The sequence below is a fragment of the Scardinius erythrophthalmus genome, assembly GCF_964197995.2.
Source record: "Scardinius erythrophthalmus genome assembly, chromosome: 5".
Lineage (NCBI taxonomy): Eukaryota > Metazoa > Chordata > Actinopteri > Cypriniformes > Leuciscidae > Scardinius > Scardinius erythrophthalmus.
In genome coordinates this window covers 50,374,509-50,518,687 of record NC_138225.1, presented here as the reverse complement: position 1 = coordinate 50,518,687, position 144,179 = coordinate 50,374,509, and the positions used below count along the sequence as shown (strand labels likewise).

Here is a 144,179-nt window from a genome sequence, read left to right as displayed (position 1 = left end):
GTATTTGACAATCGGAATATCAGATATTTCATGCCATAGCTAACACATTTGTGAATATTCTGAATAAAAAAGGGAAAAAATGGCATAAAAGCAGATCATCATTCATTCAGCTCTGTTGCTGCTGCGGTGTGTCACGTGACAAGCAATGACGCGTCACCATGGAAACCATAAAGTGACATTCTAAATAAGTCGCCTTGAACCCCAAGCACCCCCCCCCCAAGAATCCCGCCCCCCCTCTCACAATATAGTTCCCACGTCCCTGATTGCTTTCATACAACTCCCTGCTGTTTTATAACATTATCATTTGCTTATGTCATGTCAGTCAAAATTAACTATACTTGTGAATGCTGAGTAGTCATTCCATATAAAACTAATAGTCCTCATTTCATTGCTTGAGTCATTACATACAAAAATGTTGAACTAGTTGTCAAAATCTGTCAAGTAAATTGTACAAATTTTTTTAAATCTTTTTTTTTTCTGAAAATGTCTCCTAAATTGAACAATTTCTCTCAGGTGAATCTCAGCTTTCACTGATGAGGTACGTCTGGATGTGCATGAATGATTACAGTACTATGTATGCTGTATGTTCAGTTCCAATATGTACTGCAATATTGTTTACAGTTGTGCACAGCTCTACCCAAAGGGAGTTTATGTTTGTTGTAAATAAGGGTGTATTTTTTTCTGTTGCACAATGCTGTGAACAAATTAGAATTGCAAAGAGCATATGCAGTAAAAATGTGAAACATACATATTCAGTGTCTTGTACTCAGTTACATCACTAAATACAGTAATGTGTAACTTTACTGTATTTTTCAAAAGGCTGTGCAAATAGTATTTAGTGCTGTCTTGAGCATTTTCAGGTAGTGTCACCAAGATCTGACTTTTTTGCATTGGAAAACATTTACAGAGTAAACTGTCATAATGAAAACATGACAAAGCCATTTGACTATCTTGTTCATAAACAATGGTGTCAGGACTTTTCATCTTGATGACACTGACACTTTCATTGACATAAATACTTGCTTTTGAGGAATGGGCTATCCATTTTGAGCAAGTGACACGCTTTTGCAGGTTATCAACTAGGTTTTGCAGTTTGTGCTAATTGTTTTGAGAACTGCATTAACTGTTGTGCAAATGTAAATAGTGATGTGAGAAATGCACCAAAGCGACTGAGAAAAACTGTAATCTCACATACTGTTTAGGGTAAACAAACTGTGTGTGTGCGTGTGTCACTGGCGCTCCACGGCAGCAGGGAGCAGTGATGTGCGGTCGGGTCTCAGGCTCCTTCAGGACACTATTCAGACTGGATTCCTGTGTCTCCGCAGAGAGCGGGGCAGTATGGCGTCTACTGTGCTCAGAAATTGCTCAAATGTTCTTAAAATAAACGTCCGGAAATTCACTATTCTCCCGCACGTTTCTACGGGTAAGCAGAGTCCTTACGAAACGTAATTATGCAAGAGCTTCGATGTGTCGCGGCCAGGGGGCGTTCATGTTGGAGGTGTGGCCAGCATGTTCAGTAAAGCACAGTGTGTGATGTCTTGATGTAACTCACCGTTTTCGATTTCGTAATTGAAGTTTGAACTCTGCTAAAATGGAGAAAACATGCAAACCTGCGACTGAGATGGCAGCTGACACACCGGAGGAGAAGTCATTCGTGTTTGGTCTCCTATCCAAGCGCCACCAACTACAGTTATCAAGTTAAATCGTTTTGTTGTTGCTGTTGTAATAAAGAGAGAAAGCTTGCAAGGAAGAAAATGAATTGTGTTTTTGTAATATCTTATTTTAGGTATGCTTAGGCTTTAAATTGCATTTAAATAAAATAGCATTTTTGCTTTGTTTTAGGTGTTCGACACAAGAGCACAATCCAGTATGCCACACGACCCGATCTGCCAAAGCTGGCCTACAGGAAGCTGAAGGGGAAGAGTCCTGGAGTGGTTTTCTTGCCTGGTTTTGCCTCACACATGGGTGGACAGAAAGCAGAAGCATTAGAGGAGTTCTGCAAGTCTTTGGGTCACTCATACCTCAGGTGCCTCACTGTTTAGTAGAATTAGTTTGTAATCAAGTAAATCAAAAATCTGGGTGAAAAAATTACATGGATCCACGAAAACGACTAAAAATGATGTATTCTGTTGCCAGGCCAGTAGTTGGCGATGTCACTTTGCAAATAAACACTATATACATCTTTAGACTGAACACATGCGCGTGACGTCGCCATTTTTACAAATTTGCGTTTTTGTAGTTTACACGGAGACGATAACGGTATCGTTTTCAAGTGCTTGCATTTTCAGGCCCCCAAAACGCAGCTGTTGTATAAATGAATGGCCAGAACCCATAAAAACTTTTCAGTCTTTAGGCCCAGTTCACACCTGGTATCAAGATGCGTTTTGGTTGAACTACAGGTGTAAACGGGGTCTAAAATTTTTGAGCTTGTTCACTTTCAAACACTTCCAAAGGTAGTGGAAAACACATTCAACCGCATTGCTTTCGTAGTGTAAATGCTCATGTGGTCAAATGAATCTAACAGCCACTAAAAAAAGTTCTGTTTACCCTAAAGCCCAATTTATACTTCTGCGTCGAACTTACGCCGTAGCTACGTCGTAGGCTGTGTGTAGCGCGCGTACCCTGACGTGCACCTCTCCAAAAATGTAACAACGCGTCAACTCTACGCGGACACAAGCGCTGTGATTGGTCTGCAAGGACCGCTCCCTCGGGTTTCACATGCTCCCTCTGCGCGAGTGAACGCGGACAACGACGCAGAAGTATAAATGAAAACCAACGCGTTGCCTACAGCGTAGAGGCTCTGGCGTAGGTCCGACGCAGCGTTACATTTTTGGAGAGGTGCACGTCAGGGTACGCGCGCTACACACAGCCTACGACGTAGCTACGGCGTAAGTTCGACGCAGAAGTATAAATTGGGCTTAAGGGGGGTTATTGCTGCTCTCACTAGCCGCATTTCCATTACCCTTCAAATTGCGCGAATTGAAAATACGCCCAATGGAAACACGTCAATTTCGCAAAAAAGTTTTTACGCTCGCATGAGGTGGTTTTTCAGGCAAAAAAGGAATATTTCGCAAAACTGCAATGGAAACAGTTTTTGCGCATTCTAGGCATGTGCCGGTATCAAATTTTCATGCTGCGATTAATTGATTGAGCTTTTATCACGGTATACGGTATTATCACGATATTTGAATTGCTCAAGAGAAACGGATGGATTGGGGGGGGATGTAGAAAAAGAACAACTTGCATCACAATAGGTGTGATTGTCAAAACATTTGGTAACTAAAAAGAATTTTACACAATTTTCACGATTTCAATTCAATTCTTGGGATTTGATTTCAATCTTGATTCAATATTGACTCTTTGGATAAATATTAGGTAGGCTACAGTAGATAGCCTACATGTTAATTTTTCTTAAGAAAAAATATATCTCACATAATGCTGTAAACATACAGAGAGTCCTGTCAGCTATAACAAATTAAATTAAATATAATTTGTTTTTCATTATAATAACAATTATGACACAAGTAAAAATAGAATACAAATGTAATACAGTGCACATATTTAGCAAAATACTCTATAGCTATTTTTTTTCTAGTCAACTAACTCTTTTAAATGTTATTAAATGGCTTTCCTGAGGTAAATGTAACGTTCTGTGACATAATTGTTGTCCTGCAGTTTTATTGACCTCTTTCCGTGGCTGAAAAACACTGATTGATCGATATTATTTATGTAAGTTGTACTGTATCTTTAAATAAAAAGTAACATCGGTTTACTTGAACTGAGGCGCTACAACGATCTGTCACGTCACATTTACAAGCGCCAAAACGGTATTTATTGTCTGAATTTCGTAATAAAAATGGACAGAACCTGAGAGCTGAGAATTTTTTTTTCATATCAAAAGTAACCTGCTGTCTAGTAGTCTGTCAGTATCAGTGTCTTGCTCCGGGATTTTTCTCTGCGTGAGAAAATGGATGTTATGTGTGGCGCGAGAGCGTCTGAAAAGTGTCGATTGCGTGAGTCTCACACTGAATGCGTAGAGTTGGCATCCCTGCTTTTAGAAGGGGGATAAATCGTCGGCAGCGTTCCTCCTTCCGCCGTGCTTCTTCTCCTTGTGAGGATTGTTTACATTAGACTAGAGTGTGCACTGCGCCGCGTGCACGCAGCTTCTACATGTGGGGATTGTTTACATCAGAGTGCGCACGTGTTTCTCGCAGCATATACGCAGTGTTTGTTTAAGCGGTTGATGGAAAATAAGCTAATGCGCGTTCTATAAATATAAATTCTGATCTATTATTTTTCACGGTATTTTGAATTGTCCACGATAACAATATCGTGCATATTCATTACCGCGATTTATCGCATTACCGAATACCGGCACATGTCTAGCGCATTTACAGTCACCTGATGTAGATGACGTGGTGTGTTTGGACAGAATACGAGACAGAGTTCTTTATTAAATTCATAAAACTAAAGACAAAAGAATTGCAGAAATAATGGATTCTAAACCTCAAAGAAATGCCACAATCAAGACCTCGAACCAGAAATGAGGGAGAAACACCCAGAAACACCTCATATGAGCCGCTCTCAAGTATAAGTATAAGTATCCTTGCCATTAATGATTGGATAACACACATACGCCTCCTTTGATTAATAATAATGGCCAGTGCAGTGGCTGATATACATAAATCTACCAACATCCATTGCCATGATTTTTGGTATGACTTATCACAAGAGGAAAAAATGAAGTTTTAGTCGCATAACATCGGTTAATGGAAACGCCGTCATTTCGCAAAAAAACATGATTTTTTTCTCAATGCTGTTGCGCAAATCCCGCCCCATAGGCGATTCTAAAGAATTAATTGGTCATGTCAATACTTACCTCTAACCCTAACTTAAACCCTAAACTTAGTAAGTATACCTAAGTATAGCGTTGGTACTAGTACATCATGATAGATAGATAGCATTACTGTTTTTCGCGATTGGATCTTTGTGTTTGAACTTTTCTGCGTGATTGAAATTTTAATGTTGAACATTTACAATGTTATTGAGTAATTGATATTAACAAGAGTAAATGATATTAAATGAACAATAAAAATACAAAAATAAATAGTTTAAACTGAATTAACTAACTTAAATACATTTTAAACGATTAACTTATTGACTATGGGACAGATTTACTAAACAGGGCAAATTAGCATGAGAACTGAAGTTCTGCGTCTGATTTACTGACAATGCGCACATTAAAAAACACAGACGCTGCAGTTCATTTCTATTACGACCAACACAATCTACCAGGAGCTGCGCAAATTAGCGTATAGGGTCACAAACTAGCAGAGCCAATGATAATCAGGTGTGAGTAATCTACTATAACAGCACGGGCGCAGCAAATTAAAAATAACGTGACTTGCCCAACAATATGTTCGGTTAATATTTTCCCAACCCGGTCACATTAAATGCGTCTCTATAGCACGCATTGTGTTTATGGTGCAATTTATATGCGAAAATGAGTTTTTACGTGCATATGATACGCATGAGTAGGTCTAGTAGTGGTGTGGGGTATGTGTGTATTATACGTTTGGTTAGGATTAGTGGTGTGGGGTGCGTGTGTATTACACGCAATAAAGTGTGTATCAAATGCATGCGAAAACTGCGTATCATATGCACATTAAAAACGCATTTTCGCGTATAAATTGCACGATAAACACAATGCGTGCTATAGAGACGCATTTTCATGAGATCAGACTGATTTTCCTCTGGCATTCCAAAGTAATGTACACGAGTGGAGAAAATGTATGTATTGTACGCATGTATTCAACCCGCCCATAGGGGGATCTCACGATAAAACGCCGTCTTTTCAGTTTCGAGTCGACTAGTAGCCTAGTTGTATCATTTCTCCCGATACTGCCCTCTGTAACCGGTAGGCGTGGCTTGGGAGTGTCCTCGTAGAGCAGCGAAGCAAGTGCATTCTGGGAGTTGTTGTCTTTCATCCACATGAGACAAAAATACATTTTCTGGCTTTTCTCAGTCTAGAAGGCACCAACTTCTAATATAATTTCACATTTCTACTTCATAAATGACCAATTTAAATACACATTCATCTTTCCAGTGGTGTAATATCCCTTTAAACAGTCCAATACCGGTACAATGTCAGTTAGTTTTGTTTTAAGTGAACGTAAAACAGTTGAGAAAGAAAACGCATGTATAATGGATTTGTGCGTCTGGTCTTAAAGTGACAGCAGCCTAATATACCTACTGCCAAGTTATGATATAGTATTAAACATATCTATTTGGCAGTTTTTCCCCATGGTATTGATGTCAAAATTGTGGCCAGAGAAAATGCTGAGTGGTTAGTAACATTGGAAAACTGCTAGCCACAGTGGCCGGTGAGCAAAACGGTTAATATCAAGCCCTGAATGTCACTATTATCCGTGATGATACAGTGTTTTCTCTATCCATCTTTACATTTTAACTCTAATGCTATGCTATTGTGATACATTTTCTTCCTTTAGGTTTGACTATTCTGGCTGTGGGTCATCTGAAGGGGAAATGGGTAACTACAACATGGGTGCCTGGAAGAAGGACGTACTCTATGTACTGGATGAATTAGTAGAAGGGCCACAGGTGAGTGGATTAACAGCATTACCACACTGGAGAGTCTTGATCAATTCAATTTGACCAGGAATCATTTATTGACAAATATGCCTTCAGTTACTTGAATATGAATGAATCAAATTATGCACATAACCAAAGTGAAATCAGCCCTATTAAACTTTTTCTGTCATCAGTATCCCATGTTCACATTGTTTTTTCCCTATTAAAAGGTTCTGACAAGCAGTGTTGGGGAAGCTACTCTGAAACTGTAGTTTGACAAGCTACACATAAGTTAAAGTAGTTAAACTACAGTCAAGCTACTCTTCAGAAAAGTAGTTAGCCGAACTACAGGTTACTATTAAAAACTAGCTAACTACATTGAAACTACTTTGATTTTTTTTTTTTTTTTTTTACAAAGACATATATTACAAATAATTGATTAACTGTTTTCGACAGATGCTTTGCCAAAGCAATGGTGCAAAACACGTTAGTCATCTTTTAGGTTCTTTACAAAACTGTGGCAGAGTAAACTATGATGGGTCATCATAAAATCAGAAATAGAAATTTGATATAAAGCAGGACAGTTAATACATTTTGAAAAGGCTATTATTCACCTGTATGAGCTTGAAGTCTTCGACGCAGACTGCATTTTAATCTTTGGCTTGCATAAATTACATACATAAGTGTAACCTTTACTAATCGATTCATGTGAAATCTCCACTGTACGTCCTTTAGCACATAAAATACACCAACTTTGTTGCTAATTTATCAACTTTTCACACTCCTTTAGAGACTTTTCTTCGAAATACTAGCGACTAGCAACAAATCTAGTGAATTTTTGGACTGCTGGTTAACATGTAGTCCGTCACTATATCATACTTGTTCAGTTGTCTGGCAGAATATATCTAAATGAGAACAACTTTATTGGACATTCGGCTGTACGTTACATTAAAATACAGTATGTGAGCACGGATTACGAGAATAAAAAGATGTACTTTTACATAATCATGAGAATATGTCTTCTCAGTGAACTGTAAAGCCACAAGATGCGTGATAAAATAATAGATAGCGGTAATGCACAATTTTTGTGATCTAATAAGACGACGACGCTTCAATCAATGCATTGCAGGCTCTTCAAAAAACACTTTTGGTCACGCTACACTTTACTTGCTGGAAAAAGGAGTTAGCTACTGGAAAAGCTGCACTGTTGTAAAAGCAACTGAGCTACTTATGTTGTTAAGTTAGTAGCGTCGTAGTTAGCTTGCAGTTAGCTATTGCCCAACACTGCTGACAATTGTTTGGAACTTGACGTATTTTTTCCTCTTTTTCTCCCTTTTTACTCAAACTCGCACACAAATGGTCAATTTCTCTGTGGTGTCACTTGCTCAAGATCCTGGTTGGCTCCAGCATGGGTGGATGGCTGATGTTGCTAGCCGCTCTTGCGCGGCCAGAGAAGACGGCTGCTTTAGTCGGCATCTCAGCCGCTGCAGATCATTTTGTCATGGCCTTCAACGCCCTGCCAATAGAGGTACGAAAGACTTCTTTGAAACTTCAGAAAATATTGATAAATGATAATAATACAAGTAATTTGGTACAAGTTTCACAAATTATGTAATAGCATCACTATCACTATAGAGCGCTGCAGTGATGATGTTTTTTTTGTAGACCAACCGGGAAGTTAGCATCACCCTGGTTCCCTTGACCAAAAACCAGTATGATTTTCCATTGGCTTTTGGATTATTGCAGAAAATAAGCTGTTTGACATACAAAAGTGTATGCTTCTTACACATATTCTTTGTGCACCATGATCATTTTCACAAATGAACAACATTTATGAATTTTGGTAGAAGTAAAAAGCTAAACGTAGGCTATAAACGAATTACACATTGGTCACATGACTTCAATTAACCGTCACCATTAAGCTTTAGTCAACTCTTTCAGTCTTTATTTAAAAACATTCTCCCTTACTTTACACTTAACATCTTTTTTTTTTCTCGTAATCCGTACTCACATACTGTATTTTAATGTAACGTATAGCCGAATGTCCAATAAAGTTGTTCTCATTTAGATATATTCTGCCAGACAACTGAACAAGTAGTGAACATATATTCAAACGCACATAACTATAGAACCAATTCTTAATGCGCATGTGATATCAGCGTTTATCACAAGTTCGTGTTTAAAGTCTGTGTAGAGAGAATGGTGTCGTCTTAGCGGCCCCTAATTTAATAACAAATGATCGTTGCGACGGAAGCAAATCATTCAAAACTAACTTTAGCTGGAAAATAACTTTATTAAAGAACCGCTATAAAGCCAAAACAATCTCTGTTACCTTAAATTATACGTTTATCTCTGTAAAGCTGCTTTGAAACAATCTACATTGTTAAAAGCGCTATATAAATGAAGATGACTTGAACATAGTGACTGACTACATGTTAACCAGCAGACCAAAAATTCACTAGATTTGTTGGTATTCGCTAGTATTTCGAAGAAAAGTCTCTAAAGGAGTGTGAAAAGTTGATAAATTAGCGACACAGTTGGTGTTTTTTATGTCGTAGAATAATGTAGTGAATATTCTGCTCACTACAGACCTTATTTTGGACTTTTAATAAAAAACCCATTGATTTCAGGACGGTGGAAATGTAAGTGCGAAAATGCTAACTCGTTTTGGCCTACAAAAATACGTCATCCCTGCGCCACTCTATTGCTCATACTTATGCAACCCTCAGCAAGTAAATGAGTTTTAATATCTCCTTTTATACTATTAAGGATTTAACACAACAAAAAATATTTGTATCAGAGGTTTAAATATTCATTGTAATTTTTTTATTGTAAATATTGTTTATTTTCATCTTTATACATGGTTGTTTTTCAATTTTAAGTGAAATAAGAAACTAGAAAATTATCAATTTAAAAATATGATTTTTTTTCTCAAGTGTTTTTTGAGCCGACACTGGCACTGCACCTCCTTTGCCTCCTGATCCATATCTTCCCCTTTTTCAATAGACAAAGAAGGAGATAGAGGAACAGGGCTTTTGGAAATTCCCTACCAAGCACAATGAAGAGGGTTTCTACACTCTAAGCATGGACTTTCTGAAAGAGGCCGAGAACCACTGCATACTCCAGAGCCCCATCCCTGTGTCCTGCCCCGTCCGACTGATTCACGGCCTCAAGGACTCGGACGTACCCTGGCACGTCTCCATGCAGGTCGCAGAGCGGGTGCTCAGCAGTGACGTGGATGTCATTTTTCGCAAGCATGGGCTTCATCGCATGTCAGAGAAAGATGATATTAAGCTCATAGTGTACACTATTGACGACCTTATCGACAAATTAACCACTTTAGGGTGAAGAATGGGTGACGTGAACGTGAAGGATGGACCAGTTGGGATGGGAAAAGCCGTGTACACGGGTGTCAGGTTTCTGGAAAATCGAGGTAGATAGAAGTAATTGAAAGGGATGTCAACCAAAAGTGAAATTCTCATTTCCTTCCAGAGCAATAGGACTTTATTTGTTCCATCATGGAAGAGCATACAGCGACCAGCTGCTGCCATACTCGTGCGCTCTCTTCCTTCAAGACTCCTGAAGCCATACGATAGCTTTGTGTAGTATATAGGCCAACATTTCAATCATTATTCAATGAAAATCTTGCCTGTTCCTATAGCTCAACAGAAGCAAATTTGATAAAACCTTATAACCAAATGCAACGTTCCAAGTTTGAATATGCACTAATGAGATTTCAGAGCTTTGACGGGGCAAGAATTTCAGTGATTTATCACTTCTGTAACACTTTACAATAAGGTCTCATTTGTTAATATTAGTTAATGCATTAACTAACATTAAACTGACAAGGAGCAATATATTTTTTACAGCATTTATAAACATGTTAGTTCACAGTGCATTAACTAATGTAAACCGATACAGCTTTTGATCTATTACATTAGTAAATGTAATTTTCTTATAAAAGTATTAGGGCTGTCAAAAGATTAATCGCGATTAATCGCATCCAAAATAAAAGTTTGTGTTTAAATAATATATGTTTGTGTACTGTGTATAATTAAATTTGTGTATATAAATACACACACACATGCTTGTATACATTTAAGAAAAATGTGTAATTTATATAAAAAAAAATTATATTTATATATAATATAAATTATATATAAATATATACAGTATGTGTATGCAAATATTTCTTAAATATATACATGCATGTATGTGTATTTATATATACAAAATAATTATACACAGTACACACACACATATATTATGTAAACACAAACTTTTATTTTGGATGCGATTAATCGCGATTAATCTTTTGACAGCCCTTAAAAGTATATTAATAAAACATTAATATATGCTGTAGAAGTATTGTTCATTGTTAGTTCGTGTTGTTAACTAATGAAACCTTATTGTAAAGTGTTACCATTACTCCAGTTTCATCACAACACAAAATGCCAAACCTTTGTAGACAAAGTAAAAAGAACTCCACGTTTGTCTTGCCTTGATTTTTAGTATTGTTTCTCATTTTTGTAATGGTATAAACTATTGTTCAACTGTTATTTTGTTTTCAAAGTATTGCAAGTAGCATAACATCGTCTTTCACTTCATTTGGTGAGGGTTGGACAGGAGCTCACAGTGTCTGTGCCTTGCATATTAAGAGTGCATGTCTTTTCTTATCACTTCCCGTAGGACACACTTCTGAAGAACATTGTAATTTTTAAATGCAAAACAGAATGAGAAAAACGGAAAGGAATGGCTAGTACTTGCTTTTAATATAACAAGGTATTCAGTTAATGGGCCAGAATATTTAAGCATTTTGAATCACTTTGAGTTCTGTATTCTGTGCACAGACAATGAAAAATATAGAAGTAGAACACACTGTTGTGCTACACAGACTACACGATCAGACTAGATTGGTGAACAACACTGTATAAAGCCATTTATTTGCAATAAGAGTGTAAACGCTCGGAGGGTTTTGCTGATTTTGACTTCTTTGTTTGTTTCACCACCTGGTTTTTCTTCATGCACTAGTGCAGTGATGCAGCCACAGAACAATATCATCTCTTCAAATTGTTCTCTTGTTTAATATGAAGGATCCAAATTTAAGAATATGTTTAAGATCTGCTGATCTTACTTCCTTACATAACATCACATGAAAAACTAAGGTGAATTACACTGTATTGGGCATTCAAGGCGAACATGATGGCATCAATTTACTGATCAGAAGTCAGATTTAAGTCAGCTGTCTAAACATTGTAATAGTCAGGGGTTTTGTTTGTCTTTGATCTTCCAACTAAGAGTGGGACTGTGTGTGAATGTTCCCTAGTCTAAGGTCTCGTGACCATTTGTTGTTTATACCCTCTTTGATCTTCAAACTAAGAGTTGAACTGTGTGTGAATGTTACATAGTCTTCGGTCTCGTGACCATTTGTTGGTTTATACCCTTTGGGGGGGGTATCACTATCTCAGTTGGGGGTAATTGCCTCTATTGTCATCCCTAACTAAGGCTGTGTGCATGGTAAGGACAGCCCACTGAAATGCCTATAAGACACCATGTAAAGTTATGTGAGATTAGAATGATTTGGGAAGAACTGCAGCCGCGTACAGCGAAGTCCTCAATAAAGAATAACTTTGTTTGAACGTGATCCCCAACGTCTCCTGGTCTCTTGCTTCGACGAAGAAAAAGTTTTCAACAATTTGGTGCCGTGACCCGGATGGAGAAAAAAAGGAAACTCAAAGAATTGCATCTTGAAACTTCAAGCTCAAAGATCTCAACAAAGCTGACTGAGTTCCAGACTGAATTTTCTGAATCCAGATTGAAAAGATCTCAAAGACTGAATTTTTCCAGACGGAATCTTTCTCTACAAATGAAAGACTCGGTGAGTTTCACTCCATTAAAAGAACCAATGCAGACCAGTACAAATGTTTTCCTCTGCACCGTTCAGAGAAGTAGTTAACAAACAGCTGTAGAGTTTGGTTAACTAAAAAGATAAGCCTCTAAAAAAAGTTTTTCATTTAGAGATGAAAATTACCCTCTGTTGTTGGCAGGGAAGATTAACAGTTACATGTTAATATTGTGTGTATCCTCTTACTAAGAGAAGACCTATTCTCTGTAAGCTAGAGAAGAGTTAGCGTCATGTGCTAATAAGATTGTTACCCTCTGTTTGTAAGACAGTAGAGAGAAGCTTTTTAGTGTTTGTTTGTGGTAACAGAAAGTTACAAAATGGTTAGAAGGAATGCTAGGCTGATTTCCACAACGGAGAAAGGTGGATTAGCTAGCCCGTTATGGACAGACAATGAGTTCAAATCCTTGTTAACAGAGCACATGGACTCCATCGTGACTGAGCCAGTCAGATTGAATTTAACAAAGAAATTTTGCATTGATCCAGAAAAAGTGTGGTCAATTGAAGATTGTAAGAAGGTACTAGGAGCAAGTATTCGCAAGAACGATATGAAAGCCATTATCTGTTGTCACAGAGAATTCGGTTTAACACTAGCTACAGAACAGTCTAAGCGCAACTCAGAGCTAGAGAAACAGATCAAAGAGCTCCGTGCTAGATTATCTTCTGTGACGAAGAAAGTAAACCGCAACAAAGATACAGAAAAAACTGATGTGGAAGAAGTTAGTCAGCCTGATAACAATTATCCTGACTTAAAAGCTTTCGTTGAAACAAATGTAGCCATCCAATCAGTAACTGATCAGCCTGTAGATTCAGTGCAGGTTTGTGGGGCTAGGAGAAGATCTCAGGGAACTAAAAGTGTTACTCCGACCTCTTCTGTTGTCCAAATACAAACGGTTGCCAAAACATCTTTAGGTCCTAAGGATATAGATAGACTCTCCCAGAGTTTACCCTCAGCACGCACAAATTTTTCTGAATTTAGAGGAGCATTGTTCAGTAAAATGCATCTTTATGACATGTCGTTGCCGGAAGTCACACAGCTAATGTCACAAATTCTAACTGAATCTGAATTCAACAATTTTGAGTCTGCTGTTACTTCCGAACTGGAACATGTCAGTAAAGGCGATTTGAGAGAAGGTGTTTTGAAAATCCTAAAGAATATCTTAGGACCCAAAATCGATTGGTCGAAAATTACCAATTGTGTACAAAAGAAGGGTGAAACTGTTTGTGAGTACACAGAACGATTCTGTCAGGTAGCTGTAACGCACAGTGGAATAGTGGAGGATTCCGAAAGTGTGTTAGCTGACAAAGGAGCTCTAATCCGAATTTGGGCAGATGGTCTTGTAGCTGAGTACAGAACAGCCTTGCCATTCCTAGATATTACGTGGGCTAAAAGAACTCTCAGAAGTAACCTAGATAGTTTAACTATTTGGGAAAGAGATTCTGATGTCAAAGAGAGAGTAAGAATTGCAGCAGTTTCTGTTAAGGTTAACTCAGAGAAGCAAAAGAAACGCAAAAGCCCTAGAGAAGCCAGTTGTTCTTACTGTGGCAAGCACGGACATTTTGGAAATGAGTGTAGAAAAAACAAAAAGAATTTTAAAGATGTAAATAAGGTTACTCAGCTCCTGCTCAGCTTGCTTGCTACTCTGAAGCAACCCCTCCCCTCGTGGGGCAACCTGATACCGTGTTAACCATTTAGGCTGTGAGTGCTTAATTTCCCCAGTAACACACAACAAAGATGAAAGACTTATTTTTGTTTAATAGAACAAAAGGAAAGTGACTGTCTCAGCCTTTGTTTGAGGGACATTCAGTATACTCACAGCCTTAAAATGTTATACCACAGAAATATTCCAGTCAGACCCCCATGCTCTATATGATGTCTATTTAGACTGATGTTTCATTGGAGAATGGGAAGTGCTAATTTTTCTCACACACTGTACAGCTGTTTCCCCGTTCTACAGGAACAGGATAGGACACACGGTTCAGTGAGGGCCCTGGAAAGAACTGACGCAACAGGCGTCGGGGGCCAATCCAGGGTGAAGACAACCTCATAGGCCTTCCCCATTATTTAGTCCATCCTTACCTCACTGATCCATAGGTGTCAAATCAATTAAGAAATAGGGATAGAATGAAACAACCGCAGCAGACGCTACAGCCCTAGTGTTTAAACAAATACTGCTACAACCCTAGTGTTTGGACAAATACTGCTCTGTCGTCTTTTGTTTTCTTTCTTCCTCTGTGCAGATAAACACTTGATGGCTGTTCCAAAAATCCATATGCAACGACGTCTCACCTGCATATGAAGCCACAACCTCAAGAAGACAACCAGACCCACTGCTGAACGAACTATCACAAAAGAAAATGAAAAATACACAACGCAGAAAATTCACGACCCTAATCGCATGTTCGTTTCTGTGTCAACATGCAATTACAGAAAATCAACACAGAACATGTGCGACTTATGGAAGAAAGTCCATGCATGAATACAGCTGGTCTGCCGTTTCTTTGTTTTGTTGTGTTACAGGTATGTGTGTATGCCATGATGTCTTCACAAGCAGCATCATGGTATAAAACATCACCTCAGATTTCCATGAACAAACCTCATGAGGGACGAGTCATCAGAGCGACTCTACGTGACAAATGGACTCTACAGGAAACAGACTTCACAGCTATTCAGGCGCCATGGACTTTCAAGACTTCCACTCTTATGCTACATGGTTTTCTGTGTAATCATGTAGTTTATACGACATTTTACACCCTGCGTCGTATGTGTCAACAGTTATGGTTTTGAGAAGAACTATGACACTGATGTAAATCAAGGACACAACACAGAAAAAGTTATATGTGCCTGTGACGATCACAAGTTACAAGAATGAACTTGTAAGTGTCTAAATTTGTATTTTGTGAGAGTTTTTTTTTAAGAACTCTCAAACGGGGGACTGAAGGATCCAAATTTAAGAATATGTTTAAGATCTGCTGATCTTACTTCCTTACATAACATCACATGAAAAACTAAGGTGAATTACACTGTATTGGGCATTCAAGGCGAACATGATGGCATCAATTTACTGATCAGAAGTCAGATTTAAGTCAGCTGTCTAAACATTGTAATAGTCAGGGGTTTTGTTTGTCTTTGATCTTCCAACTAAGAGTGGGACTGTGTGTGAATGTTCCCTAGTCTAAGGTCTCGTGACCATTTGTTGTTTATACCCTCTTTGATCTTCAAACTAAGAGTTGAACTGTGTGTGAATGTTACATAGTCTTCGGTCTCGTGACCATTTGTTGGTTTATACCCTTTGGGGGGGGTATCACTATCTCAGTTGGGGGTAATTGCCTCTATTGTCATCCCTAACTAAGGCTGTGTGCATGGTAAGGACAGCCCACTGAAATGCCTATAAGACACCATGTAAAGTTATGTGAGATTAGAATGATTTGGGAAGAACTGCAGCCGCGTACAGCGAAGTCCTCAATAAAGAATAACTTTGTTTGAACGTGATCCCCAACGTCTCCTGGTCTCTTGCTTCGACGAAGAAAAAGTTTTCAACAAATATATATACTCAAAAATACTATATATTTTTATCTCTTTGAGTGTTTTTTTTTATTACCGCCAACTGTGGTATTATATGTGTTTGTTAGAGTATCCATTGATAGTGTGATGGTGATTCTTCTAGTGACAAAAGTTTTGTTGTCTTCCTTTTTCCTTTTCATTTTTTCACTAACATCGCCACAGGTTGATTACCACAAGTATTGTCACCCTTCTCTTCTGTTTGTCAGGTTTATGCTTGTTTTATTATTTATCTCATTTATTATATATATGTAGATTTCTGTTAGCTCATATTAAACATTTAAAGATGTTATAAAGTTTAAAGTGCAACATGTATGTCATGTTTTCAAATATGTATAAATCTATGCCATGTATAAAAATAGGTGTTTTCATTATTAAACTGGACCGTGAGAAACTGCAGGTTTTCTGTGTCATTTGTTTGTCTGTTTCTTGTCTGTGTGCCAGGCTTGTGCACAATTCAGAATTGAATTGAGAATGACTCCTTAATTCCAATTAAATTCTTGAATTTGAATTGAATTTGAATTGATGTCAAAAACAGGATCTAGAATTACAATTCGAATTTGAATTAAAGGAAGCAGAATTGCAATTCAATAAAAATTCAAAGAAATTCATATACATATTTTAGTGGCTCAGTGGTTCATGTAGGTTGTCTACAAACCGAAAGGTTGGTGGTTCAATCCCAGGTTGTCAAGGTCAATCCCAAAATGTCAAGGTTTTCCATGAGCAAGACACGTAACCCCAGCTGCTCCCGACGAGCTGATTGGCGCCTTGCATGGCTGACACCGCCGTTGGTGTATGAATGGGTGAATGTGAGGCTATGTAAAGCACTTTGGTGGCCATAGGTCTGTGAAAGCACTATATAAATGCAGTCCATTTACCATTTAGTCACAGAACAAATATTTAAGTTTGATTTATTGTAATTGTAATTTTGTAGAACATGATGGAACATGACTCCATTTCCCAGAATGCTTTACTTTAACCAAGTATTTAAAATGGTTGCTAAACAATTTGAGGTGGACATTTGTTTGAAAGCACAATTTGATGGGCAACACTGGACTTTTTAAGTTTCAGAAGTCCCTTACAACTTCACTCTGCACCTGTTGAGAGAATCTTTAGTGTTGCAGGAAAGATATTCAGACCAGAACGGTGCAGACTCAATGAAAAAACATTTGAGGAGCTATTGAGAATTAGATGCAACAGTGTTGCTCAGTAATTTTTTGCATTGGAATAAATGATAACTGCATTAAACAACTTTGTGTTTGTGTGATTACTTTGAAATGAAAATTACATTGGAACAAAACTAATTAAACAACATTGAGGGGGTAATTTATTTCAAGAATTTGATCAATATCTATTATAGAACAAAATGTATGCAGGGTTGAGGAGTAAATAGTTACGTGAAATGAAATTTCTGTTATTAAATTACAAAATTAAAGTAATTGTATTTAGTTGTATTACTGAGGTAAAATGTTTAATTCAACTAGTTACTCATCAACTTAAAACGAAATTGCTTTGCATTGATAAAGTTATCCAAATAAAGTAATCCAAACTACATTTATAATGGGTAACTAATAACAGTAAGCAATAACATTTACAAAGTAATCTTCCTAACACTGAATGCATGCGAGACTTAACACATTATTTCTGTTGTGTGACTGTGTGGAATTTCTTTGAATTGCCATGAATTTAATTCCACTTCCTGTCATTCCAATTCAAATTCAATTCAACGTCCTGTGAGGCAGAGTAAATTCAATTCAAATTCATGAATTGAATGGAGGCCAATTCTGAAATTCTGAATTTTGCACAAGCCTGCTGTGTGCTTGTTTTGATGTAAATTTGTCATATATCCTTGGTTTCTTACAAATATTATTAGTGTGTGTGTGTCAGGTAAACCATACATTATTTTCCCCTTTATGTCCTTGTTGGCATGTCTTGTTGCATGACATGTTTTTTTTATTGTTTTTTGGAAATGTAAAAATGCTGAAAGTTCACAAGATCTTACTCTCTTAGTCCCTTTCTGAAATCCTGACGTGAAGATGATGCTGAACTAGAAGTTTCTAAGGGCCCCCAAGCTTGTGCCAGGCTGCGGCCTTGTCTTTCCATTCACCAAAGATCCTCTGACTCCCACTGGTTCTCTCTCATCTAGACAACATCAGCAAAGATCAACATGGAGCCTCAACAAATTACATCAGGACAGTTTAATTCAAATGGGCGAGACATGCAAGTATCAAACTTAGTCTCATTATTTGATACATTAAGGATCCTTACCTCTTTTTAAGAAAGGTGTGTTAGAGCTAAACTGATGGTTTGCTCAAGGCTGTTGATCTGCTGAATTTCAAACAGTGCTATAACTTCTTGCTTTTCTGTATTATGCTTCAGCTCTCTTTCCCTTGGTAAACTATATGCATGTATGTGTGTGTATGTTAGAGTAGTTTAAATGTTTAGTCTAGTTAATAAAATCTTGTTCATGCCACACGTAAAGTTGTCCGTGTCAAAGATTTTGACTACAGGCTCTGAATAGTACTGTACAGTAAGAAACACATTTTGCCTGGGAAACGTACATTTCTTAGAATTAATAAAAAATTAACACTGAGTGTTCACGGCACGAACAGGTTAATTGATTGTAATATTCATTTTACTACATTAAGTTATGATTGATTATTAATATTTATTTAGAGCTAATTTGCTACCATCTGGTTGAAGATCGGAGTCACGCCGGTATGTAGATGGGTTTGTTGAGGATCAGTGCCGATGGCTGTCGTGTCCATGAGGCCTTCACAGGGGAGTCTAATTGACACAATCTCTGCTGACACTTCAGGGATGCGTTGTGGTCGTGTCTAGTCGCAGGTCCTCCATCTGGTCTGGATACGGCCCGGATCCAGCTGACTACATCATGCGTTGTGGTCGTGTCTAGGCGCAGGTCCTCCATCTGGTCTGGATATGGCCAGGATATGGCCAGGATCCGGCTGACTACATCATGCGTTGTGGTGGTGTCTAGGCGCAGGTCCCCCATTTGGTCTGGATCCGGCCAGGATCCGGCTGACTACATCATGTGTTGTGGTCGTGTCTAGGCCCAGGTCCATCATTTGGTCTGGATACGGCCCGGACCCGGCTGACTACATCATGCGTTGTGGTCGGGTCTAGGTGCAGGTCCTCCATCTGATCTGGATACGGCCCGGATCCGGTTGACTACATCATGCGTTGTGGTCGTGTCTAGGCGCAAGTCCACCATCTGGTCTGGATACGGCCCGGATCCGGTTGACTACATCATGCGTTGTGGTCGTGTCTAGGCGCAGGTCCTCCATCTGGTCTGGATACGGCCCGGATCCGGTTGACTACATCATGCGTTGTGGTCGTGTCTAGGCACAGGTCCACCATCTGATCTGGATACGGCCTGGATCCAGCTGATTACAGTAAACCTCGGAATAAGCAGAAAGACTAACATTAGCGTAGATGCCATTCTTTTTATGATGTAACGAGTACATCGGGTGTTAGGCCGAAGTATTCCCGGTTCCGGCTGACCTAATTTATGCAGCCTAATAATCATTTAACTGATTTGAATAATAGGAATGTATAATTTTCTATGTGTATGCCAGGTTAAAGAGATGTTTTTAGTCTAGATTTAAACTGAAAGAGTTTAAATAGAGTGCTTCCCGGACAATGTTAGGAAGACTAATTTTAGTTTAGGTGCTAAATAGGAAAAGGATCTACTGCCAGCAGTCGATTTTGATATTATAGGTATTATTAACTGGCCAGTTTTGAGTTTTGAGATCACAATAGACATAAGTCACAATAGACTTATATCACTGATATAAGGACTATAATGCATTAAGAGCTCACTCAAGTACTGGGGAGCTAAACCATGTAGTACTTTGCAAGTAATCAACAATATTTTAAAATTTATATGATGTTTAATAGGGAGCCAATGCAGTGTTGACAGAACAGGGTTAATATGGCCATACTTCCTGGTTCTAGTAAGAACTCGAGCTGCTGCGTTTTGAACCAGCTGTAGTTTGTTTATTAAGCGTGCAGGGCAACCACCCATAGAGCATTACAATAATCTAGCCTTGAGGTCATGAACGCATGAACTAACTGTTCCGCATTTTTCATTGAAAGCATATGGCGTAATTTAGATATATTTTTACGATGGAAGAATGCAGTTTTACAGATGTTAGAAACGTGGCTTTCAAATGAAAGATTGGTATCAAAGAGCACACCCAGGTTCCTAACCGACGACGAAGACTTGACAGAGCAGCCATCAATTGTTAGACAGTAGGCCTATTCTAGGTTAGTATGTGCAGAGGTTTTTGGTCCAATCATTAGAAACTCTGTTTTTTCAGAATTAAGTAATAGGAAATTACTAGTCATCCAAATTTTTATATCAGCTATGCATTCAGTTAATTTCTTGAATTGGCAAGTTTCGTCCGGCATAACAGTGAAAACTAATCCCATGTTTCCTAATGATATCTACTAATGGTAGCATGTACAGAGTGAACAGCAGCGGTCCTAGTACTGAGCCGTGTGGTACTCCATACTGAACTTGTGATCGATAAGACATTTCATCATTTACTGCTACAAACTGATAACAGTCAGATAAGTATGATTTAAACCATGTTAATGCAATTTCACTAATGCCAACATAATAATTTTTGAGTCTATTTAAAAGAATGTTGTGGTCGATAGTGTCAAATGCAGCACTAAGCTCAAGTACCACTAATAGAGAGATACAACCACGATCGGATGATAAGAGCATAATTTGTAACTCTTATGACAGCTGTCTCGGTACTATGGTATGGTCTAAATTCTGCCTGGAAATCCTAGCAGATACAATTTCTTTCTAAAAAGGAACATAGTTGTGAAGATACTGCTTTTTCTAGTATCTTTGACAAAAAGGGTAGATTTGAGATCGGCCTGTAATTGACAAATTCTCTAGGATCAAGTTGCGTTTTTTAATAAGAGATTTAATCATAGCCAGCTTAAAAGTTTTCGGTACATATCCTAGTGACAAAGATGAATTACTGATATTAAGAAGAGGATCTATGACCTCTGGGAGCATTTCTTTCAGTAGCTTAGTCGGTATAGGGTCTAACATACATGTTTTTGATTTAGATGATTTAACGAGTTTAGACAATTCTTCCTCTCCTATTGCAACGAATGACTGGAATTTTTCCTCAGGGACACTACAATGCACTGCCTGATACAATACTGTAGTAGACGGTTGCATAGTTATAATTTTCTCTCTAATATTATCAATCTGGTAAGTAAAGAAGTTCATAAAATCATCACTGCTGCGCTGCTTGGAAACTTCAGAAGTAGAAGCTTTATTTCTTTTTAATTTAGCCACACTGTGCCAAAAAAGGGTTGTGTTTGTTTTTGAATCGAAAAATAAGCAGATCTAGCAGTTTTTTAAGGCTTTTCTGTACGCAATCGTGCTCTCTCTCTCCACGAAATTTGAAAAACGTCTAGTTTTGTTTTCTTCCAGTTGCGCTCCATTTTTCTGGCTGCTCTCTTAGCACGGCGTTGGACTATTTTCTTTAATCTTCTTTAAGCGCAAAGGAGCAACTGTGTCTAAAGTGCTGGAAAAGAGAGTCAAAAGTTTCTGTCGCAATATCAAGTTCTTCTAAGCTATCTGGGATGCTGAGGAGATGAAACTGATCAGGAATATTATTAATAAAGCAATCTTTGGTGGCAGAAGTGATAGTTCTAACATATTTGTAACACGGAGTCGGCTTTGTCACATGATCCTGATTTATTAATATTTTCAATGTTGAAAACAGTTTTTGCTGCTTTGTATTTTTGAGGAAACCATGATACACTACCACACAGAAGTTTAGGCTCAGTAAGAATTTAAAAAAAAGAAAAAAATTCTACTTTTATTCAGGAAAGTTTGAAAAAGTGACCAATTTTTAAATTCTTTTGAACTTTCTATTTATCAAAGAATTCTGGGGGAAAATTACCACGTTTTCCACAGAAATATTAAGCAGCAAATAATGATCAACAATGATCAATATAAGAACCATTATTAATATCTGAGTGCTAATAATAAATGGTAAAATTTGAGCAGAAAATCAGCATATTTGAATGATTTCTGAAGGATCATGTGACACTAAAGACTGGAGTAATGATGCTGAAAATTCAGGTTTGCATTAACCTACATTTTAAAACGTATTCAAACAGAAAATGGTTATTTTAAATGCTTCACGATATTATTGTATTTTTCATCAAACAAATGCAGCATTGGCAAACACAAAAAACTTCTTTCAAAAACATTTTAAAAATCGTATTTATTCAAAACTTTTTAGTAGTGTATATTTGTATTAAGCTGATATATTTGCTTCTGTGAATGTTATTGCTGTTCTAGGTCAATATAGTTATTTGATTGGTCATGGTTCCCACAGAGCTGTGTGTTCAGATCTGTTGTGAAAGAGTCTCCTGTTCCCTCTCACACCACAGCTCCAAATTCTAGCAGCTGCGTCTCGTGATCCGCGCTCTGGAGACTTCTGTACAGGTAAAACTCACAGCAATACTCTAAACTTTTCACTCATTCAGGTTTCAGCAAACCTTGTGTAAAAAGTGATAGCATAGGTCATTTTGAGTTGCCTTAATACAGTTTGTGAGGCACATACTGTAAGAAATCTGGGCTGCGTTTCTCAGAAGCATCGTGAGCTTGGTGCCAATGGCTCTACAATCGACTTACTTTTGAGAAACGCAGCACAGGTCATTTTTTGACATTTTCATTTATTTAGCAGCTGAAAGCCACAAGGTTTATTTATTTAATTATTTATTTTTTGCATTAAGGTGCGACTTGTAATAGTTGAGGCCAAAGTTGCTTATGTTCTTGCCAGACTTTTTTGTTTGTTTGATGTTTACTTTACATTTGATAATTATTTTGTTTGAAAGCACTTTATTAGTATACAGCTAGTAGTGTATATAGTATAGCGTAGTGTTGAGCTAATTTAATATTTTAGACAAAATTAGGGGTAACACTTTACAAAAAGGTTTCATTTGTTAACATTAGTTAACTACCGTAGTGGTCAAGATGATCTCCGGTCTTCAATAACCCTACAAGTGTGATTACCAAAAGGAAAATGTTCCATTTAAAAATTGTTTTATTTAAATATGCGAGAATAACAAAACACTAAACTTGGTTAAGGTATTAAATGGACAAAATTATTTGGCAAACTGCAGCTACAGGTTTATTTTTACTATACAAAAAATATGAAAAGCAAAAAGCTCACAGGAAAAAGCATAGACTCACTACATAATCAGTTATTAATATTTCTTTGGCTCTCTCTTGTTTTTGCATGTGTTCATATAATTTCATCATTGTATGACTCCTTGCCATTGTGGCCAAGAATTATGTCCGCACAATCTGGCATGTTTCATTGCATTATTATAACAAATAAAACTGACTCAAAGCACAACTACGAATATGCTTACAAAATCGTTTTAATAATATTTGAATAAAGAGTGAAGATGTCAATTTTCCTATAGGCCAGACATCACTTTTGGCTACTACTGTATATTAGGTAACATGAACTAAAATACTTCAAAAGCATTTATAAATTTATAAATTATAAATTTAATGTTTCTGGGCTAATATGGACCAACAATGAACAGTGGTAATAAATAGTAAATTCTGTAACAAATGCAATACTCATTGTTAGTTAATACATTAATGTAACTTTATTGTAAATGTTACCAAATTAGGCTTATGGTTTTTTTTTGTTTGTTTTTTATTCAGAGTAGATATATTTATTATATTTTATATTTATATTTTTTTATTTAGAGAGCACAGAGACATTTTCCCTGCTTGTGGACAGATGAAAAGCATGAAGCATATAGTGATTCTGATGACTCTCATAAGTGGTGAGTTAATCAATGCACTTTAATTTTGCCTTTTTTAATGTGTATAGCAAAGAACTATTCATGAATTGTGTGCATGTAAATAGGAACTGTATTTGACTCGTAAAGTCAACAAATGAATAATGGAGTTTTACACATAGGTGTGTTCACCGCTCCGTTTGTGAAGGGGGAGCAGGCCACGAAATTTTTACGTGTAAAGAGACAGTCTGACTACTGGGATCCCAGTTATTCTCAGAACCAATGGGGTTACACCATACAAGAGCAGGTGAACACTATAGCGATCTATCCACAGCCTCACATTTGATTTGTTTAGTGAAAGCTGCAGACATTGTTCAGCTGATTATAATGTTTGAATGTAGAAGTGAAATTGAACCAAATCACTTGCTTCGTATTTGGAACCTCTAAGCTATAGCACCATTTACCTGCAAAACGGTTCTATATGTTCTATTTTGAGGTTATAAACCTTTTTGTTTTATATTTATCCTGGATGTTTGAATTAAGAATCTCTTTATACAGTCATTATTTAGTTAAATAAGGTGCAGTAAGCGATTTCTGAGAAACACTGTTGATTTTTGAACCCAAACAAACACACCCCTCCCTTCATTGCCTCCAAACTGCATTAAAGCTACACTGTGTAGGATTTTCTCCCATCTAGCGGTGAAATTGTTTATGACTACCAACTGAATATTACTTTCTAGCCCCTCCCATTCCGAGGGCGTTTTAACTAGGGGTGGGCGATACTGCAAATTTCGGTATCGATCCGATACCAAGTAAATATAGGGCCAGTATCGCCGATATCGATACCGATACCAATACTTTTTCATTTTAAAAGCATGCACTTGAACTTGTATGCACTTTTCTGTGCTAGAGCAGTGTGTCATGATTTATGAGGTGAATGCATCATTAATATGCTAAATCTGAATACGTTTTCATGACTACTAAATATTTTGTGATTTGTGCTCTCAACTCACCTGCAATTAGTCAGTGACTTATACAAAACTACCCTAATTATAGTACTAGCCTACTGTTCAAAAGGTTGGGGTCTGTAAGATTTTTAATTCTCTTCTGCATTTATTTGATCAAAAATACAGTAAAAACTGTAATATTACAATTTAACATAGGCTATCTATTTTCTATGCCATAGTAAACTGTAATTTATTCATGTGATCAAAGATGAATTTTCGGCATCATTACTCCAGTCATGATGATAATTCATTTTAATATGCTGATTTGCTGCTCAGGAAACATTTCTTATTATTATCAATGTTGAAAACAGTTATATTTTTTGTTGAAACCATGATACATTTTATGCAGAATTATTTGATGAACAAAGTTGAAAGAACAGCATTTATATGAAATAGATTTTTATTTTTTATTTTTTTTACATTGTAAAACACTTGACTGTCACTTTTGATTAATTTAATGCATCGATCCTTGTTGAATAAAAATATTAATTTCATTAAAAAAATCTTACTGACGTCAACATTTTGAACCGTTATGTGCACTTTTGGTTTGTTTATTGCAAAATAACTCCCGATTGTTTCTCTGTCATCTAAGCAAGGCTTCGTTTCCCAAACGCACTGGGCCTGTGTGAGTGTGAGTGATTGATTGGTTTCATCTTGTATCCAGATGACTAGGAGAAAAAGTTCTATCCTACACAATTATCAGCTAACATTCGCTTATTTTTCCACTTAGAAGCTTATTTTACGCACTGAATTGCGTGCTAAATTAATAAAAATTACTGGTAGAAAAACCCCACACATTTGGATTCATATTTTTATGTGAGTATCGATCATTTTCGATACCACGTCACTATCGATAGTATCGATACTTCAGGATCGATCCGCCCACCCCTAGTTTTAACTCCTACAGTGGCCGTATTATTTCAAATCTGCCGGCAGTCGCGAGTAATCTCCCCCTTGCATTCGTCACGGTGTCACTGAGTGTAAAAACGCGAGAGGCGAAGCTTGAATTTCCAGGTATGTCCCTCTGTGGCTAATGTATTTTCAAGATGGAGGTGCAACATGGCTGCCGCCATTCGAGAGACTCGCTCATATGTATTCTAAATGGCAGATTCTACGCTTACGAGAATACTTGATTAGGTGGTAGAAGTAATTACACATTAATGAGCACATATCATTTTGAAAGAACAAAGTGTTTTTTGCTAAGAATCAACTTAAAAAATTACACAGTGTAGCTTTAACATGCAATGCAAGAGTGGATGTCTGAAATCGCATACTTTCCTATATATAGTAGGCGAAAAACAGTATGTGACAAATGAAGTATGTCACAGTCCTCATAAAAGAGTAGGGAAAAAGTCCCTTGATGACCTAGTACTTCTGGCGAGATTTTGAATGTGCATGTGATGGACACTTCACTATCCCATGAGGCCACGGGAGAGGATTTATGAATGGCAGTGAGGCGACGCAACTGACGCTGGGAGGTCACATTATAATGACAAAATGGCGAATGTAGTAAGTTCAGATTGCATTCATACTACACACATTCATACTTTAATAACATACTTTTTTAGCAGCCGTGAAGTAATTACTAATTCGAAATAAGAGAGTATGCGATTTCGGACGCACCCTTGTCTCTTTATCAGTCTTGCTCACTCTCTCTCCTCCCCTATCACGATTGGACACGCCCCCTACTGCTGATTGGCTACAAGTGTGTTGTGCTGCTCGGTCCAAACCACTCTCTAAAGCAGAAATCGCTCACTGCACCTTTAAGACATCAGCAGTCAGAATGTTAGCCTGTATTTAAAATGACATAAGGAAAGTGATTAAAGCAAATTAAAGTATGGTGCAATAGATTGAATAGAATGAATAAAATGTTTCTAATGAAATTAAGTAGCCTAATTAGTGATATTATTTCTGGAACATGATGTCTATGTGGAATGCAGGCAAATGAATACTGGACTGATTTGAGAGCAAATGCTCAATACTATATGGACATGGGAAACCTGGTATTTGACCGTTCTCTGGCTGAGTGAGTATCCCAAGTACTCTATGATAAGACTGCGAAAACAAAAGTGCAATGCAATAACAAAGAAATGAAAGTCATTTTTTTCTCTCCATAGTGAGAACAATAGGCTCTACATGGATATGCTGAGGAATGTAAGAGCACAGCTGGATGCACACACGGGCCAACAGTGATTGATATGGACAAACCCATTGACTGATTAAGTCAATGGAGAGTGCTGAGGCTGCTTTGCTGATCTAAGGGATGTGGGCAGGACAGCAGCCAATATTTTTTGCATAGAGTTCTCTCAGAGATTACAATTAATTAGTTTGCAGCAAGGCTTTTTACCGTATGCAGAATGGAGGACTAGGAGAGCCACTTTAAAATAAAATTAAAATAAATCAATTATTGGTTTATTAAGTAATTATTAAATATTTTTGAGATAAAGAAAAGTCATTGGAAAACACATTTAAAAAAAGCAATTTTAATGTAAAAAGTTGAATAAAAATTATTTAGCAATTCATTATTTTATTAATTTTTTTCTCGAAAATAATATGTGAATAAATAAATGTTTTTTTTTCAATTTGAACATTTATTTATTTACATTTTTTTTAAAATTGGTCGTTTATTTCTTAATTTTGAAGTGAATTGTGGCACTTTTAGCCTTCCTTATAGCTATGTGGTGTAACATGCAAAAAATCAAAATGTAATAAAAACAAAACAAAAAAAAAACAACTAGAAATGGAGACCATGTCAGCAACTGACTATACTTTCCCTTTTTTTACTGTTTTAATGCAAAAAAAGTTTATCAAGATGTATTATTTGCCAACTTCATATTTAGATATATTCAATTGAATGTAAAGACAGAGCGCTTTTGCAGTTAATAACAATAAATTGTGCATTTTACACCTTTGTTGTATTCATTGAAAATTGCTTTAGAAATATTACCAATTCAGCATTTCAGAAGAGTAAAACATTTCTGCATTTGAGCATAGATTTTATTACAATAAAGTAAAGATGACATCATCTCACGCGTGCCCTTATTGCATCATGCCCGACTGCATATATGGCATAGAGACCGTGTTCTTCATGGCCTGCTTTTCATGTACACACACTGATGTGATGCTTTAATATGCACACAAGCCATTCTTCCATTCTTCATTCTTCTTGGCATGTCAAGCCAATGATGCGCGCAACCTTGAGTTTTACGTAACACTTACTGTCCAGCTCCTAGCCAACCCTCTCTCCATCAGCGAGCACGCGTGATGCTCTGGTTTGACGGATGCTGAGCTGGTTCCAGTCCCTCCCTCCCTCCCCCTCACTGGCCCTTCGAGTGCTCATCCATGGTGCCAACAGACGGACATTACACGGGCGAGGAAAACAACAAACAGCCTCCATCATAGTGAGTAGATGCACAATGTCTCACTGCATTGTCGGAAAATTAGACTGCATTACACAATCAGTTAGTGATGCGCAGTTGCATACTGTCATTTTTTTACTAGAGTGCGTCAGGCTCAAGTTGGCGTTTTGGTCAGTTTGTTGTTGATAATCTCGATCAAATTGGGATTGTAGTCGATTTAAAACAGCGCAAATAATATGATGATTTTGCTCGTTAATGTTTCGGAGTGACTCGACGTGTGTTGCATGGAAACCAATGGAAGATAAAAAAAAACAACATCCGTTTTTTTTGTATGGCGTTATCAAATTGATCAATTTAGACCATTTAGCTCCAGTTAAACACGGACAAAAATCTTTGTCAATAGGGTTATAGTCTCAGAGTAAGCAGTAGCCAATGCTCTAATCTATTTTACATAGTCTACAGGTATATAGTGTTTGAAAATAAAACCTAGTCTATTCAGACATATGTGTGTGTGTGTGTGTGTGTGTGTGTGTGTTTCAGATTATCACCACTGCAGGTCAGTGTTAATGCCATGGCAAACAGGGGACCAAGCTATGGGCTCAGCCGTGAGGTCCAAGAGAAGATTGACCAGAAGTATAATGTGGAGTTGGAGGCTCGGCTTGTGGAATGGATCCTGATCCAGTGTGGTGACGACTTGGAGCGACCTGAACCTGGCAAACAGAACTTCCAGAAATGGCTCACGAGTGGAACAGTATGTGCTGGAAATGGAATGGGGAAGGAACTTAAATTCTAGATCGAACATGCCAGTAACCTTGGTTATATTAATGCGACTCATTTTTAACAAGGGGAGCCTGAAACAACACAACATTTGTCATTACATACACACTTAAAAATAAAGGTTCCTTATTGGCGTCTGGTTCCATGAAGAACCTTTAACAACTAAAAGCACAAAACGTTCTATAGTGGAAAAAGATTATTTAGAATAGATTATTAAAATGTTCTTCACACTAAGAAAAAGGTTATTTTAAGAACGATGATTATGACACTACACAGAAAAACATTTGTGAAAAATTTGGTTTAGAAACAATATTCTCTCAAATTGCTAGTAAACTTCACAAATAATTACAAAGAAATGGCAAGTAACACATTGAATAAATGTAACATTTTCAAGTAGAAAGACTGAAATTGTATATTCTTATAAACATTCTCCAAAAATGTTTTTATTTTATTTTTTACGTTAAATTTTTTTTTACAGCGTTGTCGTGTGTTGATGAATTCAAGATTATTTTTGCACATTTGGCCCTGTTTACGATCGATCGGATCACGTGGACGACGCTAAATACAGGTGTAAACGGGGTCTAAAACGTCTTTTGTCCACTTTTGAACACTTCCAGAGGTAGTTGAAAATGCATTAGACCGGATTGCTTTCGTAGTGGAAACGCTCATGTGGTCGAATGTGTTCAAACAGACACAGAAGACCGTCTACTCTCCGTCTACTGAACTAATGCGTGAACATTATGGGAAGAGCTCTAGCCAGACGGGATTTAAACTTTGTCGGCTGGAGACTCAAGTTTGGGTTGAAGAGGAAAAATGTACCAAGCACAATGTTCTCTCAGCATTCCTGATTTCTAACACACACTCACAGCGTTCGGCGTGATCTTGTGGCTGTCAGAGCAGAAACTAAAGCTGATGCTCTCCGTATGTTCTTCAGTCTTCTCCGGTCGTGTTCATATGTAAATTGCGTGAGCTTATTTTGTCCATTAGATTGAATTATCTAAAAAAAACATACATTTACCCGCCCATAGACCCTCCCCTCGAAGAAATCAGGACAGAAGTGGTTGAAAGTGGACAAAAGAGACGGATTAAAACACCAGGTGTAAACGGGAATGTGTCTCCCTCGTCTACTTGTGATCCGATTGACCAAAACGCATCTTAATACCAGGTGTAAACAGGGCATTAGTTTAAATTTATGGTTGCATCCCACTTCAGATACTTTGCACTAAAAGCATTCACTTTGCTGATGATGGAAAAGTACACATTTTTGAATAAGTAATGAGACAGTGTACAAGTATTAGAACGTACTGTGTTGCCATGAAATTGTCTTGATACCACACAACTTACAATTGTTGAATTGGCATGTAAGCATTAACATCTAAAGGCATCATACACTTGTTGACTTTGTAAATTGTTACAGAGAAAAACGGGGAATCATATAGGAGACGCATGACAAATGAAAACAATACGTGTTCTAAAATCGGCTAAAAATATCAAACATGTCTGATATCCTCTGACTGGATGGAATTGAAGTCTGAAGCTAAAAAATCTCTGCCCATAATACACTGACTGTGCCATTTTCTGTGAAATCTGTCAACTCCGACTCCCCAGTTAAATTTGTTACGTATGGTATAAAGTAAATCCAGCAGATTGTTATCGCAGAATAAACCCTGACAGGGTGATCAGGACCGGACGCGAAGCTTTAGTCATCACTAGGACTAAGAATCTGACACAACCTAAATGATTATGTTCCTCCTTTCTCCCTTCCCTCTCTTAACCCCATCCCAGATTCTCTGCCGGCTCATCAACAGTCTATACCCCAGCGGTGAGGAACCAATTAAGAAAATTACAGAAACTAAAATGGTCTTTAAACAAATGGAGAAGATTTCTCAGTTCCTGCAGGCTGCTGAAGAATATGGTGTTAACAGGGGAGACATATTCCAAACTGTTGACCTTTGGGAAGGTAAAACAAACACACACACACACACACACACACACACACATGCACAAACACACACACACACACACACACATGCACAAACACACACACACACACACACATACACACACACTCGCACACAACAGTTTGTTTGAATATACACTTAAAATAAAAAAAAATTATTGGTATTGATGGTTCAATTAGTTTATATTTTAAATCATATTCAAATATGTTAGATTTTAAAGTGTAAAAATATTTCACAATATTAATGTTTTTGCTATATTTTTGATCAAATAAATGCAGCCTCTGTGAGAATGAGACCTTTTTCAAAAACACTTACTGCCCCAAATGTACTGTAGAAAGTCAGTAGAATAAAGTTACATTTACATTTAAAGGACTCATGAACTGAGAAATAAAATTTTCCTTGAGATTTTGACATATAAGACGTCATCATATTATAAAGAATATCCTGAGAAGTTTCAGGACTGAAAACTTCCTTGTTAGTCCAAAATCAGCTTTTATTGTTACCATGCCCAGCGAACGACTCGTCCTGGAATATGCCTCTTCGTGACGTAATAAGGCAGTGAAAGACCGCCTCTGCAGAGGAAGATCAGCTTAGGCCCCGCCCACTGGAGTTAGTGTCACACACTGGACTAATAATAACATTACCCTCCAAAGGATCCTTATGCTAGGAATGTGGATATTTATTTTCAACAATGTGAATGTCTCAGTCGAACATTATTTATTCGTATTCAGTACATTTCACTGGATTCTTTGGTAACCCTGTTCATTCTAATGCCTGTGACCAGACCAGAACTTCACATTGTTTCTCTTAGTATGGTGTAAATAATCAGTTATTTAAACTGATTGAATTATATACAGTATAGAAAGCGATTAAAGAACGCTCCGTTCACAATAGCTGGAACTCAAACAGTGCGTGTTTATCAGTGACTGAGTTCTGGACTTGCGCCAAAATAACCGTGCGAGTCCAGAATAATCAACAAATCTCTTATTTACTTTGTGTTTGCACTGTTAGTTATGTTGAAAGCATTCGTTAGTGTGCAGAAATCGAGTTGCAATGACGAGATCGCTGCCACGATCTAAATATAATGCCATAGATGTAATTGTAATGCTATAATTATCACATTTCACGAGTAGTTAACATTGAGAGCTGTAATAGTAAAAACGTGCTAAAAGTTTTCGAGAGAGTTCCACATGTAATACTAGCTATTTCATATGTAAAGCTGTTAGCCAATCACAGCAGTGGGCGTTTACACTGAAGTCTCACAGTCAATCACAGCAGTGGGCGTTTACACTGAAGTCTCACAGCCAATCACAGCAGTGGGCGTTTACACTGAAGTCTCACAGCCAATCACTGCAGTGGGCGTTTACACTGAAGTCTCACAGCCAATCACAGCAGTGGGCGTTTACACTGAAGTCTCACAGCCAATCACTGCAGTGGGCGTTTACACTGAAGTCTCACAGCCAATCACAGCAGTGGGCGTTTACACTGAAGTCTCACAGCCAATCACTGCAGTGGGCGTTTACACTGAAGTCTCACAGCCAATCACAGCAGTGGCCGTTTAAACTGAAGTCTCACAGCCAATCACAGCAGTGGGCATTTAAACTGAAGTCTCGCACAGACACACCCCTTCAAACAGAGCGTTCAATTCAGAGGCTAAAATCAGGCTAGGAAAAATGCCTTTTATTTCTAAATTATGAAGTAATTTTTGAAGTAAAAATCAATCTAACATTAAAAGTGTACCCCAGGAAACATTATGTAAGGGATAATTTACCTCCAGGCGGTGGTTCTCTCAAAATAACCCCTGACAGGATGATGAGGACGTGAAGCGGAGGTCTTGATCCGCCTGAAGGGTTATTTTGAGAGAACCACCGGCTGGATGTACATTATCCTGCTTATTACACGGCTACTTGCCACATAAGTAAATAATTAGACACGAAATATTGATCTGAGTTGAAATATTTGATTAGGTCTTTAAACGCAAAGCTTCCGCGGAGAGAGCAATTGCAGCGCGGAAAGTTCAAACTAGACGGACATTTAAGAGATACGGTATACAGTCATTCATATCACTTATTACACAGCATGTCGCCACATAAATAATTATGGGGATAAGATATATTGATTTCATCTCATAATCCAGCAGTGTATCTGTTTGTATCTCATAATCCAGCAGTGTACAAAACAATATTCACAAAATGGCGGCAGCTGCGTTTGTATGAAACAAGAGAGAACGAGTCCACGATACTGAATGGCATAACTGTACACAAAATATTGATTCGACTGAGATTTAATATTTTATTAGCTCACCAAATGCAAAACTTCCACAAAGAAAAACCGTTCCTAGCAGGCGTATAGCGCTGCTGACTTCAGTGACCCGGATGAGCCTGTGTTTCTGTTTTCAGCGATTGTTATCTGGGAATAACGTACCGCTGGATGGCACTATTGACCAATCAGAATCAAGTATTCCACAGAGCCGTGTAATAAAAAATAATAAAACAATGCAGTTCATGACCCCTTTAAATACATTTTCCACTATATCATCATGAATTATTTACATAACACCTCAGCTTTGCACTGGGATCAAGATCACCCTGTCAGGGTTTATTTTGTTGACTGTACATTAACCTTTATATTAAACATAACTTACATTAACTCTTAGGTATGGTACAAAAACTTACAGTAACTTGTTAAGTGCTAAGTTTGTTAACCTCCTCCTAGGTGATGTATACTGTTTTGAAGCATTTATGTTATCTGGAAATGAGCATAGGATTTAGCCGAGTTAAACACGTTCCTGGGTAAACATATTTTGCTTATCCTGGAACAACATTCCTGTCCGAAAATGTAGTCCATATCCCTACCCATAAACCATACCCATACCCATAAGTTACCTCTAAAATCAGAGTAAAATGATGGTGAATAACACTAATGTAGACGCACATAACGCTGGCTTTAAGCCTAAACTTGACATAACTCTAAACTTGTCCCTCAAATCTGTTGATTGGAAAGTTGGTCCAGGATCAACAAAGATGTCGATCTAGGAAATCAGGTTCTGCTGTCATTAACATGGTGTATAAAGGAAATTACAAGATGCCTCTGCCAGGCGTTGTCACCGAAATCTTGTTCATGAGCCTTTCGGTCTGTTTTAAAGGAAAGGACATGGCTGCGGTCCAGAGGACACTGACGGCTCTGGGAAGTGAAGCTCTCACAAAGGATGATGGACATTACCGCGGGGACAAAGACTGGTTTCACAGGTGAGCTGGACAGAGAAAGGGTGTTACTCATTTGCACTCTGCCCAGGGATGGACTGAGACCCGATCAGGGCCAGCAAAGCCTTCTCTGCTGGTGTAAAACGTTTTCATTCTCATTTATCTTTACTTGCCAGTGTATTTCTAATCACTTTCTTGATTCTGTCTTTTGAAGCTTTATCAGTGTACAAACCGAAAGTTGATCTAATCAGAATTTATCCAATCACTTAAAGGGATGGTTCGGAGTAAAATCAACCCAGGGTCCTTTGCACCATGACCTCGAGCCAAACACCCCCCAGAAGCCTTTTTCCCTTGATCGAACATTATTAAAGTTAGAGCTTATTTAGAGATACCAGCCGGATGGCTTAGTGCAGGCGCTAATGGATCCAAGGGTGTATCTCGTAAATTACCCCACTAATAATGCCCAGAATGCTACCAAACTTCTACAGTAGTACAAATAGCATTATTAGTGGGGTAATTTACAAGATACAAACTTGGATCCATTAGCGCCTGCATTAAGCCATCCGGCTGATTTCTCTAAATAAGCTCTAACTTTAATAATGTTCAACCAAGGGGAAAAAAGGCTTCTGGGGGGTGTTTGGCTCGAGGTCATGGTGCAAAGGACCCTGGGTTGATTTTACTCCGAACCATCCCTTTAAGAGCTTGCAGAATTGCCAACAGTGTGCAAACAAATCGAGTCTAAATTCAGATGAATCAGTCAGTCAACTAGTTTTATTTGTACCTGGTTTGTGTAGTCTGTGCAGAGGCTGTCTGGCTGGCCTTAAATCGATCGTGCATAAAGTAATGTAGCTAATTAGAGTGTAAACAGTGCGAGAGACGTTCTGTAAGAACTGCTGATGTGTTAAAAATGAAAGGAGGGCTTATTTTCAATTCAAATAATCACTGGTACCGTAAGTGCCAATTTATGATATACTAAGTTAAAATAAGCTTTTGTTTCAGAGCCATAGCCTTGTGGGCAGCACTATGACATATAAAAAAAAAACATTTGATCTCATAATTATAATATAGTATGTCATAATATTATATACATAATTAAAGAATTTTTATTTCATAATATCAACTTTTTATCTCATAGTGACTTTTTAATGGATCGGTGTGGACTTGTCCTACTTTTGACTTTTTCATAATTGACTTTTAGTCACTTCGACTTTTATCTCATAATAATGACTTTAATATCATAAGGTCAACTGTTATGTAATAATGACTTATTCTTTCATAATTTCAGGTTTTTATGTCATAGTTATGATTACCTAAAGCATGTTCTTTTATGTTGCGGCTAATTGGGCTTCCGTAGCCTTTTTATTACGTCTTTCATGAGCAGAAGATTTTATTAGATTGCAAAGACCTCTTTTCAATTACATAATAAGCAGTGGGACATTCACAGTGGTTTAATGCTTACATTCGTGACATTACAAAAGGCCAATGAGCACCTATGAAGGAGGAATAATTACTGGTGACGTTCATCATTTCGAAACATTCAGACATTTTCTTTTGCGTTTACAAAAGCACAGATGTTTCCCTGTAATTTCCTAGCCATCTTTGTCTGCAAACCGGACCAGACTTTATTCCAGTAGTCAAAAGTCTGGATTAATCAAATCAAACACAGCTACTGCATCTCATGCGTCCTCTAAGAACACACTTTTTTGCATCTAAATATTTTGAATTGTGTTTTAGGAAAACCAAGGGCCACAAGCGGGAGTTTTCAGAGGAGCAGCTGCGTCAAGGCCGGAGTCTTATCGGGATGCAGATGGGAAGCAATCGTGGAGCATCTCAAGCTGGCATGTCAGGGTACGGCACCCCGCGGCAAATCATGCGGTACGACTCTCCTCGACACAATGGAGATCAGAGCAATCCCTAAACACTAACCCGTCTGATATTTAAAATCTCGACTGGAGCCGAAACTAGCGCTCCAGTTGTAGGAGGAATGTGTACATGTGTATAGATATACAGTGAACTAAAGTTGCGCTTAAACCAGTCCTAGTATTACACACATTAGAGTGTTGTCCCTTCACCCACAATGCACCAGTGCCGTCTGTTATTGTTTCTCAGGCAAGCTCCAGATTTTAACTCCAATATGTGCAAAATAAATTGAATATTGGTATCAACTACATTAAATACTCAACTATTAAACGTGTAGCCCTTTACAAATTGTAAGCTGACAATCTGGTACCTCTTGAAGATCTAACGTCCATTTACAATTGCATATTTGGCCCAAAGCAACTCAAGGTATAGTGTCCTGGGAATCATGCATGCTGTGCAATAGGAACATTCAAAAGAAAAGTCTATTTTTAACTTAAAGCCATATGTACGTGTGTGTCAAGACATAAATGTATTTGGTCGAGGTGATGCTGTGCTATTGCTGTCAAATGTACACTATTATTGATGTATACCATCTAACTACAAAGGTTACTGTTCCTGCTACCAGAACACGGCCAAAATGTTATTGTCGTGCAAAATGTTTCTGATGTCACTGTAAAGAACTGATGCTATACATTCCAGAGATGTGAGAAAAGAAAAAGTGTTCTGAAGAGTCAATATCACGTCAAATTGATACAAAAATTGTGGTTTATGAAATCTGTTTTCAAATTTTATGCATTAACTAACGTGCATGTAAAGTAAATGTGCTTATGATGCTAAGATTGTATTGCTGATTACACCATAATTTTTTTGTGGAGCGTCATGTTTTATCTATATACAGAACCTTTGACAATCAAAAAACTTTCCAATTGTCATGATTGAAGATGTTTGGCTATTTAGGTCAATGTTTCTTATTTTTATTTTTGTGGTTTGATTTTAAATCCACTTCATTTATTTGTTAGAAAAAATTAATAGTCTTAAATTTAATTTACACTTATATCACACTTCTGACTATTTTTCATTATTTATTTGGTAAATGTATTAGTTTTAGGTGATTTAGTTTTAAATGTAATGGAATGTAGTCGTTTTTTCATTAGGTATGTTTACATGCACAAATTTTGTTAACCGTATGAATCCAATCCGATTTCAGCTTCTAAAAGTTATTTATGTGAACTTAAAACTTTGCAATCTGATTTACATATTAATTTACATGTGCATTACTTGTGTTCCAAAGTATAACAAACAATATAATAACTGTAATAATAATTATCAGATTGAGAAAATAGTAAGATTCAAGCATTTACATGCTTATCCCCCCCCCCCCCCCCCGATCGGATTACTTCAGGTCTGCATTACTCCTTTCAATCCGACCACATTTACAGTAACTATTTACTGAACTACAGTAATTTACAGACCAAAGTTTTCAGATTGAGCACAGTCGGATCAATTGTGGTGTTTATATGAATCCTTTTCAATCCGACTGAGCCATCAATCTCATTACTAACGGATCATTTGGTTGCATGTAAACGTAGCTATTTTGACTCAACAGGGTTTGATTGTATTGAAAAGAGAGGACTAGACAGAGGAGGAAAATAGTCGAAACTTTTAAACGTGTGCACAAATATCTATCAAAATGTTGCAACCGTATCTTGCCGTTCATTAGTAGTTATTTGTGTTGTCTGTGCAATAATTGTGATAACTCTATTCACAAATGTGCCACTATTTGTACAAATCATTGCACATTCATTTCATTTTGACCTTCACAGACAAAAGTTGCAAGGAATAATGTATTGGTTTGTGGTAAGATACATTTGTAACATTTTTTAAACTGATGGAAAATTGTACACACATTCATAAATGATGTCAAGACTAATTTCTTTACAAATTAATCAGAGCCAATGCTGTGAGGTTTATCTATTTTAGATGTTGATCAGTGTTATTGTGCGCACACACACACACATGCACTTGACCACACACACGCACACAGTATTACAGATCATGACCACCGGAGAGGCTTGCATAGCTAAAGGTAACCTGCTCTTATCAAGGTGGAAATGCACAAGCTTGCATACTACGATACAGGTGAGAGTAAACATACCTGACGGTAAACAAACTTGAGTTTATTTCAAGAGCTTAGTGTAACACTCTACGTCAGCTGATATACATGTTTCATTCTATTTACTAATGCACATCCAAATCATTACAATGACTTCACAATTTTATCCACACGCATTTCTCTCTCACACACAGTCACTCTTGAAGCGCTTTCAGAAACAAAACATTTGAACAAAGAATGTGGAAACGCACTGGAATGAAAACAAATTAAAAAAACAATGATGCAAAAGTACAATGTCTCTGTCTTTTCATGTCCACCCTTTTCTTCAACCATCTGGTTGTCCGTCTGCCGGCTCCACTGCGTCGGCATGTTTGAGCTGAAAATCAAAGCGAAAATGTGAGTTCATCCACACAACCAGCACAAGAGGTATAGCAACTTGAAACCCATCTTACCTCTATAATCTGATGTATTACAGAGTGAAAATGGAACAAAATGGCTATTAAAATGCGTTTCACTTGGGAAAGTAATGTCCGAGGTAGAGCAAACTATATTATTAGGGGTGTAATGGTTCAGATTAATCACGGTTTGGTTTTTATCACGATTTTAGGGTCACAAGTTTCAGTACGTTTTGGTATATGCTATGTAAAAAAAGACGACTGTCAAATAAAAATAAAGAAAATAAAGAACAAATAATCAAAACTACAAGCAACAGCACAAATTATTACAATAGAGCAAAGGTACTAATAAAATAAACAGTGCTTTTCAGGCATCTAACAGTAGTTTTCAGGTACAGAAACTGAATAAAGTGATCAAATGTAAAACAAGATTGCATATAATCTTCAATGTATAAAAGATTTATCATTATTAAAGTTACAAAAGCTATTCAGTCAAGAGCAGTGAGTGATTTCCCTGTTTTTTGTCATTTGATTAACATTAAAAACACAGACAGCCGGAATATTAGGCTGCAGTCACTTTAAGACATAATGCACTGATACCGTTCATATGCCTTGTCTTTCTCGACTGTTTACCTCCACTTGAGACATAACCGACTATGTCTGCTATAGGATACTCACCAAGACGCGCATATTGACAATTCATTTTTTTTGTGTGAATTTGTCCGTTTAAGCGCAAGACTTGAAAGAGAACTTATTTAAAACACAGATAGCAACGTGTGCTGTTCAGTCTCGCCTATCAACCCCCGGGAGATGACGGCGTAATGGACTGCTCATATTAAAGCAAACGGCACTTGCATTGAACAAAGTTTAGGGGAAGCCAGAATGTTTTACGAGTTATTTTCAACAAACCATATTAGGGCTGCAAAATATATCGAAATTATTGAAATATCGCAAATGTATATATCGCAACGGCTTGCAATAACTGGGGTCGTGAACAAAAGACAGAGGAAATCACTCGCTGCTCTTGGCTGAATAACTTTTGTAGCTTTAATAAGAATCAGTACATATTTCATTCATACAGTGAAAACTAAGCAGTGTTTTATTTTTACATTTGATTATTCAGTTTCTGTTGTTAAATAACCCTAATGTAGGATAACCTGAACCCTGAGGTTTACACTGATGTTAAAATAACACTTTTTACGCTAAAGTAAAACACTGATGTTCACTTCCAGAAGTTGTAGGGATGTTTTCTCGTCACAAAAAGAATGTGAAACATGTTGGTTCTATCATTTTAAATATATTTTTAAGATAATTTAATTTTTTTTTACACACTTAAAGCATTATCGTATCTTATTTTTCTTCAATATCGCGCAGCCCTAAACCATATTATAGATGCGTATGCGTCGTCAGTTTTGAGATGAATCACGGTGCAAGTGCGTGCCGAAGCGTGGGTGGAGAACGGTGCAGTTTGATTTTTTAGAGAACCGGTACACCCTTAATATATATACCCCATATTTATATACACACACGCATGCATGCATAATTATGTCAAGTCAATATTCTGATCATGAAAAACGCCTTATATTTAGAAGTGCATAATTATTAAGCAGATTTTCTTTTACAGGTAAAATGAGTCAAAAAGAGAGATTTAACTCGCACTGAAAAGTAAAAAAATTATTGAATGCCCATGAGGATGCAGCAAAACTATAGAAATTGCAAAAAAAAAAGGTGTGACTATTGGATAAGAAATGCTCATTGGAGCAGCAGAGTCACAAATAACAGGTGGAGAAGAAAAGACCTTTCACAGCCCGTTTTATAATCTCTATTGTAACTCTATTACAGGCACCTTGAAGTTGTTGTGATGCTCCAGGCTGCGGCAGTGCTCGGATTTTGCTTTGCTCTCATCGGTGTAGAATATGTTACACAGCTTGCAGAAGAAACCAGTCACTGGGATGACGTAGTTCACACCTAAAATAGGGCGGAGAAGTGTTCAGGATTTACAGTTTTCCCCTCAATTGCTTCCACACTAAATCGCAATCCGTTGGCATAAACATTTTAAACCATTAGAAAGACTAAACTATAAATACACTATGTTTTAAATGAAGATCCAGAGGTTATAATAAGGTGCTGATCAAGTCTATTACAAGCAAGTGTGTGATGGACTTACCCACAATGTGGTCAGGTTGATCAGGGCTCAAAGGGGTTTTGTCCTGTTGATCAACCTCTTCCGAACCTTTTCCTTCACAAACTGAATCCCCACCAGCACCTTCACAGTCCGGTAAAGAACTTTGCTGGTTCTGCAAACACGTAATTTCTCTTTTTAACCAGTATTGATAACATATAAGCCTGACACTTGGCTGCTTTTCCTTTCCTTTCAATTCGTTTCAAAATGTAAATCAAAAGTTTAGTTCTGCATGTATGCATGACACTTTAGATCAGAAATGTTATGAGAAGCCAAAGGGAAATGATCAAATGGGTGGACAATCAACCAATCAATCAATCAATCAATCAATCAAATCAATCCAAATGTTTCTAAGATCATGAGAATAGATTGTCAGATGTGTCCAACATGTGAGATGTTCACCTCCTTTGCGTCACTCTTGATTTCCTGGTCATTTCCTGTTTTTTCAGAGTTTGGTTTAATTAGTTTTTCCTCCTTTTTTAACTCCTCAGTTTCTTGCTCTAAAGTGTATCTCCTGTAATAATAGAGCAAACAAAATGAAGACACAGAAAATTATTTCTGTTACTTTCACAATGGTAGTCACAAGTTACATGAAACATTGTATATTTTCCCCAACTTATCTGACTGTTGCTGTTGTCTAACTACGGATGCCACTTTGTAAGTCACTTAATGTCAGTGCCTTTTATTAAAAAAAAAACAGCACAAGCAAACATTTCAAACTAAAGGGTGTGTTCACACTTGGCATGTTTGGTTGGATTAAAACGAACCCTGGTGCGATTGCTCTGTTAGTGCGCTTCATCTGAATAAGTGTGAACGCTGCCATCTGGACCCTGGTGCACCAAACAAGCGGACCGAGACACTGAAAAGATGAGTCTTGCTCCACTTTCAAACCAACTCTGGTGCGGTTCTAATGAAATATGAACACAAACACGGACCAAAGACATGTAAACGAACCAAAAACAGGACATGATGTCACAAGATGCGACCCTAAAAAGGACAGTTTTTTCTTGTGACAGTCGCGATGTTGCCGGAGGGATTCCTGCCGCTGTTTTGACTCCTTTACACATTTTATTAGCTCTTCACAAGTTCTCAGCTGGTTAAAATACCATCATAGTTTCGGCTACACACATACGAGCGCATTTACCCCAGAGCACAGCATTGTTTTGGATGTTCTGTAAGTTCCTCTCGAAATATACAAAATAAAAGCAGGTTGTGAACATATCCCTCCCTATGCCTTTAGATTCGGTGTTAAAATGCCAATATGAACGCTAAGTGGACCAGGACTTCATTTTTTTTTTTCAGTCCAGACCAAATGAACTAAGAAAACCGAACTACAGGTGTGAACACACCCTAAATGGAGCAAAAAAGTATTTTGTTAAAAAAAATAGATATATATCTGGACATGTAATGTGCTGAACTATAGAAAAGTGGTATTTATGAAGAAAGCATGATTTCTTTGCAGATTCCACTTGCTCTGATATTTTGATATCTATTGCAACAGTAACATTTTAAAGTGTGCTCAAATATTAAGGCCAACTGTACATTCCTGCTAATGCCTGTACTAGTCCATTCTACTGCAAATACAAGGATGAAAATGTATTGCGTCATTTGTGCATCCACTTTATTCAGCGACGGATTTCAGAGTTACATTGAAATGACTGAGACACATTCACCTACCAACGAATCAGAGAGTCTCCTTTCCTGCTCATGGCTATCTTCAGCACAGACCCCCAAAATTTGCAAGGCCGCCGACTGTACTGCGCAACCATTAGTTCAGCTGCCTTGACACTGTCCAATTGCATGTAACACTGAGAAGGAACAAGAAAGGGGCGGAAAAATAAATCGCAATGTCTTAAAAAAAAACTACTCTATGCTGATCATCATAGATTGTGATGAGGGGAAAATCTGTGTATACGTACCGTTGCTTGAGAGTAGGATAGAGAGTAGGCAGTCAGTTTTCCAAAGGGCTTAACCAGATTTAAAAGGGATTCCTTTGTGTATTTATGCTGAAATCTCTGGTTGGGAAGACCGCTGATGAAAATGGATCTCCCACTAGGGCTCTAAAAGGGGAATGAGGGATTAAGAAACCACAACAATCATTTTAGTTGAATTGAGTGCTGCAGGGATGACATTTTTGTTGGCCAAAACCTGGAAACGTGATTTCCAAGTCTCAAAGTCAATGAGTTTTTTTGGTTAAATGCCTGGATTAAGGTCAGTGGTGAACACAAGCTCAAGACACTTTCACATTTTATTCTACGGCATAATCAGTAAAACTCCCTTGAGACTTTTTTAAAGCTTTTACGTGTCTTGAAAAAGGCGGTTGCTAACAAGTGTCTAAATGGGACTCCAGAGGTTGTCGGGACATTAAACATCGTCGCACTGAACAGATAAACTCATCTACTCACTAGTCGCGTTCACAGCCTCGTTGTGTTTACAATCACGCTTTTGCAAACTAAATGCTGGTGACGTTGAAGTCATGTGACGTGTGGTGTAGTTTGTTTATAGCCTATATTTAGCTTTCGACTTCCGCCAATTATATTTACACTTCAAAATTAATGAACGTTGTGTTCAATTATAAAAATTATCATGATGGACAAAACGTGTAAGAATCATAAACTTTTGTTAGTCAAAGAACTGTTTATCGGTAATAATCCGAAAGCCAACGCAAAAAATCCTATTGGGTTTTTGTCGAGGACACCAGAGTGATGCAAAATTCTGGGTTGGCCAACAAAAAAAACACATCATCACTATTGAATGAAAACGTTGTCATTATTTACTCGCCCTCATGCCATTCCAAGTTCACAAAAAATACACGTGCATCAGATTTTAAGGGTAAAGGCCATTAAATAAAAAAGCAACAAGCAAAATTATGATGGTTCTCTTTTGTCAGATGCAAATTCAAAAATTAGGCTGTTATAAATTCAATAAATCTGCTGCTGTTTATATATTCTCTCCTCAGAAAGTTAACTTCCTTTTCAGCACTTTCTACTGTATATTCTGCACATACTTTGGATCAGTGCTGCATGTGGCAGATGAATAGAGCACTGCCCCCAGTTTCCTACAGCCAACATAGAGTGCATTCAGACCCCTTCCTTTTTTACATTTTGTAATGTTGCAGCCTAAAGGGACGGTCAAACTACACTTTTCGTTCCATTCCTACGCATACAAACTACGGAGCCCAGAAACGCAAGCAAATGCGAAGAAGTTTCGCATTTCACGCTTTCCAAAGTTCAAGTTTGGTGAACTGTGACCTTTTATTTTCTCCACCTCACTGATTAAAAGAGTGTCAGCCGTTGTGTAGCCATCTTGTTCTGAATGTATTTCACTGACCACCATGCTGTGTAGTGTATTTCACATACATTTTTTTTTAAAAAGAGTTATAATTTTGACCACATTAGTTATTTTTGCGACTCCTGGTACGTGTTTTGCTTCTCTTTGTTTTACCGGCGGGCTGCAGGTTGGATGCAGCAAGCGATTTCTGAGAAACGCTGCTCTGGACTGCATCTATACACTGACTGTTCTTATTTACATCTTTGTATTTATCATCCTGTTATCCTCCATTTTTCAGTTTTTCTTGTGAATGTGTATAACTGCAATCTTTAAGTCCCCCTGTAGTCAATAATTGTATCCCTTAAAACTCATCATTGATCACTTAAAATTACATATTTAAACGCCTTTTCCTTGAAAAAAAATATCTTCAAGCCTTAAAATAGTTGAATGCTACTCTACACCCTTTGAATTTAGTATATGAATATATACTATGAATATGCAAATTAGCCCCGCCTCCACTCACTCACACCAGCTCAGAGATTCACTTGTTGACCTGATTGGTTACAAGGTAGTTTGTGACGTCAGAAACACCAGCAATTTTAAACCGTGTTTTTTAGACTGTCTTTGGTTCACTGCAGATTTAAGGAGAAAATACTCAGCAATGGTGTTGACTTGAATTTGCACATGGTTTGTCTTAAAGCACATTAAAAACACCACACAGACATATAAACAACACTGAAAGCTAGATTTTCAGCACAGGGGAACTTTAACATTCTTGTGTTCTATGGAGAAAATAAATCATATAATTTTTAGAGCACATGAGGGAGAGTAAACAACATAATTTTTTTCTCTTTTATTGTAGTGAACCAAGTCTTAAAGGAAGCAGTGACATTACCACTATATTGACTGAAACAATGTGATCACTAATAAACTGGATGTTTTTCTGTCTAGTATGTTTTCATAACACCATACCTCTATTGTTTTCATGGTACGGCAAATGGAAATAGACACCGGTCTGCCACACATCCTTGCCTTGTGATCTTTGTAGAACTGCACCATTTCTTGGGCTTTTTCAACTGTTTCCAGTTCAATCATAGCCTACAAGAACACACACACACACACACACACACACACACACACACACACACACACACACACACACACACGACGTCTAAAGGCAAAACTTGAAAATTGGGTGATAACCGATTAGTAAAATGGAAATCATATGGTAAATAGACAATAACTATTGAGGAGTACTAACCACAGCTGTTGTGCAAATCACAAGGCCTCTGGCTTTAATTTTATTTCATGTTAGCATTTGCAATTCATTATTTTTTGTAGCTTTATTTCTAGCTCATTTCCTAATGCAAACTTATCCTTTGTTTTTAACTTGTAATGTTAAAAAGTGCTTTTTTTAAATGCAGTACATGTAGAAAGTAACATTTATAAAATAATTAATCAAGGTTAATAAACATAGAAAGGGAAACTAATGTTACAATTTTCAACCTTTCCTGAAGTGTTATACAAGTAAGAAAATTCACACACAAACGTTATGTTTAGTTATGTTTTCACACACTAAGAATAGAGTCCTGTGTACTACTGTCTTATTAAAAATAATGAAAAACAGTATTGTTCAACATATAATGGTTATTTAATATACTGTGATAATATTATACTTAACTGTAAATACAAAATGTTTCAACCATCCACTGAAAATATTCTGGAAAACGTCTGTGTTCCGTTCAAATAGAGATTGTATTTAAAGGAAAATTAATATTTGTACTCAACCAAACGCAAACACAAAACACTGACCTCTTGATTGAACATGGACAAATTATGTTTCACCATATTGCCAAAGGGTGCGGCCAGATTACAAAGATCCTTCATCAAGTCACGTGTTTTCTTTACGGGCCAAACCACCACTACTTTACCATCCTGTGAGCGTGTGCAGAAAAATACACATTGCTATTGCTCAAAACTGTTGAACTGGAAATATGTGACCCTGGATCACAAAACCAGTCACATGGGTCATTTTTTTGAAGTTGAGATTTATACATCATCTGAAAGCTGAATAAATAAGCTTTCCATTGGTGTATGGTTTGTTAAGATAGGACAAAAAAATCTAAACATTTCAGAAAATCGCCTTTAAAGTTGTGCATTTATGTTTGTGATTTATATATTTACGGTAAGAAAGTGACAAAATATCTTCATGGAACAAGATCTTTACTTAATATCCTAATGATTTTTGGCATAAAAGAAAAACGATAATTTTGACCCATACAATGTATTGTTGGCTATTGCCACAAATATACCGTGCGACTTAAGACCGGTTTTGTGATCCAGGGTCACATTTATACAGTATGTTTATGTTAAAAAACACCCAACAAGTATAGTTAGTAAAATGAGAGATGTGATGCTTACCTGTGACACAGAGGATTCTGCAATAAATGGGCAAAAGTGTTACTGTCATAGATAAAAAGCACATTGTGGGAGAACTCAAAATATTAAAGAGATCATATCATGAAGGATTTTCCATGATCATTTGAATTAAAAGTTGACATGAAATGAAGTCACTATTTGCTAAATGCATGTTAGTAATCTTGTTGTGAACATCCATGCATACGTTTAATTGTTTTAAATGTCCTAGTAATATTTAATCAAATGTTAAAACTTGGTCTTCCGGTGAAATGACAGACTTTCTGCTGACGTTTCCTGACTTCTCCAATTATTTAGTCTGTATAAATCCGGCCAATGCGAGAGTAGATCTTCCTCCATCCAAATAACAATCAATATATTAGTCCCTGCACCAAATCTTTTCTTTTTCAATAATCCATTTAACTCAGACGTTCATCACAATACAGAAGAAAAGATCTGTTGCTACTTTCATTTCATTACGACTTTACTGCTTTTGTGATGTTGAAAATAGCACATTTAATTCTAAGGGTCAAAGAGAGGGTAGAAAATGGCCATGAAAACAAATGATTGGAATTATTGTTTTTGGTGCAATAAACTAAAATTTTAACTCATGATTTGCCACCTTTGAGTAATTTAAATAGATATCAGGAGCTGTTTGAATTGTACTTACCTAAAGCTGAATCACCCCCTGCAGTGTTGTCCAGCTCATCCAATGTAACAAAATCCTCCATGTTCTCTGGAAATTCTGCATCATCCTGGAGAAATAAGACATATAAAAGCACACAAAGTGCTTTTAGTCACACTGCATCAAAATGCATGTTCATGTTGTTCTTGTTTAAGCATATTTTGTTTTTTTTCACGATTACTAAAATCTTTCACACCACACATGCATTTGATTTGACACCCATGTTACAGTCACGTCATTCACATCCCCTGTGTGAACAGATATCACAGCTCTCCATAGCAGAGGTGTAGCTGCAAGTAGAGTTTCATGCCAAACCCATTTAAGCTACACATACAGTGAAAATGTACTTTTTCAACATATTAATCAACACAATCTTTTATGAATCAATCAAAATACTGGAAATATTTGGCGGGAGAGGAATGTCAGGGTTGATGCAGGTATGCAATACGCAAACAGCACTTTTCTATTCAGTAAATCTGACCGAATCCAGATAAATTGAAGTAAATTGTAAAGTGTCAGTGTGAAAGTTCTACACCAAAAAACATAGGTGAAGAATTGTTGACACTTGTGAAGACACAAGTTACACATTATTTACAGTATTCCTCAGGTGCACACATTTTTTTATTTTCTTAAAGGTGCACTGTGCACTTTTTGTCCCATTAGTGCCAGTGCTTTAGTCTTTAAACTGACACATAGTGGTCTGTATGTAGTTTCTTAACTACTGCCGCTTAAAGGGTTAGTTCACCCAAAAATGAAAATTCTGTCAGTAATTACTCACCCTCATGTTGTTCCAACCCCGTAAGTTCATCTTCGGAACACAAATTAAGATATTTTTGATTAAATCTGAGAGTTGTCTCACTCCTCCATAGACTTTCAGAGGGACCGAAACTTGCTGGCCCAGAAAAGTTATTAAAGCGATCGTTAATATAGTCCAAGTGACTCCAGTGGCTCAATCTTAAGTTTATCAAGCGACGAGAATACTTTTTGTGCGCAAAAACAAACAAAAATAACGACTTTATTCCACTATTCATTTCCTTCTCTCTGGGCCTCGTAGTGTTTTTGCGTAGCGCGTCTGTGTTGCACATCATCACGCATCACACACATGACCCGCTTCGGCCAATTGTGAGCCTACGTGGTGACGTGTAACACAGACGCGCTACGCAAAAACACTACGTGAACCATACACTATGGAGTTAACTATGGAGGAGTGAGACAACTCTCAGATTTAATCAAAAATATCTTAATTTGTGTTCCGAAGATGAACGAAGGTCTTACGCGGTTGGAACAACATGAGGGTGAGTAATTACTGACAGAATTTTCATTTTTGGGTGAACTAACCCTTTAACGCCAAAGCTGTGTTTATTTTTTTGTTATGATCCTTTTTTTTATGGCTTTTGTATAAGCCAACTGAAAGGTCTAATTTGAGTTATTAATAGCAACCTGTTATTGTGCAACTTAAACAGCAAGATTTACTAACAGCTCACTCCAGCGCAAACCCTCTTTTGGCGTTAAAAAACTACTGTCAAAAAGGCGTGAACAATCTTTTTGCTGCTGAACTTATTGCATATGCATTTATAGGAGTTTCCTTTTCAGACACAACATTTATGGGAGGAGAGTTTTTAAAAGAAAAAACTCCAGTGGCTCAATCTTAAGTTAATAAAGCGACGAGAATACTTTTTGTGCGCAAAAACAAAAATAACGACTTTATTCCACTTTTCATTTCCTTCTCTCTGGACCTCGAGTCTTTTTACGTAGTGTTTAAGTGTAGCGCGTCTGTGTTTCACGTCACCACGTAGGCGACTCTGGTCATGTGTGATACGTGGTGACGTGAAACACAGACGCGCTACGCTATTACACTACGTAAAAAAAACTCGAGGTCCAGAGAGAAGGAAATGAAAAGTGGGATAAAGTCGTTATTTTTGTTTGTTTTTGCACACAAAAAGTATTCTCGTCGCTTTATAAACTTAAGATTGAGCCACTGGAGTCACTTGGACTATATTAACAATGTCTTTAATACATTTTCTGGGCCAGCAAGTTAAGGTGTCCATAAGCCTGCAGGAGGAGTGATCCAGCACTCAGATTTCATCAAAAATATCTTAATTTGTGTTCCGAAGATGAACGAAAGTCTTACGGGGTTGGAACAACATGAGGGTGAGTAATTACTGACAGAATTTTCATTTTTGGGGGAACTAACCCTTTAATAGCAACCTGTTATTGTGCAACTTTAACAGCCAGATTTACTAACAGCTCACTCCAGCGCAAACCCTCTTTTGGCGTTAAAAAATACTGTAAGGATTTACTAAAGACACGCAGTGAAAAATTGGCGTTGAAAAGGCGTGAACAATCTTTTTGTTGCTGAACTTATTGCAAATGCATTTATAGGAGTTTCCCTTTCAGACACAACATTTATGGGCGGAGAGTTTTTAAAAGAATCACGCAAGGTGATTTACTAAGGTTTGCAAAAGTCAATTTACTGGTATTTTCGCCATTATTTACGGGCCAAAAAAAGCATGTCTTAAAACAGACGCTAATTTGCACTGCTCTCGGGGGATTGCGTTGGTCATTATGGAAATGATCCGGCTGCGTCTGTGTTTTTAAATGTGTGTGTCATCAGTGGATCACGCGCAGAACACTCATCGGCGCTTTTTTGGAATTTCGTGTTGCATGTGTTACACATGCTAATTTGCCCTGTTTAGTAAATCTGGCCCTAAGAGAGCAAACATGCATTTTACAGTACCGTTCATGTTTGGGGCAAGGCTTCATTTATTGGATGACATACATTAAAACTAATAGTGTGAAATATTAATACATTTTTTTCGATCTGAATACATTTTTAAATCAAATTGCAAAGCTGAATTTTCAGCATCATTACTGATATCATCATTGGGGAACAGTGCTTATACTTACTTATTGTTATTTTAATAGCATATTTTTACATGCAAATGTCATGTGGTACAGTGTCAAACTAACCTGTTCGTCTTGATTCTGCTGTGAATCTCTCTCTCTGTTCTCCTCGTCAGCCGTCGTAGCCCCCTCCTCTTCCAACCTTTCCTCCTCTCCCTTTTTTTCCTCCTCCTCGGTGTTAACCGCAGTGTCATCTGTCCCCTCATCAAGCAGCCCAGATTCATCCTCCAGCTGAACTCCCTCCTCATTATCGAGCACCTTGTCTTCACTTTCAATTGACTGGTTTTCTTTCTCTGTGGCTTCCTGGTTAGAGCTGTCACTTTTGTCCTTGTTGCTAGACGTGGACTCGTCTCGTTGTCTGCTGTATTTGCTTGAGTCTAATTTTCTGGATGGAGGCTCAGTACTGTTTTCTCTGAGAGAGAGAGAAAAAAAAAGTTTTTCAATTAAGGACATTTTTAAATTAAGCTCTACAGACTTTGTGATTATCACAGCTGTGGAGGCATGATTCACTTATTTTCCTTAATTTCCCACAACATACATCACCTGAAATAAATCTACTAGGTCACCACATTTAGTTTCATGTGAAACTCATTTACAGGTTTAGGTATGAATATGAATCATGCATGAATAATTATTATTTTTTTTTATTCTTGTTTACAGTAAGGTACTTACAATGAGTCACTGCAACATAATTAAATGTTAAAATACAGTTTTAAAAGTGTGCCCACAGGACCTAAACATTAAACAGTCAAATATTTGCACAAACTGAATGCATGTTTATGAATGCATATAAAACCTTTTGCTCTGAAGGTTTATGCTTAGGTGCTTACACTATCTTTACAAAATATATTTTTTTATTTTAAGATTTGGTGAGTGATAACTAGCATACTATAAATAAAATTTATAAATAAAAAACAACCATAAAATGTTTTTTATTTTATTTTTGTATTTAATTAGGTATTTCATTATTTAACTGACTGAGAATTGTATTAAGAATTGTATTCATTTCTTTATTAAAAACACTGGTTAAATTTGAAAAGAATTTTGTTTCTGAAATGATTTAGGAGAGTATGTTAATTTTGAAATGTCATAATTTTTAATGCAACTACATTTAGTTTGTGGTTATAAATGCGTTAAGTTTGTGGTTATAAATGCGTTAAGTTTGTGGTTATAAATGCGTTATAGATTTAAAGTAACGTTTCTACTAAACAACTATGTATCACGATTTTAGTGTTGGTCAAAAAGCTAATTTCTATTTTGAATAAAAAAATGTGAAGAGTTGCTTTGTAGGAAGTAATGGACTTTAATCAGAGTAAAAGCTATGTTTGTTTGTTTATAGTTAAACGCCATGCCAGCTACCCCGTCTATGTTCATGACGTGAAATAAAAAGCTATATATAATTTGATGTGGATGAAATTGAGGCTGTGAAGGACAGACAGAGGTGCCGTTATGGGGGTGCAGAGTACGGCAAACATTAGGGCCCATAGGGATGCTCACGAGTTTGCAATTAGTTTTATTTATTTGTTTGTATCTTATATACACAAACACATTTAACTAGAGTGTAGTTAAAAAAAAATAATTCTGTAAATTATAGAAAGTGATAAATTAATGTGACCTCTCTCTCCTGTCACTTCAAAATACAGCACGCTTGATGTTATTGACGCAAATAAAAACATAATGGATGGAGAGAAAGACTTGTCAAAATTAAAAACATAAAGCCAAAAGGTAACAACGAAGACCATGTCCTTTTTTGCTCTCCCAGTCATGAGATTTGTCTAGATAAGGTCTAAATTGCAGCTGTGCAGAGAAGCTTGTTGTGGTGATCAGTCACTTTGATATATTTGATACTACTTTATTTTTCCTTTCTGGAATGTAATGTCCTCTTGAAATTAGGAAGGAAAATTCAGGCTCGGGATATCAGAAGTCTCTTACCGCAGGCTGGTGATGTGGGACATGGCCACTTTGACACTTTTGCCTTGAATCCTCAGTGGGTTACTGTAGTAATACTTCACCATGATGTCGGCATCACGCCAGTCAACCATCTCTATCAAAGCCTGAACACACAGAAGCACACAACAACAAAAAAGAACAACCGTGATGAGTTTGTATAAAGGCTGACAAAATGAGCACATGAAACCAATTAAACGTTTTTACCACTTTTGAAATTTAATTGACTCAATATGAGAGTATAATCTATCTGTGAAGGGTCAATATATGTCTCACAGAGATCTCAACGTTCATCACAGGTCAGTCTCTTAAGTTTCAATCTATCAGCTGACATTATCACAAGTTCTTCAGGATGGTAACCTTACCTTGCAGTCTGTGAACTTTGACTGCCACACCTCCCCAAACATGCCTGCAAGCTCCAGTACTTCATCCTCAATGCCCTCGCCAGGAGGCAAACGCGAAAAACAAACCACAGAAGGTGCATTCGAACGTTTTGTTCGTTTTTGTGAAGGCTCATCAAACTTGGGAGGTGACTGCAAATCAGAAATATGTATAGGAAATCCATGATAAATGGATAGACTTTTAAACATTGTGAAACTAAGCATATAGGATGTGATTTGTGGGCTTCCTACTCACATGAATGCCTTCCACTGTTGGTGACAAGTAGAGGATGACTCGGTTCTCCTTGATGAAGGCTGGTTTCAACTTGAAGTGACTGACCATATTCTGAGCTTCCTTGTGAGAACTAAACTCCAAAAAACCCTGTTAACCAGCAAACAATATTATTGCAGACCTGTATTCACATGTGCGTATGAGAGTGACTGATTTCTGGAACACAACATGCAGATTTGGAACAATCTAAATTTTGATAAACCTTTAAAAAGGTCTGAAACCCTACACTAAATTTTAACAGAGTTACGGGTGTTGAACATTATAGAGGACAATGTTACCATAATTAGTTTTAATTACAGTACATTTTCTTGTACTGTAGTACATCGATGACAATGAATTTGGTTTGTAAGAATTTCTTCGACACCAATGTGATTCATCAACACTGAGGGCCCTATCTTACACTCGGTGCAATGCAATTTTTTTTGTTATTTAAAGAGCGCGTTAGTAATGTGCGCCTATAGGCGGGTCCACAACGTGTGTACACTCTGCTTATTAAACACACAGGGACGCACAGCAGAACACAAACATGCCAAATATTAAAGGGGGGGGGGGGGGTGAAATGCTATTTCATGCATACTGAGTTTTTTACACTGTTAAAGAGTTGGATTCCCATGCTAAACGTGGACAAAGTTTCAAAAACTAAATTGTACGTTTGAAGGAGTATTTCTGTGCCAAAATTTGTCCTTCTGGTTTGTCACAAGTTTCGGAAAGTTTTTTTTCGAGTATGGCTCTGTGTGACGTAAGATGGGGCGGAATTTCCTTATATGGGTCCTAGTGCTGGGCGGTTTACCGGTTCATACCGAATACCGGTGTTTATTTTTGTTACGATATGAATTTTTAATATACCGCAAAACCGGTGTATGTCGCTTTAATCGGAACGCGGCGCTGCGCGACACAGTCTCACTCCTCATTTACAACACACGTCTGCGGCGCATTACAGCTGCGACAAGGTTTTATTCCGTCCTCCACGTGGTGCGTCAAAATAGACCAGGCGCCTATATTTAGCGAAGCGGCGCGGAGAGCCGCTTCTGGGAAGCTTCGATCTGAAACACAAGCATTGACTAGAGTGGGCACGAGACGTGTGGGGGTGAGAGTCTTTTTTCTTGCGGCGCGCGTGTTTTTATACTGTATTAACGTATCTGAAGTGAACTGACGGTCTTTAGAAAAGTTTCTTTGTTATTACGATTGAGTTCTTTATCTTTCCTGATAAAGCAGTGTTTATGAGCGTTGCTGCTTTGTGTACAGCCGTTACCGGGGAAACCACTGTTTCTGCCGCTCCTAAAGCGCGTCCTGCTGGCACCTCTTTGTAAACAGCCTTGCAAACCTGTATTATTAATATTAGTGTGGATTTTTTCTATAATATTCACTCATGACAATAAAATAGGGCATTATAAGTAAATCTACTGCACTATTTCCTCTCTCACTCAGTAGAAAATGTGGTAAACACCCATCATGCTTGAGAAAAAAAAAAACACAAAAAAAAAAAAACGGTAAAAACCGTGAAACCGGTATAATTTAGAAAAAAACCGTGATGTTGATTTTTGGTCAAACCGCCCAGCACTAATGGGTCCTAAGGGCACTTCTCCGCGGGCGCGCGCGCACTCGTAGACCAGACAGAGAGAGAAGAGAGCGAAAGCAGTTCGCCCATCAAAGCGCTCTGCTCGGCTTTTGGAAGTCAATGTCACCAAAGAAGTGGGTTTTTGGTTGCCAGGGCAAGACAACCCTGCACAGATTCCTAAAGAACCCAGCGCTAAGGGACCCGTGGATGGAGTTTGTTTTTTCAGAGACTGTTTGTTTTTGTGCAAGACAGTTTGTTCCCTGCATTTCGACGATGATTGTTTTATAAACAAAGCCCAGATCGACAGATTTGCAGATCGTCTAATGCTTAAGGATGGAGCAGTCACAATGATAAAGTTTCGCGGTCGCAGACGGTGAGTAAGAAACTGCTTCTGTGTGTTGTTAGCTCGGTTAGCACAGCTTTAGCACACCGCCCACACGGCCCGCCTCCAGACGCTCGTTTTTTTCCGGAAAGACTCGGTACAGCCTATCTTTCTTTTATAAATATAATAAAACTAAAGACTTTTTGGAGATATGAAGGATGCAATACTACTCTATAGGTACTCAAGATTAACAGGAGATTGAGTGAAAATGAGCATTTCACCCCCCTTTAAAAATAAAAGGATTACAATGTAAAAGATTATTATTGTGTACATAAAGATATGGTGGAATCCGGCTTGTCCCGTAGATGTTCTGCTTGCGCACTTTTACCTCGCGCACGAGCAGATCCGTTTGCGCTCTGGAGACGGCTTCGGTCTTTCCACTATCAAATTCCGTGAAGTAAATAGTGAATCTGCCATGGCACGAGCGCAACTAGCATTTAAAGGGAATGGTAGATGAGACTCTGATTGGTTTAAAACACGTAAATCCCAAAACACACCCATTACTCATTAAGAGAATAGGGACAACCCTTTTAGACCACCATTTTTCCCGTCGTTAAACTAGCAAGAGTGGATTCAGACACGCCCTAAGTTAACTTGCGCCCTGCGCTTTAGACCATGCACTTTAGATCATTAAAATAGGGCCCTGAGAGTTACCGGTCTTTAAGGCCCTATAACTGATGAAACGGCCTCAAAAGTCATTAAAGATGCAACAGCGTGTTCATATATACTTTGATGCAGAGTACAAATGCAAAAGGCTGTGCATTTATTTGTGCATTATCATATAGCATTCACGGGATATGCAAGAATGCATTTGTGTAATTTACGGTCAACTTACAAAACCATGTATAATATATGTATATTGTGTTGCGTGTAATAGTAAATTGCAGGGGAAGTTTGTGGGAAGCTTTGATGCTTTTAAATCACTGAGAGCCAAATTAAACTGTCTGAATACGAAGCCATATTGCTGTCTCCCCTCTTCCTGCTCCATTACGCAGCTAACCACACCCACTATTGTAGCATTTCTCAAAATTGTGGTGAGAACTGACAAGTGCTAAAAAAAAAATCACTAATAAAATTGTGTTAAAAAAATAAAGATTATAGAAAGAGTTAGAAAAAGACCTGTTCACACAAAGAACAATAAAATAATGTTGTTTATTCTAAACGCATGCTGCAGTTTTGTCGTCTTTCGCTTTAAATGCTCAGCTCTTTAAAGCAGGATGGATTCTGATTGGCTGTCAATGTTTTTATTGTTCATCAACAGGAAAAAATAGTTCTTAAAGTGATTCCAACGATATCGTTTCTCTGTGCTGTTATCATTATAGGTGTGGTGTGGATAATTTTTAGAACTTTATCGTTATAGTTATCATCCTTGGTGTGAATAGGCCTTCATAATATTACAGGACACAGTAAACATGTCTACTGCTTAATCACAATACGATAAAGCAATAGTGAGGCAAACACTGGCCCGGATCTGTCATACGGGCAATCTGGGCACGTGCCCAGGGGCCCTTGTGCAGAGAGGGGCCCTCCGTGATGGGAGTTTTTTTTTAAAATACCTTATATTTATAAAGGAATATCTTGAGAACCCCTCACTCAATATTCCCAAAACTCCAATCGATCGTAGTGCTGGACAAGGCCTTTTGAACGAGCCCACCCACGATGTCCAACTCACCCGGGTCCCCGAGTTATAGCCGTTCAAAGTCGGGGGTCCCAGCGAATGGCGATCCGGTAGGGGGTGTTCCCGAGGCCCGCCACGTTCGAGCAAGGGTCCCCGTGGGACCTCCTCACCCGAATTTGAGCTCTCTGGGTCTTCGCGTTGCCGAGATACAAGCGATTTTCTTCTGAGGTCGTGACATCACCGGCGGCCCACTGGCGGCCGACATTTTGAAGCGCGCCGGTGGTTTTCGGCTAATATCTCCGTGAAAACACCACAAAAAATTTTGAAATTCTGGTGCCTCCTTAAGAGGGTGTGGTTGTCAGGTAGGGTAGGGGAGGGGGGCCCATGAGCTTCAATGCCCAAGTGCCTTCGACACCAATTTATTAAGTTCGACACCAAATTATATGAAATTACTAAATGGTTAATCATTGTGTATGATCCTAAATATCTTTCTGGTGTGTTATTACCTTTGCTGGGAACACTAGGTGCTTCACAATTGTGCCGAATGGTTTGCCAAGCACTAAAAGCTCCTCCACTGTCACAGCGCCCATAGAAAACTTGGCAACGACCACTCTTGTATTGGGCTGAGGATAATATATAATCAAGACAAATATTGATTTGACTGCACAAATAATGGAAATTAACATAAAACAGTACCACATCAATAAAATTACCTTAGGAGGGTATAGACGGTCTGATGTGGTGGACATGAACTGATCCCCTTAAAGAGAAAAATCAATTTATCATCACATATTTGCTATTATAAATATTATACAGTACCTATGTAAGTATTAAACATATTTGCACATATTTGCTATTATAAATATTATACAGTAGTACCTATGTAAGTATTAAACAAATTTGCTATTATAAATATTATACAGTACCTATGTAAGTACTAAACATATTTGCTATTATAAATATTATACAGTAACTATGTAAGTATTAAACATTTGCACATATTTGCTATTATAAATATTATACAGTACCTATGTAAGTATTAAACAAATTTGCTATTATAAATATTATACAGTACCTATGTAAGTACTAAACATATTTGCTATTATAAATATTATACAGTACCTATGTAAGTATTAAACATTTGCACATATTTGCTATTATAAATATTATACAGTACCTATGTAAGTATTAAACATATTTGCTATTATAAATATTATACAGTACCTATGCAAGTCAAATTTGCTATTATAAATATTATACAGTACCTATGTAAGTACTAAACATATTTGCTATTATAAATATTATACAGTACCTATGTAAGTATTAAAGTGAATAACATGTCTTTCATTAAAATTTAAAGACCCCATGAAATGGCTTGATGAGCCTGTTTTCTTTCATGTGATGATGCATTTCCTATTGAAACAGGAAGTTGGGGAGCAAGATACTGAAAAGCTTGGCTTTAAATAAGCCAATCGGTTTTTAGCTTATGTCACAATCATGAGAGCATTTTAACAGATGTGAAGTAAAAGCCACAAAACCCTGGGGTCTTTAATTCGCTTTCATATTTTCCACTTTAAGTGATGAAACTAGTGCTGTCAATAGATAAAAAAAAATTAACTAGATTAATCACATTTTTTCTGTGATTAATCGCGCTTAAAAACACTAATGTTTTTATACGTTTTTTTCATATATTTTATAATGTAATAATTTCACAGTTAATCTCCAAATTAATGTAGAAACAACATTAAGACAGTATATTTTAATACTTGTTTAATGTTATCTTTTTATGAATGAAGGCCAGTATTACTGATACTAATACAGATACTGATGTCTCGATGAAAATGATTTTTCCCCTAATTTTAAACATTAATTCTAGCCATTCAACATTAGAGTAATTGAAAGCTATAATTTTTTTTACATTTATTAGGCAACTTTAACAACTTTTTATGTAAGTGAACTTAAAACAATCCTCACACAAACCCATAATAAATGTCATATTTACCTGTGGCCACACCTGTCTGGTACAGGTAGGAAATATACAGAAATTGAATAAAGTTATCAAACAGTCTTCACAGCGTAAATTATAAATTAAATTTAGATTATTCCTTATTAAAGCTACAAAGGTTATTCAGTCAAGAGCAGTGAGTAATTTTCCCTGTTGCCTTTGTTCTTTGATTAACATTAATGACAGACAGCATTAGTGGCTGCTGTGACTAAGATCTGCTGCACTTACGTGGATCTCACACGTGTCCCATTTTCTCACAACTCTTCACGTTCATTTAAGACTTTATGTAAGGGTGCTCTTATGAGAATACTCGAGAAAACGGGCATTTTAGCATTATTGTGTGTTACTGTTTGTTCAAGCGTGAAAGATAACGAATCTTGTGCACGTCTTTCTGTGCACACGCGTCACAGGCAGTGCGTTCTCTTTTGTCTTTTCGCTTGAATTGTTTAAAAGCATTTGCATGAATAAGAGCGGGATCATATAATGTAACACTATCCAAAGGATGACAGAAAAAACAAAAGCTGTGTTAATTGTGTTAAATATATTTTACGCGTTAAACTGGAAAAAATGAATCGCATCTGCTAACGTGTTAACGTTGACAGCACTAGATGTAACAATTACTAATTCACTTATTAATTATTTTAAACATGACAATGATTTAGACACACAAAAAAAACATTATTTTTCTTTGTGGAAGCAACATTATCAAATATAGATACAACACTCCTTACACATGACCGGGTCAGTGCTGTAGGGTCTTTTAGAGGGAAATGAGCGGGAAGTTCGTGGAGAGGACTGCGATTCATGCGATTTGTGGCGGAATCCTACTAGATGTTCATTCCATGTCTGAAAGTAAAAAAAAAAAAACAGAGCACTTGAAATGATTATGATAATATGACGGATTATGATCATTTCAAATCTGTTGTAAAACACATTGTTGTCAAAAAATAAATACAAATATCAAATCAAACACAAGCTTATATTATAACGGTTGACTTTGCAAGAGGTGAACAGAATGACCAAAATTGTACATAATGGTAAAAGTATCTTTATCCATCTGGTAATGCCTATTTTACATATTTCAATTATTAATCAATTACTTTAGTATAATAAGATTGATCTCATTTGATTATTTTCTCTTCTTATTTGAACTTGTTGGATGCAAACTCAAAGCTGGAGCTAAAAAATAAAACTTTCTTGAAATTCTGAACAGATAAGTCACATCTGAAGCCTTAAAATAGCCATAAACAATAAATCTCAGGAGTGTGAATCGGCAGAGGCCCCCAATACAATATTATTGAGTTTTTAAACATTTTGCAATATGCTGAGTATTGTGATAACATATTATGATATAGTGAAATGTATAACTTTTCAACTGCAAATGTCTGTGAAATGAAAGTCTGTTCATATTTATCTTCCTCTGTCAATATTTTCCTTCCTCATATTTTAGACATTTTTTAATAGAAATTACAGTTGTCATATAAAAATGTTTTCACACTCAATTCAATGTATTAGTTTTTACAATAAATATTGTTTTAAGCAGTTTTACAAAGAACATCCTTACTAACACCCTAATGAACAAGTCGAAGGTGACAGTATTCAGTTATGAAATGTAATTATGTGCTGAATCATATTTATATTGTTGCTATAATTGAAAATACATAATTTTGCCATTAACATCATATAACTTAGTCGCTAGACGGCGTTATAGAGTTTCGCCACGATACTCGTAATCACGAGCAGAAATTCACTCCCTGAAAATATCGATACAATATCCCCATGCAAAATAGTATGGAGTGTAGTATGAAAATCTGTATGGATTTTTAATAATTCTATGAGGGCACAGTAAATAAACTCCACTTTATGTTGTGCCTTAATAGCTTCATTCTTGTCTTGTCTTGACTTGTCTGGGACACTTTCAGTATTTTCACATTCCTCCACTTCCCAATATATTAATGTCAGAGTATTTTTATTCAATATATATAATAAACAACAGGAGCAGCAGTATTATGAAGCTGTGAGAAGCGTCTGAGAAAGTCTTGTGGCGCACTGAGCAGTGACTGTAAAGTCAGGGGATTTCCATCAAACAACAGACGGCTGTGAAAGGCCAAAGAAGATATCAAACCATTATTAAGAGGTGTGAAATGCACATGTCTCTTGGAGGCGTCTTGCCTCTGGGAAAGGGCTAACTGTCCTTGGAAAAGATATAAAACTGGCAGGATTCCACAATTAAACAGAAAGATGAGAGGAGTAAGATCTAATTGTGGGAAACAGGTGGGGTGAATCTTACAAAATAAATGGGCTAAATTCCTTATGGAGGACACCGTGTAGAGTGTTTTTACAATATTTTCTAATCTATTCTGGGTGTTTTTGATGTTTTTATTTATTTTGTTTCATCATGACACTCACATATGTTAATGAGCACATCACTTACCTTTATGGAATTCAGCTTACAATTGCAAAGAGTGCAGTTGTGTGGGAAAACCGTTGGGGTGTCGCCAAACTCTGTCTCGCCAGCCACGTGATCCCCACTTTGACTTTCTCGGGATGACTTCCTGTATCTTCCCGTGTCCTCCTTTCTTCCTCCCGCGTACCTCTCGCCCTTCCTCTGACCCTCCCCTTTGCCGTGATGCTCATGCTCATGGCTCCCGTGGCTCCCAGAGCGCCTCGCTGAGATGGAAGACAAGGGGCTTTTGCGTCGGTCACTGCTGCATCTCTCGGGTGTATTCAGCTTGTCCTGTGACTTGCCTCTGTGGTCAGTGTCTGTGGTAGATGATGTTTTATGGGCTCTTTTCGCTTTGAGCTGCATAATCAGATAAGGGAGGGTCTCAACGCTGATTTCACTCTCTGGAATCTGAGCAAGCGCATCCACATCTTCTGACGACAGGCCGAGTGCCGCGTACAGGCTCGACGCGCCTACAGTCTCGGCTCCACTTGTGTTTTCACTGGCACCACCATCTAACACATCCATCGTGTCAAGCCTTTACAGACAGTAGAGGGAGTCAAGCAGTCATCTGAGAATTCACAGTCAGAAATGAAAAGGGAAATTAATGAAGTTTGATTATTTTATCTGCTTTTTTGACAATAATAGCTAAAAAAAAAATCATTATACTTCAACAATATATGACATGGCTGATATTATTATTATATAACATTGAGATTATTCTTAACAACATGGCGAAATAACTTTTACAGCAGCAGCAGATTTTAAACAAATAATGGACAATTAAGAAACTCAAATTCAAGTGTTGGTGATCAACACAGTCCCCATGTGAAAAAGAAGTGCACTTAGTTTTATTCAATCTGCACTTGAAGTGTACTCAAAATCTTGAGCGTATAACCTTTAAAGAAAAAGAAATTACTTGCAGATATGACAGTTTTATTTTAAATAATTGTTTTAATAATCTGTTGTCGTGCTTTAAAGAAGTACACTTATTTTGATCTGTTGACTAAAGCACATGTAAAGTACTTTAAAATACATTTGAATGTACTAAATTGCAACTTAATCATTACACGTGTAATTACAATTATATTTAAATACATGAAATTCAAGTTTAAATAAAAATAACTTTGAAGTATACTTTAGTTTGCCATAAATGCTTGTCAGTACACTTATAGTAACCATATTGCAAAGACAATAGAAGTAATTATTATGAATGATTACATATAAAGATGGACTTGAGTGGGTCAAAAAAAAAAATTCTTGAGTGCAATTAATATAAATTTAAACTATAATACAATTACTTTTAATTGCAATTAACATGCAATTAAGTGTCTGAAATTGTGACAATTAGTTGGCACTTAAATACATATATTTTAAATGTCTAAATGTATGAGGTAACTCTTCCACCAGAACTCGACTCGTGTACAGCCGTTTCCGGAAGCAAGTGATTATATTTTAAATAGCTATAATTATGAATATTTTTCTTACAAAATCCCACCGCTTTGCTTCAGAAGGCCTTTGTTAACCCACTGGAGTCGTATGGAATACTTTTATGATGAATGGATGCACTTTTTTGGGGCTTCAAAAAATAAAAGGTACCATTGACTCCCATTGTAAAGCCTGGAAGAGCCAGGATATTTTGTTTTAATATAACTCCGATTGTGTTTGGCTGAAAGAAGAAAGTCATAGGCTATACATTTAGGATGGCCTGAGGGTGAGTCAATTATGAGATCATTTTATTTGATTTTTTAAGTGAACTTACCCTTTAAATTATAGCACTGTACACATATGCTAACATACAATATTTACACATTCACACAAATATTTGAAACCAAAGTACCTTCTATAATAAACGATTCACGTGATGGTGGTTAAGAAACTGACACAAGATCGAGACAATGCTTATGTTAACTACTAGACAACGGTTATAAGTCAATAAAGATAAAATCACGGTTAAATTTAACAGTTCTAGCTGACTCGACATATCTCTTGTCTTATGTTTCAATGTAGTTTTTTTACATGACAAAAAAAATCAAAACATGACCGTACCCACCCTCCTCCTGACAACAGTTAGCCCCATAGCTAACCCAAAGCTAAACATGAAGTTTAGCAAAAGCTTCTTCACAGAAACTAAAAGAGCATCTTCACAACATGATAACGTTTGTCAGGTATTCTCGTTTAGACGTAAACACGAGCATTAAAGGTGTCGCACGCTGATAAATAACTAACGTTACCGGTGGTAACTTCGCGAAATGGCTTGGTTAACTTTGGCACTGTTGGTTTTATCAACACCTATAACTAATAAACCCACCATAACAGGACATTCTGGAATTGCTCTAACACGAGAAAAGAAAACAAATAGTTTTAATAATTACCAAAATGTCCGTCAAGGAGCGCTCCTTGTTCAATTTGTAAATACTGATAGGATCCTTAGATTTCTTCTTCTGAAATGGTTTGGTCGCAATTGACGCAAAAGGTGCAAATAGCGCCACCTATCGCTCTGAAGCAAGAAGCGCGTGCACGGCAAAACTATGGGCACCAGTCACCAAAACACGATAGCGATGGAGTTTATGGAGTAAGTTAAGCTTTATTTTAAAAGCATTTTCACCTTTATTTCACCTAGTAGTGTTGTTTTTACACTATATGCTTCTTGAAATAAAGGCTTCATGGAACCAAAAGGTGTTTTATAGATATCAATATAGGACCCCATCAGTACAACTGATGCTTCCTCGTGCAAAGAGGACAGAGGGAGCATGAGTTTGACCATATACATACACAGGTGCATCATGCAAGGACATGTTCCTATCCAAATTCAGCGACAACTGAATTGTCTCTAGCAATAATTTTGATCAAATAATTATATATAGTATATATTGTGTATTATTTTAACCTTTATTTTACTGAAAAAAGTCTCATTGAGATTAAAGGGTTAGTACACCTAAAAATGATTCTGTCATTATTTACTCACCCTCATGTCGTTCCAAACTCGTAAGACTTTCGTTCATCTTCAGGGGCCGGTTGCACCAGCTGTGCGTAATAACTTAGCCTAGTTTTGACGTAAATGGACACTAAGTAACGACTTGCGCACTTCTAAATATTTTTGCGTTGCACCATTAAACTTAGTTGAAGCGTAACTCTACGTATAAACTAAATATTTACGGCAGCCTCCGATCAGGAGTAACGGATGGAATAAAATATCAGACAGACTGAACTGCATCAATAAGCTCTTCTTTTACCTGACAGACTTCAATTCTTTAAACATATATGATTATTTATGCTGACATTTACACTCACTTACATTTTAAGAGAGAGAACATTATGTGAAAAGATTACTTTGTTAGCGGCTATCTTTAACACAAACCCATCCTAAACAGCACATCGCTGTGTGCATCGGTCCATGTTGTGCATGTCAAATATCAGTCATAAATCAATAAACGTAATTTCTTATGTTTTTTGTATCAATATTTATTTATTGATCCTTATTCATTTCATTTCAAATACAGTTTCTGAATGTTATTTACATATAAAAACACTTATGCTATTCATGATCAAGTATTTAATGGAAACGTATTTTTACCGTTAGTAACGTGAGGCAAAAGAATGAAGGATAAACTGAAATTCACAGCATTTCAACACAACATCTGCTCACGTATTTGAAGGATGCTATTGGATCATCGAGGCTAAACGTCATATTATGCGACTACGCATTACTTTATGGAGAGCTTACGACCTACTAGCTACGTTCTGCCTTACGAACAAATGGTGCAACGGAATAAAGTTCAGAGTTAGTTACAAAATAGCTAGTAGTTACTAAGCCTCTAGTGTGGACTTTACGTTCCAATTTAAGAAAGAACTTACGAACGGCTGGTGCAACCCTACCCAGAACACAAATGAAGTTTTTTAATGAAATCTGAGAGCTTTCTGTCCCTCCATTGACAGCTACGCAACTACCACTTTGATGCTTCAAAAGAGTTCATAAAGAGATTGTAAAACTAATCCATATGAATTGTGCAGTTTAGTACAAATTTTCTGAAGCGACACAATTGATTTATATGATGAACTGATTTAATTTAGGCTTTTATTCACATATAAATTCTTATGTTACACAGCACGTTTGAGCGTCGAAGCAAGTGCCGTTTATGTTCGCTGAACAATGTTTATAACATTTTATAACTTTTTGAAGTGTCAAAGTGTCGACAGAGGGACAGAAAGCACTCAGATTTAATCAAAAAGATCTTAATTTGTGTTTCGAAGATGAACGAAAGTCTTGCGAGTTTGGAACGACATGAGTAATTAATGACAGAAATTAGATTTTGGGGTGAACTATCCCTTTAACATTGGATAGCATTTTGAAAAGTGTTTATTTAAAAAAAAAAATCATTGTGCTATTCAATGGTTAGAAGTGCACTCAGATGAAAAATAAAGTCCAGTCATAACAGAGGTCTGGAAAAAGTTTTTTATGCTTCATAGGGCAGGTCACAACCACAGCAGAGCCACATAAAGACATCTCTCTTACAGTCTTTTCAGTATTTCATTGTGTTTACACTTACACAACTTTAAGCTCAATAGTTCAACTGGAAGAACACACTAAAAAAAATCATAGTAATAATTTTTTACAAGAAAATATATTGCTCATGTCACAAAGCACAATAACAATAAACTATAATAATGTGGTGTGGACGGTGCAATGATATTTGTTAGCTAATGGCAAAATATTGAACGTAACAGCGGTGACAAAGAAAGAGAAATGTCATGGGTTGATGCATAGTGCTTCCAGATGTTCTGTTATCTATAGGCTTTACGATTAGTAACAATAACAATAAATATGGGGCAGTACCCTCAGAGGTACTAATACGAATATATAATATAGGTTCAGACTTTTATCACAAAGAGTGTACTCAGTCTCAATCATCATCTGTGTACAACATTTTGTTTTATAATTTGTGATACAAATTCATCCTCATATTAATAAAAATTTCAGTACAAAAAAATCTAATATACAATTTCCCTGTCCCAGGTGCAAAGCACGAGACTAATGTTGGCTTTACAACTTGGTTTGGTTCAATGTAATGGATCCATTTCTTTCCTTGTCCTCCAGTTTAGCAGCAATTGTGTCAACAGGGATGGGTTGTTTGGGAGACTGATTTCGTTTCTTCTCTACATTTCGTTTCTTCTGTTCACTGAAGTGCATTCCATAACAGAAGTAGATGAGCAAGCCTATGTTTCATTAGGAAAGACAATTATACTTCAGCAAGTATACACATCCACATCAATTTATACTATATTTGCAGTTTTAGCAGATTTGTAAACACACATGCAGCACATGCACACACATACTGTACAGTGTATGTGTATATATATATATATATATATGAAGAGTTCAGATGCAAAAGCCTGTAAGTGCCATCATTTTTATCAAGCACGTATATTTAAGTTCAGTAATTTCACTTAAATGACAATTAATAGGTAATTTTCATTGCCATTTAAGTGAAATTACTGAATTTAAAAATATGAGCTTGATAAAAATGAACATTCTATAAGAAATTTTCAGATGGCACTTAGAGGCTTTTGCATCTGAACTCTTCATATATATATATATATATATATATATATATATATATACACACATATATACATACACATATATATATATACACACACACACACACACACACACACACACACACACACACACACACACACACACACACACACACACACACACACACACACACACACACACACACACACACACACACACACACACACACACACACACACACACACACACACACACACATATATATATATATATATATATATATATATATATATATATATATATATATATATATATATATATATATATATATATATATATATATGAAGAGTTCAGATGCAAAAGCCTCTAAGTGCCATCTGAAATTTTCCTCTAAAATGAGTATTTTTTATCAAGCTTGTATATTTAGGTTAAGTAATTTCACTTTAATGACAATTAATAGTCATTAAAGTGAAATAACTGAACATAAACATACAAGCTTGATAAAAATGATCATTCTAGAAGAAAATTTCTGACGGCACTTAGAGGCTTTTGCATCTCAACACTTCATATATGCAGAGAGAGAGAGAGAGAGAGAGAGAGAGAGAGAGAGAGAGAGAGAGAGAGAGAGAGAATAAATATGGACTAGCCTATACAATGTATTATATTATGCATAAGCCAATTGTGTTCAAACTTTTAACTGGCAGTGTATGAATGTCTCTATGTTGTCTTACCCACTGCCATCCACACTGCATAGCGAATCCATGTATCATTTCCCAGCTGGACCATTAAGTAGACATTGATGAATGCACTGAAAATAGGAAGTATTGGCAGGAGTGGAACCTACAGAAAAATGTGAAAATGTTTCTGAGGACTAATTCAAAACAGAAAATTTCCATAGCAACTGTTCTTAACAACAGTAGTTCTCAAAATTTCTTTTGTCAACCGTGTGAATAAAAGTTCACTTTAGCATACTTTTAAAAAGACTTATTACAGAAATAAAATACTTAAAAAGAATATACTGAAGTGCATACTGGATGTAATGTTTTTGGACACTTAAATGCATGTTAAATGCAATTAATTATAATTTAAATGTATATTAAATGCAATTATAATTTAACTTTTGACCCACTTAGTAGGACTTAAGGACATCTTTATATGTAATTTCGTTCTGTTGTCTTTGAAAGTCTACTGCCGAATGTTCTGATAAGCAGGTATGGTCAAATTATAAATTATACTTTAATGTAATTTCTATTGAAACATGTAGGGTTATGTCTTGAGTATATTTGTGATTACACATTTATAAGAATGAAGTTGCAATTTAGTGGACTTAAAATATATTAAATTTAAGGTAATATTGAATAAAATGCTACAGTTAAAATTATAATCAAATACATTACACGTGTTTAAGTATATTAGTCAACTTGTTAAGTAACAGTAACGAATGTAAAATCTAGATCTGAAGCAAAACCAGTTGATAACCACTGCAACAACATCCAGGCACATTTTGTTTATGCATTACATAAAAAGTCATATGTTGTTGCCTTTTACACCCAGTGAAAACTTACCATAAATGCAGCCTTGGTTCCATTCTGCGGCTGCCGCCAAATAATAATGATAATCACGACAAAACCCACCAAAACCAAAGTGATTATCAGAATCATCCACCACTCCTCAATCAGACCAGCTGGTAGACCTTTTGTGATGATCACACTCAGGATAACCGCAAGCACAACTAGAAAGGACATTAAAAGTTAATAAGAAGTTGAAACATTGAAATACCCATTGAGTAACCACAACTATTAAAGACCCGTTCACACCAAGAACGGTAACTATAAATATAACTAAAACGAAAACTATATTAGCGTCCACACCAGTGGACGGTATCGTTCTGTTTATTGTAAGCGTGTGCTGCAGTTCCCTTTCGAGGTGGAACTTCGACACTGCGTCTTGGTATTGACGCTATGGGGAACGCCAACACCGTGACTGGTGTCTGTGTAAACAAACACATATGTGACCCTGGATCACAAAACCAGTCACGAGTCGCACGGGTATATTTGTGGCAATAGCCAACGATACATTGTACGGGTCAAAATTATCGATTTTTCTTTTATGCCAAAAATCATTAGGATATTAAGTAAAGATCATGTTCCATGAAGATATTTTGTAAATTTCTTACCGTAAATATATAAAACATTTATTTTTGTGAGTGAATGCAGCACAATCGCCAACATAAATGGGCAACTTTAAAGGTGATTTTCTCAATGTTTAGATTTTTTTGCACCCTCAGATTCCAGATTTTCTAATAGTTGTATCTCTGCCAAATATTGTCCTATCATAACAAACCATACATCAATGCTTTCAGGTGATGTATAAAGCTCAATTTCCCAAAAATGACCCATGTGACTGGTTTTGTGTTCCAGGGTCACATATAATCATTGGCAGACGGCGGTCCATGACGTCATACGTGGAGTACTATTGTCTAGTACTAAATGAAAAAGCGCTAGCTATAGCGGGTAGCGAGTAGCTATTACTCAACATAATTGTATACTTCTCATCACTGCACACATTTAAGCATGAAAAGATGAAAGCCGAAACTCACCGGTTAGGACGGTCAGTAGAGACACAGCTTTAGAACTTGAAGCAGAAGCATATTCAGGGGGGCGAAAAGGATTCCACTTCTGGACTTCTGGTGGTTTGTTACTGATCTCAGATTGCTCTGGTTGGTACCTGCATGGACAAAAATACTTTTATTGCACAACTGTTACTGTTGCCAGTAATTTACATCAAACTTTGCTGTCTGAATATGAATATTTGTGTTCGATCTGGATATAATATGCAATTTTTTTTACTGAGCACTGCCAGTACTTTGTCAGTACTACCAAAGCCAAAATGTTTTTGAGGAAAATACTTTGTCGGTAATTGTTAACATTATTTGTGGAATTTAGACTGAATTCTAGTTCTAGTGTTCTTGGTGTTGTCTCATCACCAGACTGTTACAATAGCCTACTGTTATAAAGATCTCATGAGCACCCATTTCTTTTATCGGAGTAAGGTCATAAGCTTAATATAGAAGCTTGTTTCCACTGAATAAAAAAATAAAAAAAGATAATTGCGACTTTTTATCTCACTACTCTGACTCTTTCTTTCTAGCAAAGTAAGACTCTTTCATGATCCAAAAATTATAAAAATGTGTGTTCTTTCTAATCTCGTGCAGAAGTGCGTATCTAAGTAGAAGTGGTACAGTGACAATTCTGCATCTGTAACTGCATGAGAGGAAAATATAGAAGTCTGTGTTTCCCACTGACATGTTTGCTTTATTTAACATCACAACTGCACCAAATAGTATATTTTTTGTTCAGTTTTGGCCTCTGAATAAAACTGAAATTAAAAGTGTCTTTTTCCTCCTCATGAGTTAACACTATATGAGCTATAAAAGCCTGATGTACTGTATCATATGGTACAAAAAAAACACATGCAGATTTTTTTATGTCTAAAGTTTCAATAAAGTAAAAAAAAATATATAATAATTTTAACAGTTAAATGACAATAAATGTCAGGATTTACAGAGTTACAGTGGCATTACATATTTCAGTGTGAATGTATTTTCTGTGTGCTTTGTAAAACCTGTATGGGTACTTGGAAAAAAAAAATTGTAAAATCTATGATATAGATAATTCTTTCTATTATATGTATCTTTATCTGTATCTTACCGAAGAATTAAGATGCAGATGGCGACGAGGGTGTAGGCAAAGAGCGTTCCAATAGACATCATGTCTACTAGAGCCTTCAGGTCAAACACCAGGGCCATTATTGCTAAAATCACAAATAGTTCACTCTTAGAATTTCAAGACAACCAAATTTGCATGTTCTATAGTTAATAAAATAATATTTCTTTGATGTTCTAATAATTCAACTTCAATGAGCTTTGGGACAGCCCTTCATGCCTTTTTAGCAACAAGGCCCTAAATATGTTTATGGTATGAGACTAAGGTACGCCACTTAGATTAGTTACTATCATGGTGCATTACTTTGATGTGTTCTCAAACTGAATTACCTGCTATTACTCCAGAAACAAGTGTGGCGATGACAGGGCTCTGTCTGGCACTCATCTTACTCAGTGGTTTGAAGAGCAGCCCATCTCTGGCCATAGCAAATAGCACACGGGGCATAGGGAACATGGATCCCAGTAGACTGTTGAATTGTAAAGAAAAGTGCATTACACTGATGTTACAGTCGTTTAATCAGGTATTTCCTTTTATGATTTTGTACATTTCAGCAAATAACAACTACAAGAGTGATGCATGTGTTAAGCTGCTATTTTCTCATAGCTGCTCTATGGTGATCATTGACTGTCAAGTTAGGCTTTAAGTTTGCTTAAAGAGGACCTATTATGCATTTTAGTTTACATTTCCAACTTTCTTTATTGGGTAATGTTTGCCGCATGAAAAAGTTCTGCAAAGTAATTTCAAAGGGAGTTATTCTCTCTAAATCAGTGCACACTGTTTCTGAACTCAGAACAGGCTGCAAAAGAGAGTCAATCCCATAGATCCCCATGTTAAAATCCCAAACTTTACAGTAGAAAAAAATATGTTTACAGCCTGGTGCAAAAAGTGATTTTGGTCAATATAGTTGTTGCCCTTCATGACAACTGTGAGGGGAGTGAATTTTTTTTTAATAACTTTTCCGTTTAAATTATATTAAGCCTTAAAGTTTTGCATAATTAAGGGCGTGGCCACTTGAGTGACAGGTGGATTGTCTCTGCTGTCACTACTAGCCATTTGTCTGCTGTCTGTTAGCGTCACGTCACCTCAGCTAATCCCGCCTCTTTGCCTATTTTCGGTTATTCGGGAATGACGCGCTGCCAAGATGGCGACGGTCGGCTCCGCCCACTTTGGGCTTCAAAAATGCTCTTCAGAAACCTACGGGTGACGTCACGGACACTACGTCCATATTTTTTTTACAGTCTATGGTTGAAACTCACGGTTGTGGAAAGGGGCGTGACAATCACAACACAGTGGTTCAGCCAACCAATGAGAGCACATGGCGCTTTTTGGAAGGAGGAGCTTCATAGTGATAGGAACTATCATCGCAATTTCCATTGAAGTCTATTAGTAATGACAGAACTTGCGACCATAGTCGGCTTTGGGAAACGCACCTCAGAGTGTTACTGATAGACTGGAAAGAAAGGAAATGTCAAGTATGTGAAAAACTATGTATTTTTTGAACATTCAAATATGAAAACCTATTCTAGTTGACCCCAAAAACAAATCAAAATTTTGTAAAGGGGCATAAAGTCACCATGAAATCAAAATAGACTATTCTTGTTTTTTTAAATGTAATATTGCAGTAATTATTATGAATTCATCATAATTTATTTTTTAAATTCACATGTCCTCGTAATCTTTAATCAAAATAACTTTCCCATCTCTTCTCTGTTTACTGGCGTGAGGGCGGAGCAACCTGTCACTCACATGAGATCCACCAATAGCAAACCACCACCATCCAATCAGTTCCCTATGGAAAAAATCAAGTCCCGTCCTACTTTTTTTTTTTGTTCAATAAGCTGTTTCACTCGTATATAAGTGGACTATAGCAACTTCTGTTTCATGAACTTTTATTTATATATACATTTAACGAACTAAGTTGTTAAAAAGGTATAGAGAACCTGATGAACCTGGATATCCAACACAGGCATTAAATAATTAACTTCTGTTCTGATTCAACATCCATTCTTGACAACTGTGTTTGACAGTCATAGAGTCCTGCATTATCCATACTACATTTGACTTTATGATGCTAATTTTACCAAACCGATGGACACACTTTCCTTTTTAGTTCATGAGCATCTACTGTAGTATCTTCTTACTAATCATGCAATGCTGTGTTTTATAGTCCTAATAGTATGAGTCTAGTGTAGTAAGAGCTTTATAGCCTATATGTGATGCTTTACCTTGTTGAGAGAGCACACAAAGATCCAACAGCCACGGCATACTTTGCAGGATCCCAGCCCACATAAGTGAAGGCTGCGGGTAAGGGACTCTGAACATTTAGTTGGTAGTAAGGCATCATGAGGGTGAGAGCAGCCGAAACTCCAAAATAAGCCAAGAAGCAGATGAGAAGAGAAGCCACAATTCCTATCGGGATAGACTTCTGAGGGTTTCGAACCTCCTCGCCTAGATGACAGGAGTACAAAATATAATTTAGACTAGTGAATTAGACCTTCTTGTAATGTTTCCTGCTATATGCTTATATATATATATATATATATATATATATATATATATATATATATATATATATATATATATATATATGTATGTGTGTGTGTGTGTGTGTGTGTGTGTGTGTGTAATTTATATGCTATATTCCAAGACTTCTGAAGATTTGCGTGAAGAACAGACCAAATTATCAATAATAAGTTAATCATACAAAAATTTATTCTAGGGATTCTACAAATTGCCATACCTTCCTCTCCACAATAAAGCTTCTGTGGAGAGGAAGCATATCAGTAAATAATGCCTTGAATGTTGGTCTGTTCCTCACACTACAGTATGAAATCAGAAGATACTGTGGAATTACAAAAAACTGTGAAAAGATTATTAAAAAATATTATGTTTGTGTTCCACAGAAAAAAATAAAAGCATTTGGTTTTGGAGCATGTTGGTGAGTACAACAGAATTTTATATATTCAGTTTCTTATAAATTATAAATATCGCTATAGAGCGCATTAGTGCTTTTTTCAGCGGCGGTGGTTCCGGAAGTATTTGTTTCACTCATATTTCCCATAGGGTTTTTAAAAAGTCTTCGTTAAAGCATTTTAAGGCATGAACCAAATCAACCAGCTACTATGAGGAGAATCACAACATTACAAACTTTAATTTGAAGCAAAAACGTATTTGAAAATAGGACATAAAGATACAAAACTGTGTACTTTACGGCTTTTGTGAAAGAACTACAATCCCATAAAGCATCGGTACATAATCTAAATTAAAAACAAAGAAGAAAAATAAAACTATTAATTTAAAGTTGTTGATTATATCTAAAGAAATTATATCTATATTTTAAGTTTATTGCAAAATATGCATATATATACAAATATTTAAGTATTGCAAATTTCTTTAAAGCATCATGGGTAATGTACTTTTTTTTTTACCACAAATTCAACTGTTGAACACGATCATTTTGAAATAATATGACCTGATGGCTTCAGCAAAAGCATAAAGCATCGATTAACAACCTCAGTTCTCACATTAGGGCTGTCTTTAAAGGTTTTGTTAAAAATCAGTTTCCCTATGGAGAAAGTGAATGGAGGTTTTGCTTCCAGAACCAGACCATTGCACTCTATTGATGAAGTACCTGTGGTTGCAATGCAGTCAAAACCCACAAAGGCATAGAAACAGGTCGCAGCTCCGGCAAACGTTCCCTCAAAACCAAAGGGAAAGAATCCTCCAGCTCCAAAACTGGACAAAGTTTCATTTGAAACTGAAAGATTTCTAAACAACAAAAAAAGCACTGTTAAAAACTATTTCAGCATAGCAGATAGTGGTAATTAAAAACAAGCAAACACATTCTCAAAGAGGCTCTAAATTTTTCAATACATTTTTTTTTGCAGAGTCACAGATCTAAGGGTACGTTTACATGACAACGGTGTACCAAAAGCGCAAAAGTTTTTCCTTTGTATTTTTCGCGTACAGACGACACCATCGTCAAAACGATCCTCGCTCACATGGATCTGCGAAAATGATTAAAAATGCTGTATTCTGCTGCCAGGCCAGTTGGTGGCGATGTCATTGTAAAGAAACACTACGCATCTGTGACTAAACACATAATACCAGAGAGCCTGGCCACTTCCTATACGCTGATTTCACGCAGCCGCCATTTTGAAATCGAAAGTGAGGCTCCGGTGGGAAAAACCCCGGAAGTAAAGATAAACAACAATGGCTTTGGACTACCAACCTGAAGCTGCTGCCGTGATTTACACTTTTGGATGTTAATATCCAATATAGGATATTTATATAGTTCATTCCTGCTTCTTTTTTTATTTTCTGAATAATATAAAAAAAATATTTTATTTATAAATGAATTTCACTGTATATAGTCTAAAGTATGAAAGAAATGTATGTACAGTTTTAGAATTGACAAAACATCATTAAACACAACAATACGCCATCGCATTCACGACTCTCCTGTGATTAAAGGCGACACTTCCGGTTTTCTTCCCACCGGAGCCTCGCTTTCGATTTCAAAATAACGGCTGCATGGCCACTCCCTATTAAGTCCCGAATTTTGGTTGTAGTTCCACCAGAGTTCCACTGGGGGCGATCGCCCATGAGTGCAAAATGAATGGGAGTCTATGGGGCTAGACGGCTAAATTTGTCTCTTTCACCCGATTGCCGTTGAGAAATCTCAGATTTGATTGTAGGTTTTGCAAGTTCAACATGGGTTATAGGTCGAAAGTTGAATGAACGAGTACTTATGTCCTTTCGATTTCTTACAGGTTGAGTTGTTGTTGCCCATAACACGCTAGCATTCTGCTAATGAACGCTGATTGGTCAGTGAAGGACTGATTACGTCCAGAGATACCGCTTGATTGGATCGTGTGTGTGTGTGTGTGTGTATTTTCGGCGTGGTCTTTTAAAACAACAAAGCATAAACTCTTCTAGCACATGTATTTACCTGTGTCCGCTGTGTTGTCGATGCCTCGAGAGAAAAGAAAGTGCAGAGCGCAAAAGCACCAGAGTGACTGAAGGATTGCCGTAAAGCAGTATCTCTGGTCGTATGACGTCATTGACATTTTAAAAGACTTTTTAAAGCAAATAAATGACTCTGTGTAATTTCTTTGCACCTCCTTTCGAAAACAACATTCAAATTACTAGACCTCCATTCTCCATGCACTCGTCCTGTGAGCGCCCTCATATGGAGCCAGAGTGGAACTGCAACCAGTTCAGAAGCCGGAAGTTTACTGAGAGTGGTAGTTCTCCCCTTATTAGACATTCTCTGATAATACACATACGCATGACGTCAGCCTTTTCACAAATTCGCATTTTTGTAGTTTACACTACACTTTTTTACACTTTTTTTTTATTTTCAAAAACTTGAAACCCGTTTTCAAAAGTTTCCGTTTTCAGGCCCCTCAAAATTGTTGTGTAAATGAACGGCCAAAACACATAAAATGTTTTTAGTTTTTAGTTGGAAACGGTGTCGTGTGAAGTAAAATGGCCCCTAAAACATGCAGTTTTAAGTTTTACCATAACCCCAAATGCTCTGTAAATTTCATAAAGCAACATACGCGGTTACTGTGTAGTTCAAAATGTCCTCCTCTGTTATCTGCCAATTTCCAAGGTCTCCCTTGATGAACCCAGCAATGATGACAAAAACCAGAACTACCATATTTACAGCTGTGAAGATCTTATTGACAATGGCAGACTCCTTCACACCAAACGCAAGGATACCTGAGAAATGACAACAAATAACACAAATCTTCTCATTTTGAATTGTATTACTGTGTTTTACCATAGCCCTTTTATTGACACTACAATAAATGTACTGTAAATCTTACTTGCCTGCCAAAACCATTATAAGGCCAGCAGCAAAGAAGTCTGGATACGAAGCGAGGCCAGGTAAATTCATTGGTATATTTGCACTCAAATAACCGGCGATCTTATTTCCAATCAAGTCATCGAAAGTGCCGCTCCATGCTCTGGCAACACTGGATGTGCCTGTCATAAAGTCATTCAGATCAAGCAATTCATTTATACATTACAGACATTTGATAAGCAAGTTTATAAGCCATAAAACTATTTAGTGAGCCATGAAATAAATAAATAAATCTTGTCAGATTAATATCCCTATAAATGTCAATGTTTACGATTCTTTTGGGAAATGCAGCCTTGGTTGATTCTGCAATATTATGTCTATACATTTTGTGATTATACTCAAAATACATTAAAGCTACATTATGTAACATCATGCGTCTTGCGGAAGACCATTGGTTTGGTTGTGTGTTTCAAGGCACCGGTGGAAACGTGTATACAGCATATCTTATCAAAGCGGAAGAACACAGCAATAAAAACATTTTTATTGCAACCAATGATTCCTGGAATTTTGAACAATCCATGGTCAATGAATGTCGGGCATAATAATGTTTGTTCTTGCCTATGATGTAGGACAGCAGTAAGTTCCAGCCGGTGATGAAGGCCCACACTTCTCCGACGGTGACGTAGCTGTACAGATAGGCAGAGCCGGTCTTGGGAACCCGGGCGCCAAACTCTGCATAGCACAACCCCGCAAACACAGACGCCACTGCCGCAATGAAGAATGACACAATGATGCTGGGCCCAGACACTGTTCTGGCAACCTCTCCAGAAAGGACATAGACCCCGGCCCCAAGTGTACTTCCCACCCCAAGGGCCACTAGGTCGAGTGTGGTTAAGCAACGCTTAAAGTTGGACTCTTCGCCATCGGGCTCCACTGGCTTTCGCCTCGATAGGCTCTTCAGAAACGACAGCACCTTGTTACAGGACATCCTGAGACAAATATAGGTGATTATGTAATAACACATATATGCAGCATGTCTAGCATTCTTTAGTATTATGTTAATAATGGATATATTTAAAGGGGTGATGAACTAAGAAATCAAATTTTCCTTGAGCTTTTGACATATTAGAGGTCATCATACTATAAGAATATCCTGTAAGTTTCAGAACTGAAAACTTCCTTGTTAGTCCAGTAAAAGCTTTTATTGACACCACTGGGGCCGGTTTCACAAAGATAGACTTTGACTATGGCTTAGATATAGTAGATAGTCAGACATCAGATAGACATCTAAATCAGACCGTTGCACAAAGCACTTAAGACTCTGACTATCTTAAGTAGGACTACACTGCAATGCATTCTGGGTAAAATAAGACACTTTTCAAAACAAAAAACATGGCGGATCAAGTAAGCGCATTCAACCGCTCGGTGCAGTTTACCCGAGCGGAAAATATGTGTTTGTTGGAGGAGTATAAATGACGGAGTATGTTTTTATGTTTCCACTGTTCGATCGCGCCCGTGCCTCTCTCTCTCTGACACACACACACATTCCAGCATTGCAATCTTGACATCGCAGCCTGTTATTATGCAGCGTTCACACCAAACGCGAATAGAGCGTCAAATTCGTGTCTAGTTCGACGCTTGAACATTTTAAATCCATTCGCGCATCCAAGGCGAATAGGACGCGCGTATAAAGCGAGCGTTTGAAGCGAAATAGACGGGCATTCAGAGCTATGACTCCACTATGACTCTACTACCCCCTGTTTGAGCAGTCACGGTGTATTGCATTTCACGCATCGCCAGTGACGCTTGCGTATGAAAGGGAGCGCGTCGATCGTTGCTCGCGTTGACTATGTAACGGCCCTAACAGTTACAAGGACATTTTACTTGGGAATGTAACGTTAGTAACAAGAAGAAATGTTTAAATTATGAGCCATTTTCCCTTTTCTTTTGGCAGTTTGTAATGTAACTGATTGTTACTGCTGGTTGCCAAGGTAATATAGAGTCTTAGACCTAAGTTAGCCTGGGGGTAAGGTGTCTAATTTTTTTGGTCTAAATTAAGTCAGTCTTTATTTTTGTGAAACAGTCTAACTTGCATTAGACTAGTCTATGAGCAAATTTTAGACTTGTCTAACACTATAGACCGGTCTAAAATAGCTTTGTGAAACCGGCCCCTGGCGCAGCGAACGACAGGTTTCTATGAAAGTGGGGATCTATGACGTCAAAGGGTATCAAACCCCGCCTCCGCAGAAGAAGATCAACGCCTACTTCAACACTGCCTGTTTAGCCCCGCCCACCGATTCGCGTATTACACGAAACTCATTATAATATGCAAAACTGTTATCCAATCATAGCAGTGGGCGTTTACTTCCAAGTCTTCAATGCGGCACGCCCATAAAAACCGAGCGTTTCAGGAGCGAGGCTCAAAACCAGGGTGGAAAATATCCTATTACTTATTCATTTTGATGTTTTTGAATGTAAAAACCAAGCGAACGTCATAAGTGTACCTCAGACAACAATATAAAAAAATTAAAAAAGCCAGTTCATGACCGCTTTAAGAGAAACAGATGTGCATGCTCTAATTAAGCACTGTGTTGCTCTTTAACTCTTCTATCCTTCTTTAAGCTATATTCATTCTTTTAAACCCGTTCATTTTCCTTAGTCCATTTTAAATAATAAAATTACAAATAATGTTTAATCACCATAAATTTTATTTGCCTTGCCTTAAGACTTAACACTTTCAGTACTTCTGTTATCAGGAGATAACAATAATACATTTTATTCACACATAAATTGCAGCTCAAAGTACTTATTGGTCAGGCCATAAACACTTAGAAAAAGCACAGCATAAAGACATAAATGATTGCATGTTAAAAATGATGGCTGTGATTGTTTATCACAACTTAAAATTCTACATTAGAATAAGAGATAATGTGTTGTTTCAACTTAAAATATGTGTTCCTGCTTGACCTAAAATATTAAGTTTAGTTAACTTAAGTTTAGTTTAGTTTAGTTGGACATTTAAGTTCAATCGTGGGGACTCATTCGTGTGTTTTATTCATATTTTATCTTTTTCATTCTTTTGAACCCATTTTAGTTCAATTTCCGTCAGTTAATTTTCCTTATTCCAAATTAAATGTTGAAACGTGACGAGTTGTCTTCATTATGCCTATTTAAAGCACTCAGATTTATAGGTCCTATAAATGAAAGCAAAAACGTTATATAACTTTAAATTGACTGTAAAACAAATGTACTGAACTAAACGTTTTACATTTATACAATATATGTATTTCACTAAATAATTTGGACACTAAAATTGCTAGAAAATCAAAGCCATATGTCTAAACAAGTTGTGTTCTGAATTTGAAGTTGATATCACAAAAATTGAGCCGCTAAAAGGTTTTAAAGTACAATGTCCAGTTGGATGAATTTTGAGGGTTTAAGCTTTCAAATTTATGCTGATTACTAAAATATGTGACGGGGGAAAAGACAATAAAAAAGCATGCCAAGTGCCCTGCTACTTGGACACTGCAGTGAAAGTTAATTTTCAATCGTTCATTTTTCTTATTTCTTTCATTTGTGGAAGACTTACAGTGCTTCCGTTAACAGGAGATAATAATGATAATTAAAAAAAAGTATACCATCATTCATAAAATGCAAATCAAAGTACTTTATAAGTCAGAGCATAAACCACTTAGAAAAAAAAGGGGGGGGGGATACAATGACAATACAGGTATTTAAAATATATTAATTAAAGACTATGGAACAAATGCTTAGAGCCTATATAATTTCATTTGGAAAGAGGTTGACTATTTTTGGGCCTAATGTCTAAAAACTGGTTCACCTGATCTTTTATAGTTTACATTACAATCCTCTGATTTTCAATGTTCAGAAGTCATATTCCTTATCTCAAACCTTCCATTATAAGCACGTTATGGTAAATACTCTTATCTTGCTTTTATGATGTTCGCTTAAAATGACTAATTGACAAAATGTGCTCCTATAAAATGGGCATTTGTAAACTCAGTAAAACCAACAAAACATGTCTATCTTAAAATCTCTCTAACTTTTTTTAAAGGCTCTTTTTCAAAAATCATTTTAGTTGAGGAATTTTACTGAAATTATGCCAGTTATGAAACTGAAACTGTTAATTCAGATGTTTTTGTGTTCTCTCTTATCTTAAACAAAAACACAAAGTGTCTCCTTAAACTATCTTGACTTTGACTGTGAGGCATATAAAACTGAATAATATCCGAACAGAACTAACTGAATCTTCACGTTATTCACAGCATCAGTAATGAAGTATCTTACCTGCATGTGAAGATCCCAAGCGGTGCGTGAAGGTGTGAGTGTTGCCTCACAGCGCAGAGTTTCTGAGCACAGTCCATATCAGAGCCCCTCCTGTCCAATCTCACGTGTCTAAAACCTTCACGTGTAATTTTTGACAGACTCTGTTACATTTAGAAGAAATGTGTGATTTCTGAAGAGGAGATGTACACTTGAAAAATAGAATTTTGCACTTGTAAGCCTGACACAAGGTATTTAACAAAATAACTCTAAAAGTGTGGAGCGTAGGGATATGATTTTATGAAAGTTGTCAAATCAAAAACAACAACCGTTATTATGTTGCTGAATGTTAAACTTGTGTATACTCAGAAGAACTAAGGTGCTTACTGAGTATTTTCAGAAATAACTTGTGATGCCAAAAGGTTACCCTTCCAAAAAAAAAAAAAAAAAAAACTATACAGCAAAAAGAAAACCGTACATGCAAACTTATAAACAGCACATATTATGCAACAATTACACTCTAAAAAATGCTGGGTAGTTTCAACCCATGTTTGGGTCAAACACAAACAAACCCAACCGTTGGGTTTCAAAATGTAAACCAATTGTTTGGTTGGTCCATATTTGACCCAAACATGGGTTGTAACAAACCAGCATTTTTTAGCGTGTACCTATTAATTCACACAATCTAGTAATTTAGCAGAAAAATTACAGTATTATACTGGCAAATGCATCTGCTAAATTGCTGTATAATTCACAAAATACACTTTTTCCTGTATTCTGTAGCTAATTAAATTTACAGTAGAAGGTCACTGTAAATAAGTAAGTAATGGCAACTTTAACTCATCAAAATAATTTAAGAAACTTTTTTATGTTATAGAGTATTGGGGAAGGTTACAATATTGCGTTACTTCCTAAAAAAAAACTATCTAATGGCGTTATTTGTATACTTTTTTTCTGGAAAGTACTTAATAACGTTACTTAATAAATAACGTACTAAATAAATAAGTTCAGAATTAGAATCAGAATGAGCTTTATTTGCCAAGTATGTTTACATACACTAGGAATCTGTCTTGGTGTAAACTCTCACGTGTCCAAACCTTATAGTTATGTGATAAAGTTATGTAATAAATGACTTTAGCATTACCTTATCTCACATGGGCTGGGCTTTTTTTTTTTTTTTTTTTTATAACATTCTATTAATAACCAGTTCTATTTTGGCAACTGTAACGGTCCTTTCACACCAAAAGTGAAATGAAAAAGCCTCAGGCTGAAGGAAATGCAAATTGACGTCTGTACAGTAGAGGGCGCAGCTCAAACAAACCTTTCCGCTGCTGCCATTCTAGATTAAAGAAGAATAGGACGCAAGATAAGAAACTTCAGCAATAAAAAAAAACAAAAAAACATAAACATAAATGTGATGATTATCTAAAGCATTTTTGCTTATCGGAAAGGTTGAACTGGATCATCAAATGTCAGCAGAAAAGTAATTATTGACAAAATAATTATTGCAGGTTTGCATACTGAGTTTGCATTTCACTGTTTTTATTAATTTTAAGGAATACTGAATCTGTCACACAATGCCTCTACACTTACTCGCGATTCCTCTCAACATGAGGACAGGAGAGCTGTCAGTACAAAAATGGGAAAACAAAGTAACTTGTGTTATGTGAAAAAGTAACTTTTCTAAAAAAAAAATTCAAGTAATGCGTTACTTTAGTTACTTGAGAAAAGTAATCTAATTACATAATTCAGGTTACTTGTAATGTGTCACTTTTTTAAGCCAGTTTAACATAATTTAAGTTGAAATGAATTTGTACAACCAAGTTGATTCTACTTATTTATTACAGTGTAAGAGAAAACGGCACAACCGAATGTTTAATGTTCACCTCATCTTCTAACATCCCAGACATCGATCTCATTTCTGATTGCAAAGTAAATGCACAGTCCTTGACAATGACAAAGACCCATAAATATTTAACATTGAAGACATAACCAGAAAGTAATTCCACGCTGAAATGAATGCAATGACAATATTTTTTTAAAATACTGTAATATACTACTGTTCTCTAACATATGTCTAAGTATATAGTATAATAAATAAATTAAACAGGGAATGTTTCAGGAAATAAAGATGACTGGCTGATGAATCATGGAAATACTGAGGTTCACTGCACTGTTAAATCTGATACAGTTAGAAAGATAAGGGGCAAAATCTGTTACTTCTTGCTGACTCTTATTATCAGTGGCTGAAGTCCATGACTATATCCTGAATAGCATATTACCGTCATGCTACGAAGCTTTTACACATTAGTCCTAAACAAGTACTTACAATTGAGCAGCTTACATTTTAGACAATAATTGGCCAAGCAAGGCATGGTAAGGCTATATACAGTATATAAGACTACAGTATGCTAATATAATATACAGTATGCATGGTAAGATTTTGTTCCAAGCATAGGTAGATTCTATTTATGCTATATACTAAATGTGGCAACACCAATCTATCACAACAAAATGAACTAAAGCCACTATAGTGGTTCTGTGGTGCCACATTAAAAACACATTAGGAATCAGTACGTGTGTATTGTTATTCAGGGTCAGCAAAGCAAAGGTACAAGGACATCAATTATTACAATTTACAACTTAACAACCCAATAACCACAGGTGTGTTGAAGCTGACTTAAAATGTTTGACTGTTGAGTAGTTTTTTCTTTTAAGTAAATGTGCTTAGGTTTATAGATTTTGTATTTTGTTGGTAGAAAGTTGGAGTGACTTTCAGGGAAGAGATCATGTGGGTTGATGAAGTTATTTGCTGAAAGAAGCAAAACTAAAGCAGAAAAAAGACCAAAGGTCTAATATGCCAGCTAGAATGCAAAGTCACAAGACTAATCATTCATTTTTCTTTAATAATCTTTAATAGTGGCTTTTCTTCCTAATTAGCCATCTTATGTTCTTATTTGGTGGGTCTGTACACTAGTCATGAAATTACACCTGAAATACTAAATACTGTATCTGTATTTAGTGATTTTGATCTGAAATCATTCTGACCTTGACTGACAATCAATGTAAATTTGCTTCAGATGTCTTTTGCTGTTATTTATTGTTCATTTTTCTTTTAACTTTTCTTCACTGCAAACCCTAATGTTCAGACTTAATTGTATTGAGACTAGATCATACAAATTAAGATTAAGATTAAGATATACTTTATTGTCCCCGAAGGGGAAATTTGTTTTGGACTTTGTCCATTCCGCAGTTTTACAAAGACAGCACAGAATACAAATAATAGACATCTCTCAACACATTGAACACATATTCTCATGTACATTAGACAGGTACATATACAGTAGACACATTAACACCTTTCATTGGCAATTTAAAAAAAAATTAAAATTACAACCGTTATTGATTACACGCTCCCATATTGCACGTCCCCAATAGTATACATATTGCACATCCTCGATGGTATGCATATTGCACATTCCCGATGGTGTATATATATATTGCACATTCTCGATGATACATATTGCACATTCTCGATGATATACATATTGCACATCCCCCAATGGTATACGTATTGCACAATAAGATAGTGCACAACCCCCCTACCCTACAAAATGCACAACTGACATATTACACAACCCCGATTATATACATATTGCACAAATAACCTAATGCACAACTCCCCAAATGGCCTACAGATTGCACAACTGACATTGCACACCCCAATAGCCCACAAATTGCACAGATGACACATTCTACTTAACCTAAACATTACATAATGACATAATGAACAATCCAACAACCCCTGCATTCACCCCTAACATATTACATTACCCCAATAACCTACTAGGTTATTGGGGTACTAATTTAAAATTAGTTTAAATTAATTAACCTTGGTGAGTATTTTGAGCTTTCTATTTATTTTGAGTTAAACAAACTTGTCTCTAAATGTATATAAACAACTTTTTGTCAGTTTTCTTTGTGATGATGATCACATGATCACAGGACCGGTGATGTATGGGAAGAACCTGCCTGTTTAGGGCATGCAGCTGGCAACCCATAAATCAATCGGTTATCTGGTGAAGCTAAAGCTGTTGTCACGGTATGTTGCCCAAGAATACTCACAAAGACGAATTGACAAAGAGTCTTGTAATCCAAATTACTCAGCGGAATACAGAGAGACAGATAGCAACACTCACCAATCACGATGTTAAGATAGGGCTTTGACCTAAGGAAACATAGAACTATAAATAATAAACCAAATGTTGATTAATAGGCTAATTACTTGACACAAGGTGAACTAAAAAAAAAAAAAAAAAACCTGACTAATTAGGTCAAGGAACAAACAAAGCATACTGCTGACAGCTGGGTTGTCATCTTATAAGATCTTGTAAGATTTTCAAAATGTGAGAGACCACAAACATGACAATAAGAAATCATAGATTTAAAGGCACAATATGTAACTTTTTTTGCTTTAAAGATAGCAAAAATCACTATATCTATGTTATGTATTTTTTTTGTTGTGTACTTAAATTATCCAGGCTGTTTCCAACAACTTTCAAACTAGGAGAAATTTGTAATTTAATTCGAGAAACGTCCCGTTTCTTTATTTCCGTTTTGTCGCCGTCAATGACGTCATATCCGCGTTGTCCCTGATTTCCGCTCGTACTGCCATAGCAACCAGAGCTATGAACCAGAGCCCTCTGATAGTAACCAAGGCGACAGACGTGGACAACTGTGTAGTTCGTAATGTCTATCTGCTCGCTGTTGTTCTTTCGTTCAAACATTATGGACCATGGCAAGCAGACTTTGGATAAAAAAGGAGAACTAAAACGAGAATCAATATCAGCGCTGTGTTTTCGAGATGCCGAGAGCTCCCATAGACAGTATATAAACGAGAGCTCCACGTCCGAGACTTCGACCGCTCCTACATGTACTTTATTAAACAGGTGAGCACATTTACATAAAACTAATCAATTTTATATTGTTCAACAATGATAAAATGTTAGAATATGATCTGTATGTTATTCTAATTTTGATCTAGCTTACTGCTAGTCTCATACAGACAAACTAACACATACATTTCAACACATTCAAATGCAGTTTAGTGTGATAGTGTAATGTTAGACCAAGTGAAACAGCGTAGCGTTACCTCACAAGTTTAATTTGTCTAATAAACTGACCTGTGAGTAAGTTAGTAATTCTGCGTGTAGTTCGGTAGAATGAAATGTCCATATTCCTTTTATATCCGCGGGACTCGTATCGCGTGTGGAGCTGATAGCTGTCTCTTAGCAATCTCGAACTGCTTCATATCACAGTCATGATAAAAACATCGATGTATTCAGTCATCCCTCAACATTATTAGATCGGTCGGCTTGACGTTGACGACAAGATCCATAATTCTTAGCAAATGTTGCGTCATCAATCTACGCCTTTGTTATTGTAAAGAGGTTAAGCAACCCCTAGCGGCGAAAAATCCCATACTGTCCGTTTGACCGTTTTGTTCCTCTAGTGTGTGGAGTGCTGCGATCGACTGCTTTTTACAGAAAATTTGGGAGTAAAAAAAAGAAAAATGTTTAAATGAAGTCGTGGAGACCATGGACTTTACATGTTACAGCGCTCTGGTGAGTCTTTCGTCAGCTCGCTTTCTGGGTATTGTTTCTTTTCACGTTATAATCTCCAGAGTGTGCACAGTGAAGCAACATAACTGAAGCTGGTAGGTCACATGATAATGAGAGCATGATGAATGTCGTACGACTGGATTATTCATACATACTACACACAAGAGAGTCAAGAGAGTGTGCGATTTCGGACGCAGCCTGAAGTCTTTAATGGGGGAATGCATGATGGGAACTGATCCCCGACACCTCAAGATCATGAGAGGGCAAGAAAATAAAGTTCAATAGAAAATAGCTGCCACAACATTTTTAAGTTCTGAATTTAATGTTAAAGTGTTTGAATAAAAAAAGATTTTTTTTTTAAGTTCTGTTAACGTAATGCCACGAGATTGAAAACTTCTCACTTGAATATATTTGAGTCGATTTAATAAGAATTTGAATCCAGTTAATATTTTATTTATTTTTTTATTAATTAATCTGGTAACACTTTACGAAAACACTTTATTAAAAATAGTTCTGAGCATTTATGTAATGTTAGGTTTTGGGTTTTGTTCATGTTCATGCTTGGATGTCTTTTATTTTGTAAACCGACATGATCACTTGCTCCCCCTGTTTGGTGAGTGGTTTCTGTTAATGGTCAAGTTTAGTTTAGTTTGGTCAAGCCAAGCCAATTCTTTGTTTATTTTTGTATTTGTTCAAGTTTTGTTAATAAAATCTGCACTTGGGTTGTCACTACGCTGGCCTCAGTGAACTCTTATTACAAAAAGCTTGACCTCCACAATGAACCCAGCAGTTCGTCTCCTCCGTCTGCACCAAGGGAATCATCCCCTTGAGGACTATGTCAAGGAGTTTTGTAAGCTTTGTTATAAGGTGGACTTAAATGATGTTACCCTCAAGGGAAGACTTGATCACCCTTGGAATTACTTGACTTTGCACTTCTGTTGAGTGGTTCCTTGTTTACTATTGAAACTGTGGATGAGGAACCCCACAAATCCCCATACCTTCCATGCTAGAGCCTCTTCACATCATGGTCGCAGGAAGAAATCATGTTTTTTTTTTGGGTGGGTGGCATATGTACTAAGTCATTACCTTTTCTCACCTGGTCTGAACTTGATTGTTTGTTTTTATTTAAATGTAAGTTCTATTTTGGCGCCGAACATTTTGTTCATGTTCATGCTTGGATGTCTTTTATTTTGTTTACAAGCATAGTCATGTTTCCTCGTCATATGGCTGGGTTAAAAACAAACCAATTGGGTATTGTTGAGAAAACCCAAGAGGTTTTTTTTTTTTTTTTTTACCATTAATGGATGTGCTATTCTGGGTTATTTTTGCTGGGTTATTCTTATAATTTCACCTGTGCTTTACTATAAGAAATAATGAAGAACATGTTTAGACTGTTAAAAAAATCATTTTTAATGCTTGTCAACTGACATTCACAAATGTGTTAAAATTGGCAGCAATGACAACAAACTGCACATTCAATTTAAATGCATTAATGTTGAACTATTACATGTTTAAATACGCAGTGAAATTGACAGACAATTAAATTTTAAAGTCAGCGAATGCAAAATAATTTTTTAAATATGCTAAAATGTGCATAAGTATAGTTAAATAATGTCAAAGAAAGAAAGAAAATTAGCTCTGAACAATGAAATTTATACCATTTAATTCTTATGAAATTAAAGTGAAATTCCCAGATGTGCAAAATTGTTTATTTGGTTTAAAAGTTACTCTTCAGCAAACGAGGATGTGCGAAGAAACCGAATCGCAGAAGATTCCTTGCCCTCCATTTGGAAGATATCATGCTGAAAGAACTCCCAGGTAAAAGCACATGCTATAGGGGTATGATTTGGGGTGTGATTTGATCCAAAGCTTGTCCATTGATGAAGACAAAGGATTGCGATATCTGCTGGGCGTTTCCCATGGCCATGACAAAGGGATGGGTTTTAGTGGACTCTGCCCGGTTTAGAAATTTCACCATGTTCGTTCCAACCTATAAAAGAGAGTAGATCCAATGCAGATTGTTTCAATGGCAATGGTGTCATCACTCAGTTGTCAGTATTCAATTCAGTTCAATAACTGTGTAAAGTTCATCATGAAATGGAGTTCATCATGATTTCAACAATCAATATTTTTATTTGGCGAAAAGCCGTATAATAAGTGGTATTCTTTACATTATTCCTTAAATGTCTTGTTTGATCTTGTCCTTTTGTCTAGGATCAAAGTTGCTTAATAGGAATTGTTTTGAGGTAATAAAGTTAAGTAATGTACATCCAGCCAGTTTTCATCACAAAATAAACTCCTTCAGGGGTGATACGAGATCCCTCCACTTTGTGTTGATTACCCTGTTGAAGTTTATTCTGCAATATCAACTGGCTGGATGTACAGTATCCCTTGCTTAATGCACAGGCAGTTCCTGTCAGGTTACAATGCGATTTAAATAGCAGTTATGCGGTTTTATACTTACTAGTTGAAGATCGATGAAAGCCTTTCTAGCTTCATCAATAGATGGACGAAAGACCTTCTGATCAATTCTGTACACCGTGGCAGGAAGAAGAAGGGGAAGGACCAAAAGAGCAACATCACCTCCATTCTCTGCAGAAAAGAGACATCAGAATTGGACCAGCTACAACAAAGTTAGTGCAATAAGCTACAGGCATTAAAAAGAAATATGCAATAATGATACTAAATAACTAAGGTTACCTTTTATGTTGTATCAAAGATGTTTTCCAAAGAAAGACTGATTCAGCTTTTCTTTCTCGGAGTGACTGAGCTTTGTAACCTTACAGATCTTTTTTATGCTCAAACAGCGACATAATAACACACTAACTAAAGTTGAAAAGGTTAAAAAGCATAATAGGGCCCCTTTAAGTAATTCTCCACCAACAAATTTAAATCTCTCATCATTTACTTGCCCTTTCTCCTGTTCTGTGTAACACAAGTGGAGATAAACCATATAACAATCCAGATTAATACCAGCTGACATGCTCCCTTTATGTGTTTAGCATTAGTTGAGAGATTTTTTCCTTTAAAAAAATTAACATGTAGCTACTGCATCTGATATTTATCCAAATGAATCGACATTGAATCAAGATCGGAATCAAACCGCAAGCTATAAATTGCTAAACTCAGAAGCTGGCAGCCTTATGAGCTATATATTTAAAGGGGTGGTATAACGCCCTTTTCACAAGATGTAAAATAAGTCTTTGATGTCCCCCGAGTGTGTATGTGAAGTTTGAGCTCAAAATACCCCACAGATATTTATAGCATGTTAAAGTTGTCACTTTTTGAGGGTGAGCAAAAATGCACCGTTTTTGTGCCTGTTCCTTTAAATGCAAATGAGCTGCTGCTCCCGGCACAGGGGGCGGAGCTACAAGAGCTCATGTCCTTTTACCTCACACAGACATGCACTGACTGTGTGAAAAACTTTAGCCTTTTATGTTCAAACCGAAGACAGAAAGATGGAGAGAAGTGACAACATGTGGACAACATTTCTGAATGGTTAGTTGATTTATAGCTTATGTGTAGTTATATTCTAGTCATTGATTAGCATATTCTGTCTTGATAACCTATAAATCGTGTTCATGGGGGCGGGGTTTATGTAAATTCTAGGGTTGGTGATGTCACTAACCCGGGAGGTTTAACCCAACAACTGGAAAATTAAAACTACCCAGAGGTGTTTAAAATGTGATAAAATAACCCAACAAAATTACCCAACAGACTCGACCCAGCATTCTGGGTTAAAAAACAACCCAGCATTTTTTAGTGTATGATTACATGTTCCCTGGCCCTGTTTAATAAGTTTTATGTTTCTGTTCTTGGTCAAGTTTAGTTTATTTTTGTATTTGTTCAAGTTTTGTTAATAAATGCACTTGGGTTTTCCCTATACACACTTATTAAAATGTATGAATCATAGTTAAAATGAATTTCAACATAACTAATTATTCAAATCAAAAGTTTTTGTTAATATTATTTAATGGACCTTAGATAATATGAACTAACAATGAAAAGTTGTATTTTTATTAACTAACCTTAACAAAGATTTATAAATGCTGTAAATGCATTGGTCATTGTTTTTTAAAAGGTCATAGTTCACCCAAAAATAAAATTTTCTGTCATAATTTGCTCAACCTCAAGTTGTTCCAAACCTGAATGCATTTTTTTCTTCTGCTGAACACAAAAGAAGATATTTTGAAGAGTGTCAGTAACCAAACAGTTGATGGACCCCATTGACTTCAGTAGTATTTTTTTCATACACTATGCAAGTTAATGTGTCCCATCAACTCATATTCTTCAAAATATCTTCTTTTGTGTTCAGTAGAAGAAAGAAATTTTTATAATTTTGTATAATTTATAAAATAATTTTTATTACAGAATTTACAGATTAGTTAAATATTCCTAAATGTTAAATGAAAGGAAAGTTCTTTAATATGTTTGACTAGTTTCCAGAGGTACTGTGGATCGCGCTCCTTCATCAACCACATTTCTGAATAAGAAATCACTAGGTCTATACTGGTCAGAAATTTCAAAAGCGTATATATCCCATTATAGTCAGTGATAATTAATAATAATAATTTGTATATAGTGCTTTTCTAAGTACTCAAAATGCTTTACATATGGAAGGGGGAATCTTCTCAACCATCACCAATGTGCAGCACCACCTGGATGAACACCCAGTATACACCAGCTGGTGGAGAGGAGCCAATCAGTATATGGGGATGATTAGGAGGTCATGATGGACACTTGATAATTACAGACATGTGTGTTGGATCTGAACTCTGCAGGAAGGTAGATCTCCTGGAACAGGATTGGGCAGCCCTGCACTACACAAAGCCAAAACAACATTGAACACACAGATGTGGCATGAGTGAATGAATCAATGGCTGAACGAATCAGTTGAATTAATGAGTCAATGATTCACTCATATGACTCTTCGCCACCTACTGACATAACAATGTGGCAGAAAGGAAAAACATCTGTTTTGCACCAGTCAGGAGAACATTGTCAATAAGAAAGCAAGAAAGACTTGTCATATCTTTAATGAATATCATTTTTTATTACTTTTAATTAATCAATGGTTTGTCCACCATTTATTTGGATGTATTAATATGTAAATAGGGATGATTAGGAGGCCATGATGGACAGAGGCCAAGGGGCAAATTTGGCCAGGATGTCGGGGTTACAAAAAAATAAATAAAAAATGTGCTACTGAATACTTTACTACTTTAAATTTATATATATTTTTAATATATTATCTTATTATATTTTACAAATATAGCATATTAAAATTATATTGAAACACATTTTATGTAATGTTTAAAAATATTTTTTAAACATATTATTCTAGCTATCATAATGTACATTACATTATGTACTTAAATGTAAGATACATTTAAACATAGCCTATTGGTATCAGGCCTTTATTAACAAACAAAAACAAAAAACTAATACTATTAACACAGAACTGCAACAACAAAAGTTCACAAAAAGGGATTTTGAATAAATATTAAATTGTGTGAATATTGAGTTGTTGCATTTTAGAGCCCATTTCAATAAGCGGCTGACAGAGACCTCTGGTGGTGAGATGAACGCACTGCACTGGATGTCACAAGCCCATTTCACCGTGAAATAATAATATAGGAGACAAAATATGTCCCACAACTTCACCTGCCATAAGTTGTTAGAAAACTAACAAGTAACGTTTAAAATAAAGGCTCCTTTTACCAAATACGAGATTTCATGTAAAGCTAGGCTACTATAATATGGCTAAAAGGGTGATATAAAATGATAAAAATCTGTTGTTTTTTATATTATTTTGAAAGTGTGGTAGTTGAGTGTGCAATAATTCCCAATGTCAAAATTGTTCTCCTTTCAAAATCATTATCTTAAAATGTCTGAAGTTATAACTGCGAGCGCGTTGGGCGCGAAACTCAATCAGTCTCGCGCTTCAAGATTGACATCATGGCGTCTTGCGCTGTACAGCTGGTGAGCATAAAGTCTCGGAAATGTAACTTAAGTACTCATTTAACTATGTACGCGTTTTATAATCTAATACCGTTTGTGTTGTTCTAGCTGAAATAACATTTAAATGCCTTTGTTCATTTACTGAAGCGATTTCACGCCGAAAGTGTAACGGCGTCAACCGTAATGATGTGGTTGTGCCCCAACAATCATTTATTACAATCATTTATTATTATTATTTTTTACATTTTACCAGATTGACAAAGTGACGAGGAGGAAGGGGGAGAAAAATAAATATGAAACAAACATTTTGAAGGACCCTTGTATAAAGCATCCTTTACAAAACAGGTGTGTTCAGGCTGATTAGGTTTGAAAATGTGTTGAGACATTCTCTCTCTACCATGTCTGATTAACTTGCTCTTTTCTTGTTCCTTGTGTCATGTTGTACCGTTTTTGTACTGTGTGTAGATGGGGTCTTTGGTTCTACAAGCACGATAAGAGCAAAATGTGGCAAGACAATCTACGGCTCATCACCAGGTTCGACACAGTTGAGGACTTTTGGGCGTAAGTTTACGGTCACGTGTTTGCAATTAGACACAATACAAACCCAGTTGTTCATTTGCTTTGACTTTGAAAACAAGGGTTTTGACAGGGTTATTAACAGAACAGTTATTGTAAGGGAAGGTTTATCACTGAATTTTATCGTACTTTATCTACTCTTTGAACCGCATTATGGCAGTAATGAGCACTGTAAACAGCTTTCTTACCTTTACATGAATGCGGCAGTTTCTTTCAGTTTTTCCCTCTGTGTTCATGGTCATCCAGTTTGAAATGTTGATTATAAACAGAGGTTTTTCAGATTTTCCGTCGCAGTGTTCTCTCCATATTTACGATTCTCTGCAGCCCTTTAGTCTCCATCTCTGGAAACTGGAAATAACTCACTCCCGCTAAACATTTACTATTTGAATTAAATAACCATTATGACTGAAGGTTTGCTAAAAAGTATTTCCTACCATAGCAAGGCAGTATTTAATGCTAGTTAACATGCCCAGTGTGTTTATGGGTGTTAAAGTTAAAGACAACAGCCTTTTTTCTTAATTTTCTCTAGTAGGATCACTGATTTCAAAAGCCCATTTTTCCAGCCGTGAAGTACTCCTTTAAAAGTTATAGTTACAAATGCTCAGTTACAATTTACACATTTCAGATAATTGACAAAATACCAGAAGTCATGCATTTCACAGATGAGGGTTGTGGACCCAAGTTTCACAGACACCACTTATGAAGGTCATTATAGGCTAAGGAATAGAGTTCACTGCTTATGTACCATCCTGGCATTTATTTTCCCTCACGGATTATGATTCTTACAATTTAACCTGTACCTCTGTTTTTAGCACGACTATGATAATCACAACAGCCTTGCATTAGCCTAATTAGAGTTTTCCTCCACTTAAACACCCAGAGTGAATGAAACAATGAAAAGCAGACATTAATGAAAATTCTCTCCACTGTTATGTAAAGTTAAACCTGTAAATTCGTCAACATGTTGTTAATGACAATCTCAAAATAACCGTTCTATCCCCTGCTTTGATTTTGCATGTTTTCATGTTCATATGTTTAATTAAATATGTTAATGAAACAGTCGCTGTTCAAATATTAAAGACTGGGTGATAGGAACTTTTGAATTAGATCTAGTTATTCAAGGATTTGATTTCAAAACCGTGTGATAAAAGGTTACAATCCTCAGGCTTTTGGCACCATCTGCAGGTTAATTACATTTTAGAATGACTTTTTACTTTTTTTTTTTGTTGATGCATTTTTTTTTTTTTGCAATATAAAATGGCTCAATGGGCACCCAAATACTATTACAATTTACGTTATTAATTTTACCACTATTGTGCAATAATATCATAAGATGTAGGCTATTCGTTATCAGAGTTTTTTTTATTTTTTATCTGAGCATTGCCACATTATGTATGTATTTTAAGTCATTTAAAAGGCTTAGGATTTAACAAAAAAAAGTTAATTCAACATTTCTATTGTTAGCAGATTGTGTACTTAGTCTTTTTCGTCTTTTTAAAGGCTAACTCTCGCCAAATTGCAGCCTAGGCTATTTTTGTTAATCTACCTGAGTCAAACATTCGTGTAAAAGCATAATTAGAATGGAGGTTTTGTACGACTCACTTGCTCAATTAGTGTTTCCGGTGGCTGGAATTTTGTCAGTCAAAAGTAGTCGATCTCCGAATGCAACGTAACATGAGGAGAGTAAAGATGGAAAGCTCAGTTCATTACATTGTATTCGGAGATCGACTACTTTTGACTGACAAAATTCCAGCCACCGGAAACGCTAACTGATAAAGTGAGTCATACAAAATCTTTTTTTAGTAAACTCTGTGTACACGATGTTCTCAATGCTGGAGTTCATGTGTAGAGCCCCTGGTGATACTTCGAGCACAGTTTCATGTTGTGTCGAGCCTTCTTAGTGTTTTAAAAATAGCGATTTTGGTGCTATCACTGAAGTGCCCCATGCACTCCCATTCAAAAGGCAATTTGACCGAAAAAGAAAATACGGTCAATCTTAAAAGTGGCGTTTCCATTCTAATTATGCTTTTACACGAATGTTTGACTCGGATAGATTAACAAAAATAGCCTAGGTTGCCAATTGGCGAAAGTTACCCTTTAATCTTCCTGGATGTCGAAGCAGCAGCAATATGGGATGTTTATCATGTAACGCAGTTCAAATCACATTACATGACAATAATCGCAATATGACCTTTTGGCCAAATTAATCAACCTTTCAAACACCCACAGCAAACCTGGAGCTCGTGGAAAAAACCAAAACATTTTAAATAATCAGAGTGTTTTTCCCAAATCGTTCAGCCCTATATCAGTTGATATAACTGCTGTGGTTGTAATCCTAAGAGCCTAGGTGTTTCTTCACCGGAAGGCCTCAATCACTGCACTTGATAGAAATTTGAATTCTCCACTAAATATGAAGGTGTTTGTCAAATTCATCTGCAAAATATTTTTCTGTTTCAGATTATACAACAACATACAGCTGCCAAGCAAACTGTCCTCTGGCTGTGACTACTCGATGTTCAAGGTGAATCTGGTGTAACTTGCTTCTTACTACTTTTCTTCAGTTGTGCATATCTGTCCCGTTAAAGTCCACATGAAATCAAAATTGACCATATTTACTTTGTTTGCCTAAATTGATCGTTTTGTGGTGAACAATTCATGATCCATGCAAGTCAATCCACACAAAAAAATGTTTTGGCTTCGTAATCTTCAATCAAAATCTGAAAATGCCCCTCCCCTCTGCATTGGAGGACCTTCCCTGATGACGTAGGTTTGACGGCTTGGTTTGGGAAACGCTTAACCCCTCCCCTCAAACCGTTAGTCTGTTATGAGCGGAGATGGAGAGGAGGAGCGCTGGAGTAAAACCCTGCCCTCTGTTCAATATTTCTTTTCACTCACTGGAGAAAAGTCGTTTGCAACTTCCGGTTCACGCGGACTTTAATGACTGAAGTATTGTTTACAGTTCAAAACATGGCTGTCTACATTTAGTTCTGTTAAACGTACAATATGTAATTTTTTTTTTCGCCGCTAGGGGTCGCTAACCTCTTACAATAACAAAGGCGTAGTTTGATGATGCAACATTTGCTAAGAATTATGGATCTTGTCGTCAACGTCAAGCCGACCGATCTACTAATGTTTATGGATGACTGAATACATCGATGTTTTTTATCATGACTGTGATATGAAGCAGTTCGAGATTGCTAAGAGACAGCTATCAGCTCCACACGCGACGCGAGTCCTGCGGATATAAAAGGAATACGGACATTTCATTCTACCGAACTACATGCAGAATTACTAACTTACTCACAGGTCAGTTTATTAGACAAATTAAACTTGAGGTAACGCAGCGCTGTTTCACCTGGTCTAACGTTACTCTAGCACACTAAACTGCATTTGAATGTGTTGAAATTGTGTTTGTCTGTATGAGACTAGCAGTAAGCTAGATCAACATTAGAATAACATACAGATCATATTCTAACATTTTATCATTGTTGAACTATATAACATTGATTAGTTTTATGTAAATGTGCTCACATGTTTAATAAAGTACATGTAGGAGCGGTCGAAGTCTCGGACGTGGAGCTCTCGTTTATATACTGTCTATGGGAGCTCTCGGCATCTCGAAAACACCGCGCTGACATTGATTCTCGTTTTAGTTCTCCTTTGTTATCCAAAGTCTGCTTGCCATGGTCCGTAATGTTTGAACGAAACAACAACAGCGTGCAGATAGACATTACGAACTACACAGTTGTCCACGTCTGTCGCCTTGGTTACTATCAGAGGGCTCTGGTTCATAGCTCTGGTTGCTATGGCAGTACGAGCGGAAACCAGGGACAACGCGGATATTACGCCACTGGCGGCAAAAAAACGGAAATAAAGAAACGGACGTGTCTTCGAATTAAATTACAAATTTCTCCTGGTTTGAAAGTTGTTGGAAACAGTCGGGATAATGTAAGTACACACACACAAAAAAAAACCATATAGTGATTTTTGCTATTTTTAAAGCAAAAAAATTACATATTGTACCTTTAATGTAATTCTGTTTGCTCTCAAGAAATGTAATTGAATAATTCATATTACACTTTCACAGTGACTCTTTATAAAGCATTTTCTTTGTTTCTTTACAGGATGGCATAGAGCCCATGTGGGAAGACAGAAGTAATAAATGTGGTGGCCGCTGGTTGATTACTCTAGCCAAGCAGCACAGACACACTGAACTTGACCGGTTCTGGCTGGAAACGGTCAGAAACAATATATTTGCTTGCTTGCTTTATTTAACCTTTGGGATTTAATTGTTTGTCTGTTGTAAAAAGATAAAATTCTCTTCTTTCTGATTATAAATGATCAGATCTTATCATTGTGTCTATGAACATATTTATTACTTTGTTCAGAAAGCTGCTTTTGTTAAAGCCTGAACTACAGCAAAATGTTTGCTGAATATACGTTTGTTCTTGTGGCAGATGTTGTGTCTTATCGGAGAGGGCTTTGGCTCCTTCAGTCGGGATATCTGTGGAAGTGTAATCAATATCCGTGCCAAAGGAGACAAAATTGCCATCTGGACCTCCAATGCTGAGAACTGTGAGACCGTTACATACATTGGGTAAGCATGCTTTTAGTTCTGTTGTATAAACACATGCATTAGCTGTTAAATCCTGCTTTTTATGGCCAACACTTCTGCTTTATTTATCAGACCATATGAATTCATGTATGGAAGCTTGTTTCCACCACCAAAAAAAGGTAATTGCGACCTTTTTATCTTCCGTTTTTTTTTTTTTATACACAATTGTGAGTTTACATCTCACATACCCCACCTCCACCAGAATTGTGAGTTAATATCTCAGCATTTTGATAAAGAAAAGTCATAATTATGAAATATAAACATGCAATTCTGACCTTTTTTTTTTTGCACTTTGGAGTTTATTACTGCAAATACTCGGAAATGCGAGTTTTAAAGTCCGAATTGTGAGAAGAAACTCGCAATTGTGAGATAAAAAATCAGAATTGTGGGATTAAAAGTTGCAATTACCTTATTTTTTTATTCCGTGGCAGAAACAAGCTTCCATATGAATGAGGGCTTACATCTGACATATATTATGATGTGCGTGTATTTGAGTTTTTTGATTTCATATATTTGTACATCTTTTGAATGATGTCAGGCAGAGCCAGATGTAAGCATTTGACCACTCATGGTGCTGTAAACATTAATGATCATGAGAAAGGAATTTGTGCCTAGCAACCTAATGAAGCTAATTATCCATCATATCAGACGGATGGGGAACAGCCTGCAGTCCTCGGCTGCTAGGATATACTGTACAGCTGCGAGATTCCCAATGCTCTGAATCTAAAGTGTAAACAGTATTTGATCTAAAGCATTTGCTACTAAATAAGTCAGAGCAGATTCGGGTTTATCATTGTTTAAGGCACACTTGATAGGGTTGGGCATTGACACATTTCATGATTCGATTTTGATTCACAAGCTTGCGATTCAATGTTGATTAATTTGGGAATGTCTCAGGTACAGTACATGGCAAATTTTTGTTCTTTCATCAACTGAAAACAGCATAGTAGAGCTGTACAATCCTGGATAAATTGAGAATGTTTGAGTTTTTCTTGTTTCAGATAGAGATCACAATTCTCCCGATGAGTTGAAAGTGTTTTTTTTTTGTTTTTTTTTTTAATGAAGGATTCAATGACTCACTCATGAAGACTTCACTTGTTTCAATACTGGATGAATCAGCCTTTTTTTTTAGATGTATTTGTCATTGAATCATTCATTCAAGGGATTCATTTAAAGTCACTTGTCAACACCTACTGGCGTAACAACGTATTTGACACTACCTTCATTTGAAGCGTCAAGTTTTTTTTTCAAAAGGTGATCTGCTCTATTTTGATAGCCTCCATAGACATCAGTGTTTAAATCTGAACTATAAACTTTTATTCCAGTACTTCTGTGATTTAATTTGAGTATTTGTAACACATAACCGTACTGTGATGTTGAAAAGAATGTTTAAACCGTTTCATACCTGCTTTCTCTGGCTCACCTGCATCACCAACGCAGATTTGAGGTTTAATAGACAACGGTGAATCTGTCATTTAGGAATAAGATCATGTAGGTGTTTGAATCGAGATTGCGATAAATCGTGCAGCTTTACAGCATTTTTAAGAATAGATATCGGTTCATCGAAATGAGAATCGATTAAATTTGAGAAATCAATATTTTTAACCGAGCCGTAGTACTTGCTTGCGCAGCACTCTTCACTTGCAGACCACAGAAATCAGGAGTAAACATTTGCCACTGTCGATAGAAGAGTGCAGATCTGTTGGCTGTTCTCCACCAAAGCATCAGTACAGGAACCTGATGTGGGCCAGTGGAGTGAGCAAAAGGAGGTGCACTCAAAAAAATAATCTGTTGAACGAACTTAATTAAATTAAGGAAAGGTTTTCCACGAAATTGAATTACATTTTTCCAACAAAATCGAATTAGTTTGAAATAATTAGTTGTAATCTTGTTGTATGAATTTAAATTAATTTAGTCATTCCTGCTAGATAAAGTTTTGTCAGGTTAACTACATTTAGTTTTTGTCCTGCCTTAAATCACCAACATTATAATTTTAGTTAATTTGACTCTACAGTCACTTCTAATGATAGACACTACTAGTGTTCAATTGAATTAAAACCATTTTTTACATAGTAATATAATATTACTTGTGCAGGTCTGTGAGTGAGGTTTACACATAGTGTATACTGAGTGCCCACAGCCTGAACACGAGGTTTAATGCACATATAGCTTAATACTGAGCCCACAGCCTAAACACAGTCACCACTCTTCTGCATAATGGTAACCACAAAATTCAAAAACATTACAGAAAGTCCTCTAAGTTTCTAACATAACTGAACATTAAACACTAACATTAACTAACAACATCTTTCCATTTACTGAAAAACACATAAAATAACACTTTTTCCCTAAACTGACCCTCTTAATGCAGTCCCTTGCAAAGCATGCTGGGAACTACAGATCCACTGCCCAGTTAGATGTCAACAACAATGATTCATGTAGTTTTCACACAAATGAATTAGGTTGATTGAACACAATTAAATTAAGTTGTGACAATATTAAACAATCGTGTTACTTTTGCTTATTTTAATTAATTATTTTAACAAGAGGCCAAAATTCATTTTTTGAGTGACATCCGGTTAAGACGAACGAAAAATATTCATGTTGACTCAATTAAAAAAAATTTGGTAAACCAAATTTTTTAAAAATTACATTGATTACATTTAATGAAATTAAGCTGGAATCATTTCTATGAAGGGTTGTGTCGTATATACTCATTTTAATTAATGAAATTGAACAAAGAGCTAAAATCATTTTTTTGAGTGTGTGACTTGGTAGTATTAGTGTGATGTTGAACAGAAACACTCCGGGGTTTTGGTGACATTCCAGATCCCTTTACTTTAACAAAATGCATTTTCCAAAAGGTCCGCGATCTCAGCGATGCCATTTTGGTTTCTCGAAGAACCGTTTTTAAAAGAAACTTTTTTCTTAGTGTAAAGATCATTTTTAAAATCTAAAGAATGCCTTTTCTCTATAAATAAACTTTTGTGCAATGAAAAGGTTCCATGGGTGTTTAATGTTTTTCATGGAACCTTAGTTGCCAATAAAGAAGCTTTTAAAAAAAAAAAAAAAGTTCCCAAGAAGACTTGTCTGCTCTACAAGTTGTTCACTTCTCTCATATTGCTTCCCTTTCAGTCAAAAGTATAAAGAAAGTCTTGGACTCCCGCAGAAACTTGTCATTGGATATCAAGCCCATGCAGACACTGCAACCAAGAGCAACTCCATAACCAAAAACAAGTTTGTTGTTTAAAAGTGGGCTTTAGTTTGATACTGTTGCAGGGGCCTGGATGTTTATATTGGTATACGATTAGTATTCTTGTATTCAGATGTTTTTTGTTACTTTGTGGGGCTGTAACTTGTGGCATTTAAATTCATATTGATAATATGCAAGACTTTGTAAATGTTTTAGTTGTACTTTTTTTGTGGTGGTGAAAGGCTGTAAAATGCTAAGACCATTTTTTTTTTTTTGAAAATTAAAACTTGATCTACTTTTGCAAATGTTTCTATGGCTGTATGCTTGTGTGCAAAGAAAATGCTTTGGCTATCCTTTAAGTTAAAACAAGTCTTAAAAATATGCTGCACTGTTCATTTCATGGATGGATGGATGGATGGATGGATGGCATGTTGTGTGATTTATTGGAAACAAGGAACAACCCTTTGGTATTATGGAGTTTTTCAATAAGCTGATTTTTGTGAGTTATTAGTGAACTGGTGTCCATGTAAACATGCTCATTATCAGTGTCACAAAGTTGCTTATTTGATTAGTTACCTGGAGTGTAGAAGCTAATCTTTCATTAAAGGTTTATAAGGTCTCATTTGTTAACATTAATGTACTAACTAACTATGAGCAATACATTTGTTACAGTATTTATTAATCTCTTTTTAATGTTAGTTAATAAAAAAATGTTCATGTTCGTTACTAATACATTATTAAAATCAATTTGTTAAATGTTGAAATTAACTAACTAGGATTAATAAATGCTATAGTAGTATTGTTCATTCTTAGCTCGTTAAAGTAGTTAACTATTGTTAATTAATGAAACCTTATTGTAAGTTGTTCCCAATCTTTTTTTAGTTTCTGTCCAGAACATTTTTTTGTTTAAAGGAATTTGAGTCTTAATCTTAAGGCTCTGAGCATGTTAATTAAAATACAGTAGTATTTTGATTAAACGCGTTTCTCTGCACTTAACTGTGCTGGCGAAATGGCTGTAGTGACTAACAAACCTGGGTTGGTACAGAAAGGCATGGTCCAACAACAGTAACCATTTGTTGAATTATATTAAATCCTCAAAACAAAGCTTGCGTGTGTTTTGAGTGCTTGCTTGTCATGATCCTGCCAGTTACGGTGTGTCTATTTGCCTGTCTTGTTGGCAAAGGCAATTTACACTAACTCCGCCCACCAAAGTCTGGTTGGGCCACACAAGATAAAAAAAAAAAGAAGAGTTTGAATACACCTTTTGCCAAACTCTTTTCTCCCTTTTCCGATCACATATCAGTTCGGAAAATCTTTTATTTTCAATAAAAATAATGAAAATATTTGAAAAGTGGAAATAAAGTGCCTGTAACTACGGTTTAATATCGGTTAGGGGAAGGTGTTTTTAATCATTTAGTCATTTACACTATTACTGCATCCTGTTAATGTACAACAATACTGAGGTGCAAGTAGTATCTGCCAGAAATAGCATCTAACAACTTTTTGCACTTTCTGCTACACAGTGTAAATAGAATATATCACTATATTCACTTATAGATATTTGCACTTAGTTTAAATGGCATCTATTGCTAAGAAAATATGCTATTTTCACTTAGTGTAAATGGCCGTTGCCTAAAAATAAGCACTTTTAAAGTTGAAACTAGTAGCTAGGGTACAGTTTTTTTTTAAATCATTATTTTAGACTTTGTTTCATCATAAGAAATTAGATATTTCTGCTAAGACATTCAGCTTTAGGCTTTTTGTGTGTGTGTGTGTGTGTGTGTGTGTGTGTGTGTGCAAATCTGCATTATGGAACGCCTTTCATTCTTTTGGGTTTGAAGTGTGGTGACCATTTTAATATTTCAGCCATGTTGTTGGAGGTGACTGAAATAGGAGTGACCACAGGATGACCAAAACCAGCCAGAGGAAATGGACTGATGTCTCAGGTTAATGTTTAACCCTTCTCATAGGAACAGCACACACAGTCACAGCACTCAGCATTAATGGAGGAACTCAAAAAATGATCTAACATTCAAAGTAGAGGCAAATAATGATTCACAAAAATATGGTTCAGCACTACCAACAGTTGGTTGTTTCCGTTGTTTATTGTTTGTCTTAATATTCGCTAGGTGTTGTGTAAAGTGATCTTGCTTTTTCTTTTTGTACGGAATTCGTGACTTGATGCTTTTGTCACTAAGGTAAGTGTCTTTGCTTTGCACTGTTTTTAATACTTATCGGGTATATAATGCAATGTGATTTATATAAAGCTTTTTAAAAATATTTTCAATTGTGATGCCTCTTTGTGCAAGGAAACGACAATAATATGCATATAATTGATCTATCTAGCTACTTTTCAGAGAGAACTTTTTTTTTTAATTGGGAAATTGGGTATAATCTCCATTGTGTGTGGGTTCACTATACCGTAAAGGCTGGCATTTTTTGCATGTATTTAAAGAGTTTTGAGCAGATTTGTCATTGGGCCTCATTCATGAAACTAGAAGTTCGTAAAACTATTCTTAAAATTATTACAATTTGTAGACAAATGGATGTTGAATGATTTACAGAGACATTTGTGCAATCCTTCATGAATGAGGCTAATTGCATTTTTTAGTCCTTGATTACATCCTAAGGGAGTTTACAAAAAATCTAGACTATGAGTACGTAATATTTGTCCTCAAACTTAAACTTTTATTCATCAATACTCTCTGAATTTGCAGATGCACCCCATTCTCTAAATGTTAAACCACCCTTAACCTTTTTTCCAGGGACTTGACCAGTTTTTTTGTGGAATCGTCAAATCCTGCTGGAGCATATTTCCAGAGTTAATGAGCTGGATTCTAAAACGTTACACCTGGGAAGTGACTCTAAACTGGCCATAGTATCACACAGAGATCCAGCAGTGGGAAGGTTAGTCATGTGGAACTCTCAACCTGAAAGAAACCATGCGGATATTTTCAGATATGAACAAAATTGTGATAACCACCAAACATGGAGAAACTGTCATTGAGGTTAAAAAAAAATACAAGCTCATCCTTTCATATTTTAATCCAGCAAGTGGTGTTAACATCTCTGAAATAAAATGGCTCTACTGCATTATTAGACCAATGTTGTGTAAAAATGTATTAACTCTTGACAGTCCAAACAAGTTAAATATTAAATATTACAAATTGTAGTTAATTCAGTGACATTATTTCTATTTCGTTCACCATGGAAGGTCAAGTTGAGCTCATACATCACGCTATAAAGGGCACTACACAAATCAGTGTTCTATTTATTACAACATTTCTCATCAAATTAGTTATTTATTTATAGTTTTTGTACATTTATTCCTAAATATTAACTAAGAACACTGTAACAAATTTCATGTTTATTATATTTAACGGATGTTCAGCTGTTCTTTTAATAGTGAACTTAATTTTGGATCATCAGTCATCAAAGCTCTGAAAACACTGCTGATGTCGTTATGTCACAGACGCTAAAATGTGCCTTTAACTGATTACTCAGTAAAAAAAACCCCAACAGATCATGAAATTATTTACTTTAGTAGATTACGTTGTATTCATTGTTACCGCAAATCTGCGTCAGATTAGTAACAGACTAGATTCCAGTTGTGAGTGGAGCATAGGGCACACCAACTGCGATTTTAGCGTTCTGGCTAATATTTGGCTCTAATTCAAACGTAACAATTTATTAGGTAAATGTATCATGCCAATTTCATAATCAGTTCAAAGATAATCAATACAATAACATCAAATGCTCAGAGATAAAGAGTAAAGATGTACCTGACTCAAGAAATACATGATGCTGAGTGTCTGAAAGACACTCAACTTTATGGGCCGATCTCATTACAAATCGCCCTGAGCCTCTTGTGCTCTTTCTTTAAGTGCTCAGACCGAGACAGAAACTTCTTTCACATGGAAACATTTGCTATCAATGGGAATTTGCATTCAGAGTTTACGCATTTTGAGGGCCGGATGCCATTTGCCTGGAAGACAAACCTTCCTCTCTGTGCGAGTTATCTCTAAACTCTTAAAAACGTTATTACCTTTTGGTTTACTTCTGTGGAGAATGAGACCTTTGTACCAGTCGCACTGAGACATTTCAAATGATACCAAACATGTATAATATTGTGTGATAATTATTCACATTAAACCATATAGATTCTTGGGTGAATTTTGGTGATCTCAGCATGAGAGAGAAGGAGTGGGGGAAGAGGGAAAGAGATGTAGATTAGGATGATACTGAGGTGAGACTTTCTAACTTCACGAGAGAGTTTAAATGTTAATTTCCTTTGTTTTCTCAGAGAGTTGCCTTGTCTTACAAGCTTTCATGTTATTTTATTTTTAATTAGTCTTCCCACCTCCTTAGTCTTCCTCCCACAGTCTCATGTAACTTTGCCCATTCGTTCTCAATCACCCCCACCAAACCCACGGCACATTTTAGGGGGTCTGTTAAAACTCGATGGGCTCAGAGGAGGAATGCTTCCCACTGTAACTTTATCCACTTGTGTCCCTGTTGGACTGTCACTTTAGAAAAACAAGTGGGTTTTTTTCTGGGGGGGGGGGTTCTGTTATTTACTCTTCCAATTTTTTTAAGGAGGCACTGCCTCCCTTGCCTCCTCGGATGTTAATATTACACAAGCAAGTCTGCAGAAAGAGTCACTAAAAAATCCCCACCACTGTTGACTGACAGCCTGTGTGGAATGAGCAAAAAGATTTTGAACAATACCTTACAAACCTTTAAAGACAGGCCTACTGTCAGTTAGGAGGATGTTAAAGGTGCTCTAAGCGATGTCATGCGTTTTTTAGGCCAAAACATTTTTTGTCACATACAGCAAACATCTCCTCACTATCCGCTAGCTGCCTGTCCCCTGAACTCACTGTAAAAAAACGCGGTCTCTGTAGACAGCCCAGGCCCCAGAAACGGCAACAAAAACAAACTGGCCCAGCCTGGACCACGAAACATAACAAACAGTGTTCCAGCCAATAACCAACAAGAATGATTTGGGGGTGGGGGTTGGGGGGTTAGTGCGTGTGCACTAGTGATGCGCGGGTCGGCTTTTTTTCCAACCCGCGGGTCCCGCTTTTATGAAATTATTTGGCCCGCCCCAGCCCGCCCCGCACCACTGTATCTATTTTTACAACCCGCCCCGCCCCGCACCCGCGACCAATAAATAGACATATTAGGCATTGTAATGTAAATGAAAACAGCCTTTATTTCAGCCTGAAAGTGCTTGGAAACATCGCCAACTGGCAATAACAGACGATTCTGAATATGAACCATAAATCAGGTCATATTAATAAGATAATGATTTAAACATTTTCAATATTTACAAAGCAGCGTTTGTATTCATCTAATTCATCATTCACCTTTTTTTCTTTTAATTATGTAAAATCCCGACCTCAATTTCTCCCGCACCTCATCTTCCATCTTCACTTTTATTTCTCCGTCTTTGTTGTTGTGGCTGGCTGCGGGAGCTGCTTGGCGCGAGCTGCTTTGCGCGAGATGTGTCACGTGACGCCAAAGGTTTGGGGAAATCACGCAAGTTGCATTGCTACGGCGTTATCAAAGAACCTACTAAAAAATATGATTAGATTGATATTCCCAAATATTTAATATGGGCAGGACATTGCATGCAACATATATGGATTTTTATTTTATTTTGTTTTTAATGACCCGCCCCAACCCGCCCCGCAAATAAAGTGACAATTTCTTTACCCGCCCCAACCCGACCCGCGGGCTACCCGCGGGGCCCGCGGGTTATGAGACGACCCGCGCATCACTAGTGTGCACATTAAGGGGGGTGTGGGGAGTGGAGGAGAGAGAAGCATGAAGAGGGGCGTTAGCCAGAGGAGAGATGTCCTAGACAACGACTAACGTTAGAATTATATTCTCTTGAATTTTGATATGGCCCACACACGACCAAAAAGACGACGTTCCGATGAACAAATAGCAAAGAAGAGGGAAAGGGAGAAGGAACGCGTTAAGTCCCGAATTTACATCGGAAAAGCCTGTTTCAGGAAGCATGGAAGGTAGGAGTAGGGGGGGATGGGATGAGGAGGGGGAGGGTCGAGCTAGCCTCCGTTTTGTTTGACAATACTTCGAATGTCAACAAGAAGGGACGTCACCCAACATCGCTTAGAGCACCTTTAATTGATGGTATATGCTTTTGATGAGGTCATTAAAAAAAATTATTGTATTCAACAGCAAAATTCTGGTGAAATAAACAAATTATCTATGATTCTGCAAAGAAATCTCCACCAATCAGAGAATCAAAAAAGTGGACGGGGCCCTGTTGCTGCTTGGCCAATCAAATTCAAGAAGTGTTTTATCAGTATAAACATTCATTGTTTTTGCTGTTTTGTTCAATTAACTAAGTCTCCTTTTATGTTTTCTTTAGGAATATTCAGCATTCAACCAATCGCTGTGTGGCGAATCAAAAATCAAACTACTGTAAATTCCTTTCATGGGCCGTGGTTCCCTCAATCCATCACATAATGAACAGGAGAGAAATTTACTGGAGGAAGGAATGAAAGGATCAGCAGATCCGCAAATAAACCCGTATATGATCAGCAATGTGGGTAGACTCCCCAGCTCCTTCACCACTCAAGAATGTGTTGGTGCATCTGACACTTTGCATATCTGTTGATTCCATCAACTAAAGGAATTGCATTTAAATAAAATAATAAATTGTGGTTGAAGAAGGAATTGAAGAAACTAGTGTAAATTCCAAGTCAAGACTTGCTGCCCTGCAAACATCTACCTTGCTCCATGAAGGCCGCATTAGAAACCAACTGAAGCAATGAGGTTTCAACTGAAGTATTACTTGCATTACCTGGTTCTATTGGGCTTCAGCTGTGTAATTTCTACCTATGGCCCATATCAGAGGGCCCAGAAGACGGGGGACATACTGCTGGGGGGGCTTTTCCCGATACACTTTGGGGTGGCCTCCAAAGACCAGGACCTTGCAGCAAGGCCAGAGTCAACTGAGTGTGTCAGGTAGAAACACAACATGCTAAACTTTTCAAATGTGGTTAATTTTTTTAAGTGGTTTTCAAGGTCTTTTAACTGACCTTTGGTAATTAACACAATACTTTTACCCTTCACACAATTTTTGCATTTTATGCATTTAGGGGAAAAAAATATTTCCAGCCATAGCAAATGGCACTCTTAAAGGGATAGTTCACTCAAAAATGAAAATTCTGTCATTAATTATTTTCAGAACACAAATGAAGATCTTTTTGATGAAATCTGAGAGCTTTCTGTATGGAAGTAAAATAATGTCAAATGTTTTTGAAACAAAAAGCCTGTTGAATTGCACTACTTGAAAAAAAAAATAGGCATTGCATTAACCATGCTTGCATTTTAATGCATTGTATTTTTAGGGCTTGCATTTTTATGGGCTGAAATTCAACATGGTTGAATATTTAAGCTGTGAATATTTCAATTAAAAACATTTCAAACACATTTTCATTATTAAAAATTCAATAATCCATATTCACCTTTCACATTTCACCTCCAAAATATTCAAACTGTTTAAAAATACAACCTATAATATTCAACAGGCAATTTTCGGTCCATTTTATTTCGCTTTGCAAAATTCGCTTCCACAAATTCAGTGGTTCAAATTCGACAGTAAATTCAACGGAACTGCAGGAAAAGCAATAGATTACCGAGATACTCTCCATCTGCTGTTAGTCAACCTCACCAGCAGGAGGTGCAAAAGCGCGTGTTGTTGACGAAGACAGAGCAACAGTTAGAGCAAGCCATTCATTCATAAAATGAAAATGAGCTGTGTCAGTATATATGCGGAAAAGATGATAAAGACACAAAAGCTGTGTTTATGTTTCATTCAATAACTTCATTGTTACTTTCCCTGTGTAGCATGTCATCAGCTTTCTCTACATGAACAGGATTATAATCGGTTTCCCTCAATACCTCACACTCGAGGATTCCCCTTCTGTCAGGACAAAACGCTTAACGTAGTTTATGGACTAATACAGTGATATAAAAGACCAAACTCGCACCTTATTGGGGATGTAGGCTATAGGCTACTATATAGGCTAGATGGACTAAGAATATGAACGTAACGCGCAAAGTTTCATGCTGAGCGTTTCGTGATATACTGGCACAAAATCAACACTTGATCAATACTAACACTTTCTCTTCTCTTTTCTCTCTCTCTCTCTCTCTACAGTATATATATATATATATATATATATATATATATATATATATATATATATATATATATATATATAGTATAGGCTATGCCTACGTGTATTGCATTAGCTTAAACTGGGAAGAGTCATAGCACTTGCATATTGTTGTCCTCCTATTGTTAGTTTAACTGTAAATCGCTTTGGATAAAAGCGTCTGCTAAATAAATGACTAAATGTAGCCTAATAAATGTAAAATTGGCTTGACATTGGACATTCGCACATTTAGGGACCGTCTCAAAAGTTGCATAAAACATTGGCACACACAATTTTATAACTTCAATAGCAAACTTTAATTTATTTGAATAAATATCAAAAATCCAAAGGGTGCACATTATGCCTGACACTACATGAACACTTTACAGTTGGTTAATTTTATTCAAATGCTATTGAAGTTAGAAACGTGTATACCAAAGATGTATACACTTTAGAGACGGTCCCTAAATATGCGAATGTCCAACGTCAATGCCAGTCTATCACTGGGAAACGCTCAGCATTAAACTTTGTGCGTTATTCTGAGTCAATCTGCTTGCCTGCGAGTTTGGTCTTTTATATCACTGTAATTAGTCCATTAAGCTATACGTTAAGCATTTATATGTCCAGCTGGTGAATCCTTAAGTATTGAGGGAAACCCTAATAGCTTGCATGCAGCACATCGCCACAATATAAAGTTAAGGCAACTAAACAACCAAGAGAAATATATGTCAACCTCAAAAATTTAAAATTGGATCTGTATCCGCATCGGGGAATAACATTATAATCTTGTTCACGGTAGAGAAAGATGCTTGTAGGCTACACAGGGAAAGTAACCGTGAAGACACTGAATTTAACATAAAACCGCCGTCATAATAATCACAAATACACTTGCATTGCTGTTAAATGAGTTTTATGAATGAATGGCTTGCTCTAACTGTTGCTCTGTCTTCATCAACAACACGCTCTTTGCACCTCCGGCTGGTGATGTTGACTAACAGCAGATGGAGAGTATCTCGGTAATCTATTGCTTTTCCTGCAGTTCCGTTGAATTTACTGTCGAATTTGAACCACTGAATTTGTGGAAGCGAAATAAAATGGACCGAAAATTGCCTGTTGAATATTATAGGTTGTATTTTTAAACAGTTTGAATATTTTGGAAGTGAAATATGAAAGGTGAATATGGATTATTGAATTTTTAATAATGAAAATGTGTTTGAAATGTTTTTAATTGAAATATTCACAGCTTAAATATTCAACCATGTTGAATTTCAGCCCATAAAAATGCAAGCCCTAAAATACAATGCATTAAAATGCAAGCATGGTTAATGCAATGCCTATTTTTTTTCAAGTAGTGCAATTCAACAGGCTTTTTGTTTCAAAAACATTTGACATTATTTTACTTCCATATTTCTGTCCCTCCATTGACCTCTACACAACTACCACTTTGACGCTTCAAAAAGTTAATAAAGAGACCCTAAACTATTCCATATGAATTGAGCGGTTTAGTCAAATTTTTCTAAAGAGACTCGATCGCTTTATATGATGAACAGATTGAATTTAGGCTTTTTTTCACATATAAACATTCAACTCACACATCAGTTGTGGTAAACGGAAGCTCAAGCATGTTTTGCTTGACGTGTGAGAACCAAGGTCTCACGCGTCAAGCAGGTTTAGTTGAGCTTCTGTTTTTGTTCGCTGATCAATGTTTAATTGTGAATAAAATCCTATATTAATTTTGTTCATCAGAGATAGAAAGCTCTTTGATTTCATCAAAAAGATCTTCCATTTGTGTTCTTAAGATAAATAAAAGTCTTACAGGTTTGGAAAAACATGAGGGTGAGTAATTAATGACAGAATTAACATTTTCGGGGGAACCATCCCTTTAAGAACTTTAATCAGCATAGAAAGCCATATTTAGTATGACAATAATGAACATATTTTGTGTTTATCTCACAGCCTGTTTTCTTTTGTGTTAAATTAAACATGTTTAGTCAATTCTAGGTCCATTCCACATTGTTTAACTTGACTACTGTAAAGGACAAATATGACTCAAACTACACTCTTTTTCCAGGTATAACTTTCGTGGATTCCGTTGGCTGCAATCTATGATCTTTGCTATAGAGGAGATCAACAACAGCTCTACTCTTCTCCCAAACATCACGCTTGGCTATCGTATATTTGACACATGCAACACTGTCTCGAAGGCCCTGGAGGCGTCGCTAAGCTTTGTTGCACAGAATAAGATTGATTCACTCAACTTGGATGAGTTCTGTAACTGCACAGGGAACATCCCATCAACCATTGCAGTGGTTGGGGCGTCTGGATCTGCAGTGTCTACAGCAGTGGCTGACCTAGTGGGCCTCTTCTACATTCCTCAGGTTCTTTTGCATTTTAACATCAATTAGAGTAGTTTCTGTGGGAAATTAAAAAGTAAGAAATGGGCTTGGTAAATGTATTATGAATCAGTTAATTTTGGAAGAAGATTTTAAAGACAACAGTTGCATTACTGGATTACCTTAAAGAAATGCTTTAAGGCAAGACACCACAGGTGAATTGGGTAAAACATTTTACTAATAGATTCCACTATTCTTCCTTAGTTGATTAATCGCTGTATTAGGGACAATTGTTTTGTATTACAAGTTCTATGGAATGTTATGTTTCAATGATGCATCATTAAATACACACTAATTTGTATACTTTTCTGAACATTGGATAAAGCCGGGTTCAAAATTCTTTTTTCATTTTATTGACACATTAAAGGTTTTTACAGAGGGGATTTTGCATATCTCTTTTTAAAATCAGAATAAATGTCAACAGCCAGAAAAACAAAAAAACAAAACATTTTCACAATGTGTTTTGGAATAAAATGTTTTAACCCCTCAGTAAAAACGTTCAGAATATAGATAGGAGTAAAACAGTAAAGTTGTATGGAAAGAGTATGTAAGTGCTGCTAAAGTGGAGATTTCTGGCTAATTTTGAGAAAATAGCTTTTAAAGATATGTATTGTAATTGAAATATAACAATGCAAATGGATAAAGTGTAATAAAATAAGCACTTAAATGTGTACTTTGGATGTTTTTTTTCTTTCTACTTGTTATGGAAGAAAATTAGCTCAATCTCAAAATGGAACAATTCATGAAAAAACAAAGGTTTTGTCTGTAGTGTCTTGCTTTAAAGGAGTAGTTTACTTAAAAATAAGAATTCTGTCATTTACTCACTATTATGTCATTCCAAACCGTCCTATATCTGTTTTTTATGTGGAACTCAAAGGGAGAAGAAAGTGCCTGTATAGTGGCTGCGATTGTCAGAGGCGTTAAAGTAGTCCATGCAACTCATGCACTATAGAAGGCATAAGTATTCTGAAGCCAATAGCTGAGTGTGATGAACAGACTGAAATGTCGATAACAATAACCCATAACGATAACTGATGAACATTATGTGTCAAATGAACATCAATGACATCAAACCTCATTGTTTCTCACACGTCTCTTGACATTGTCATATCAAACCTGACATTAAGCTTCAGAAAGCGCCATATTTGATTTGAAAGCTAAAGAAGAGGGTATGGGTAAAAAAAAAAAATATTTTATTTTTTCCTCAATGCTTGTGTAAAAAAAAAAAAAAAAAAAAAAATCCTATGGCTTTGGAGGACTTGGAATATAGCATGAGACATCCATACTTTTTTTTGTGTCCTTTTTGGAGCTTGACAGATATGGTCACTATGAATTATCATTTTATGAAAAAGCTGCATAAAATATTACAAAAAAAAAAAAAGATATATATATATATATATATATATATATATATAATTTTTTTTTTTTTTTTTTTTTTTACTGTCCCTCTCCTCTATTGTCTTTCAGATCAGCTATGCTTCATCCAGTCGCCTTTTGAGCAACAAGAATCAGTACAAATCCTTCATGAGAACTATCCCCACAGATGAGTATCAGGCTATTGCTATGGCTGCCATCATTGACCACTTCCAGTGGAACTGGGTGATTGCTATCGCCTCTGATGATGAATATGGCCGTCCGGGGATTGAAAAGTTTGAGAATGAAATGTTTCATAGGGACATCTGCATCGATCTCAATGTTTTAATTTCACAATACATTGATGAAGCTGAGATTCGCCGTCTGGCAGACCGCATCGAAAACTCAACCGCCAAGGTCATTGCTGTGTTTGCTAGCGGACCAGATGTCGAGCCACTTATTAAAGAGATGGTGAGGCGAAACGTCACAGACCGAGTCTGGTTGGCGAGTGAGGCATGGGCCAGCTCTAGCCTGGTTGCCAAGCCAGAGTACATAGATGTCATGGGAGGAACGATTGGCTTTGCACTGAGGGCTGGGCACATACCCGGCTTTAAAGAGTTCTTACAGCAAGTCCATCCAAAGAAGTCCAGCCATAATGAATTTGTAAGGGAATTTTGGGAGGAGACTTTTAACTGTTACCTAGAAGATAGTCCAAGGAATGAGGACAGTGAAAATGGCAGTACAAGTTTCAGACCTCTGTGCACTGGTGAAGAGGACATTGCAAGTGTAGAGACGCCGTACCTGGACTACACGCACCTGAGGATTTCTTACAATGTGTACGTGGCTGTTTATGCCATAGCACAGGCACTTCAGGACATACTTACCTGCACACCTGGAAAAGGATTGTTTGCTAATGGCTCTTGTGCAGACATTAGGAAAGTTGAAGCTTGGCAGGCGAGTTACTTATCATACAACATAGTTTCCCCTCTTCTCAATTCTAGGAAAGTTTCATACAAATGTAATGATATTCATATGCCTCTCTTTTTTTATTCTAAAAGGTTCTGAAACAGCTGAGACACCTCAACTTCATAAACAGCATGGGGGAGAGGGTGCGTTTCGACAACGGCAGTGAGCTCTCAGCAAATTATACCATCATAAACTGGCATCGATCACCTGAGGATGGGTCTGTTGTATTTAAGGAAGTTGGTTATTACAGCATACATAACAAGAACGGGGCCAAACTTTCCATTGACAAGACAAAAATACTGTGGAACGGCCATCTTACTGAGGTAAGCAACAGTTCCCGAATTTCTTGGCACTTAGTTCACATTGTCAGTCCAAATCCGATTATTTGTGTATCCGACTGGAATCTGATCTAAAATTATTGATGTCCACACTGTGTGTCGCAGCTGTTCAGATCCGATTTGTGTGTCCATGCAGCTCTTTCGTTTTCCAGAATATCTGCATTGGTTTCTATGGCAATAAGGAAGTTGGTAGGAATACGCCAAATACAACAACAACCGCAGCATGGAGGGGTTTGCAATAGAGATGTTGTCTTATTTAAATTTTACAACGTGACAATGTGTAGCCGCCTCGCTGGTCTACTGTGTCTTCTGAGGCAGCAGCAGAACCAGAACGGGCTCTGCTCCCTTTTACCTAAACTCGTGACTTCAGACTTACATGCCATCCAGAAACTTGCGCTCTGCAAGTGAATGTCGTCTTGTGGTGCCATCTCAAAGAGGCACAAAATGTCTTTCTCGGACCTTTACCTTGACTGTTCCCTGCTGGTAGAAGAAACAACTGAAGACGCATCTTTTTCGGCAACACTTGATCCATTAATACTAACACTTTCTCTTCTATTCTATTCTATATCTATTTGTAAAATAAAATAAGTACACTGCGTTAGATTAAACTGGGAAGGGTCATAGCACTTACATATTGTTGTCCTGTTGTTAGTTTAACTGCTTCTATTGTTCTCATTTGTAAGTCGCTTGGGATAAAAGCGTCTGCTAAATGAATAAATGTAAACCGGCTGGTATGCACAGCTTTTTTCCGTGATGTCGTCTCTGTTGGTTTACAAATATCAACACAACAACACCATTATATTGTCATTTTCTGCTCGTCCGGCACTTTGGAACAACACAGCCTTGTTTGTTATCAATTACTCACTACTATGTCGTTTCAAACCCATTAAGCCCCGTTCACACCGCCAGCGATTTTGTCGCTGCATGTCGCTAGTCTCTGTACAGTGAAGTCGCTTGTGGGCGTTCCTAGTGTTGTCGCTCTAATGTTATTGGTAGACTGCACGTCTGAGCATATACCATCACAAGTGTTATATAAAACTGAGATATAATTCTAATTTGACTAGGAATTGGTCTTAAAAGATTTAAAAGCAATATTATGCTGTTGGGAGAGTGTTGTTATATTAACCACAGCAGTGCAGTGCATTAAATATTTAACTACATTAACGATCGATCAATCAACAAATTAAACTCACTCATACTGTCAATAGTTAATAAAACGTCATTCGAATTTGACAAATAATCCATTTCTTGTCCCTTATAATCCACATAATGCAGGGGAAACTGTAAAATGAACTGTCTGCAGCAGAGCAGTGCTAAACTTGCATCATAAAATGACAACACTCGAACAAAATGTGTGAATTAAACTCACTGAGAATGTCGACAGTTTCTTTTCCATGCATCATTTTATTATATCCATACAGTCAAATCATATAAAGCAGTGAAATCGCCCTCGAACTCTTCTTGCCTGCACTCGAGACGGTGACGTGAGCTGAACTCCACTGAAAGTCTTCTTTCCTATTGGTTGTCGCTCGCGAAAATCGCTTCTCATTTGCATAAAGTTGAAATTTCTGAACTTTTGTCGCGCGTCTCGTGTCGCTTGACACGCCCACATTCTGTCGCCAACGGTCACTGTCGCTCGTGTCGCCGGATGTCGCCAGCGCTCCATTGAAATGAATGGGATCATGTCGCTTTGTCGCTGCGTGTCGCTGGCGGTGTGAACGGGGCTTTAGACTTTCGTTCATCTTCAAAACACAAATGAAGCTAATGTAAATTAAATACGACCGTCCACTGAAAGTCTATTCACCGGAAACTCTGATGCCTCAATGTTCATAAAGAGATAATAAAAGAAATCCATATGTGTTGAGGAGTTTAATTAAAGTCTTCTGAAGAGAAACAATCGCGCTATATGATGAACAGATTTAACTAGCAGAGCACATACAGTAGTCAACATTTGAAGTGGATCAAAAAAGTTCATCAAAGTTGTCCTAAGACAAGACACGTATTGTTCAAAATTCATGTATAACTTTGATTAAAAGGTTTTGATCCACTTCAAATGTTGACTACTGTAGATCAATAAACAGAAGCTCAAGTTTACATACGAGAACCAGTGAGGTTCATTCTTGTCACGCCAACACATTTGAGCTTCCTCACGAAACAATGAGGTTTGTTCTCACGTGTAAAGCAAGTAAGGTTGAGCTTCCGTTTACCATATTTGATGTGCTTTATTTATGTTAGCTGATCAATGTGAATTTTTGGGTGAACTAACCCTTTAACAAATGGCAAACCCAAAGGATCCTTGTCCAGTCATTTACAGCAGCAAATGTGACTTGTTTTATTACATGGGCCAATTCGGTGTTTCTCTCTTCTCTGCCAGGTACCATTTTCCAACTGTAGCGACGAGTGTGAACCTGGAACCAGAAAAGGAATTATTGATGGGAAACCCACATGCTGCTTCGAGTGTACAGAGTGCTCAGATGGGGAGTACAGTGATCATAAAGGTTAGCAAATGAATAATTCAGCAACTTAATATCTATTAGAACAGTCATTTTCTTTTGCTGGTGGAAGCAGCAATGGTAGAAAGAGACCGTATCAAAGTATACAAACATGAGTCAAGACTTAAAGCAGGGGTGTTCAATCCTGCTCTTGAAGGACTTCCTATTCCTTAAATAATTAAACACCAGAAAACACAGAGCTTCCAAAACATAGAGCCTTTAGGGTTAGCCACAAAAAAAGGACACAGGAGGAGTTTTTTTAATGGATGTCAATGGAGGAGAGGCTTTAGTATGCTGAATAAACTGTTTTTATGAGGAAACGGCTCGTCACTTAATGAATTGACAGCCTGTCTGCTAATCTAGTTCAACATTTTTTCCATTAAACATACTTTTTTTTTTATTGATTTGCAATTTTTTGCTGTTTTATAAGAGTATTTTGTGACTGGTATGATTTAGCATCAGCTTCTGATTCATTTATATGGTATCCTGTCATACAAATTTGAATGTAGTTCAATGCTGTCGAACTTTAGTTCTGGTTTGACTCCTGCACATATCGAAGTACAACGCAATCTCATTGTATTCCACCGAATGAGCCAATGAGCATGTCCAGATGACTTACTGAATCAAAGAACCAATTAAAAATGAACGAACCCTCAGAAAACTTTGACAGTTAGAACCGACTTGTTTGCTTCTTTTTGAGTAGGTTATTTTTGATTTGTTCATTTCAAACTGGCTCTTTGGTTCAATAAACTGTCTGGACAAACTCATTGGCTCATTCTGGGCTTATGTCATCAACCCAGAACTAAAGTTTGATTCATTCTGGGAACTGACTCTTAAAATGATGATTAATTCATTCAAGAAATGAACATCAGTACTAAAAATGTTCTGGCAGGTGAGTTGGAGCTAAACTCCTCGGCTGTGTTCAAAATCACCCCTTCATTCACTATTCCCTACATTAGTCCACTTATAATATAGTCCACTTGAAAGAGTGAATGTAGACGGGATGTAGACTCAGTGTCCGAATTCACTCTCCTGTCTACATTCACTCTTTCAAGTGGACTATATTAGTGGACTAATGCAGGGAATAGTGCATTTTGTGATGGATATGATTTAGCATCAGCTTCTTATTAATTTATATGGTATCCTGTCATACAAATTTGACTGCAGTTCAATGCTGTCAAGGCCTTTAATGTAATTGGTTAATAAGGCACACGTGATCCAAGTCGAAACCGGTCGAGTCAGTTTCCAGAATGAATCAAACTTTATTTCAGGGCTGATGACGTAAGCACCGAATGAGCCAATGAGTTTGTCCAGACAGTTTATTGAACCAAAGAACCAGTTTGAAATGAACAAATCAAAAATAACCTACTCAAAAAGAAGCAAACAAGTCGGTTCTAACTGTCAAAGTTTTCTGAGGGTTCGTTCATTCTGAATTGGATCTTTGATTCAGTAAGTCATCTGGACATGCTCATTGGCTCATTCGGTGGAATACAATGAGATTGCGTTGTACTTCGATATGTGCCAGAAGGGCTGCCGCTTTGGCATAGTTTGTGCATGCTGTTTAATAATCATTTGAACTTCACAAACTGGCTGTTCCAGTAGTAAGATGAAAATATTTATCTTGTACTCTGCATGTATAAGCCTTAACTAAGCAATTTAATAATCAAGTAAAAAGGAATTTATTTCTGTATGATATTACACTGTAGCCACATTGGTTTTGAAAATGGATGGATTGATGATTCAGCTGCGGGAGAAATCTTCTGGGAGACGTGGGAATTAATTTGGCGTGACTGTCACGTCACAGTGCATTATGGGTATTCTCTAGCCATTGAGCGTACATCGGTTGTACACTCGTTACTGCGGTGCATTGTGGGATTGAATGAGTGAGGGATTCTAGCACTGGAGGGTTACCATCCTGCAGAGTTCAGTTCCAACCCTAATCAAACACACCTGAACCAGCTAATCAAGGTGTTCAGGATTTCTTGAAAATTACAGGAATGTTGGAGCAGGGCTGGGACCACGTCTGCAGGATGGTAGCTCTCCAGGAGCAGAGTTGGCTACCCCTGTTCTACAGCATTTATTAATCGTAGTTATAGTTAATTCGAACATTTGACTAACATTTTTAATATCAAAAGTTTTATCCGTTAATGCACTTTGAACTGACATGAACAAACTGCATTTTATTAACCAGCATTAACAAAGATTATTAAATGTAAAGACTGTATTGCTAATTGTTAACTGAAGCATTAACTAATGTTAAGAATTGAGACCTTATTGTAAAGTGTTAACGTAATTATCGGAATATTGTATTTTTTTACAGTCTTTTTGTATTTTATTTTCTCCACAGATGCCAGCGTTTGCTCTAAATGCCCAAACAACTCCTGGTCTAACGGCAATCACACTTCTTGCTTCCTGAAGGAGATTGAGTTTCTGTCCTGGACCGAACCTTTTGGGATCGCTTTGACCTTATTTGCAGTGCTTGGGGTTCTGTTAACAGCTTTTGTGTTGGGTGTTTTTGTGCAATTCCGTGATACTCCAGTTGTGAAAGCATCCAACCGAGAGCTCTCATTTCTTTTGCTTTTCTCGCTTATCTGTTGTTTCTCTAGCTCTCTTATATTCATAGGCGAACCACAGGACTGGACATGCCGCGTACGTCAACCAGCCTTTGGAATCAGCTTTGTGTTATGCATCTCTTGCATTCTTGTTAAAACCAATCGTGTCCTACTAGTGTTTGAAGCCAAAATCCCCACCAGTCTCCACCGTAAATGGTGGGGACTGAACCTGCAGTTCTTACTAGTGTTCCTGTTCACATTTGTCCAAGTGATGATCTGCGTGGTTTGGTTGTACAATGCTCCACCAGGGAGTTACAAAAACTATGACATTGATGAAATCATCTTCATCACCTGTAATGAGGGCTCCATGATGGCGTTGGGATTCCTCATTGGCTATACATGCCTGCTGGCTGCCATCTGTTTCTTCTTTGCATTCAAGTCTCGGAAACTTCCCGAAAACTTCACAGAGGCCAAGTTCATCACATTTAGTATGCTCATTTTTTTCATCGTTTGGATCTCCTTCATCCCTGCGTACTTCAGCACGTACGGCAAGTTTGTCTCAGCGGTTGAGGTCATTGCCATTCTGGCTTCCAGCTTCAGTTTGCTAGCCTGTATCTTTTTCAACAAGGTGTACATCATTCTCTTAAAACCATCCAGGAACACAACTGAGGAGGTTCGCTGTAGCACAGCAGCTCATTCTTTCAAAGCAGCAGCGAGGGCAACACTACGACACAGCTCCTCCTCCAGAAAGCGATCAGGCAGTGTGGGTGGCTCCTCTGCCTCCTCGCCCACTTCATCGATCAGCATGAAGACCAATGGGAACGAAACAGAGTCCCCCTCTACACGCAGACACAGTCAGAAACCAAGGGTGAGCTTTGGAAGTGGAACTGTCAGTCTCTCTTTTAGCTTTGAAGAAGCAAGAAAGAACTCTGTAAAGTGATTAACAAGAACTTTTGGATAAAGAATATGGTAATCAACAGTCTCCAAAGTCCTTTTCTAGAATCAACCTCCACTAACTGTGAAAACAGCCAGAACACCTCCCAGTCTTCAGGCACTGACTAATCTCTGTCAACAAAGCTTAGACCTGCCAGAACTCACTGACACAATAGACTCATTTTCGTGCAAGTCATTTGTTGACCACAGCCACAGTCTTTCATTGCCACTTTTTACGTCACTCTTTTTAAGGCATCTGATATATGTCTTAAATGTAACACAGAAGCAGATAAATAAAACAAAAACACCTGATTTATGTCTAATGTGATTTTCTAGTCCCTTGAAAATAGTTGTACTATGTCTCCTGTGTACATTTGAGCCAAAGGTCTTTAAACCTGCTCCAGGAACAGGGTTGAGAAGCACTGCTTTAAAGCAGTAATATGTTAATCGAAATCCTTGTCCTGACGGTTTCATCCTATTTAGAAATAGTTTAAAGTTATATAAATGTACATGAACCAGGGGCCTCATTTATACAATGCACATAGGATTGGATTTGATACTAAATTCCATAGATTTTTTCCTACGTCAAAAGTGAGAAACAAATCTGGATTTATAAAGGGAGAAACTGACATGAAAATGTTCTTATGCATATGCTAACTGAAGAACAAATGAACGTTTTTTGGCGCTCATATGCACATGCTGCACACACGCTGGATCTGCTTGCCCATTGATGACTACTTCTGAACCATTAAGAGATATATGTTGCCATTCTGTAGGTGAAGTTGACCTGAATTTAAGATGAACAGGGATTTATTTAAAAAGGGATGCATTTAGGAAGCTTTTTTTTTGTGCATACAGATGTTTTATAAATCATTCATAGCAATGTAAGACCTGAAGTGAACAAACCATATAGATTTTTGGGTGAATTTCAGGTGATCTCATCATGAGAGAGAGACGAGATGGGGAAGGGAGAGAATTGTAAATTGGGAATTGATCAGCTCAAGTGTGTGTATTCTTAAACCACAATGGTTCATTCAAAAAGGCATGCCATCATGCTTCACTGGTTTTTAGTACAAGGAAACCTTGTTCATAGAAGAGCTTATAGGCAAAATGGAAAGAAACAGACCCTGTAATAAAGCTCATCTACAGTACATCTGACTGTTTTTCAGGAATGCTTTTGATTGTTTTGATAATGTTACTTATTAGTTATGGCTATAAGCTGAACTAACACATCTCCCACTGCACAACACACACGCTGCATAGCTGGAACTTCTCACCGGTTACTGACATGATGTAACCACATGACATTTCCCATAAAATCAGACTGGACAGCTCAAACTAAATCATTAAGGCAAGGAGAGATTTTTGAACAGTCTTTTTCTATATTCTCGCTCAATTATTGATTTTAATAGATTTTTAACAAAACATGTCCCTTTTTTCAAGGTACTTTACATCCCAAACGAGAACAAACAAATAGAGTTTATACAGTACAATTTAGTAACAGTTCATTGTTACTAAATTGTAACATATTGAGAGATGATTCAGCCTTAAGGGACCGTTGTCATAATGTTGGTCTTGATTAATATCCAAATACTAGTAAAATCTTGGTTATGCTTTATTTTAAGGTGATGTTACAGTATAATTACACAAATAAGTGCTGAGTAATGTTAATTAACTACATGTAGTTACTATAGGGTTAGGGTTTGGTATAGAGTTAGTAATTTGTATTTATGCATAATTCACTGTTATTACTAGGCTATGGTAAGTAATGTATCTATGTCAATAATGTTACCAAATTCTGCAGAGGAATGAGGAAACCAGGGTTCCCAGGTCCGGGGTTTTCCCACGAAATTAGGCCACTTTTAAACGGTTGCCGTGCGTGGGTTGATTTTCCTTTTCTTTTCTTTTTTCACGGGTTAAAGGTTTGACTTTGACATATTGCATAAATTATATTTGATATGCTTTTATTGAAATATTCTATCAATGTTAAAACTGTGCTAGATGTTTTGTGAAGGAGGGCCACTGTTAGGGAGCCTTTGAGCTTTGTTAATGATCACTACGATATTGTGGCTTTCAATATGCATAACAGTGTAAAATATGTATTTTAGGTATGGGAATGGCATTTTTTGAGTTTTGATTTTTGGGATGTGGTCTTTGGGCTCTTTTTGATTGGCCATTGGGCTAGTTTTGTTGCAAACGTGGCAACCCTGTAATGGTTAAATGAGCAGATAACTTTCTCGATACTTTCTCGCCAATTCATTTTTACCAAAGCACAAGCAATGTAAAATTAGCCTACTACTCAACAACATCATCCCGTGAATTGAAAAACCTTGAGACCACCCATTGGGGAATTAATTGGATGTTTGTATGATTGTAGTTTGCTATTGATCTCATGTGAGTGACAGGTTGATTAATGATTAGGAGGGCACATTCATATTTTTAAAATAACGATGTGCACGGATAAATAATTTATAATAAATACTGCAATATTCCATAAAAAAAACTGTCAAATGAAATAATTTTGATTTCATGGAGACTTTAACTTGAGAAGACAAACACGGCACATAACAAGATTAAACAGTAACAGAAAAATAATATAAAAGCCTCGTTGTATCAACTGGATTTTTCCCATTTAATTTAAAATCGCTTCTCAGATGGAATGAATCTCACAAATGCTGAGGTTCCGGTGAAAAGTCAAGTTTTATTTAATGATATTTATCGACTTCTATGGTCAAGAGGGAAATTAAAGATGGGAAAGCAAACATCCTATCCTAATATATGTTGCTTGCAACAATAAGCCATGTGTTTCTCTTCGTCTAGCTTGCCTGCAGAATATTATTATATTACAGTCCCTGAAGTGTTTGGTTGTAGTTTCGGCATCTGCCAGCAGGTGTTGCGGTGTTAAACAGCCTCTGTGTCAGTGTGACTCCAGCCAATGACGTCCCTTCAGAGGCTGTATTTGCGGAAATCAGTACAGATCATGGTTTTGAGCTGAGGGTGCTGCTGCTTTCACTGTCGTAAGTATTTTAAACCTTTATTTAGTTTCTACTTTTCCTATATGTTTGTTCCATCGTCTAAAAATACCTGTGCTAACCTAGCAAACTAGCATGCGAATCGCTATTTTGTTTTGTCGAATGTGCGACCATCCCAAATCACGCTGTCAAATAACGTTGTCCCATAACAAGCTGTAACATTACTAATAAAAATAAAAATACGTTCGTCTTTGTGAACGTGTTTCACAAGCGAATATGTGTCAAAGAAATTGAAAATAACTCCATTTCGTTTAGCCATAAATCCCTTCTCCCAAATTTCTGTTCACTTGAAATATACAGATGTGTCTAATGTCAACTGTCACTTGAAATGCTAATTTTAAGGAATGATGAACCGACGTCAAAGTATTTAAGTCCATAAGGGATAATATATAGTTATCCCAATAATAGCAGATTGATTATCTTACAGTGCAGTTAGACCCCCACCCAGCCATGATATTCAATGTTATTTCGTTCGACTAAGTCAAAATGTAAAACAAACAGATTGAACATATTTAGAATACAGGACAATACATTCGTAAACAATACACTTTATGAATTGTTTGACGTGGCAAGGACAAGACAAAGTCCTGTTACAGAAGAAACAGATGACGAAATGCACACAGCAGACCTAAACCACTGAAGTGTGTCAACACGAAACATGAGAAGTATAGAGAGAGGAGGGTGGAGGTGAACAGAAGCTGTGTGATAAGGAAAGCGAACAGTATTATTCAGGGTGGATAAACCTGAGACAGACTAACCGGTAACACTTGCCAGTGAGTTAGTTGATGAATTAAATGTTTTGTGTGTAAATGCATATTTTATAATTTTAACATATGGCCTGTATTCTTGTTACAAAGCATCCCAGGTGCGCCTGAAGTTGGTTGAGTGAATAGAAGTATTGTGCAGAGCTGTAATCTAGACAAAGTAAGTATCAAATCTAAAGATAGTTTGATTTATTTAACAGTTTGCTGTCTACATTTGACTATTCTTCACAGTGCTATGACTAGTCTGTGTGCTAAGATTACATTTAGTTCATTCTCACTGTTTTGAACAACTGTTTAGCTTTTTTGCGGCTCACTTTAATATTACTGCCGTGTGACAAATGCATTTATAAAAGTATCAGTAATTCATGTATTCTCTCAGGCCCTGTTTACACATGGCATTAAGATGCATTTTCGTCAATCGGATCACAATTTGACCACACTAAATAAAACGTTTTGAGCTTGTCCACTTTCGACAGCTTCCAGAGGTAGTCGAAAACGCGTTCGACCGGATTGCTTTCATAGTGTAAAGGCTCGTGTGGTCGAATGTGTTCAAACAGACACAGAAGACCGTCTACTCTCCGTCTACTGAACTAATGCGTGAACATTATGGGAAGAGCTCTAGCCAGACGGGATTTAAACTTTGTCGGCTGGAGACTCAAGTTTGGTTTGAAGAGGAAAAATGTACCAAGCACAATGTTCTCTCAGCATTCCTGATTTCTAACACACACTCACAGCGTTCGGCGTGATCTTTTGGCTGTCAGAGCCGAAACTAAAGCTGATGCTCTCCGTATGTTCTTCTGTCGTCTCCAGTCGTGTTCATATGTAAATTGCGTGAGCTTATGTTGTCCATTAGATTGAATTATCAAAAAAAAACATACATTTACCCGCCCATAGACCCTCACCTTGAAGAAATCAGGACAGAAGTGGTTGAAAGTGGACAAAAGAGATGGATTAAAACACCAGGTGTAAACGGGAATGTGTCTCCCTCGTCTACTTGTGATCCGATCGACCAAAACGCATCTTAATACCAGGTGTATACCTGGTCAAGAAAAAGTCATATCTCATATCATATTTTTACAGACCTGTTACAACAGTTACTTCAACTGAAGTATTTTTTCTCTTCAGATGGAAAAATGAACAAAAAAACAGATGAAAGAGACTTTTGGAGGAACTCTTGTCAACTTTAAGAGTGATTGTTGAACTTCGAGCAGATGCTCAGATGTCTCTTGTTTGCCGCTCTCTGGATTTCACCCCAAACTAAACTTCAGTCATGGGACTCTTTCCCTCCATGTCCAAGATCATGAGGAAGGGGAAGTTTCTGTTTCTTCTGCTGTTGTGCCTTTGCGTTGTAGCATGGATAGCAACATTCTCAAATGATGACACAGTTAAAACTGCCCAGGAGGGATCGAATCAACCTGGCGACGTTAAGAGTGTCGGGGGCTTTCGTCAGCTGGAGCTGGAGTCAGAGATGATGCAGAGCGTGGAGGAGCGTGTGGAGGAGCGTGTAGAGGAGCGTGCGGAGGAGCAGTCTCCCAAACAGAGCTGTCCAGAGCAATCGCCCCTACTCCGTGAGTGTGCTCTCATTTTATCTTTAATACGTTTTTGTGGGTTAATCTTGACTGAGGGTGTGTTCACAGTTGTAGTTCTGTTCGCTTGGTTAGTTTGGTCCGGACCAAAAATCCAAACAATGCTGTGCTCTGGGGTAAATGCGCTCGTTGTGTGTGCGTAGCTGAAACTATGATGGTGTTTTGACCAGCTGAGAACTCGTGAAGAGATCATAAACTGTGTAAAGGAGTCAAAACAGCGGCAGGAATCCCTCCGTCACACACACACACACACACACACACACACACACACAGATCTGCTGTGAGGAGACACGGTTCTGATGCCTGTACTGAGCAACATCGCCATTATGACGAGAAAAAACAGGCATGTTTGAGCATTCTGTCCTTGTTAGGGTCGCATCTTGTGACATCATGTCCTGTTTTTGGTTCGTTTACATGTCTTTGGTCCGTGTTTGTGTTCATATTTCATTCGAACCGCACCAGAGTTGGTTTGAAAGTGGAGCAAGACTCATCTTTTCAGTGTCTCGGTCCGCTTGTTTGGGGCACCAGGGTCCAGATGGCAGCGTTCACACTTATTCAGATGAACCGCACTAACAGAGCAATCGCACCAGGGTTCGTTTTAATCCAACCAAACATGCCAAGTGTGAACACACCCTTTAAAAAGAACACAACATTGACCAACGACATCTAAACGAACCAAAAAGAGGACGTGATGTCACAAGATGTGACCCTATAAAGGACAGAATGCTCAAGCATACCTGTTTTTTTCTCGTCATATTGGCGATGTTGCTCATCACAGTTCAGTGGATGCAATGTCCACTTTCATACAGTGGGCTTTAAACAGCTCATCATTTTGCAGAAGATTTAGTTTACAAATAACTGATAGTCATGACCTAAATATGATTTCCATTTGTGATTACTAAAATTTGGCTTTAGTAAGTTATTTTTCACACCATCTGTCGCGCACACACTCAAGCTCTGAGGATTGTGGGATGAACAATTTGGCGAATTTGACTGGCGCGAGAACAGCTGCAGTCGGACCAGTCCAATTCACCAATGAATCATTCAGTGCGATTGACGAACCGATTCAACAGTTTAATTGAAAAGTGTCAATTTCTTCAGTTTGATATAATGAGAAACGTTGCGTTTTTATGAAGTATGATATTACTCTTTGGACTGTGGTAAAGTAAAATGTTCCCAAAATTAAAATCTCTGATAAAGTAAAGACACTTGAAATGTTTTACTTGCGTACAGTAACGAAGTAGAAGCGCATTTGTTGCAGTCCATTGCATCTCATTTTGTGTTTCATGGAAAAAAGAAATTATACCGAATTGGAATTACATGTGGATATATATTTTTTTGGAAATATTAGGTCTGTGCAAAATGAGCTGATAATTCTGGGTAAAGATGAGAAACCATGAAACTGCAACTCTGAGAGAAATGTGTGAGAATCTCATAACCACCTCTATGTGAATGTCAGTGTTTACACGATTTTTTTTTTTTTTTCGTTCCACAGCTGCTTGCTAATTTGGGCTTGTTTCCAAAGATGGGGCCCTGTAATTAATGTGGGCCCCAGCTGGTGCTGTATTTAAAGACTGCACCTGGGTTGTGGGCCTTTCACTTACTTGCGGTTTATTTATTTTCTGCTCCACAGGAGGCTCTTTAAAGCTGTCATTTGAGCCCTCGCTGACGATGGAGCAGGTAGAGAGTGAAAACGGGGAGGTCGTGGAGGGTCAATATAACCCCTCTGACTGTACGGCCAGACAGAGCGTGGCCATCCTCATCCCTCACCGAAACCGAGAGAAGCACCTGCTCTACCTCCTCTACCACCTTCACCCTTTCTTACAGAGACAGCAGCTTCACTACGCCATCTATGTCATTCACCAGGTAGGCGAAACTCCCATTAGCTCTGGCGGACGTTGAGAGTTTTTGTAGTCATATAATCATCGTTGCTAGGATTTGCCAATGAAGCTTCCAGAATGACTTTCTTGGTGCCATTTTTAGTGGGTTCAGGTGCTAGTAAAGGTTTCTTGGACCAAAAACATAATTTAGTTTTTATGACCATTTCCTACCTTCTCTGTGACTTTAAACGGAACCATTTATTTGCTTTAATTAAGACTTAAACATAAACGCCCTCTTCATATGTGAAATGCGTAACAGTGTTTACTAATGGCTTTGCTGTGGCGTCCATTATAGTTTGCACTGGCCCATCCTTAAATAAGTCTGTTTGCAAAGTCTGCTGCACATTGTTACACACATTCACCAAACAAACTAACTGTTTAAGAATAAAAGTGCATTTGGATGATACTCTTTTTGTCCTTTAGTTATACAAAAACTGGAATGATGGTATTGTTGTCTTCTCCTCATTATTTCACTGGGACTGAGGAAGCCAAGTTTCTAGCTACTGAATTACCATTTTTGACTTGTAAATGTGGGCAGTTATGTGATAATGCGTTTAGTCTGATAGTCACATAGACATAAGACATAGACATAAGACATAACAGACATAACAGTCTGTTTTTGCAGCTTAATGGCAACATATGGTCTTTTGGACTGAAGAGGGAGTTTTGAGTTTTAAAATCAAACTTTCCACATCATGATATGACATTTTTAACTACAGCAGAGAAAAGTACCACCAGCTGATGCTGGTAAAACAAATATATTGCATTGTACAGTTTTCACTGAGGAAATGTAATGTGAAGTAAAAACGATAGACGCTGAAGCTCAAGGTCTTTTGAAAGGTACACATCCTCATGTCATTCATTTTTTTGCCAAAAGCTCTGTCAGTAATTCTGTTAAGCTCCTACAACAATAATTCTATTCTTGCTTAAAATAACAACTCTTTAAAGGCCCATTCACTCCAAGAACAACAACCATAACTACTTGTATAACTACTTAAATACTTGAGCTTGGATTCCGATTTCGTCATTGTTTTTATCGTTCACCCGCTGGAAAACAATTGTTCTGAAAGTGATTCCAACTATATTGTTTCTCTGTGCTGTTATCGTTATAGACTCTGCTATTCCTTGATATTTTAGAACGATTTTTAGAACTATATTTATTAAAGTTATCGTCCTTGGGTAAACGTTTCACGGGGGTAGAATCACATAAATAATAATTTCCGTACTGTAACACAGTATTTACTAATGTTGAAACATTTGTCTTGCTTTGTCCGCTTTCCATTCTCACTGGTGTTTTTTTAAAACTATATAACAGTAATATATTATTATAAGTATTGTCAGTATTATACTATTTTGCATCAGTGATGTATTTAAATTGTTCACTGTCATGTAACCCTTTTTAAGGCCATCTGATCAAACCCATTTTACATTTCTGTCTCTCTAAAATGCTGAAGTATTGCATACTAAAGTATTGAGGTGTAGCTAAAAGTAGTAACAACACTAGTTGAACTACATTTTTCAGTAGTTATAAGTAGTTCAGTTGTTCAAAACAAGATTACTTGCCAGTGTGACAAAACACTACATCACCTTTTTGTAATATTAAAACGCAGTAATAGTAATAATCAAAGACTCATCTAAAATATACATTTTCTCATATGATGCACTGGGGACAAACCCATTTTGCATTAGTTTGTGTGTATATGTGATAATAGTTTATAGTTATTAATAGTTTATAGTCTGTCATTTCACTCAAAATGGAGTAAGCAGTTCACCTTCTCTGTCCTTCCACATTCCAAACAAAAAATGTTGGTAATTTTCCAAATGTTAAAAAGTTCCGTGTGTTAAGACTTTATTATACTTCAGTGTAAGTGTGAGAAAACCAAGTCTGAGCGTGATTCTCTTTAACAGAGGAATATAAAGGAAGTCACAACACAAGATTTGCCCGCGTCTAAAAACTGTGTGTGTGTGTGTGTGTGTGTGTGTGTGTGTGTGTGTGTGTGTGTGTGTGTGTGTGTGTGTGTGTGTGTGTGTGTGTGTGTGTGTGTGTGTGTGTGTAAAATGTATGTGTCTGTTTGTCCTATAGGCTGGAGATGCTACATTTAACAGGGCAAAGTTATTAAATGTTGGCTACCTCGAGGCCCTGAAAGACCTGAGCTGGGACTGTTTCATCTTCCATGATGTTGATCTGGTTCCTGAGAATGATCATAACTTATACATGTGTGGGGAACAGCCTAAGCACTTAGTAGTGGGGAGGAATTCCACTGGCTACAAGTGAGTATTACTGTCTTCATTTAACAAACACGATACAGGCCATTCTGGGCTTTGACCCAACAACATTTGGGTTAGAAATACAACACTGTAATCAGTTAACAGTACTGTCAGTTAAAGCAACAGAAGTGACAAGTAGTAACAGTACTAGTTAACAACATTTTTCAGTAGTTCAGCTGTTTGCAAAACATAGATTACGGACCACAGGGCTGGTGGAAAAAACTACACGGAGAGACAGACCAGTGTCAACATTTCTGAATGGGTCAACTCAAGACACATACATCTGTTTTTGTGATGAGCTGCCAGTGTCCGAAAGTGTGACATCTTTGCATCAACAGTATTTGTTCAGTTTAGTTCTGTACACTTTATACAGATTTTGTCTAAAGTTCTGTGCAAAAGTCTTTGGCGCATGTTGCCACCTGGATTTCACTGTGCTTTTTATGGATTTTTGAAACCCAAAATTATGGAATTTTTCTTTTCTTTAAGGCACTTAAATCTGCTTACATTAAAGGAGCATTGCGCAAGTTCTGAAATTTCTAACCGTTACTGACACCAGTGGCCGTTAGAGAGACTGCAGCCAGTCTCATGCTCGTTCTCGGTGCTCACGCTCATACGAGCACGACACATTTGGCTAGCAATTCGGACCCGACTCCTCCACACACAATTGAGCCTACAGGCTGATAGAGGCAACCGTGGTGGACAGTCAAGGTGTCATTCTTTCTATTACATTATGGTTGGCTCATAAATGTACAAATGAAAACTCTATCTTAAAGATTTTTTTTAAGTAAAAACCTACACATAATAGCCCCTTTAATAGATAGAATGTACTGTAAATCAGAGGCAGGACAGCTGAACACATTCATTTGTTTGGGTTCAGAATTATGAATTTTGATAAGCTAATATTGCTTGTCCTCCACTTAGGTTAACAATCTTTGCGCAAAAATTGCGTTGCTTCCTTGATTTTTGCATTAAATTCTGCGATTACAAAAATCACTAAATCTTGGAGGGATTGGCATTTGTTTTAGCAATCAATTAACCTGTTCTATATGTAGATCATTTTATTTTGTTTTATGATATTTTTATGACATGAAAGAAGCTAAAAGAATTGTTTACTGTGAACTGTTAAGTTATACCACTTCGGTTATCCCCCGAAAACTACGGCTTGCTTATTTTTGGGCTTGTGTTTTTAAGACCAGTGGCCAGTTGCAAAAACATAGCCATTATGTTAAGACTATGTCTTAAGTGCTAGTATCTACACTAGGTAACTGACTTTAAAAAGTTATGAACAGTCTTTAAGAAAAAAAATGTGATGACTAACTTATAAGACTAGTCTTAGCAGTTTATCCAACCGGCCTCAGGTCATTTATTTCTCTAGCTCACTCAGTTTTTAAGGGAGATTGCAGGTAGGTTGTATGTATTAAGCATCTCAGAGATGCTTTCCCCTGTTTTTCAAAATATGGTAGTCAAACGCTTGATATTCTCTGTTCTCCATTAGTATTCAGCTACATTAAATATAATGCACCCTAAGTCATTTCTTAATTGCATCACTGAGTTATTTTGTGAAATGACATGTTATAGTTCTTGTTTAATATTTAAAAGACATTCATCACTTTTTGCCACTGACTTCCCAGACTCCGATACAAAGGTTACTTTGGGGGGGTTTCGGCCATGACGACGGAGCAGTTCCACTTGGTAAATGGCTTCCCAAACTCTTACTGGGGCTGGGGTGGAGAGGACGATGACCTGAGGAAAAGGTAAGATGAACTTAGGACACCGTTAAGGATGTGCACCAGTAGTACACACTGATTAAAACCCACTGACTACTATTTATTTTCTTCTAAAGTAGACAAAATGACCAAAATGAAATGTTGCTTTTCAGTTCAGGTTGACATCAGGTTAACATTTTGAAAAGAATCTAAAATATAGATGCATGTAGCAGTTTTGAAGTGTGTTCTCATTTCTCATCTCTCATTTGGCCAAAGAGCGTGCTGAAAAAATGTTTTTTAATCATCAAAATCAAAACCCCCAAAAAAGACATGAAAAATGCAGAGCCAATTTGTGCTTGAGTGTTGAGTGAAGGGAAAAGTTCATTGCCGTTGATACTATCTCTGAACATTGCTGTATATTTCTCATTGTTGATGATTTTAATAGAACCATGTTTTTCAGGGTGGAACTTCAGAAAATGACGATACTGCGGCCGTCTCCTGAAGTGGCGCGCTACACCATGGTCTTTCACAAGAGAGACAGCGGCAATCAAGTCAATAAAGACAGGTCAGGTCAAGTGTGAATGAGAAATAAATGTTGCAATATTAGGGTTACTCTGGTCTTGCAAGAGACCACAGCTGAAGGAACATTTTTGAGAACTTTCATTTGTTACATTACACCAAGGAAATGAGATTGAGACATCCAGTGTCTTACATAATCATCACACTAAAACATTATGGTTTAGATCAAATATGTACTGTACAAGTTATAAGCTATTACAACCTTAAAAAATATTTCCTGTAAATGTGAAACTCGTTGAACGGTTGAAGTTAACTTTTTCACTCATCAGCAAATGTGGCGACTGAATTTAAGTTACCAGTCATCCAGAAGTTCTACTATCCAAACCACAAGTTCTCAGCTGGTCAAAATAATATCATATGTAGGCTACGCACATACGAGCGCATTTATCCCAGAACACAGCATTGTTTGGATGTTCGGTAAGTTCCGTCTCAAAATAGGCAATATGTCATAAAAGCCGACCAATCAGGTTGTGAACATATCCCTATGCCTTTAGGTTCGGTGTTAAAATGCCAATGTGAACGCTAAGCGGACCAGGAGTGTTTTTTTTTTTGTTAGTTTTTTTGGTCCAGACCAAACGAACCAAGCGAAAGTGTGAACACATCCTAAAAGCGTTAAATTAGATTTTAAAAACCCACGGATACCCTGTTCTCAGATGCCTAGGTATTAAGAACAGGTTGAATATCGGCTTCTTGTCTCCATGCAAGTGTACTGTTATGCTTCGTTTAGCAAATGTTGGAGGCAAGCGGGTAGACATGATATCGCAAGTGAATTTATCAATCTTAGCCCACCAAATTGGCTAGTGAGTTGATAGTGACCTGCCACCGTTGGGTTTCACCAGAGACAATTTATATAAAAGGACTTTCCTAAAAGGACTTTGGTTTCACCCACATTTGGTGGGATAGTGGGTGTATTTCAAACCCTGATATCAATGTATTTGCTTATCGTAACTATAGGACATTGGGCTTTCATCTGATAAGAAGACATGCGCATAAACTATGATTGAAACATGTACCGAATAAACTCAATGCGCAACAGAAAACTCACGTGACTTCACCTCAACAGAGAATGTGATTGATTGGACTAACCCGCAGACCAATCGAATTCCACAGCATCTCAACTGTTGGTTTGGTCATTCTGAAATGCCTGAGCCAAACCAATCACATCGTGTATAGAGTAGGCGGGGCGGGCTTAACATAACGACGACAGAGTTGCGACGGTTCCCTGCTACTTGAAAACAAAGAATGGCTGCTGCTTTTTATTACAGATATTTTGTGCCAATTTCACTGGAAGTGACTTTTTTTCTTCTTCTCTTGAACACGTGGAATCGCAAATTTTATGCCATATTCCAATTTTTCACACAAGTTAAATTTGCAACTTTGGATGGAAACATAGCTACTGAAGAGATGCGTAGTTTCAGTGTGGCATCTAACGCTTTGCTTTCACTTCACCCATCACAGGATGCAGCTGTTACGCCGCACTCCCCAGATGTGGAAGAAGGATGGTTTGAATTCCTGTTCCTACAAGGTCCTGTCTATCGACCGAGCCCCACTCTTCATCAACATCACCGTGGACGTCGGCCAGCCTGAGCGTGCTCACTGAGTCTGGATACTCAAGAGACAGCTTGCATTGAAACACAGCATTCACCAGTGCCTGCCAGAGCTAACACCAGGTGTTGTTTCTCCACCCCAGGGTGCACTTACCCATCTGACCTGTAAGATAATATGGCCAGAATACTGATCAAACACTACGTTTAAAGTATTACAATAGTCAAGTAGAATTTAAATAGATCAATCAGGTATAGCTTTCATGATTGAAATTTAATATTCATTACTTCTAGTGAACTTCTAGTTTCACATAATGCATTCTGTATGGCTTGTATTCAATTAGGTCATCACAGAAAATGGCAAAACAAGAGTAATGGAAAACAAGAGAGCTGTACCTGACTGGTCGGAAGAGATATGTTATTATGTACAGTATAGGCTCAAATATTGATATAGATGTATATGGGCAGAGCGTGTTCTATGATGTTGATTTCAGCTGAACATGCCTCTAATATCGGTCCGGTGGAAACTTGTAGATTATTAGTAGGTGTTTGGGTCCAGGGATAATGTTTAATCAGTTTCATTTCAGTGAAATGTAGCTGTAGATGGGTTTAGGCCAATGTTTAAGACAGTCATAAAACTGGGAGGTTAATTTACTGACTTTATGATCAGAGGAAAAAAAGACTTGTGATTACTTAACATAATATCATATGATGGGCTGTCCTGACGGGGTTTATATATAAAAACCTTAGAATGATTCATACATTACAGAAACTTTCCAGAAGCCGAATATGACTTGAAACTGATCTCGACACGCTGAATTTCAGTACAGTATTGGCCATCTTATCAAACCAGCTGATTGATGAGTGTGGGGACAGAAATGCAAGTTTGGATTTTATGTGGACGATCATGAACTCCAAGATTCTGTATAGTCGACATGGTCATTATCTAGTGTTCTGCTGAAACTTGACAAATGGAAATCAAGCACTCTAGCAAATCAAACCCTAGGCTAAAACAGTGCATGAAGATCAAATTAAGTTACATTTTACTTGTTTTTTTACTACGTTTTTGTCATAATTTGATTTTTATTTCAGAAAATAAAGATTTATTATTATTATTATTATTATTATTATTATTTCAGAAAACCTGGTATCACATAAAATCATCTTAACTCAGTTTTTTACTTTACATTCTGTGGCACGTGCACATTTAAAAGATTTGGGTGTTGTAACTGTGAACATTATATGAATTTTATACTGTGAAAAAAAAATCATGGGCAAAGGTTTGTGAACATTAATCAGAATTTTCCACGAATAGGGTGCAAATTGGGATCCTGTTAATTTTTGTATAGCAGTAAGGGAAGAAATCATGTTGGAATGGGAAATTATATTTTATATAAATTGTTAACTGCCATGAAATCACCACACGAGTACCTTTAATCCCACTTAATATCTCGACAGCCCCCTTGAAATTGTGATTTTAAAAAAGAATTATAATTATTCTATAGTTTAAATAATATATACAGTTTGACATCTTGAGGTTTATCTGAAAGTTTAGCACTTCGTCTGATAAATCTTTGTTGAAAAGGAACCTTTACGCCTGTTTTTGTGCCCTTTTCATGGAAAGTGCTCACCTCTCATGCAGTGTTGAACCTGTGTGTGTGATATTGAGAAAGCCAGTTTACTGATGTTAATACTGCAATAAAGAATGGCATTCAACAAAGACTGCAGCTTTTTTTCTTTTGTGAAATAGGTTGTATACAAGTTTGCTGGTATAATACCATATATGATCTAAGCATATTTACTACTCATTTATGTTGATTGGTCATGATAAATTTAAATAATTGATCACAAATAAATGTATTATAAGAGGACTATCTCTAAGAGATACTGTTGGAAATTGTTAGCTATATATATAGAACGGGTATTGTTCAAAATTCATGTATAACTTTGATGAAAGGTTTTGATCCACTTCAAATGTTGACTACTGAATTTATTTGATGCAGAGTACAAATGCACACACTTATTATTTGTGCATTAAAGGTGCATTCAGTAGTTTTGGTGCTAAAGTTTAACTCATTAAGGAATAAATAGTTTCTGTGGAGAGTCATATGATGAGATTAATCAAGAGTCTCGGGATCTTCCTACTCCCCCTAGTGCCATTTATTGGAATATACAGAAAATATAGCCTACTGTTGCTACTGTGGCCTATATAGAAATGGAAACACGTGTGGAATACATGTAACAAATCAAATTAAAGAGGTAACTTTCAGAATTATTCACAGAATATGCTATTTTCAAGATTATATTATCAAAATATGTCAAATTAAAATGAATAGGCTAATTAATGTGTCCTCTATAAAAATTAATTGCATCGAATATACATAGATAGTCCTCATATAATACATTTATTTGTGATAAATTATTTAAATTTATCATGACCAACAACAAAAATATGAGTAGTAAATATTCTTAGATCATATATGGTATTTCAGGCATAAAAGTCACTGTCCAAATTCAGTCACTGTTTTTCATTATAACTCCTTCAAGTGGTTTATATTTTAACTAAAATAAGGAAGTATGAATGAGAAGGGAAGTTCGTATTTACGAGTTGGGAAGGCGTGATTTTTTTTCCCAAACCACTTCAGCGGAAATCCCGCCCTGCAGCCTATTTAATTGGTTCAGGTTACAGTGACGGGTAGGTTTAGGGATCAGTGTTTGGTGTAGGCAATCTGTGACGGGTAGGTTTAGGGATCAGTGATTGGTGTAGGGCAATCAGGGCGGGATTTCCGCTGAAGTGGTTTGGGAAAAAAAATCACGCGTTGGGAAGTCGCAATTAAGAGTCAGTTACGTTCAAAGCACTTTTGTTGTTGTTGTTGTTGTTGTTGTTGTTGTTGTTGTTGTTGTTGTTGTTTAAGGAAGGGTTGGTGATTTGTTCCAGAAATATTTTTTTTTGTTATGCTGGTTGAAACTCTCCTCACATCCTGATATAGCAATCACTAACGTAAGTGGTATTGGCCTAAATGTAGCCTACATGGTCTGGGGAAGTCATATGACCATACAATGTTCTTCCAATCATTGCATTTGGTCCGAATCACACCAAAAATAAACAAATTTACAAACAAAATAGGCATTGAACAAACAATATTAACAATTTACAATTCTTATAGTTGCAAATAAAGTAAAGGCGATGAAGTCTCAAATCAAATATACAATCATAAAGGGCAAGGAATAAAAAAATAAAAATGAGTAAATTAATTCAATAGGCTATATTTAAATAATTGAAAAAACAACATTTATAGAAAAGTAAGTTATTGTAAGGGGTAAGGAGCTATAGGCACTTAACTCATTAAAGAAGTAAAAAATAAAACTGCATTTATAAATGAAGTATTTACATTCTGTACAGAGTTAGACAGACGTGCAGTCACCGAGTGCCGCAACCGAAACAGCAGCCGCCTTTTACAGTTCCTCCTGAACCAAAACTACCAGCTCATGCTGTTCACACCATCACTACCGTCATTTGGAAGAGATGGAAAACCGTGACACTCGGAGCGCCTCGTGACTCGAATTTACGCGTTTTAATGGCAACACTCAACGCTGAAATGAATCTGCAGCTGTCAGGTGGTACAGGTCAGTGCTCTTTAAGTTCTTTATGTTCATTATATATATAATATATTCATTGTAATGGTATGTGCTTTGAGACATGAGGTAGATTAGCGCCGTCTCACGTGCTTTGGAGGAGGCGTGGCTTTAGAGACGCTCTGAAGGGAGGGTGGTATCTCATGCTTTCAAAGCTAGCTGCTATTGCTAGCCTCCCGAAACTTCTAGAAAAAGAACAAAGAATCATCATCAGGTGTGTTTTGCTTTTTTGTTTTTAATTCATTTATGAAGCCACTACAAAAATAATCATTCTAGGCTACATATTAAATTGGCATGTTACAATGCTATCATGTTTTTTTTGCAGACTATTAGCTTATTTTGTTTGAAATAAAACAGCCTGACAATGTCATGTGTGATACACTGTTAAATACCTGTAAGTATTGTGGTATTCCGCCATGTTTCTCACTGACACACACCTAAGTTCAAAGAAAATCCAGAGTTTCCTAGTCCCAATTAAGTCTTTCCCTGCCAAAAAAAGAAACGCTGGCAGGGAAAGAGTTAGGCCTGAGACTTTGTGGTGGCGTTCATGTGCATTTAACTCATATACAATATTTCCGAGTGCTTCAGCAAGTGTATGAATGAACAATTTTAGGGCACAAAGTTGTTCTTGCACCATTACAAAATGGCCAACACCCTATATCCTAGTACACTGTATGTAGGGGACAGGGAGAGATTTCGGACACAGCATCCAATGGATCCTCATTAATCAGTATCAAGAACACATCTGGGTAATTTCATGCATCCTCTGTTTGATGATTGGAATTGAACGTTGTCGGTTGATGATGATGACAAGACTCAGACTGTTTAAGAATGCATATTGGGAAATGGGCAGTATTCTTTGGGAAATGGGCAGTATTCTTTTGTTGGAGTAAGGAAACTTGTGGCTTGTGTTTTGGCAAAAGAGCATAGAGTAGCAGTAATTGTCCACCCCTATAAAGCTCCTCAGTCTGCATATACAGTGAGAAAAATAAGTATTTGAACACCCTGCTATTTTGCAAGTTCTCCCACTTAGAAATCATGGAGGGGTCTGAAATTGTCATCGTAGGTGCATGTCCACTGTGAGAGACATAATCTAAAAAAAAAATCCAGAAATCACAATGTATGATTTTTTAACTATTTATTTGTATGATACAGCTGCAAATAAGTATTTCAACACCTGAGAAAATCAATGTTAATATTTGGTACAGTAGCCTTTGTTTGCCATTACAGAGGTCAAACGTTTCCTGTAGTTTTTCACCAGGTTCGGGTCATTGTCATGTTGGAAGACCCAGCCTCGACCCATCTTCAATGCTCTAACTGAGGGAAGGAGGTTGTTCCCCAAAATCTCGCAATACATGGCCCCGGTCATCCTCTCCTTAATACAGTGCAGTCGCCCTGTCCCATGTGCAGAAAAACACCCCCAAAGCATGATGCTACCACCCCCATGCTTCACAGTAGGGATGGTGTTCTTGGGATGGTACTCATCATTCTTCTTCCTCCAAACCCGTTTAGTGGAATTATGACCAAAAAGTTCTATTTTGGTCTCACCTGACCACATGACTTTCTCCCATGACTCCTCTGGATCATCCAAATGGTCATTGGCAAACTTAAGACGGGCCTTGACATGTGCTGGTTTAAGCAGGGGAACCTTCCGTGCCATGCATGATTTCAAACCATGACGTCTTAGTGTATTACCAACAGTAACCTTGGAAACGGTGGTCCCAGCTCTTTTCAGGTCATTGACCAGCTCCTCCCGTGTAGTTCTGGGCTGATTTCTCACCTTTCTTAGGATCATTGAGACCCCACAAGGTGAGATCTTGCATGGAGCCCCAGTCCGAGGGAGATTGACAGTCATGTTTAGCTTCTTCCATTTTCTAATGATTGCTCCAACAGTGGACCTTTTTTCACCAAGCTGCTTGACAATTTCCCCGTAGCCCTTTCCAGCCTTGTGGAGGTGTACAATTTTGTCTCTAGCGTCTTTGGACAGCTCTTTGGTCTTGGCCATGTTAGTAGTTGGATTCTTACTGATTGTATGGGGTGGACAGGTGTCTTTATGCAGCTAACAACCTCAAACAGGTGCATCTAATTTAGGATAATAAATGGAGTGGAGGTGGACATTTTAAAGGCAGACTAACAGGTCTTTGAGGGTCAGAATTCTAGCTGATAGACAGGTGTTCAAATACTTATTTGCAGCTGTATCATACAAATAAATAGTTAAAAAATCATATATTGTGATTTCTGGATTTTTTTTTTTAGATTATGTCTCTCACAGTGGACATGCACCTACGATGACAATTTCAGACCCCTCCATGATTTCCAAGTGGGAGAACTTGCAAAACAGCAGGGTGTTCAAATACTTATTTTCCTCACTGTATATTAGGTTTTTTTAAGCATTTGTTATTTCCATGGAGAAAATTAATGGGAAAACACATATGGAGCCAAGGCTATTGAAAAAGTAGGCAGTTTTCACTCTATTACATCATGGACTGGGATTGTCTGACAGGCATCCGATTGAATTCGCCCTTTGTTTGCTCCTGTCACATGATTCAGGGCTGCTCTATAGGAAGAACAACCTTTGGCACATGGTGGCTTGACACAAAAAAGTGTCTGTTCTTATGCTCTAAATGCTTTAATCTGTGGTCTGATTTTTTTTTAAATGCCATATTTGAAAGGATCCCTTTTTTGTCTGTTGATAATAATGCTTTCTGCGCCTGCTAAGAAAAGCCATTCGAAGAAATGTTTCTGATAAAGCAGCATTTGTAATGTATCAAGTAAAATTATAAGCATATTTTCCCCATCTTTTACTGTTTTTTCAATTATTTTATCCTTAAATTGATAAAAAAGAATTTATAATTTTACAAGAAAAAAGGCTGTTCTTTTAAACGTCTTATTCATCAAAGAATTCAAAAGAAAATGTATTGCGGTTTAATAAGATTTTTTTTTTCTTGAGCAGCAAATCACCATATTAGAATTATTTCTGAAGGGTCGTGAAGACTGGAGTAATCATGCCGAAAATTCAGCTTTGATCAAACGAATATATTACATTTTACAATATATTCAAATAGAAAACAGCTATTTAAAATTGTAATAATATTTCAAAATATTAAAAACAAAATCCACATTTTTGAAGAGACTTCAAACCTTTGAATGTATTGTACATCGACAAAACTTCTCTGAAGGCAACTTTGTCTTCCGTCACTTAACTTTATGAATAACATTTTCATCTGCAGCAGAAATGTGTACAGATAGTGAGTTATTAAATTTTTTCCTACTGATAAAGTATGTTTACGAGCTGCTTTATTCATAAAATTGAATTCAAATTAAAAAGTCAATTGACTTCAAATCAATTTTAAATCAAAAATGTATTGATTAAACCTAAACCTGAAAAGTCTACAGTAAAGAGAGGTTTGATCAAAGGCTTGGCATCCGCAAGCCTACAGTATATTGGTTAACCAGTGTCTGAATATTGAGGGTTGGGGTTAGAATCTGCCCTAGTATTTTAACCATAACCATGTTTAGCAACAACCTTTATAAATGAATAATAACCTCCTGACATTTTCTCACACACACAAATGGCAATGAGAACGAGCCTTTTGGACATATGAAAAGTTTTAAAATCGTAGAAGATGGATGCTTCCTTACTTGGTGGATCTAATATGTTAATAATGTCAAGGTTACTGCTTGCATGGCTAACTTTGTCAGCATATACTGTCCCAGATCCTTTATACTTCCTTCCTCTCAGATCACAGCAAAATACCTCTTTGCTGGCTGTCACACACATAGATGTATATACATAGATGCCTCATCGGTCGAATATGTCATCTACGTATACATATCTATGGTCACACATTTGTATGAACAATATTAAATACACACAAAAAATATTTCACACTTTTTGAATCATTCGACAAAATTACAGATTGGCTGAAAATGATGCACAATAATAAATACTCTATTCTTTATTTCCTTTAAACATCACATTTCAGTATTTCATATAGTCTCCAGCCCCCTGTGACCCTAATATAAGGATAAAAGCGGTTTGGATAAAGGATGGATGGATCTCATATTTCATCTCAAGCATGTTCTTTATTTGCTTGTTTGGCTTGTTGGTGACCAACTACACTAACTTTTGAAAAAACCTTGCAAATGGCAAGAATGTTGATCCCCCTTAGCATGATGCTAAGGGGGACGGTCAAAACCAGACATACTGCAAGTCGTTTACATACTGTACAGTAAATATTGAAATGGTCAGTTTCTATACTCTTTGTTTACATTATCATAACTTCTATGAAAAATTTACTCATAGAAGAAAAAGTTCTATATAGAACCATAAAGAGTTCTGCCAGGCGCTTCAGATAGAACTTTTTAGAAGTTCCAATCATGGGATCATTTTATGGATTAAGGTTTAATAAATTCATTTTGTTTAAATAAATTTTTTATTTGAATACAATTTTATAAATTAAGCGGCTCGTAAACATACTTTATTAGTCGAAAAAATGTAAATAACCCGTTAAACATTAAAGTATTATGCAATCATTTAGGGCCATTTCACATCTACCTTGTTTGGTCCGGATTTTCTGACTTTTCAGTTTGATCCGAATCAAAATAACAGGTGTGAAACCTCCCCTGGACCACGGTCCGGACCAAACAGACAGAATTTGGTCAGACGAAAAGAGGTAGTCTCGGTCCGGATCAAACTGAACAAAGGTTTGGTTCGTTTCTAGTGTGAAAGCATTTTCTGTATGGTTCGGACTTTCAGACCATTTATAGGAAGTTCCGGTGGTTCCCGCAGGATTGCTTGCAGTCTTCTCCTCCTTTCCTGCCGGCGACAATAAAATGTTCGCACAAAGAAGACGTTCATTTGGCGAATTTGAACTAGCCTCGAGTATAGTTGGTGCTGCAGGGAGTAATGCCGTAATAATATCAGTATAGTGGCAACGATATGCGTCTGTTCATTCATTCTTGTCAAAGTTACTCGCCGAATTGACAACACGCTGACGTCAGACACACGTCCGTTTACAAACCAATCAATGTCAAGATGCAGCAGATGATGACGACAGGACGCAAGTTTGTCTTGTAAAGTTCTTTAGTGCGCTTGCATAATTGCAATGTGAAACCAAACCAAAACTTACCGAAAGTTTAAATTTATCAAAACATGAATTTTGGTTCGGACATTGGTGCGAAAACGCCCTTAGACATTTCTCCCTGTATAGAACCATTTTGGCATAAATGGTTCTTTAAAATTGAGCCTTGAACCTCAGGGTTCTACCCTGCTGAAAAATCCAGCACTGCTTCTCACCAGCATAAGGTATATTTTGCTGCTGGTCTCCAGCATGGGATGCTGGATGATGGTTTGGTACCCAGCATGAGAAGCGGTTGTGCTGGTGGACCATGTTGTCTTTTGGGTGCTATATGATTCCAGCAAGACCACAACAAAACTTGCGGATGTGTTAAAAGTTCTTTAAGTCTATTTGAAGTCACCGTTATGGTGATTAGTGTTTCATTATGTGGCGTTCAGTTGGACACTTGGCTCTTGACTTTGGTTGAATTAATTCTCTTTCAGCAACTGTTGAAAGTGCATGCTATCACTATTGACTACAATATGACATGCTCCTGACTGCAATGACATACCTTTTACTGTGTGCACTTTTTTGGGATCAGTGACTGACCGCTGGATTTTGACATGCGAGCTCCCAAAGGACCATTTAAAGTCTTTAAAATCAGCAACTTGTCATTTTGAGCTTTCATTATCAATAGCTCTTTCTTAGTAAGAGCTCTTCTCATAACCCCTGTTATTGAACAAATGGCTTATGATTATGGTGTTATTTGGCATTTTTCTTTGTTTTCATATCAGTTTTTGTTTTGCAATGTACACAAGCTTTTTTAATTCATTTGTATATAGATCCTTTTAAACCGGAGACAAATCCTTTTAAACATTTCACCAGTTTTAATTTTTACTGTTTAAAATTTCAGATGACTTTGATTAATAATATAATCATACCTAAACCAATTAAACCAGCTTCACCAGCACCAGTTTTGCTTGAGAATAGCATGATTATGCTGGTCCTCCAGTTAGACCAGCACCAGCAGAAACCAGCCATGAATTCATGCTGGTTTATGCTGGATTTTTCAGCAGGGATGAACCCCAATGAACCTTTTTTGTTCTAAGAGTGCAATACTCTTATGATGGATTTTCATAATTCTGGGACAAAAGTAAAGCAACAAAAATCTAGACATAAAAGGCATTTGAAAAGTAGCAAAAACTATGATAAATAAGTCACAGTTAAAAAGCTTCCAAAACAGAAAATCTGGAAAAAGGTATCTATTAGTTTTAATAAAAATTCGCCCGTGGGACATAGAAGTGAAGAAACACTCAAAATGGCTAACTAGCCGTGGTTAACGGGAACCTTGTGTTTTTCCCCCTCTCTCATCTGCTCTGTAAAGTTCTCCAGTTTTTTCTGCATCGTTCTGCCTTTCTCTCTCTCTTTCTCCCCCCATCTTGCTGTCCCTCTCCCCAACGTCCTTCTCTTGGTCTGTTTTTGTTTTCCAAACAAGGTTCCCTTTACAGGAAATTGTGTATTCTGGAAGCGTTCAGGAAGGCAGAGAGCAGGTTTCCTGTTGGAGCCATGGCTACAAAAAAGAAAAAGGGAGGGAGGAAGAGAGAAAGCGGGGTGGCCGGGGGGGGGGGTTGGGTGAAAGGGGTTCGGTAATGTCCAAAGTGGTGAAGAATAAGCAGGCAGTTACTTCTCTCTCCTCCCCTCGCTCTTCTACCCTCCCCTTTGCAAAAAGTTCTGACATTTCAAGCCTCCACTCAACATCAGCACGATGACCTCCTGAACAACGTGGAACGAAAAGGATAGATAGATAGATAGATAGATAGATAGATAGATAGATAGATAGATAGATAGATAGATAGATAGATAGATAGATAGATAGATAGATAGATAGATAGATAGATAGATAGATAGATAGATAGATAGATAGAAGTGGAGAGGACAGGAAACTGTCTCCTCTGCAAAGCTTCTTGGTGGGACAGAAGCTCGTGTCGTAACTTTTCCCCCTCAGACTCGACACAGAATCTCACCTCTCTCTGTTCAGGGCTTAAGGGAGGAGAGACCCTGATGATGAAGTGACGTTGGGCGTGAACCACTCCAGAGTTCTTCGCCCACACCAGATCTTTGGTGGCTCAGTCAAGATGTGAGCGGATGATTTCTTTTGTTTGACACTGTGGACTTCCTGATTTGGGACTCTTCTTTTCTTTTCGAGCGCATTTCCCCACCCTTCCCATCCCATGCGTTGTGGGACCAATGGTTGATTTTAAGGTGTATTTACTCTGATCTGGATACGTTACGGAAGCCTGATGAAGAATAAGGCTGCCAAGCTGAAGTCCAAAAGGAAGGGAACTGAAAATGCGTTCGGCTGTGACTTGACTGAACATCTGCAGAATTCAGGACTAGACGGTAAATTCCTCTTTTCCGCACTCACTCCTCCTCTTGCCATTCATATAACGGCTGCCCCTTTCTTTCAAAGCCCCAGCAGTCATAATAAGTTGACTTTATTAGGAACCCACACCAGAGCAGAAGCCTGGGCCTCTGCGTAAACATTAGCTACGTGTAATAAACCAACACCCATTTCGGGTGCTGGTTGGCTGGTGAGTCTGTGTTTTTGTTGCGATTGAAACAGAAGATACTTTATTCTTGTGCCGGACACTTTTCCTCTAGCCTAAAACCATTTAACTGGAAGGTATTGCCTAATACTCTCCACTTTTTGAGAGCGTTATAAAACTAATCTGAATGTAATCTTAACCTGTTCAGTGCTCATACACATAAGCATTAAAAGAAAATAAAGAGCAAAGGAAATGTTCAGAGGAAGAGGAAGGGGGAAAAGAGGAGGAGAAAAGGGAGGACTCGATTTTAAAGATATACTGTTCGTGTTAAATGGCGACATTGTGTTTATGAAATATCACTACATTTCTTATCAAAGGCTGTTAAACTAAAA

At 37.0% G+C, this 144,179-nt stretch overlaps 8 protein-coding genes across 11 annotated transcripts in view; 6 read left to right on the top strand and 2 right to left on the bottom strand.

Moving 5' to 3' along the window:
- Positions 1–1,220: 1,220 nt before the first annotated feature.
- abhd10a (abhydrolase domain containing 10, depalmitoylase a) lies at positions 1,221–12,235 on the top strand. Of its 2 annotated transcripts, none has more exons than XM_081365033.1 (5): positions 1,221–1,423; positions 1,843–2,026; positions 6,510–6,621; positions 7,982–8,119; positions 9,598–12,235. In XM_081365033.1, exons 1-5 carry the CDS (start codon positions 1,339–1,341, stop codon positions 9,937–9,939), a joined length of 861 nt encoding a protein of 286 aa, XP_081221159.1. In that variant the 5' UTR covers positions 1,221–1,338; the 3' UTR covers positions 9,940–12,235. The 2 variants fall into 2 exon arrangements, with proteins under 2 accessions (XP_081221159.1, XP_081221158.1); XM_081365032.1 differs by having other exon boundaries at positions 1,406–1,697.
- A 15,894-nt stretch (positions 12,236–28,129) lies between these two features.
- Positions 28,130–36,958, top strand: tagln3a (transgelin 3a). The gene is made up of 5 exons (XM_081365702.1): positions 28,130–28,287; positions 28,786–28,996; positions 30,808–30,982; positions 34,129–34,231; positions 35,921–36,958. Exons 2-5 carry the CDS (start codon positions 28,817–28,819, stop codon positions 36,102–36,104), a joined length of 642 nt encoding a protein of 213 aa, XP_081221828.1. The 5' UTR covers positions 28,130–28,287; positions 28,786–28,816; the 3' UTR covers positions 36,105–36,958.
- A 920-nt stretch (positions 36,959–37,878) lies between these two features.
- On the bottom strand, positions 37,879–63,091 carry LOC308690791 (uncharacterized protein). Its single transcript, XM_081365480.1, has 19 exons — positions 63,011–63,091; positions 60,627–61,206; positions 58,924–59,038; positions 56,901–56,947; positions 56,694–56,810; positions 52,594–52,719; positions 52,323–52,490; positions 51,943–52,064; positions 50,077–50,422; positions 47,092–47,176; positions 46,428–46,444; positions 45,819–45,941; positions 44,979–45,104; positions 42,656–42,796; positions 42,414–42,544; positions 41,139–41,250; positions 40,722–40,851; positions 40,401–40,522; positions 37,879–38,535 (listed from the first exon to the last, which is right to left on the bottom strand). The coding sequence occupies exons 2-19, from the start codon at positions 61,161–61,163 to the stop codon at positions 38,485–38,487; spliced, it is 2,616 nt and encodes an 871-aa protein (XP_081221606.1). The 5' UTR covers positions 61,164–61,206; positions 63,011–63,091; the 3' UTR covers positions 37,879–38,484.
- A 1,989-nt stretch (positions 63,092–65,080) lies between these two features.
- Positions 65,081–76,702, bottom strand: LOC308690719 (cationic amino acid transporter 2; the record flags this gene model as incomplete). Its single annotated transcript, XM_081365379.1, has 11 exons — positions 65,081–65,852; positions 66,909–67,017; positions 67,743–67,909; positions 68,777–68,904; positions 69,888–69,990; positions 70,232–70,368; positions 72,128–72,350; positions 73,534–73,670; positions 75,467–75,629; positions 75,741–75,896; positions 76,333–76,702. The coding sequence occupies 11 exons, from the start codon at positions 76,700–76,702 to the stop codon at positions 65,680–65,682; spliced, it is 1,866 nt and encodes a 621-aa protein (XP_081221505.1). The 3' UTR covers positions 65,081–65,679.
- A 14,489-nt stretch (positions 76,703–91,191) lies between these two features.
- Positions 91,192–100,588, top strand: eif4e1b (eukaryotic translation initiation factor 4E family member 1B). Of its 2 annotated transcripts, XM_081366918.1 has the most exons (8): positions 91,558–91,601; positions 91,834–91,925; positions 92,046–92,141; positions 94,614–94,677; positions 96,281–96,394; positions 96,614–96,753; positions 96,844–96,890; positions 99,907–100,337. In XM_081366918.1, exons 1-8 carry the CDS (start codon positions 91,578–91,580, stop codon positions 99,996–99,998), a joined length of 669 nt encoding a protein of 222 aa, XP_081223044.1. In that variant the 5' UTR covers positions 91,558–91,577; the 3' UTR covers positions 99,999–100,337. The 2 variants fall into 2 exon arrangements, with proteins under 2 accessions (XP_081223045.1, XP_081223044.1); XM_081366919.1 differs by lacking the exon at positions 96,844–96,890 and having other exon boundaries at positions 91,192–91,601; positions 99,907–100,588.
- A 6,178-nt stretch (positions 100,589–106,766) lies between these two features.
- On the top strand, positions 106,767–119,193 carry casr (calcium-sensing receptor; the record flags this gene model as incomplete). The annotated part of the gene is made up of 6 exons (XM_081365048.1): positions 106,767–106,963; positions 110,231–110,537; positions 112,020–112,859; positions 112,964–113,194; positions 115,584–115,707; positions 118,049–119,193. 6 exons carry the CDS (start codon positions 106,767–106,769, stop codon positions 119,191–119,193), a joined length of 2,844 nt encoding a protein of 947 aa, XP_081221174.1.
- A 2,926-nt stretch (positions 119,194–122,119) lies between these two features.
- Positions 122,120–134,259, top strand: b4galt4 (UDP-Gal:betaGlcNAc beta 1,4- galactosyltransferase, polypeptide 4). Its single transcript, XM_081365045.1, has 8 exons — positions 122,120–122,203; positions 123,076–123,142; positions 124,108–124,550; positions 126,202–126,434; positions 128,532–128,719; positions 130,348–130,470; positions 130,883–130,987; positions 132,460–134,259. Exons 3-8 carry the CDS (start codon positions 124,253–124,255, stop codon positions 132,599–132,601), a joined length of 1,089 nt encoding a protein of 362 aa, XP_081221171.1. The 5' UTR covers positions 122,120–122,203; positions 123,076–123,142; positions 124,108–124,252; the 3' UTR covers positions 132,602–134,259.
- Positions 134,260–142,881: 8,622 nt separating this feature from the next.
- The window catches only part of arhgap31 (Rho GTPase activating protein 31), a 28,379-nt gene continuing 27,081 nt past the window's right edge, over positions 142,882–144,179 (top strand). For both annotated transcript variants that reach the window (XM_081366897.1, XM_081366898.1), the window contains exon 1: positions 142,882–143,641. In XM_081366897.1, coding sequence (XP_081223023.1) covers positions 143,542–143,641 — 100 coding nt within the window. In that variant the 5' untranslated portion in view covers positions 142,882–143,541. The remainder of the gene's footprint in view (positions 143,642–144,179) is intronic.

Bases quoted from the DNA above. Each gene is read 5' to 3' on its own strand.
- eif4e1b (XM_081366918.1), top strand. From the start codon at position 91,578: ATGGCGTCTTGCGCTGTACAGCTG. The intron at 91,602-91,833 runs GTGAGCATAAAG...ACATTTTACCAG, and splicing joins CGTCTTGCGCTGTACAGCTG to ATTGACAAAGTGACGAGGAG. The intron at 92,142-94,613 runs GTAAGTTTACGG...TTTCTGTTTCAG, and splicing joins ACAGTTGAGGACTTTTGGGC to ATTATACAACAACATACAGC.
- tagln3a (XM_081365702.1), top strand. From the start codon at position 28,817: ATGGCAAACAGGGGACCAAGCTATGGGCTCAGCCGTGAGGTCCAAGAG. The intron at 28,997-30,807 runs GTATGTGCTGGA...ACCCCATCCCAG, and splicing joins AATGGCTCACGAGTGGAACA to ATTCTCTGCCGGCTCATCAA. The intron at 30,983-34,128 runs GTAAAACAAACA...TCTGTTTTAAAG, and splicing joins AACTGTTGACCTTTGGGAAG to GAAAGGACATGGCTGCGGTC.
- b4galt4 (XM_081365045.1), top strand. From the start codon at position 124,253: ATGGGACTCTTTCCCTCCATGTCCAAGATCATGAGGAAGGGGAAGTTT. The intron at 130,471-130,882 runs GTAAGATGAACT...CATGTTTTTCAG, and splicing joins GACGATGACCTGAGGAAAAG to GGTGGAACTTCAGAAAATGA. The intron at 130,988-132,459 runs GTCAGGTCAAGT...CACCCATCACAG, and splicing joins AATCAAGTCAATAAAGACAG to GATGCAGCTGTTACGCCGCA.
- abhd10a (XM_081365032.1), top strand. From the start codon at position 1,592: ATGGAGAAAACATGCAAACCTGCGACTGAGATGGCAGCTGACACACCG. The intron at 2,027-6,509 runs GTGCCTCACTGT...TTCTTCCTTTAG, and splicing joins TTGGGTCACTCATACCTCAG to GTTTGACTATTCTGGCTGTG. The intron at 6,622-7,981 runs GTGAGTGGATTA...CACTTGCTCAAG, and splicing joins AATTAGTAGAAGGGCCACAG to ATCCTGGTTGGCTCCAGCAT.
- LOC308690791 (XM_081365480.1), bottom strand. From the start codon at position 61,163: ATGGATGTGTTAGATGGTGGTGCCAGTGAAAACACAAGTGGAGCCGAG. The intron at 52,720-56,693 runs GTAATAACACAC...GCTGGTTAACAG, and splicing joins ACCTAGTGTTCCCAGCAAAG to GGTTTTTTGGAGTTTAGTTC. The intron at 50,423-51,942 runs GTAAGAGACTTC...TCTCTCTCTCAG, and splicing joins TCCCACATCACCAGCCTGCG to AGAAAACAGTACTGAGCCTC.